Raw genomic sequence first — 144,179 nt, forward strand, 5'->3', positions numbered from 1 at the left:
TGGGGCAGAGAACTCTGTAAGTTCTATTTTATTCATAGATTCCTAGTAGAGACTTTCTCATGCATAGTTGAAGGTGTCCATTCTTGTTGGGCAGCTGGTCTAGCTACTGAAGTCTCTGGAGTTACATCTTGTTAAATAGACGTTTCTGTGGCAGCAACTTAAGGTTGTAAAACTAACATTATATTTGACTCTTGAATTGATCCAATAACATTTGAGGGAATGTAGTTGAAATGGCAACAATGAAAATGTCGACATTCAGAAGGCTGACACCATACTGTTGACAATTAGAATGTCGACATGTTCATTATGTCACCATTGTTAAAATGTCAACATTGTGATTGCCGACAGGTTGCAATGTTGACATTTACAATATCGATAGAAAGCATTAAATTTAAAGCGAAGGACTCCTGGCACATAAAGAGGTCATTACGGCCGATACTCAATCCCATTCCCTGCATTCAGCCAATGACCTTCGCCTCTCCTCCACTGTGATCATCTCATCCTTCTCCAGAATCCTTTATTTCTCCCGGGCTGCTCCCCTCCACGGGAACGACCTCCCTCGCTCCATCCAACTGTCCCTAATTTGTGCACCTTCAAACGGGCATTTAAAACTCATCTGTTCCTCAAAGCCTACCAGTCATCCAACACTCCATGCTTGATCTCCTCACCTCTCTTCCCGTCCCACTACTCGCTCCTCTTGCAATTAATCCCCTCTGACTCCTTTTTGTGCCTCCTGTCTGTTTGCCCTCCTTTTAGGATGTAAGCTCTTACAAGCAGGGCCCTCTTCCCTCCTGTCTCTCTACCTATTATTTTCCTCCAACTCCACTGTGCAAGCTATGTTTGGAGCTATTGAAGTACTGGTATTTTGTTTACTGTTCTGTACTGTTTAAATCTGTATGGTCCACTGTCTGTTTTTTGTACGGTACTGCGGAAATCTTGTGGCACCCTACAAATAAAGATTATCAATAAATAATAATACTCATATTTATAGCATGGAGATTTCCCATGAACACGGCGCTGAGGTCGTGGGAAATACCTATGTGTAAATAGTACTAGCAGCTGTAATTATCTCATTACACGGCCGGAGATCTTCATGTGAAGTGCTAGTTAATGTCGTTCTAAATGGGTTTTTATTTTGCCACGCCAGAATCCCGTGGATTATTTTGGGTTTGAAAGCAAGAAAACCTTGGATCTATTTTCTTTTATTTTCTGGACATGGTGGTTTATTTATTTGCAAGCAGGAAAACCTGGGATCTATTTTCTTATTACAGATGAAGACCCTGGATGTTGGTGAGTGCTACAGTTTTTTTTATTTATCTCAAATAAAGTTTTTAAAACAGGTGGTGTGTACTTATTTACATTTTGTCTTTGTGCACTACAGGTCCCAGCGGGCCCTGGGTGCCAGGGCATGCTGGCACTTATGGTTGCCCAAGTGCCAGCATACCCTGGAAGCCAAGGGGATGCTGTTGCGTGTAGTCTGGTTTTGCTGGGACCTGTAGCGCACAAGGGACAAAATAGATTTTTACTATCAAATAATTATTTTTACCCCACTCCCACCGCCCCAGGTGTGCGGGAAGAGCCCTAGTGCTATCAGCTGGTTAAACCTGGGGGGCAGTGCCAGATTTACATATGGGCTGAGCAGGCCTCATATTCTAGGGGAACCTTTGGCTTTCTGCAAAAAAATAAATAAATGTGGAAGTTGCTTGTTGTACATAAATGTAATTACATACCAGTCCTAACTGTACTTTGCCTACACTTGCCCTTCCCCGTTTTGCCTCTCCAGATATAATGATTCATACCATGCACCATGTCTATTTATGAACTTAATCATACATTTTTTTAGTGTGTTGGAGCAGTATAGAAATGCTTATCTTACACGGAAAAACAGACGTACATCCAAATCTACATGAGCCGTATTATGTTCAAGTTACATAATAAATAATATACAGCAAGTATGATTTAAGCATGTTTTAAGCTCGACTCCAATTATTATTTGTGGGACAATCACAATTGCCCCTTGCAAAGGGGCTGTGGCCACAGCTGTACGGGGCCGTAGCAATAGCTGGAATAACTTTGTTGAGGTATTGGACACAATTTGATCCTTCATTATGTTTTCCTTGTGTCATGTCCGCCAGCATAGATAGTATTTACAAAGCACATACTGACGACCCTCCCAATTTGCTAACCTCGGTCTCCTGCATTGTGTTATTGTAACTTGTATCACTTTAATAAACACTGCACAGCAATTTGCTTTCAGAACTCATCTATTTACTTTTGATACTTCTGTAATTTCGGCAAAATCATGCTTTGTACATATGTATCAACAGAGATTCATCATTTTACAAAACGTATTCTACTACAATTTGGGCTGGGAAGTGTTGGATTGCTTTTTATGGTTTAGACGAAATTCGGACCAAAGGCGATCACAAAAACCACGTCTCGGCTGCTCCCCAAACTATTTACACATTCTGAACTTAAATAAGAATAAATTAACATTAATCACACATTGCACATGAAATCATGTATCTGAGTCTTCTCTACGTACTTCCTGTGGATGTTTATCTACAATAATGGACATTCAGAGGTAGAACTACCATCGGTTTAGCAGGTTTCGTGCACCAGAGCCTATGGAGATGATATGGCCTGCTGCATAGCAGATGCAGAGGGTCGGGGGCCCCGGTTCCCTCCTCCCTGCACTGGGGCCCACAGTTCGATAGTTCCGTCTCTGTGGACATTCTATCCATGTGGATACTGCGGATATGTTCTAAGGGAAAACTCGGGACCCTCCGCATTATTCATGTTTGTTACATATATGTTGTCTAGCGCCTGCTGGCCGCATTCGACGTATAAAACTTGGCCAACATATAAAACGTGGCCAACATAATTATGTAGAACGGCATGTGCTTCTATAATTTCCTACAATGGACAATCTTGGTGTATGTTAGGGAATTTAGACTGTAAGCTCCAACAGGGCAGGGACTGATGTGATTGAGGAGTTCTCTGTACAGCGCTGCGGAATTAGTGGCGCTATATAAATAGCTGATGATGATCTTCTCCTTCTCCGACCATTTGTGCTTTCTATCTCATACTGTAGACTTTCTCGCCCAGAGTCAAGGACTCTCTGCCATAGGGCAAAGCACCGGGCATTTGAGAATGATGAACAATTTACAAAAGGTCATTGGTTCTTCTGCCGCTGTGATAGTCTGTATCACTAGCATCCCGATTGGATGTACCCTTGCCTTTATAGAGGAAGTAGAGCACCCCTGCTAGACTTATTAAAAGTGCGAGTATGACAAAAGAGGTGATTACCACTACCGGCAATAACCAGTGGTTCCGTGGTTCCATCTGCATGGCAGTATTCGGGGCATATAATGAGCAATGCCAAGTTGCATCCCTGTAATTCAGCAGCAGAAGCTCAGCTTGGGGGGTACAGCAGGTTGACGTGAATTCGACCCGTTCATATTCTCCATCTGGTCCATGTGAGGTGGAACCGGAACCATTGAGAACCTGCGCTGATCTTATCCCTTCCAAGTCTGACACCAGGAGGAGGGCGCTCCAGGGGTGATCTTGGCATAGAGCGGGCGGCACAGACTCAGGGCAAGAGCCAGAATAAGAGGGAAGAGGGCACACAGGAGTAGACGTGGAAGGCGCCTGAGAAACGGGGAGAAAAACATTAAAGAACAGGTGATAAAAGAGATGCTATGTTATATTAACATTAGAATATTCTTATAGTTATAAGGTGTGAATGCTCACCATTTGCTATATCTAATTCATAAAATATTCCAGATGGGCAACGGGTACACTCATGCATTTTATACAAATATTGTCCATATAACAAAAATATAAATTCCAAAATACATAATCTTATATAAAGTATACATACACACTGCTCTAATATGGATTGACAATAAGACAATAAGACAATAAGAGTCTGAGTGGGTGTATTAAGTAAACAATTAAGTAAACACTAGAAGAATGGTTTGATTCAATATCGCCATCTATTGGCCACAATTGGCACTGCAGCACTTTTACTCTTATTTTCAATAAACAATATTTATAAGTTAGGGGGAATCCACAAACTTGCAATTTCACTTAAAATCTTCTGTGTGTATAACAAAGTAAAATAGAAAATAAATTAATATAGAAAATGTAGTGATATAAGTATACATCAGGCAATGTTAGCAATGACGGTTTAGGCACATCTTATGTTAATAAACAGTTAACTAAATGCTACTTAAAGTAAATAAATAATTTTATAATAGAGTACAGATATTTATAATGAAACGCTCGAGCACAGAGCTTAGAGCTGCAATGATATAATAATATGACTACTCTCAAAGAGTAGACAATACATACCTCACTTTTCTCAGCAACCACTAGTGAGAGGTAGGTGGAGCATTGTGGTGAATTGCTGTTACAATCTTCTGCCTTTGCCAGAACTGTGACTATCATATTGTGCTTTGCGTTACCAGGAACCCCGATCTCCATCTTCTTCTCTTGTGTCTCTCTGGGGCCCATCTGTTTCCTGCATGGGGAGAGCACAGGAGGATTCTGGGTAGCAAGAGACCAGAGGGCAAAGGATGAACAGACACAAGGTGCAGCAGAAACTTTTAGGGTGGTGACAAAGGGAAGACCAAGAGGAAGGTGGTGTGAAAGTTGGACATTGGTTACAGGAGAGGACAGAGGGGTCTGCCAGTTTAGGTAAAAGGTACCCATTTTGGTGGTTCGCCCTGCTCACCTGAATGTGGTGGATCCCTTGCTCATGTCATTATTCATGGTGACTGAATAGCAATGAGACCCTCCAAAGTTAGTGATTTTCAATGAAATCGGATGCAAGCTCCCAGGTGTCAGAGGGGAATCACTAGAGATCTGCAAGACATTAATGTAACATCACACCTGAACTTATCAGTGGGAAAAAAGGGACAACTATGGTTTTAAAATAGGGATAAATATATATGAAACTGTAAATGTTAATGCCTCTATTTTAGTTTTATAATAATGTGGTCTATGTGTACCCTTCCCCCTCTTTTCCTCACTTACCAATTGTGCCCTTCTGCAACTTTTACTAACTAATTTGCTTCACCTTTGTTGCCCCCTCCTGTGTGCTTCGGTTATGTATATATTTTATCAGTAGACCACAAAAAAGTGCTCCCAGGAAAACAATTCCCCTTCAGAGTTGTCCACAATGTGACCCCTACCTTGCCATATAATGTTATATATACAGCGGGTGAAATAAGTATTGAACACATCAACATTTTTCTCGGTAAATATATATTTAATGGGGCTATTGTAATGAAATTTACACTAAATGTCAGCAACAACCCTTTTAATACATACATGCAAAGAAATCAAACCATAGATGTCCATAATGTAAGTTTTGTGTAATAATGTGAAATGACACAGGGAAAAGTATTGAACAATCTTCCTGATATTTATTTAATACTTTGTATAAAAGCCTTTGTAGGTAATGACAGCTCCAAGATGCCTCATGTATGTAGAAACTAGTCACATGCATTGCTCAGGTGTGATTTTGCCCCTTTCTTCAACGCAAATAGTCTTCAAATCTTGAAGGTTCCCTGGGCTTCTTCTATGAACTCTGATGCTGACATTTGGTGTAAATTTCATTATAATAGCCACATTAAATGTTTCTTCAATGGACATTTATCAGTACTTTCCTTATAAGGAACAGTCTTATACAGTATAAAGAAAGACTAGGATGTACTAAATAAATAACTAGAATCTGATTGGTTGCTATAGGTAACATCTCCACTTTTTCAAACCCTCAGTTTAGTAAATCTAGCCCAATACATCCTTTGCATCCGGACATCCTCTGAAACGCAGTACACTTCAGTGCAGGGGCGGATCTAGACTTTATGTTTAGGGGGGGCGATTTTGCATAATCATGCCCCTCCTTTGCTCTGATTGGCTGGCCTGCGTTAACCCCGCCTTCCGCCCGCGATTGGCCCCGCCCCCTCCCGTTGTGGACGCCGGCTGGGACCACTCTGATTGGGCTGGGACCTAGCTTTTTGCTGCTAGGGGGGGCGAATGCCCCGATCGCCCCCCCCTGGATCCGCCACTGCTTCAGTGTCTGTTTGTGTTGGTTTTATGTAAGTGTATTATTCTCTGTTTACACGATTAGAGGTTTTATGTTTTTGGTTTGAAGGATCAAATTCAGAATGTCGCTACTTTGCTGACTGCTTAATTTAATATTAAGTCTAGACGTGTAAAAATCAGCAGGATTATAGTAAACACAAGTTACCATTAGTACAAGACGTAGAGCGGTCATAAGAGGACACTAAGCTCACCTCCAACATGCATTCAGCTGCTTTCAGGTGCTGGGGGGCTTCACGTTTCAGTTCTAGCCCCTTTTCATCCTGACCTCTTACACCAACACTGAATCCCCCGATGGGGATATGCCCGACCTGTGCCACTAGGAGCCCCGTCTGATTGGCTTTTTCTAGTTCCACTGTTAGTATCTCCCCACTGACGGAGGTCAAGCTGACATGGCTTAGGTTGGCAGATTCTGGGAGGCCGATGACATCCACCACTAGAATTGCAGAGACGCCTGGGAACAACAAAGGGGAAGGATGTACCCGACACCCTGCAATAACGTCTCCACCTGCTCTCTAATGTTATAGACAGAGCTTATTTTGATGCCACCATTTGATGCCCTGGTCGTTACAGACATCTCTTTCCTAACTAGTCCAGCCCCAATGACTGCATAGAAATTGCACACAAAAAAACTTTACGTTTTGCATCCAGAAACTCTGTTCCAATATCCACAAACAAGCACTGGATTCCTGAACATCGTATTTATTTTCCAGAATACCTTTGCTGCACCTAGTGACTACTGTAACTGCATCAGTCATAGTAATCTATTTTTAAAAGTGTTTAAGCTGCGTTCACCAACCGGTGAATGCAGCACAGGTCAATGTACTACTTACTAACTCAGGTGAGTATGTATCCTGAAAGTAAAAAAAGCTAGTAGCAGTCAAAATCATAGTTCTAGATATAATTGCAAACGCATATTTAATAAAGCTCAGCAGATTAGGCAGCCTTGGACCCAGGGAAATCTGGTAAACTAGATCAGGTGAATAAACTCCCTGTACTGTAATTTTAGGACGAAACAGGTGGGATGTAGAACTTTGGAGATTGAAATAGTTTCTATTGGGGAGCCCCATAATCTCTGAGATTTAGTCCCAAATTAAATGTTCTAGATAACAATATAGTAAATAGCATCTGAAAATATTAAGGGACGAATTTAATTAGCCATAAGGTTCCGTAGTAACCTTGCGGTTATGTTTTTGCACGCTTTACCGGCATTTATGGTAATGAAAACCATGCTTATTTTTGGTCACCCATCTAGGAGGAGCGAGAAAAAATAAGAGAAGATCATTGCCTACAATATCACGCTGTAACCTAGCCGTTACTATGGAACCTCGCAGCTAATTGAATCAGCCCCAAGATGTACTAAATAACTTTTAATTATTAAATATATTACGTTCTATGTACTAATTCTGTGATCCATAACTGACATACATAGGGCCATAGTACTCTGTATCTTGCAACCTGCGTTATATGTAATAACCACCAGCTCTGCTCCAAAACAGAGGACTGCCAGAGGCTGGGTAGGATTTTGGTGCACTGAGGAGGGGAGAGAGCAACGCACCTGCCATACGGTAATGCATGCGCACCCTAGCTCAGCCCAGTCTCCTCCTCCGGGGCAAGCAACCACCCAGAGCAGCCCGAGAGGAGACAAATATATAGAAAAGAGGGCAAATGTTCTGCTCTCTCCTCCAAATTTGCTAAGGTACAAATACAATATTGAAAAAAAAAATCCATGATTGTTCCAAGCGATAGAGGGCAAATATTCATATGATATTAAAGGGGCGAGTGTTCAGTTACCTACCAGCCACCGGTTGGCTGTTCAGTTGGTAGAGTCCAGGATGTGATCCATTTACAGGTGTCCCAAAATAATACAAGAAATCAACAGAGCTGCGACCTGAAAGACAAAGAGGGAGAAAGTCAACTGGGAAGGGGAGACGGGACGGCGAATGGGATTGTGTAGGGGAAGAACGATAATAGAACAGATAAAGAGAGAGTTCCATGACTTTAACCCCTTCATGTCCAGGGGCATTTTATATGTCCAAGACCAGGCCACATTTCACAGTTTGTGTTCGTTCATCTGAGAAGTAATGTGTAACTGCTTTGTGCACCCTACTAAATTTGGTGGGTGGGGCTTTCATTTGGTAACGGAATAAAATAAATATAGTTTTACCTTATGTGCACTACACAGGGCAAAATAGGTAAATATAGCAAAATATATATAGAATTTTCCTTGATTCTTCCCACACCGTTAGGGAAAAAGTTACCACAAAGATCGGCTGGCTCTCCCGAGAATCGGGATACAAAATATGTGCGTTATAGGGAATAAAAATGAAGGTGAATTTATTTTCTTATTTAACAGCGTCCTGGTGGTCACGTATATCCGAGACCTCCGCTGAACGACTGTCAGGAGTAGATTTATTATAAATGGTCTTAAAGTGAGATAACTCCCTTTATTCGTGCAAAGTAAACCCAAATCAAATATAGTTCTGATCCTATTTGTAAACAATTGCTATCTATACTGTCTAGTAGAATAGACCCAATCACACACCCATCTGCTTTCCGTTGTACTATGTTCAAAGATATATAGTTCTAAGATATTAACAAAATGATCTGGGGAAGTCAGTGCGGCCAGCCCACCATGGAAGGCCGGAGATGCAGGTGTGATAGCACCTATATACTAATATATATATATATATATATATATATATATATATATATATATATATTATAGTTGTACATTTAACCCCTACATTAAAATCTCCACATAGGTAATTTTCCCTTAAGTAAAGTCTATTCAAAGCCTACAGCACCAAAATTTCCATCCACCCTCCGTTCAACCTGGAGAGACTCAGGTAATTGGTTGATAATCAACCCGGAATGAATGTTATACAGCTCAGCCAGAACGCTAATCATCATCATCATTATCATCAACAGTTATTTATATAGCACCAGCAAATTCCATAGCGCTTTACAATTGAGGACAAACACAGTAATAAAACAATACTGGGTAATACAGACAGAGAGGTAAGTAGGCCCTGCTCGCAGGCTTACAATCTATGGAGCTAATCAGAGCCACAGGTCCCATGTCAGTGCTATACTCCGGCGAGAAGCACCGACACGGATTAAGGTTCAGATGGGGGATGAACAGAGTTAAAAATAAAATAATGGTTTGAGTACTTTTTTTGTGTGTCATGACGTCATGTTCTAACCAATTACTTGATTTTGCGTAAAGGCAGAAACCCTCTTTCACGCTATGATACAGAGGGGGAGAAACCATTCACCAAACAATGGCAGACAATCAGATATTGGCTTTTATTTGCCTAACGTTCACTACACCAATGAAAGCTCTCTTAACTGCATTGGTCTACAGCACATCTGAGCTACCTCAGTCGATGTTTAATAAGCGTGCCAGGTTATAGTCATTATTCTGCACTAAAGGCAGTTTATTAAGTAAAAGTTAACTGGAAAGAATGAAAATATAATGTAATCTCAACACAGTAATGATCTGGTTGACCTAGGTTGCATTTAAAAACAACTTATTCCCAAATAAAGTGGATTAGATGACACACTTGCCCAAATAGTGGTTGATGGTAATGCTACATAGTAGCACGAAACGCGTCAGGGGTGTTTATTTCAGCTGGATGGTTATTTTGTTTTCGATTGTGGTTTCTACTCAAGTCCCATTTAAAGAAGGTATTGATCCACATTCTACAACATCCGTGGACTCTGCTGCATTACAGCCATGTAATTACGGGTTGGAATGAATCATCATATCCGTCTATAAACCTCAGTTTGGTTTTAACAACAAGTGATTCACTGCCGACACGGCAAGTTGTTTATACTTCAGAGACGGACAACCTGACGGATCATCTATGTGTGGTTTGATTTAACTTCCCTCCGGAGGGCGAATATCGGGTCGGTACCGGTAAGAGACTGTTTATTGCATGACACGTGTAGCTAACTTCTTGTTGGATCGGGATTGTTTTTTGTATTGCACTTAGGAGAATGAAAGGAGAGGATCCCTTATACAGACATTTCATTCGGGAACTGGTAATCCCTCTCTCCAAGTGGCATTACCTTCAACCACTATTTGGGCGAGTGTGTCATCTAATTATTTGGGAATAAGTTGTTTTTAAATGCAACCTAGATCATTATTGAGTTGAGATTACATTATATTTTCATTCTTTCCAGCTGACTTTTCCTCCGTTTATTGTGACTGATTTGGTTTTATTTATTTTCACATGTTTCTTTTGTTGTTATAAAATATATATTTTTATTGGAACCAATATTTTATTCTTTGTTATTACAATTGAGGATTGTTAACCCCTGTATTTCTGTCATATGGTTATATTAATTTCAATTTGGTCAATTGTCCACAGTGCTATCGGATTTCTTTGTTTTGTGTTTAGTAGTGTTTAGGGTTTTAGCAATAGACCCCTGATGTGCTGCAGTGGAGTTGACTTACTTTACATGTGATTATTTATCATACTATTTTATGTCTTTTACCATCTATTTCTTTTCATTGCTAGTGCCAGTCTTTTCCTTCGGGAATATTTTGTTAGTTGATAAAGTAAGCCTTTTTGTTTTCTTACATTTTATTTTTCCAGAATCATAATGTGTATTTTTCTTACCTTGTATACGCACGCTGTGGGGTCCATCACTTTCCACATAAATGCTCCAGTTACCAGCCTGCAGAGGATCTGACAGGAAGACCCTGGTAAACCTGCCATAGGTTTGATGGTGGCCATTTTGTTTACGACCTAGTTGAAGAAAAAACACCAGAGTGTAGTACCGCTGAGTGACATTCAGTGAATACCTGTGTCCTAATGTGACAGTCAAATTCCCCATTCAAGTGTTGTAAAGCTAAACATAGCTCCCTCACCTGTAGGGTCTTGTATATGGAATCTCTTGATGTCACCATTTATGTATAAAATGACATTGTGCAAAAAAGTGTCCACCAGGAAAACGTACGAAGCTACATCACCCTCTGACCTCTGTTCGTGTAAGAGCGTGACCTGCAAGAGTGAGTGGAGAGACACGACTGTAGTTACCTATATCAATTATGACCTCTCGCGCAGAGAGATTAAGCCATACTTGGTGCATGAAGACCTGTACTCACCACATCAAAGTGAGCTGAATCTGCAATCACCTCTGACACCTTAGCGATATCCTGGTTATCAGTGAAGAGGATCTGACCCCCTGAAGAAGACGCAAGGTCAGTATAGAGGTCAAATCTGTCTGGATGTAACAATGCCCTCTTGCTCCTCACTGCAGTCCGAGAAGGATCTTCCGTTATTAGGAAAGACACCTGAAGAGACAATAAAAATGTTCTAACTTTATTTTCTTCACTTTGAAGCAGAGATGCTCACTGACCCCCGTGTTTTGGATCTGGATTAACTTCATATTTTGGTTTTGATTTTGGATCACTTTTTTTTTTGTCTAAAATCACTATTTTTTTTTTTTTTATAAAATCACACAATTTGGCTCTTTCTTTGTTCCTACATTATTATTAACCTCAATAACATTAATTTCCAGTAATTTTCAGTCAATTTTTGCCAAGTGACAAGAACACTGCTACCCCTCCTGTTTCTGTATGAGCAATGGCACTGAGCAATGTCACTGGAGAATGAAGAGTGACAAGAACACTGCTACCCCTGTTTCTGCGTGACAATGGCACTGAGCAATGTCACTGGAGACTGGAGAGTGACAAGAACACAACCCCTGTTTCTGCAGGACAATGGCGCTGGATCTCCTGGGGAGGGAGGTACTTATGGAATCCAAAACCCGCGAGATCCGACAATGCAACAATGACGTTTTGCCTCGATTCAGATTCAAGGATGCGTGAAAGTACCAGCTCTCAAGCCTACTCAGATCCCCTAAGTTCAGGTGGGTTCGGTTTTCAGAAAACCGAGCCCGAGCATCTCTACTTTGAAGTACCTTTCCAATTTCAGCTGTCTCCTTCAAACGCTCTTTCCACTACATTCTTCTGTCTTTCCACTACTTTTGCCGTTGGAGGTATTATTTGCTCACCCAGGGCCTGATTAAGGGTTCAGGCTTTCACCCCAGGCTAATATGCGGTAGGTAGAAACAAACTTTTGCTTAATTTAATATCTGGCTTTCCTTACCCCCACAAATGTTTATGTTGTGTGATTTTGAAACTCAGCTCCACTTGGCTTTTCGACAGTGTGATTGTCGGTCACAATGCCGACATCAAAAGAGCAATGCCGGCGGTTCCGGCCACAAGCACCAAACAGTTATAAAATGATTTTTTTAAAAAACAGATAAAGTCTATACATTGTGAATGTCGACAACTATTCTATTATATTTTAAAATTAACTTCACTTTGTACCTCTCACTGTCACAATTTTGTACCACCAAAAGGGACCACCAGGGATAATATGCTCTAGGCTGCAGCCTCGTAAGCCTATTGGATGATCAAGCACTGTAAGCTCACCTTAATCTTCTTCTCCTGGATTAAAGCCTCAACAGAGTTCCTGAGATGAATGTCCTTGGAAGAAGCATCAGTGAAGACGAAAATTTCAGAGAGTGGAGGTGTGTTGATCAGAGCAAGCTGAGAAGACAGGAAAGAATGGTCATCACACCAATGAAAACCTAAGAGGGAGACAGATGGAGGCATAGAGAGATAGAGCGGAGAAGAAACATACAGACCTGGAGAGCTGACAGACACATCTCTGGTTCATCTCCCCCTCCAAGAGCATATAGACTGTCCATAATTTCTAAGAACTCCACAGAGTCACTTGTCTTATACACAGGACCAAAGTCTAAACACAACAAATAGGGTATGTTGACTTGTTGTACAAAACATCATACTGTAACTTGGTAGAATGGATAGGTGGATGGACATACTTGGGTCATTGAAGGGCACCAAGATGTAGTAGTCCGGTTGCAACAGGGTTTTTCGTTGACGTTCGATTATGTGACGGGACTGCAGGCGAGCTGACGTGATCTCCTCTCCCATACTGCCTGTGGTGTCCAGGACAATGCTTAGAGCTGGGTAGGCAGATACTCCAAGGAGTCTGAGAGAGCAAGAAGAAGAGTTGGCGGCAGAACAAGGAAACGTACACGATGGGCAAATAAAGGGTGCGGATGAAAGATCTGAGAAACCCTTACTTCATTCAACATGTATATATCTACATATTCTTCATCTTCATCTATTTATATAGCGCCACTACATCACCAATATAAAAGTTACCTATATATGAGAGCGTACTAGGATCTAAGTATTGAAGTAAAACCTACGGAAGTCAACTTCAAAAGCACAAGGAGGAAATGGACAGTAAATAATTGCAGGATCCGAGATATCTTACAAACTACAGAAATTCTGGAAATCAGGGGTCAAAGTAAATCTAGGTGAAGAGCAATTACTAGGGGTATATTTACTAAACTGCAGTTTGAAAAAGTGGAGATGTTGCCTATAGCAACCAATCAGATTCTAGCTGTCATATTGTAGAATGTACTAAATAAATGATAACTGCCAGGGTTTGAAGTTTTCGTACCTACCTAATTATTGCTTCTTCTACGGGGGGACGATGAAACCTTTAGTATGACATCTCTTAGTAGTGATATACCTTGTAATAGAGGCCTCAGCTCTGTTCAACAATAAATGGTGTATCTGGGGAAGTGCTCAGAACATAGTGACTTGAGGTAGTGGTCATGTACTAGCGTCTCTATGTCATCTGGGACTCCTTCAATTCTCAAGTTATGTTGTTTGTTGTTCCTGGAATTGTAGGCCCAAAACAGACCCTTGTTGTTAAGAAGCCATTTCATCCATCCTTCTTTTTAGGTGATAAGTGAGATTTTAGAGTGTGTATTGCTTTTTGTACTTGATCTGCAGTTGGAGTTTCTTTAAGTTCCTTTAAGGAAACCTTTTGGATAACTGGAGTGGGATCATCTGCTACAGATTCTGATTCCATTGCATTATAGGGTGAGTCTACTTTTTCAGGTCTCGTATCAATAAAGGTATTTTTTTTTTTGCAGGAAAACTCTGAGAGTTCCCTTGCAGTTTTTCTTGTTTTTAGGCATTGTGTTCTTGGGGATAGCTAAATGGTTTGTTACAGTCTGGTTTAGATTTCTGGCCTACGTACTATAGGGATCACAGGTTATTTCGTGCTCCATATTTTTCTAGTAGGGGCTTCACTAAATTGGGTAAAGATAAAATGTTACAGTCTTTTTATTCTAGGTATTGTGCTGACCTCTTTTTATTTATATCATATCTGCAACAAGTGAGAGACACAGCACCCATTGAATCAATGAACAATTAGATTAGAATAGACAATTGGTTTCAGATTATTTTTCTGAACATGAGGCTTCTGGACAAGGCCAGCTACCTCTCACCTAATCATACCTTCTCCTCTCACCTCAGCATATCTGCATCCGTCACCTCCATCCTCAGCTCGCTCAGAAATTTAATGGAAGCCCTTAGTGCCAACTGGGCGGCTTTGTCATGCAGGAAATGGTGGGGGGAAAACATAGCAGTGGCGGTGTCCTTGTTGATCCCTCCTCGGGCACTGAGTAGTCTACTGTCGTCAAAGGGTCCACCGTGACTGCACTTCCCTAATGTGGAAGAAACAAAGGGTGGACTCTATACACGTTGATGCCTAACCTTACAATAACACAGATAACACAATTATCATGGTGTGAGACAGTACATGTGCAGAATTTATATAACATAATTGCCTATTCACCCGGAATGTCTGGGAGTCTACTGAATTTCAGGGAGTCTTCCGGGACTCCCGCGAGAGTAGGCCACCCTCCCGGATCCTGGTTCTCTTTCTTGTCAAGTGGGCAGGGAGGGACTTGAGGACGTGATGTACATCACCAGACCGCACCGCCACTGCGGAAGGACCCAGCTCACACCATCGTACATCAATGGACAGGGCCTTATCATGTGAATTGCATCATTATGCACCCACCCCACGATGATGCAACGCGTGTCACTGCAAAGCAGGGGCAAGATGATGTGAAACGCATCTTCACAGCCCCCACACTGTCCCCTTGGACCTCCACTGGCATTGGCAGTGGCTGACTTGTAAGTGTTATAGTAGTGAATGGGGAGGGGGCTGAGGGCTCAGACTACCATCTTTTCAAAATCAATTTATAGATGATGGTTGAACCCTACAGTACACAAAATGGATAGGTTAGAAACAACATTTAGTGGACATGTCACCAGGAGGCACAATAATATTTCATGTACTTATTATATAGTGCCCTGGGCTATAATCTCTCCATACATCACAGCACTAAGTAGTGATGTAAAGTACATACCTTGAGGCTTCTCAGGTGTCTCCCCATAGTATCCTGAAGTCAGGAGATGTTTCTTTTTAATGACTGCGGCAATGTTGTTCTGACAAGAGACATCAGTGCAATCTGTGCAGGTCTGATCGGAGACTGAGAGAGAAAAGACAAACAGGGGGAACGGTTACAAGTTTGGAGCCTATTAGCAGTGGGAGTGAGAGGGAAGGACACACATGGGGTGGGGGCAATGGAAGAGGAGAACCAGAACAGGATAATGACATGTCCTTAAGAACTGCAGCTGTAGTGACAGGTCGGAGTAAATCTACCTTTATTCTCAAAATATACGAGTAATAGGTATATAGTTCAAACAATGCATTTTTATCTAATTATCTTTAGATTGTTGATGGAATAATTAAGATGATCTGAAATTCTGAATGTTATAGGTGTATATATCTTGTTGGAAGTAAAGTTTGAAGAATGAGAACATGTTTTGTGATAACTAAGAGCTAAATACAGATATTCTTGGTGTGATATATGAGTAAAAAGATAAATAGTGAGTAATACGAGAAATCAGAGTAGGGATATTCATGAGTCTTAGCAGAGGCAGAGATAAATGAAGATGGATGTCTGAACGTTGTTTCATACAGAAGTGTGACAGGAGTCTCACACGTACTGTTGGTGGATCCAGCTCCTTCCACTTTCTAAGACTCAGTCTGTGGCTTCCCTCCATTCTCCTCATCATATCATGACATTGCCCCTGCCACATGCAGCCCCGTGTTCTCTAACATAATCCCATGAATGGACAGGTCCCAGCCTCCCACATGATCGGAACACTCATCTTCTGCTGCTCTGAACATTCCGATGATCTGATTGGCTGATAAACACGATACACATGGACAAGCAGGAAAGGAAGACTGAATTCCACAAGGTGGTCAGACCCAAGTCAAACACAGCTTAAGAAGTGAGAAAACCAGGAAAATGGAATGTAGGGAAGTCCATCATACCTCCAGCAATGGAGGAGATGTCTCTCCCAGGGGTAGCGAGGTCAGGATGAACGTCTGTGTGTCCCAGCTCTACCCAGTTAGTATGACTGTAAAAATCCTGAAAAAAATGGGACAGAGGAAGTGGGAACTGTCACATAGATATCACATGATGAATAAAGATGAACAATCAAAAGCAAATATGGTTATGGAGATGATTCAGATTTTACATAACTCTGTGATGCACTACTTTCATCTTATAGGTATAATATGTATAATATTCATATAATGTACTCATGTCTATTCACACATATGAGTTATGTCCTACAATAGTTGTTAAGCCTTTTTATCCAGCAGACAGAAGATCAGACAATAACAGCCTCTGTATTGACACCTATTGGCCATTTTTGGGGGCTATTTTTATTTTGTTTTTGCCTAAATACCATTTCTTGCTGTGCACAAAGCCTGTACATTACCTGCAGTGAGTGCAGTATCTGTCCCAGCGTCTCTCGTGCTCCTTCATACTCTTTGGCCCTCAGGTTCCTCACCAGATCCTCTCGGGCACGTAGCAGGAGGCTGTTCCCCAGCCTCACTCTCTCAGAGTCAAAGTGACGTATGGGGTCATTGCGGGTCCCGTTAAGAAAGTCCATGTTGGCGTTAGCACTGACGATTTGCCGCATGGAGGCTCGGAACTGACGCAAGGACACTTCACCTCCATAATAAGCCTCCAATATTTCATCTGCTATCAGTGTCCTGCCCTATCAGACCAAGAAGTAAATACACCAATAAAAACACAATCTTCCCTCTAGTAAAATGTGCAAACACAGAAAAAGCATATTGTGTATACTGTAAACAGTGTAATCAATGATTGTATATGCATTGTACGCTATACTTTTTTATTGATTTTTGTGTGTGTTATTTAATAAATATCAATTATTATTGCATTGCTTGGGATTAGGAAGAAATGGCCAAGTACATGGGAATAATTTCCTAGAATGACTTTCAACTAAGACGTGCTGATGAAATACATCCATTTGTTGGTAGTTTACTGATGTATAGGATGTCCTTGTACAGGGGCATAATTCTTCGGGCCTCAAAGGTCTTCGGAGGTGTGTATCTGCTCACTACTTCAGAGGTCCCTTGGAGGTCTCTGCTCTTGCTTTGGGCTTTCAGGTCCATCACAGCGGTACTGAAAGCCCAAATGGGTCTCCAAGGAATATGCATCAGCTCCTCCGCATATTGAGAAGAATCGAGTGGGGGGAACCACCAGATTTGATGAGCAATCAATGCTGGGCCCCATAGCAGCTGTATAGCCTGCAACGGCAGGAGTTACTCCTCTGTCCTTGTATCCAAGTCCCTACATTATGGGATTGTCTAGCTCCAGCCGGGCTCCTCCTAGTTTAAGTGTTATATAGTTCAAGTCCAATACCGGTGGAAGTTCCACAGTGTTGCTCACAGGTTGGATATAGTATTCTATAGCAGTGTTACTCTCTGATAGAGAAATAGAGCTTGTGTCATCTGCAGAAAGAGGGAATACCCCACTCTTACCTAGTCTAACAGGGAAGTTTACTGACAAAGTGCATGGTAGTTACTGCCTTGTATTAGGATAATGATCATTGTGATCTCAATGTATAATAGCTGGTATCTAGTATCTAGATATAGAAGGCAACATTTATAGGCCTCAGAACGGTACCAGGGATACACTGGCTTTATGCATGAAATGCTCTGCTGAATGCAGGAATATGTACAATGGAACGTGGTAACGCTCTGCAGACTACAGAGAGACGACAAATATAATAGTCTGCAAACTATTAGCGTAAAAGCTACAAAAGATTCTCAGCAATGGGGGAAACGCTCCAATTTTATGTTATATGCACAGTGGCCTAGTGGTTAGCACTTCTGCCTCACAGCACTGGGGTCATGAGTTCAATTCCCGACCATGGCCTTATCTGTGAGGAGTTTGTATGTTCTCCCCGTGTTTGTGTGGATTTCCTCTGGGTGCTCTGGTTTCCTCCCACACTCCAAAAACATACTGGTAGGTTAATTGGCTGCTATCAAAATTGACCCTAGTCTCTCTGCATGTGTGTGTGTGTATGTGTGTGTGTGTGTGTTAGGGAATTTAGACTGTAAGCTTCAATGGGGCAGGGACTGATGTGAATGAGTTCTCTGTACAATGCTGCAGAAATAGTGGCGCTATATAAATAACTGATGATGATGATATATAAAAGTTTATATGTAGAAACAGTCAGCTATAATAAATACCAAAATGTTCGCTTGTTATTGTCGCTGATTTGTAATTATAAGTAAATGCATCAGGTCAATGCAATGGCTGCCACCCACTGTGTGAGTCTGTTTTAATAATAAAATCCATAATATATGTGCGGTCTTGGTAAGAAGATTACAATGTTACTATAAGTAATATTAGACTGATCCTAGAACCAGAGGGATGGACTGGGCATAGTACAGCACCTTGGACAGCAGCACTTCTAGCAATACAGGGCTTTATCTGGCTTCTGACAAGGGCTGGGAATCCTCTGGTGAGTCAGCACACACCAGGCCGCTCTCAGAATAAAACAATAGGAGACTCCTGAACCAGAACATGACATCATTGGCCGTCCCAGCAGGGGGTCATTAATAAATGAAAGAACATAACATGACCATGCCGTCATTATTTCTCTATGCACCTGCTCCCTTACTCATCTCCCGTCCTCCTTCTCTTCCTGGCAACTCTTTTGTTAACATCAATAGGACGAACGACAGAACTGGACACAATTCTCTAAAATTTAAGGAACTGACAAATCTAGGGGCAAGTTGGACACTTTAAGGAGACCGGGATGACGTCTTCCCAATCCGAGTAATACAAATTACCTAAACAAATGTAGTCACCAGCAAGAATTTCCAGGCATCATTAGCATCTGGCATTTTTCTAGCCCAATAAAAGTTATATTCAACATAATAATAATAATAATACATATAAAGCACAATGTAATAAATAAAGGATAATATTCATTAAAAAGTATACCGGCAGGCCAGTCAAATCACTATGAGATTGAATACATAGTGTACATAGGCAATATAGCTAAAGCACAGTAATACACAGTGCAGAAAGTGAGGTGCAAGATATTTACATCATCATAATGCAGAAAACGTAATACAGTCATGCAATAATGCTGCTCACTGCAATGGAATCTTGTTTTCGCACTACTACACAAGTTAGACACTACTCTGCTCTGTACTCTCATCAGCAGTTGTAGACTGCAGCCCTTCTGCGAATGCTGCCCGCAGGCTCTGGACCCCACAGACATCAAGTTACAAAGAGGATGTTGCGCTGTGTGTTGGCCTTTTGCACTTTGTAAATAAGGCCTGATATAATTTCATAGAGCATTTTTTTTATAAATGATTATTATATTTATGATAGATGTTAGTTTGGAGATGGAGCCAGGGTTCTCTCTAAGATCAGCAATCTGGATAGATGAGGTCTTTAACTCTTTCACTGACAGCAATATTTTTGTACTGAACACATATTTAGACCATAAATTCACTAGGAACTAGTTCCTACTGAACTTATAGGCTAGAATGTAATGAACACGTCCAGGCCACAATATAGCTGCCCCCCCTGTGTGCATCTCACCCTTATAGGAATAGTGGTTAGGGCGATGGGGATTTAATCGGTAAAAAAACATTATTATTAAATATCCCCCTCAAGGCACCCCCCCCCCCCTCGCCTCTTTAGACTTTTTTTTCCAGCCCATCACATCAACATATCTCATCCCTCCCACTATTTCCAACATAGGGCTTCTCTGGGTGAAGCTCCGGCAAGATGCTAACTTTTAACTGCTCCCTGAGTCAGCCCTGCGATGAGGCGATGGTGTTATATGGTATATGTACAGTCACTACTACAGATACAAACCAATGTGACACCAAGTCGCTTGTGTGCAATCTCTGCGGTCTGTTCTCTAGACCAGCAAACAGTACCGAAGACGCAGAATTATGTGGCGCAAAGTAAGACATTTAGTATATCACTACTGCAGATGCAGAATTATGTGATTAAAGATAAGAGACATAGGGGCATATTTAACAAATAATGATAGTGCACTATCGTGCACTTACCGTAAAATACACGTCCCTCTGTGTGTTCCGCATATTTAACAACGGTGCATCGCAGCAGATATGGTGGATATCTGCTGCTTTGCATTCCTTTTCATTTTCGGGAGCAGTCACCATTCTACAGTATGGTGACTGCTCCCGGCCGCAATCTAACAAGTTCTGAAAAAAATAATAATTCAGAAACTTGTCATGATAATGTACGCCAGCTGAAGCTGGTGTACATTATCATAAATGAAAAATTTCAGTGCTGTCAGCTCTGACCGAAGAGCAGAGCTGGACAGCGCATGTGTGGAGGGATCACGTGATCCCTCCCTGTCACTCACCGCTCGCTCTTTGCAACTACAGAGCGGAGATGTTTGTGCGCATGTGCAGTTGTTCGACCTACACATATACAATTGATGTATGAAGAGGAGCGAAGAAGACCTGGAGGAGATCCGGAGACAGCGCATTTCCTAAGAGACGGGGTAAGTATGGGTTTTTTATCACTGAAACAGCAGTTTATCGGAACTGCTGTTTCTGTGTTGCGTTTTTCATAAATTTGAGAAATAGTTCAATCCTTATCAATGCGATAAGGATTGAAAACTATTTTTCACTTTATGAGAAGATTGATAAATGTGCCCCATAGTGAGCTAAGTATGTGCAATAAATCAAGGTGCATGTTTAGAAAGTCACATGAGTGCAGTAAATGACAATTGCAGGTACAGGACTATGTGACACCACCTGCATGATATAGTAACTCGGCAGAAACAAGACTGTGTACATCAAAGTATTTACCAACATCCCTCCAGGTACTTCTACTGGGTTTTCCCCTGTGCGGTCTATGCAGGTCACTATGTTATAATCCTACTAATCGCTCTCTGGCTGCTGTGAATTAGGACCCTGCCTGAGTTAACACTGTGTGTGCTGGACCACAGTAAACACCTAAGATACAATCTCTATGTATATTCCTTGGCACTCTATAAACATAGAAGCGCACTCTACTCTGTGCCTGGAGCTCAAGCAGACACATTCTGAGTGTCTTTAGTAGAGTGCTTTATTACTATTTCATTGCGAGAGAATGAACGCTATGTGGCTATTATATTCTTCTGGAGAGCTGTAAATCCAATGTTAGAAATTAAAAAAAAGTGTAACAATAAGATATATACAAAGTTCCCTGCGTGTTATACTTACAGCTGAAAGGATATTTCAAATTATAAAAACTGAAGGATTGTGTTAGATCCTCACCTCTGGTGGCTCATTAATGCATTATGAGATCAGCTGAGTAATAAAATCTCCACTGGTTCCTCATTACGTAACGTCTCTACTGGGCACTTCTGCCTCTTCCTCTTGTGGTCCTATGGATTAGCGTATTCAGGGTGGAATTAATTTAAGGAAATCCAGCTGTCCTCTCAGAGTGAGTCAGCTTCTGACGTGGAAGGGTTTTTTTAATACATGATTTGTGCCAGAAGGAGAACTTCCAGTTGATCATCATCGTTATTTATTTATAAGGCGTTGCAAAACTCTGCAGGGCCAGACAGTTGGTATTACAAATCACACAGAACAAATCGTACATGGAGAGAACAATGACTTACGAGGCTTCTGGAGAAGGTGGAGACAGGAGATAGAAGGTAGAGAGGGCCCTGCTTGGGAAAAATTAGTTAAAATCTAGAGAGTTCTGGATGATGGATAACCGGCGCCGATAGATGAAGATAGAAGAGTCTAAAGATCATGAAGAGTGTAAGTAAATGAACATTTAGTGTGACCAAAATCAGGTTTCTGTTCCTAAGGTTGAAACCTCTATTACCATTGCCCAAAAGACAATGCTCTTGATAATGTGGAGGTGATATGCGAAGAAGACAGGATCGAGTCCCATCATTCACTCCTTGGCAATCAGTTGAAAGTCTGACCAAAATCCTAAAGGCCTTGGTCCCAAGATGTGTAATTTCCTCCTATCTATCCCAAACTTTTTTGTTCCTTCAAGAGGACCCAGTAACTGAATCCAGGCTGCAATTTGAGGACCTTTGGACAAACAGGTAATTAAGGTAGTTCACAATTCTTTAGCACATCTTAAAACGTCTGTAGCTGCCTCTTTGAGTTGTATAGCTCAGTATTATGTCAGCATCCGACACACATTCTGCTTGTAAGACACTTTCCTGTTCCTGATGAGTCAGGCCGCAGACATGATTTTTAACTTATGGTCACAGACATGATCTTGAAGCACAAAACCTCATGGACCACACACACAAATGTCACGTAAAAAACAGGAAGCACTGAATATAATATCATAGGTACGTGGTCAGGTGAGGGACCCGTGGAAGTAGACCGTGTACAGCCAGAGAACGCTGAACACAAATTCAAAGATTGCTAAATCCTGTATTTTACTACATGGAGAAACAATACATACAAGATACAGTATGGTGACTATAAGCTATCACAGGGGACAGCATAGGATTACATGGGTACCGTCCCAAGCTAACTTTATGTGAAATGTCACTTTATATTCTGCAAACATGTAATATACAGAACATATATGAATCCTGTCCTAGTATAGTCTACAAACTGCATCGTGCATTAAATGCTGATATAACCAGAGGTATTGTAAAGTGGTATTACAAATATACCAGATAAGCATACCTCCCAGCTGTCCAGATTTCAGCAAGACGGTCCTGATTGTAGGGCTCTGCCAGGGGACATGTTTGTCCCGCGGGTGGCTTAGCTAGGCTGCCCTTTGGGGGCGTGGCAGAGATGTGGCCACTCCCCCATTTGCAGCGACCATACCCACTGTCTCACTGATGGAGACAGACATGTTGGGAGGTATAGTTAAGTGTAGTATATCTGCAGCCATTTACTAAGCTGTATTACAACTGTCAGTGGAATTATTTGTGAGTATTATTTAGCCCTTCCTGTTGTATTTGCTTCATCTCGGTGTAAATAATGAACAATACACATAAATAAGTACCAGTTGGGATTTGTGGAACACATAGGCCTGGCCCTAGAGCAGGAGAGATGTAGGGGTGGCAATTTGTGTGCAGAAGACAACTCCGATGTAAGTCAATTTAATATACCTATGTTTTTAAGACATAAGTAAATTCCTCTAGCGTGAATTCTTTTTTTTTCATTTAATCTGGTTCATTTATTGATTAAAGGGGTTTACTCAGTCTGTGAAATGTGATTTAAAGAAGCCTTACCTCAAAGTCTTCCCAGCGAAGTGGAGGTCGGGTGGGATGTCGGTTGTCTATTAGGATTTGCAGGGTGATGTTAAGCACAGCCTCCTCTGTCAGGTCCTGGTGTGTTGTAGATCCCCAGGTAAAGGACAGGAATTTAGACCAGAAGTTGGGGAAGAAGGCGTGGCCTCCTGGTATGGCCAGGTACCATAGGAGCAGGAAGGTGAGCATGGGGAGGGAAGAGCTCATGGAGCTCACATTTAGAGAGCCTGCGTAGAGAGCGGATAAGAGAGAGAACAGACATTTATTTAGGTATTTAGGAATTGCAAAACAGGCATATTGTCGCCATAATATCAGAGAATATTCATTGTCCTTTATGTCTGTTCCTTTTATTAATGAACGGTTTATTCTTAGGAAAGACCTGTGTCTCTCCCAGGAATGTTTGGTTTCCATGACTTGCCTTGTAACCCCATCTGCCACTAATGTGTACATATCCCACTCTTCAGTCACATGCAGGTCTGTTTGCCAAGATTAAACTACATGATGCTATGACAGCACGGTGGCTTAGTGGTTAGCACTTCTGCCTTACAGCACTGGGGTCATGAGTTCGATTCCCGACCATGGCCTTATCTGTGAGGAGTTTGTATGTTCTCCCTGTGTTTGAGTGGGTTTCCTCCGGGTGCTCCGGTTTCCTCCCACACTCCAAAAAACATACTGGTAGGCTAATTGGCTGCTATCAAATTGCCCTTAGTGTCTCTCAGTCTGTGTGTGTGTGTGTGTGTGTGTGTGTATGTGTTAGGGGATTTAGATTGTAAGCGCCAATGGGGCAACGACTGATGTGAATGAGTTCTTCTCTGTACAGCGCTGCTGAATTAGTGGCGCTATATAAATAAATAGATGATGATGATGACATCATCCAATACACACATATAATATACACTGAATATACAGTCTTGTAGTACACTCTCTTTCCAATCAGTGTTTTTACATATCAGAGCAGCATTAACAATCATCTAGTTCTCACCGAGTCCTAAACTTGTATAAATTGATATAGCAACACATAGAAGATTTTGCTATGCCATTATTTGTTCAAGGAAAAATAAGCTAACATGGAGAAGCCAGTGTGACAACGTAAATACACCCAGTGATTCAGAAGCTTGTAGAACCAACTGTAGCAGCAGGAACTTGAAGTGTTTTTTCTTAAGAGTTTACCAGTCTCCTACATTGTACTTGTGGAATGTTGGTTCTCCCCTCCTTACAACACTGCTTCCGTTGATTGATGTTTGAGGGCATTCTTTTATGCACAGCTCTATTGTGGTCACATCACAGCCTCTCATTGGGTTTGAACTTTGACTTGGCCAATCCAAAACATTGATTCTTTTCTTTTTTCAGCCACTCATTGGTAGATTTGATGGTGTGTTTAGGATCATTGTCCTTTTGCATATCCCAATTTCGGCCAAGCTTCAGTTGTTGGACTTAAGGCCTCGCATTTTGCTCTAGTATACTCTGGTATAAAGTGGAGATTGTGGTGAACTCAGTAATTGTGAGGCATCCAGGTAATGTGACTGCAAAACAACAGCAAATCATCATCCCTCCACCATTGTGCTTGATAGCTGGAATGTGACCCTTGTGGTGACACGGTCTTTGGTCTCGTCTGCCCAGAGAACATTGTCCCAGAAATCTTGTGTTTCATTCAGATGCAACTTTGCAACCCAATGTTGTTGTATTTTGGAGATGTTTTCTACTGGCTGCCCTTCCATACAAGTGCTAGATGTTCAGTATTTTTCTGAGAGTCATAAATTTTAATATTTACCATGTTCACAGAAACCTGTAGATCAGTGGTCAGGGAACAGGGGTAAATTAGCCGAAATGGGGTAAAAATGAAATTCCTCGGGGTAATGCTGCCGATTCACATGCTGTCAGTTGGATTGTAGACCCCTTTAAATGTGAAGTTGCTGTTGTACCAGAAGAGCCTCAAGGGTTGGCAGAGGCACTTCTTGAGCTTCGATGCAATAATGAAGCACATATTTCATTTGAAAACAAAGCAGATCTGTCATATTTTTGGATGTCAACAGCTGCAAAGGCATCAAAATTGCACATGAGGAGGCAGTCAACAACCTACCGTTGCGAACAAGGATTTTCAACTCTAACGAACATAAAAACAAAGCAGAGAAATCGATTGGACGCAGAAGACTGTATCCAAATTGCTCTGACATCAAAATTTTGATGCTCTCGTATCAAAAATGAAGCAACATCATTTCTCCAAAACCTGAAGTTTTGAAGTTGAAGCTTTCAAAGAAATTTTGAATAGATTCAATAAAATTTTGAATTCCAATAATTAATAATATATGATTTCCTTCCTTTCAAATCAAGGGGGTAACATCTGCGTATCTAAATATATTTTGAGGTATAAGGTAAAAAAAGTTCCCTGACCCCTGTTGTAGATGTAGCTTTTGGGGTTTTTCTTTCACTGAACATGATACAGTCTGATCTTTGAGTCAATCTGATGGAAAACCCACTCCTGAGAAGACTGGCCACTGCCTTCATTGTTCTACATTTGTAAATAATATCTCTCACTGCAGAATGATGAATTTTGTGGAAGTTGCCTTATAACAATTTTTGGACTGATGAGCAGCAACAATTCTCTGAGATCATTACAGACGTCTGTTCTCCTAGGCCTGGTGCTGATATAAACCTGACAAATGTGTCTCTTTATGTAGAGGTGGCAGCTCTTCCTGATGATCACATAATGCACATGGTTAGAGCACTTGGTTCAAATCACCTTCTTTATTGAATTGGAAGCAGAAAGGGTGTACGTACATGTCTTATTTATGTTGTATTGTTTGCGGACGCATAAATAATGACAAAGTAAAATCTCTTGTGGTATACTTGTCACATCGGAATATATTTATTTCATTTTAGGACTTGGTGAAGATGAGATGATTGTTAATTATGTCCTATGTAAAATACAGATGTGAACAACTGTGTACTTTCTTGTTCACATGACTGTACTTCTATACCTGTAACATCACCCTGCAAATCCTAATAGACAACCAACATCCCACCCGACCTCCACTTCGCTGGGAAGACTTTGAGGTAAAGGCTCTTTAAATTGACATAATCACATTTTACAGAATTGGTAAACACCTTTAATCAAAAAATGAAACTGCTTCAAACCATATATGCACCGTTCCTTCTCTATGCTGTATGGTAACTTTTGATTGCTATTGTGCATAATATATGCTAAACATATACATAGCTATATGGTGTGGCTTAAGAAGACACACGCCCATCAAGTTCAAGCACAGATATGTCCTAATTATATTGAGCCAGAGGAAGGTAAACAATAGCCCCCAGTTGCAAGTTTACCCTCATAAGGGGGAAAAAAATTCTTTCTGACCCCAAAAATGGCAATTGGATAAAATCCCTGTATAAATCACCCCCATACCATCTCTTGTAAGAAAGCATCGCACAAGTATTTTATTTTTTGAATGCTCTTCCTATTGTGTCTTATATAATGAAAATTAAGTTTAAATTAGTTAAACCCTAATCAAATTAACTCTACCCAACAGAGGTACATTGAAAATCTGCTCTTCAGTGCAACCACACATTGGAGTTTTGAGAATTTGTTCATTGATTAACATCATTATTTCCAGGTCGACCCAGTTAAGAGCATTGATGGCCACCAGCAACCGGTAAATCACATCTCTGTCCTTTCCTCTGACTGCTATTGGGGCCTCAGTTGCCTGTGAAAGAAGAGATGTTCGGAGGGATCAGCTTCCATGACATGTGACCAAGGGATGAGGAAGCGGGAGTGCAGATCACAAGAGTACAGATCAGCACAATGTGATCTCTCTCTCTCCACCAAGTGAAAGATCGTAATCCTGATCGGCAGGATCAGTGCACTTAGGGTCAGGGTGGTATAGTGGTAATTGTTAATTAGTGACCATTAGTTAATTAGTGGCCATTATTTGTTAAGTAGTAGTGGCTGCTCACTGGGGAGGGGGGTCTGAGTGACACGTGAGGAGTTCTGTGGTAAATGTGGGACCTGAGGGCCCGTGGGGCATTTTGTGGCAAGTGGGAGGTCTGAGTGGCATGTGGTAGCATGTTGTGGCAAGTACTGGTCTGAAGGCATGTGGGGGTGCGGAGGTAATTTTGAGTTGGCACAGACGTGCAGAGGGGAGAGGGAGAAAGAAGTTAGCAGAGTAACAGATATGAGATGTGTGTGTATATAAAACTGTACTTATTACTGTGATTGAGAGTAATATGTGGCCCTTTTGAGGGTCAGAGGGCCACACATGCAGCCCTTGAAGTGTATCGGGTTGCCCAGTACTGCCTCAGAGAGAACAGTGGTCCCCTTAGCCAGTATTGTTTTATATTTTGTATTTTGTCTTGTTTCAGTGGCTGCAACATTTTAAAAAGGTGTATAACCGATACAACCAAAAACTGTACATGTTCATTTATTTTAAGCCCCTACAACATATAAGTCTCTTAATAACATCTTCAGATGGGGTCATACATAAAAAACCCCACAGCAACCAATCAGATATTAGTTCTTGTTGTCTAGTATACAGAACCTTGATCAGAGCTGGTTTCTTAATAGTGTTATCCAATAATGATGTCACAGAGAGCGCAGTCACACAGTCTATGTAGCAGGTTAGTCTGTGACTGGTGGTGATGTCACACAGTGAGCACAGTGCAGTGTAGCAGGTTAGTCTTTGATTGGTCGGGGATGTCACACATTGAGCACAGTGCAGTGTAGCAGGTTAGACTCTGATTGGTCGGTGATGTCACAGAAAGAGCGCAGTCTCACACTCTGTCTAGCAGGTTACTCTGTGATGTAACAGCTTGACTGGCAGCCTTAGATAACAATTCACAAAATAATGACACAAACACAATAATATATATGCAAATATGTTGTATTCTAGCAGACAATGATCCTTGCTACACTACAGTGCAATGACATGATGCACGCAATTAATGTAAACATAATATAGGCAAAATGCCCAGATATTTAAAGATGTGTCCCTGTATTTTTGTTCATGAAAATGTCCCTATTTTTCACTTTTTCCTATTCTGTATATAACATGCATTTCTCATTGTCACTTTTCATTTGATGGACTACACAGGTTAATATTTGATGATTGTGGGTGTAGCAAGCCAGGGTCAATCACGACAGTATCGGAAGTGATATATATTCGCAACAGCAACATCACATGTACAGATAACAGCTGATACTGATTAGTCCACCTAAACGTTTTAATAAAGAGGGTTTGAAGGTTCTGAATAAATCTCCAGGAATAATATACTGAAAAGTTGGCAAGCCTATGGGGCCCCTATGCTTGTGGGGCCCCCGGGCAACTGCCCAGCATGCCCATGCGTTAAGACAGCTCTTGACGTGATGTGAATAGACAGATTGCATACGCTGAGAATCCTATTTAAATGTTGGCACCTATTATAAACAAGCATTGTAAGGCGATATATCAAATAACTCAATTCATATAATACCACCAAGTATCGAGCAAGATATTATAATTCGTAAAAGACATAACAGAGTGTGATGAAAATGACTCAGTATTTGTCGGAATCTTAATAAGTAGGATTGTTGAATAGCAGATAGTAGATATAATAGAGGATTGTTGAAGAATAATGTAGCCTCAACAGGCAAAGGTGCAAGACCCAAAACATTGCAGTTTCTTTACTCTGCCGGGGCCCAAGAACTACCCTCCATTGGTCGATTTACTTTCTGACTACTGTATGGTGACCATTTATTGTGAATCTATGGATCACCAGGCCTGAGAAGGGTAACAGGTGAGAGGACGGATAACTTGGCCACAGAGAGAATTGGAGGAGTTGATTATAAACCTTAGCTTCCCTTGCCGCTGTGCACAGTACTCCTTACTGGGTACAGAATATCTAAAGGCGTCAATGACCAATGGGGTGATAAAAAGAAAATGGTTCATGAATTTCAGACTGGACAGCTCCAGTTTGGCTGCTGACTTCTTTACAGCGATAAGTTGACACTTTACGGCTATTTATGAAGGACATAAGTGATCTTTTCACACAATTACTGCTGCAAAAAATATATATTGCTATTGTTAGGACGCTGCCTGTATTTTGTATGTGGGTACAGTACCTCAATTCCACCAGAGGTGCTGCTGTTTTGCCCCTGAACTTTATACCTTGCCTGTAGGAGTTAATCTCCTTACTTGATTAGTACCAGCACCTGTCTCACAGCTTCATGTACCTACCTCAAGCTGTGTTCTGTGCAGTTCATTGTTTATCCCTGTTCCAGATTTGCTTTGCTACGCTGCTGTCTGATCTTCTGTTGTGACCCTCTGCCTGATTACCGGACCCTGCTTGTTTGCCTTTTGCCCTGACCTCTGCCTGGTCACTGGACTCAGCTAGTCTGTCTGCTTCCCTGGACCGCCTTGTGCCTCTGGCAATCTGGAATCCTGATCCCTGCCTCCTTAGTCTGGAGCCTCGTGCCTCCTGGCAATTGTGTAACTCTATATACTTGTTCCTGCATTTAAACTAGGGCCATCTTTCCCCCTGGGCACGCTGGGCGGTTGCCCGGGGACCCCACGAGCTTAGGGGCCCCATAGGCAGGGCCAAATAGTAAAACAAATCTATTCACCCATGTATAAAAGCACAGCTGAACAGCATGTTTTTTTTAATGTTTAAACACTGATTCTTGTTGCAGGTACCAATAAATATAAATTTAATTTTTTTGATCATTTACATTTTTATTCCTGTGAGTGGTTGTGTAGGTAGGGGCCCCAGTGCACTGCTTTGCCTGGGGGCCCATAATGTTGTTAAGATGGCCCTGATTTAAACTGTATTTGTCATTGCTTGGAACGTGTTGCTTCTGTGGACTATTCCTGCCATTCATCACACCTGTTCATATTTGTGTATTGGAGTATACCTGTTTATTTTGCTACCTGAAAGTCTGCATATTCCATAAACGGAATCCTTGTTCGTATACTAAATAAAGATACTTGGCTTCTATAAGTCTGTTGCTGCTTCCTGAATTCGCTAGGAATCCTAACAGCTATTATCTGTCTAGTAAGAAAAGTAATTGTGTGCGTTAGACATTAACACGGTTTATTCTTCAGCTATAATTCACCCATTTCCATCTATTTAACCTCAGACCAGCACTATCCATTACTTTTTATGGGAAAGAGGAGTCAGTGAAGTCAAAGGAACAATTGTCAATGTAGAATGGAATCTTTCAGATGTTTCTTCAGGACAAGAGAAAGATTTTCCTTTGGACAATGATTTAATGTTTTTGTAGAAATCAGCCTCCGGTTGCTCTTCGTTAACACCATCAGAGAAGTCCTAAAGGCGGTTTACACAGAATTCTACTTTAAACTGGTTCAAAATTATGCAGAAAAGAGTTTCATTACTAAATAGACAAAATGATGGTGGATAGATTTACTGTCCTATGTGTTCTCTGCTCAATTATTCTGCGGTTACTAATCTTACATACGTAACCATTACACTCAGGGTTACTTTTCAGGGTTCATGTGGTGAAGAGTTTGCCAATATTAAAAAATCTCTTGCAAAAGAGTAACGTGTAAAATGCTAGTTCATAAGTAAAGTATCGTTTACATTTCAAACTGGTTATGTAATTTGGATTGTTTTAATACTAGCTACCAGCCAATATAAAAACATGATGTTACACTTTTTTAGAATACAAAATAATTTAAATCATTTTGCTATATAAATCATCCTACCGTTATTTTTATACAATTTGATGAGCACGTCTGTAGTTTTATCCGACGCCAAAAATTAACAATTTACAAGTGACCTAATGTAAAGTTGTTTTTTTTGTTTTTTTTTAAAGAGAATCCACTTTAATGCTACTTTTTTTTTCCTTTGGAATATTGTGTAATTCTTCCACATTTACACCTTTCTTATTGTATATCTTTATCTATGTTTTTAGGTAGTCCCATAATCAATTAATAAACATTCCAGTTATTGGCAATGCAGTCTACGAAAAACCATTTAGCTGGGAAAAGCATTTCCCTATGATACAAATTTGCTGTCAGTATAAATATACTTCGTATACAGACCACTTTAGGAGAGGTTAATATGGAAGCGTGCACTCAGCAACTACTGATATCGTAGGACTGAGTATTAAGTACTCATTTGTTACATGGATTTTTACATTTTTTTGGGTCTAGTTCCACTTTAACAGCAGTTTGTTGAATTTGCCGTGGACGTGCCATTTTCACATATAATTAGGAATGTCAAGCATTACTATTTGACATATGTCCCCCACCGCACCTGCTACACAAAGCCCTCCTCATTTCCCTGGTTCTCGTTCGTTCTGTTCTCCAGTCACACAAACAATGGCTATATACCTATAATTACTTGGTAATACCACACTATTATATACATTGCACTCCAGGGTTTCTATGATGAATAGACAATTTTTACTGTGATGAAAGTGATAATGGAGAGTGTTATAAACTGGCACTGATAACACTGAGAGACGCAGTAAAATTAAATTATGACCCTTACAATACAATAAAGCTGACAATGTATTGATTTTTTAAATGCTGATATTATGACCTATTTCTTTTCATAATTAAATATATATTCAGGTTAGTGTAAGGTTGCCATTAAATAGCTTTGCCTTGTGTAAATCAGTTGCATTACATATTGCTGACATTAAGAGATATTTTGCTCATGTATTTTAAGACTTATTCACACGGATGTATTTTTAGCGCTTATTCACACGGATGTATTTTTAGCGCTTGACCATTGCTATGTCGTGTTAAACATTTTATTTGACCTCTTCCATCATACAGAGTTCTTATATGAATAGAGATCTATTTTGCGCAAACCTTTAATAGTGCAGGTTGCTGCGCAGATAAACAGCCGGGACACAGGGACAGCGCTGGACTGAAATAATTACTATAAGCGCTGACACGGCAGTGTATAAAGTGGTCAAATAAAGCATAAAAAACAATTATTAAAAGGCAAAAAACGTGTGCTGTAAACTAAGGCACCAATATCATAGGGTGAACGATCCCTATACTATTTCAGTGAATTCCCTTCGTGTTTACCATGGTAAATTCATGTAACCAACACAACTATTTACCCATAAACACTTGTGCAATGAACTTCGGATAAATTGTAGTTCTTCCGCCAACAACAACTAATTAAAATTTGATAGACATGGACTGCACATCACATTTTACATTGTGGGTGAAAACCGCAGAATTTATGGGTCCAACATAATCACCAACCCAATCAAAAAGTCTGGTCTCGGCGTAGCAGATGTCAGACAAAACAAACGGTAAAACCATTTCTACAGTCATCATCCCAACACACTAATGGTGCCCACAACAGTCGGATCTCTTAGATATGGTCGCACGTGTATGGTCAGGTCATACAACCGGATCGATCAGTATACGGGCACCATTAGAGCACAAGTGTGCAACGTCAGACTAATAACACATAAACTAGGTATACGCAGATCGACTCGAAAATCAGAGGGTACACGTCATCATTTCTCATGGTCCAGTCAGCGGCATGCGGAGACAGGACTACGTGTAACAGGCCAGATGTATAGAACAGAGAACTTACTGGTGGGCAGCGGACGCAAGCAGCCTTAGGGCTATATTTACTAAAGTGCGGGTTTGAAAAAGTGGAGATGTTGCCTGTAGCAACCAATCAGATTCTAGCTGTCATTTTGTAGAATGCACTAAATAAATGACAGCTAGAATCTGATTGGTTGCTATAGGAAACATCTTCACTTTTTCAAACCTGCAGTTTAGTAAATATAGCCCTTAGTCTTATGCCACGAGCGGCAAACCAAGTCTACTCACATGCACGCTGTACCAAGTGGGCAATGCCAATCTGGCAGAACGTGGCACATATTCTTCATGCAGTAAAACAGCACAGAGAGAACGTGGTAACTTTCCTGAATGTGCTGTGGGCTGATTTACTGTGACTTAAACATCACTCCTATTACATCTTGCAGTAACGCACCATATCTGCACAGGTGTTCACACCTAGGTAGAGATCCATACTATAGCTAAGTGCACGCAGTATACAATAACCCTTGTACACCGACAACTGAAGCTGTGACAGCTCTACACACCCATATTAACCCCTAACCAGCCAACTCTCATATAACACCCTCATTTACCCTTTAGTGTTTACATGCAATAAACAATTGCTGTGTCCCTACGCACCTGCAGTTCTCTGTCTCTCTCCGGGGGCCCCCAAACAGCTTTCTAATCTCCCAGTTTACAGGAGTCACTTCTCAGAGTTTATCAGTCCAATAAATGACAGGTCCCACCCTCTAAAAGGGGACAGCATCCCCACCCCACAAAGGAGGCGTGGTTGAAGGGACTAGACAACATACTTTTTTTTGTGTGTGTGTGCGTGGTTTTAAATTCTGCTTTATGGTGAGACAATCATCGGTAAAACTGAGAGAGAAAGAAAAAAAAAAAGGAAGCATTTAAAGAAATGCAGTCACGAAGAGTCTGGGTATTGACCCACACAACAGTCTCAGTAGCTAGGTTACAGTCACACCATCATCTAACTTCTAGAGGTTGAATTTATTTTTTGCACATAGAAATAATCAGAAAAAGAAAATCATGACCCCAAAAAAGCCAAATGCAGACTGTATAAGCTGTGCGGTTGCTGGTGTGTGTGCCGATAATCCGGCTCTTTGTGTGCGTTTTCCTTTGTGCAAGGAACAGGTCACGAGTTCTTTGTGCTCCCACAAAAACCAATGGCAGGGGGGAGCGTGAGAAAGTAAAGCCTTAACCACTACCTCCCAGGCACAGCAGAGTGCGCTCTGTCCCAGCAAAACCGCACACATTGTCACAATACCAGCACACAGAGGTGTCTTTCCCCTAGCACTGTGAGCCCAAGAGCTGACACTCCATATAACACTGTTTAAACTCGTCCCTTGTTCTAATCACAGTACTTTAACACTCTGCAGCTGTTATTTCCAGGCTCTCTATCCATGTGTGTTATTAATAGGGATTGCAGTCGTGAATGGGATTAGGGTTTCAGACAGTGTCATGGGACCGATTCCCACTGAGAGGACTGCTGCGCGGACCAATTAACTCTTCTGTGCTCTTGTAAAGAGCTTTCATTTAAAGAGGACCTGTCACCGGGTTTTACATTGGCTTTTTATTTGCGGATTACATAGTGCCTTCTGCAAATGAGCAAAGAAAGGATCTGCTTCCATGCCCCCTCCTCACCCAGGAGCAAGCATGTAATGCACGGTGTGCATACGCTGTGCTGGCACCTGGTGCGAGGTACCAGGGAAGCTGCCCTAGGAGGAAGCATACTACATCATAAGCAACCTCTATTAAACGCTTTCCCGAGTGATCATTGAAAAGACAACGTAGAACCTGCCGACACCATAAACTAATAAGGCTGCGGAATTCTGTGATATGAACAGTGGTTGGTATGGAAACCGTTGCACAACAAAAGGCGCTGTAACCCATAACAACCAGATGCTGTAACCCATAGCAACCTGATGCTCCTATTTCTATTGGTTTAGGAAGGAAAAGTAAACATCTAGTTGTCATGGGTTACAGCACCATTTGTTATAAATATTATTAAATGTCTCTGACGCCGTTCTACGCATGAAATTTCTGCTATCCTGCCAATGTTGCCTCCCGTCTAGGTACTGGCTACAGATTATAGCCACCAGTATTAATACCATATTTTACCACTTCGTTCGCTGCATTTCACAAGTTATGTTATATAAAGCCGTCTGACTAATTGTGTTTAGTTTTTCTATCTATTGAATAACATGCATTAGTCATGTCCTAAGGTGCTGTCCCTGGGCCACTGTACCCTCAGATCGGTCTCTCCTCTTAATACTCTCACTTCCTCTGCCGTCCTTCCTGGCACCACGTCCAAGACCCATTCTCCTTTTTGCCTCGTGAAGAGGAAGTAGAGTAGTTTATTTTAGTGTTGCGGCTTCTACAAGTGTCACAACATCAGAGATTCCCAGTGACCTGGCTCGGATACATAGAAACACAAATAATGGCCAAGGATGACAAAAGAAGATAATCTGAGAAACATTTGCAATGTTCACTAAAACTGATCACCTATCATCATTCTTTACCTTCTGTCTGTCCCCAATTTTTTTGTGGGCGGGGATATTACAAGCTGTAGCCAAGGAGAGTATCGGACAGCTCAGAGCTCGCACAGAATATTTCAGATCAGCGTGCTAGTCTTGTGCGACCTATTCACTCGTGTGATTATGTTACAGAGGAGAGGACAGGGGGAAATTGAATGGAGGGAAGTCACAGGCTAAGAGTTACACAGCGGAAGGACAGGATCCTCCCAACAGTACAGAGTAGTGATGTGAAGCGCCCTCACATTGGAGGGTTATTGTGATGCCAAACACGCTTCTGTAATACAAGGTTTATGAAACCCAAGTGTTTTGAATTAAGACCAACAAGGAAAATGATCCCATGAACAACGACCAGAAGAACACTTCAAAATTTTTCCTTTTTCTGACATTAGTTAATTTTACAACACATTTTAGAAAATAGAGGATTAAAAATCCCAACGCTAACACCATTTCCCAGTCGCGTTCTTTCCTCGTTTGCCCAGCACACCAGACACTGGTCTTTTCTTGGTTTCTAGAGGGTTTTATTACATGTCGTTGTTTGCATTCTGGGGCAGTGCTCTCACATGCGACATCGCAACTTCAACAGCTTTGTGCTTTTGTTATAAAAGAAAGTTCTGGAGCCGCGTGTGGGCTGATGGGACCGTCCTGAGAAGGGACTAGACCATCCGCTGAAAACTGGTCATAGCTTCCTCCACCTTCTGGTATTCTGTCTCAAACTGTTTCATCTGGGTGAAGACAGAAAGTGTTCATGAACGAGAGGGAAAACTTAAATATACAAAAAGGTCAAACAAAAAGGAAGAGAGAGGAATGTGCGGAATCCATATTTAAGGATTCAGCCGAATACCAAATCCTTTTCCATATTATTCTGAACTAGGCCCTATCCCTAATTTACATATCATTAGACAGGAAAGAAATCAGGCTTTGGATAATGAAAATCAGCCGGTCCTGAGGCTACTTCCAGCACTTAGCAGTATGCACAAATTACAATCCAAATCCTATGACATAGAAATGAAAGCATAAAAAGGGACAAAACAAATAAGAAAAAAAAAAAAAAAAAGACAGATATAGAGGTGATAAAATGATAGACGATGGCACAAGAGGTATTTTTCAAAAAAACTAATTTCCCTTACACTTCACCTTTATCTGTAATACATTAAGTCAGTGCAAAACCTGGGGCAACAGATGCTGATATGGTTCAAAGATTAAAATGGGTTGTGGAGAGGCACAGCGCCACCTGCAGTTCAAAGCAGAGGCATGCTATCTGTGGCTCCTGAGCGACTGCTGAAGTCCAACATCCGCCATAGGGCAGATACATTACCAACAGCCCCAATCTCCTCCCGTCACCTTGTCGGAGTCTTGTTGTTGCACCACACGAGGGACCTTGGTCTGGTAATCTGCTCCACCCATCCGCTCGCGCATCTTTGCTAGCTGTCGGCCCAGCTCGATCTTTTTTACAGTCAGTTTGGCCAACTCCTTCTCCACATCGATTAGGCCCTGCCGGGAATATAGGGGGACTTTATTTTCCATAAAACAGGTGCATAGGCAACACATAACCACAATGACTCCGGTGTATAAACAACATCAAAGTCCTGCAGGGCTCACCTTGAGAATCAGGTAGACGGTGGCTTTATCAGCAGCGGTGTTGACCGCGCTCCACTCCGGAGCTGGGTCTGCAGGCTGTAAGATGACCAGAGAGCCAGAGGAAGAGAGGACGGTGATATATGGGGTGTAAGCAGCAACCACGGATTGGTTGGCATCATCATGACACTTCACGTAACCTGTAGGAACGAAAGAGAAGCACGCGTGTTCAATAAAGCAGAGATACAGCAGTAGGGAGGTCCTGATGCCAATGCCAAGTGCCCTCAAACAAAACAAATTGGACCACTGTTACTAGAATAGGTGACACTACCATAGCATGTTCTAGCATGTGTATTTTCCCCTCACAGCATTAAAGGACTCTCGTGGGAGTAACACACCCTCAATTCATCTTCCCTCTCTATGTATTTTCCAGGTTGTTACGCCTGGAGAATCTTGAAGACGGACTGGGGACAGCTGAGGTTGTCGATGAGTTGCCATCTGAACAAGTCACTGAATGCCATTGGTCGCCCAGACAACCGGCACAAACCCTGTTCAGTTCCAAACCCACTCGGGGGTGGGAAAAAAAATAATAAATCGATGACCACAACAGACTTGGGACAACCATGGTTTTACAGATGGGCCAGAGATAAACAGAGAGCGCCCTGTATCGTTTTTGTCCTCTAGATGCTATTACATACAAATATGTCATGGTACAGTGTACCGATTCAGACAATAGCAGTCTGAATAAAAAAAACAAACACTGAAGCGTCTTATCAGCACACCTAGGCTACCATTATTAAGAAAAATCAGAGACCCAGCCTCCCTTTGTCATAAATGCCCTAGACATTATTTACAAATAGTGGTGAGGGGAGAAGTCCCTAGGGCATGGATGTCATGTGATCATTCAGAGCCAATGTACAGAAAGCTGGCAGCCGAATGATGTCACAGGTTGTTTCTCAGGAGCCCAGTGAGCATGCTCCCGGGTAATGGGTTACAGCACGCTCAGGTCACCCTGCCACTGCTGGATTTAGATGGATATAAAAATGCAGACGCTTAGTTCATCTCAGGTCAACTCAAATAAATTAAGAACAAACAAGTTGTTCTTAATTTTATGTATTTATGGCTATATACTGTTGATGTGCAACCAGTATTTATGCTGTAGTACGCTCCCTTCATATAGACATATTTTAGGGCAAAGTCTAAAGTCTGCACTGACCGCACCTTGATGGCAAATAATGCACTATATACATTTATCACACTCAAACAACGTTCTACAGCTAACGTTACCCGGGAGTTTGGTCTCTGGGTGAAATATTCACAGCGTTCTACTCAGAATTCTTTTTTTAAAAGAACATTAGGGAATATTAAGCAGCAATAAAAGCCACAATGTTACTTTAGAACACATGATAGAAAAAAGTACAAATGGTTACTATGAAATATGTAACCTAAAGAAAGGACCATATATATTAAACAAACAATCTTCATTCCAAAGAGCTTTAAAATCAAATCTCATTGGTATCATTTTTATTTAAAAATCAAGATAGAAGGAACGAGACACGCTAGTAATGCTATAAAATATAAAGAATAAATCCTGAACAGAAGCCTATATAGCTGCTCGTAATACTACAGGCTCATCATCAACAGTGTAAATAGTGAATCCTTCATTGGTAGTGAAACACATTGGAAAAGAACCCTGCTATTATTAATACATCCTTATATGAAAAAAATCATTGGTCCGTTTGGTTATGCATTTGGACACGCTTGCACAGATTGGGAGGAAACCAACGCAAAGTGGTCCAGTTGGATCCTGGCCAGGTTTTAGAAGGGGTTAGGGTCCCGGTCAGACCTCCCGTTGGTGTACGCCGGGCAGAACTTTGACCCGGGGAGCCTGTTCTGGGCCTTCCACTGGATGGACTTGGATCACATTTAATATAAAAACAAAAACGACACTAGGCAGCCACCTCATGGGTGTGTTGGAAGAGCTGCTAAGCTGCTTATTATTTTTTTTCCCCTCATTTACAATACACCTTACCTCATTCCCCCCAAGTTGCAAGTCCCTGGCAGCAGTACAGAGTGGTCCCGTTTCAACTGGGGTGTGGCCTCGTATCGCCACAATGGGGGCTGCCTAGTGCTGTAAAGCGCCAGGCTGCCCATTAGATATCTCCCTTTTCCGACATTCCCACCCGCGGGACAGAGCCCTAAATTCTGGACTGTTCCGCTGAAATTGGGAGGGAGCCCAACAGTAACTTTCCCAATTGATAGAACAGGTGAGACCTTTACATTTCCACACACCTCCCCCTACCCTACCTCCAGGTGCAAACTCCTGGTCCGTTTCCTCACCTCTCCTACTCCTACCTCCTTCACTTCAACACACACATGCTGGCTTGTTAATACTTATTTAAATTGGGCTTAACCATTAAGCTTTCAAGTAGACCCAAATTCCCATCCCAAATTAATATCATGGTGTGGTCGGTCCCCGTTATTGACATTTATGTCCCAGTTTTTTGGGGCAGGGTTCCTTTCCAAATGCTCTCATACTTTAATCACAATATTTGTTTATATAAATCATTCCTCTGTTCTGGCACTTCACCTACTCCTACACTGGGGCACATGCTGCCGCAGACAATGAAACCATGGGTTGGCGGTATAATGTATGGGGTCTGCAGATACTTGTAGTCACAGGCGATTTAAATATCAGAACTATTTGGGGACATTATTTATAGATGATATTATCAGACATATGTAATAATAATCACCTTATACCAGGAATGCTCATTACACAATAAACACTGGTGTATTGTACTCACAGTCAGCCTTGGTCTTGGTGAGATTATAATCAGCCCGCAAAGACCGAATCGACTTTACAATAAGCAAAACAAGATCCATATTTCTCTCAACTTCCTCATCTCGCCAATGGAACTGTAGACATAACAATAGAAGTTAAAATAGGGTTCTTTACAAAACACTGTTTATCCTACCTAACCAAGACCCTCTACCCTAACACACTTGCCCACCTGGGATCATCTCCCATGCACCATTCTCGTCCAGCCCACCTGGGATCATCTCCCATGCACCATTCTCGTCCAGCCCACCTGGGATCATCTCCCATGCACCATTCTCGTCCAGCCCACCTGGGATCATCTCCCATGCACCATTCTCGTCCAGCCCACCTGGGATCATCTCTCATGCACCATTCTCGTCCAGCCCACCTGGGATCATCTCCCATGCACCATTCTCGTCCAGCCCACCTGGGAGCATCTCCAGCGCACCATTCGCCCGACCCACCTGGGAGCATCTCCCGCGCACCATTCACCAAGCCCACCTTGGAGCATCTCCCGCGCACCATTTACCAAGCCCACCTGGGAGCATCTCCCGCGCACCATTCACCAAGCCCACCTGGGAGCATCTCCCGTGCACTATTCACCAAGCCCACCTGGGAGCATCTCCCACGCACCATTCGCCCGGCCATACTGGAACAGTCAAACACACACACACACACACACACACACACACACACACACACACACACACACACACACACAATTCAATTAGCCCACCTGGCACAGTCAATCAACCACAGACACCATTCCTCTGGCATCATCTTCCACACACACTGTTCACCTGGCATTGCCTCTCACACACAGAGCTCACCAGGTCATCCTGTCCTCTACTTTGAAGACAGAATAATTAAGTTGTTAGAAAAAATATCCAGAAAGGTTCGATCTTAAGATAGTATAAGACACAGTCTATGTTCACATAGTTTATACTTCCTGATAACCCGTCTCCCCTTAGTTGCAAGTTAAATTCCCCCTCTCCCCATCACACAATTCACCATCGCTCCTGAGTCTAGCACGTCAGAAGTGTGGCAGTGCTCACCTCAGTAGTCTCAGGGTAAGGAGTGACACAGATACTGGGGAACTGTTGGGAGGAACGTCTGGGGAGTCTCTGGTAAAGCTCTTCTGTGATAAATGGCATGAAGGGGGAAAGAAGACGGAGACCGGCATCCAGACACGTGTACAGAGTGTACTGTGCTACTGCTATGGCGGTTTCATCCGAGCCGGAGAACACAGGCTTCAAACACTCCTGAGAACACGGATAAGTAGAGAATGAAGAGACAAGTGAAGTCACGAATAAAGAAGAGTATCACAGAAGAAGGGAGGGAGGAAAGAAGCCGATAGATAGGGAGCAGATAAAACTAAACAATGGACAAAGAGGAGGATAAGACAATCATGGACAAGACAGCACAGATCAGGAAGGAAACACAGAGGTTTGCCGCCCTAAGTCATCAATGGTGGAGCACGAGAAGATAAAGCAAGAGACCGAGAACCATTAGAAACGAAAGCCAGAAAAATAAAAAAAATAAAACATTTTCTTACAAGATAGACGTCACACAGATCATACAGCCAGAAGTTGTACACCGCTGTCGTGATCCCAGGGAAATCATAACTGTGAAATCCGGCGTTGCACAGATCCACCGCCAGACTGAGGCGGCTTAAGATCCAAAGGTCCACCAGGCTTTCCTGCCCCGAGGGCTGAAACAAATAAATCAAGACACAGCATTTCTTAACATCCTTATAGAATTAAAAATGATATTTTTAAGAATGATATTTCATTACGCTGCAGTCCATTTTATACATTTGTGTTATTGTGTTTCTTTATCCTTACAATTTATTTCCTCATCCAAATTGGGGAGCTGAAAAGTGTTAATGCATGTGGCAACATCCAGTGAGCAACTTATTTTCTATGTAAACAGATCCAGACATTAAGATCTGGTAAGTTCTGCTTTATGGCTAATGTCACACGGGTGCTTTCTGTACCTTTAATATAGTACTGGCACGAATAAACAAACAATGTCATTTAATTATTACTGCCACGCTCGTGGTCATACAATATCTACACGCTGGGCCTGATTTATCTGCAGACGCAGTCCCTTTGCGCGCCGTGTCTTGGGTGAAATAACCGAGAATGGTCAGAAACGGATATTGCACCAATGAATGCAATTGCATGTAAAACAAGTCTGAATGCAAATGACACTAAGGACTGCCTTCGACTTAAAGAACGGAATGTAGGAGGGAAGCGTCGGATGAAGGCAGCGTACAGTAAGGGCGTACCAAGGGTGTGCTGGGGAAGATGCGGCCAATTCAAGTCCGGGGTTTCTCTAAAGTACTTTCTTTAGCCGTATCATTTGCACCAGCTACAGTGCAAGTGTAAGTGTGACTGATGGCGATGACTGAGACATCTTAGTCTTTGTTTTAAATACTTTGTGTGCCACTAGATGGCACAGAACATGTGTATGCAAGTAAGATATATACATATAACCTATGTATAGTAATAATTAATAACACCCCAATTTCTGTTAAAAAATAAAATATAAAGTTTTTGTTTAACATTTCTATTAATGATTATAGTATGGAGAGTTGTTAATTTATTTTAGAAAATATTTTTTGTGCATGCTTTCTGATTGGACCTTGTATGTGTTCAGCAAGTAATGTTTAGACAGAGCGTGCGGACACCCAGAATCAAATGGAAGCAGATCCTGAGATCCGCTTCTATTAGAATATGGTCGGAACTACGCGCAGGTTCCGTGATCGTTTTTTAATTGAAAGTTCCGACGTCAGATGAGGATTCAGGCCCACAAAGACCATGTGACACTACCCTCTTGTGCATACATACACACAGGCAGAAAGTGGGATCATTGTGTGGAGCATTTGGTAATGGTGTAAAGTGACTTCTCATTCGTAATATTGAGGTTTTATGTTAAATAATCCAAAGCCACTCATCAGTGCGAACAAAGCCACAATAGTGGGAGAGCCCCTGAAACACAGACATAAGATTGTAAAACACTCCACTCACCAGGGACGAGTCAGAGGGGGTAAATTTATCTCCAAGGCCTCTCATAGCAAACTTAGTTGCGTTCCAGAGTTTGTTGCAGAAATGGCGATAACCAAGAATCCTGTTTACATCCAGGTTAATGTCTCGGCCTGAGAAAGGAAGATGGCAACATTAAACCCCCCCCAAACTAAGTTACTATTAAACACTCTAAGACGCTCCCAAATTGCTGTACCCTGATCATATACACAAGTACTATACGCACCCTGGCTGGTATAGGCGCACAAAGCGAATCTTAGGGCGTCTGTTCCACATTCCGGAATTCCGCTGGGGTAGTCAGATTTCTGAGGGGGACAGGTAAGAGATTTGGCTTAGTTGATGCTAAGAATTAAATACAAAAAGTCTAATTAGATGAAGACTCACCTGCCCTTCCTTGGCTCTCTCCAGCTCAGCAGGATCCAGGTTACTCTCGAGGAGTTGAGCGTGTAGACCCTGGGAGAAGAGATGGAAAGATCAGGAAATCAGGGTTATCGGCATGGTCATCTTTGTCTCTCCGTGGTCCCAGACCCTCGTCATGTCCTTACCTGCAGAGTGATTCCTTTGATCACATCCAGGGGATCAATGACGTTCCCCAGAGACTTACTCATCTTACGTCCATGAGCATCACGTACTATGGCATGGAGGTACACCTGCGAGGGAGGAGCAGACAATATGAGAAATAATATCAGTAGAAGGGACAACAGAGCGGAGACCGGTTAGGTAATGTTTTTCAGACTCCTATCTTGGAGTTGGCTTTGGAACAGAATTTTTAAGTAGTGTTTTTCCTTAAAATGGCTTGAAGGGACCTAACACTAAATGGCGTAGAAAGCTTTATCTGAGGAATGTAGTGAGCAGACATCTCGAGACTGTCCCAGAAATAACAACGGGTCCTTACCTCTTTGAAGGGCAGTTTCCCGGTTAGCGTAAGACCGAGCATCACCATTCGGGCCACCCAGAAGAAGAGAATATCATGGCCGGTCTCCAGGAGGGTGCCAGGGTAGAAAACCTTCAGGTCCTCAGTCTAAGGAAGACAAATACATCCAGTTTCACCATCCAATATAGTAATAACAAAGAGTTACTGTGCATGTAGAAAGGTCCATCGCCTGCACTCGTTGGGTGAAGGAACTTCCTCCTAGACTGTAACCAAGTAATTGTCATTTCTTTGTACGACAACAGTTTATATACAGGTGAACATCAACTCAACACGCAGTCAATACTACATCATATCGGTTACCACAGAGCGAGGATAGTCAATCACCTAGTATAATGCAGGCAGGCAGCGCAGTGTCACGCAGGCAGGCGGCGCAGTGTCACGCAGGCAGGCGGCACAGGCAGCACAGTGTCATGCAGGCAGGCGGCGCAGTGTCACGCAGGCAGGCGGCGCGGTATCTTGGGTGAGGATAGTCGCACCGCTCGGTCTAGTATAATCCAGACAGTGGGTGAGGACCATCACTATGCCACATCTAATACAAATCAAGTGTAAATATAGGGAGTGCTCAGAAATGGCCCCCTAAGTGTGCAAGAGCTGTAAATCACCTAGACACAGCGGTGAAATGACATGTCTCAGTGAGGTCATTAGTTTCAAGTGATCTGATTGGTTGTATTCCCATGATCAGTGCAGCCCATAAAAGGGCTGTGTATCCACTGTGCATAGACGGAAAATGCACTAAAGCTACAAGTTTCCTTGGAGACTTTAACAAATGGAAAAACAAACAATAAGGCGACAGCTGGATCTCGTCCAATTTGGCTGCAAACGTGAGTGACCAAACTGGACCCTCACCCACGTCTGCCCGAGTGTTCATGCCTAGCAGCAACATAAGCCCATATGCCTGCAACTAACAGAATGACCAATCTCCTTACCTCATTGGGCCAACCGAAGATGGAGAACGGGAAGATTCCGGAAGAGAACCAGGTGTCAAGCACGTCCTCATCTGAAGCACAAAGGAAAACAGGGGTAGCACTGAGATTGGGGATAGCAAACTGAGTATTCCCTAGAAGACTTACACCGCAGAGGTGTCATAGCCGCTATCTCATGTGCTCCAACCATTTATATCACCCTATACCAAAACACACTCTAAGCCTTTGCTGATAAGAACCCATCCACAATACCCCAAGTCTGTATGTTTTCTGCTGACTGTCCTATATGAACCCTGCTCTGCATTATTCACAATCACCGTTCTAGAGGCGTTACTTTGTACATAACTCAGTGTAAGTTTCACTAATGGCTCCTTTTCGGCAGGTAATATCCTAGTGCAGGCACCGTGTAATGCCAGACATAAGGGCCTCACCTTGTCTGAGTGACACTTTTTCAGCAGCCACGTTGAATTGTTTGGCGGCTTTGTTCCTCACCTCCTCCTCTGAGCGGCCGCTGATCCAGTACTTGCCATCTGTATCCTGTGCGGATAAATGGCATGGTCAATGTATGGTCCACTCATAGCCAATGGCGTATACATGACAGCCACAACTCTGTTTACTGCCAACCAAACATCCAACCCATTTACAATCACTGAGCTAACCACACACACACACACAGTGCCAACCAAGTTCACCTCTCCTGGCGGCACAGACGGGTCATTAATGGTAACAAAGTAGGCCGGGATTCGGTGACCCCACCACAGCTGCCGTGAGATGCACCAATCCCTAGGGAAAGAAATAAAACATAACTGAAAGGAAGACTTATAGGAATGCCAGAGAGGAATGAGATTGGAAAACTGCAGATTTGAAATGACGAGAGAAAGAAGAGTTACTTCCTGATGCTCTCTGCACAATGAGTGATCACATAACCGCTCACCTTATGTTGTCCATCCAGTTGAACCAGGTCTTCTTGTGGAATTCGGGAATGATTGACAGATGTCCGTCACGCACAGCATCAGCAGCCCTCTTCCCCATCTCATCACACCACACGTACCACTGAGGCTTTAAGAGGGGTTCAACTATGTCCTTGGAGCGGCTGAGGAGAGCGCACATAGAGACTTATTAATAAGATGACCTCACTGCTCCAGAAAGTTAATATATAAAACGTGTCCATGGATATTTTAAGACATTAATACCAACATTTTTTTTTCGTCTTGTTCTTTGTCACCCAACGACAACAGTTTGGATATTTTAACAAACGGGGTAAATGTATACAAAATGTAAATTGTTCTGACATTGAGGGTATACGCCACTGGTCTTTGAGTGACTGTTACCTGCAGACAGGAACCACCATCGGATTGTCCTTTATCGCCTTAAACAAACCATTTACTTTCAGAGCCTCCAAAACAGCTTTCCTGGCCTCAAATCGCTTCATTCCCTAAAACATGAAACAAGAGTCACAGCTCTGATCCAGAGACGGAGTGAGAAAGGAACTGTTTTACTTCAAATATAAAAGTATTATTGTGGCATAACTGAGGGGCAGAGAAAGGGAATGAAATTCAGAATTCCATAAACAGAAGGGTGAGGAATAATCCCGATACTCATCCTCATTTCCTTACCAAGAACGCCTGAGGCACGTTGACCAGCAGACCATTGTCGTCCATGATGTTAATAAACTCCAGGGAGTGTCGCATCCCAACCTCATAATCTGTCTGGTCATGGGCGGGGGTGATCTTCACAGCTCCTGAAACAGGGGAAGGGGGGGGGGGGGGGGGGGGGGGGGAGGGGAAAAGCAGAGAAGAAGGGGGTGAGATAAGGGCCCATGGGTCATTTAGGAGCCACAAATATAGAAAGCCACAAAGAAAAGACCTATTTTTATGCAGTTACAGCCAGTTTAACGGGAAGGAGCAATGTATGCACAAGTGAGCCTACTTTTGTACCGACATGCTAAACGAGACTTCATTTTGTGGGATGAAATTTAAACCAGATAAAAGAGTGCAGGACAGATTTTTAGTGGCGTGCCCTACTTCTAGACAGGACACGGGCTCTTTCCTCCACCACCTTGGAGGTACCAGAAATCACACTATACTTTAAAAGGGACTTTGAAGTGAAATTTCACTTGTTACATTGTGCACATTTAAAGATGTATTTGCGCAGCAATAAAGACAAGTGTAAATTGATTTTATGGGAGGACCAGAAAATGGGAGCACACATTAAAAAGCGCTACAGGGACAAGTAGGTGAGCACACATAGGAGCACCCAAAGTTTGCACATTTTGTGGGGGGGTTAAATGACCCTTAATATTTTGTAGCTATCGACACCACTAACCTGTGCCGAAGCTCATATCCACAAACTCATCAAAGACAATCGGAAGGAGACGGGAGGCGAACGGATGAACCACGTACTTCCCTCTTAAGTGCTGTAGGAATCAGAGACAATGCATTAGATTTGGTAAATTAACCTGTTCCCTATCAGTGACTTCTTGACAGTCTTCATTAAAAAAAAACCAGTAGCCCCAAATCTATAAAAGTATTGTAGGGACCCTAGAGATAAACTTTCATGGAAACCCATCGCACCTGATACCGCTGATCCTGTGGATGTACAGCCACTGCCGTGTCCCCCAGCATGGTCTCCACTCGAGTGGTGGCCACCACAACCTCCTCACCTACATGGACATCCGTAGAAGACACGGGGTGAGCAGGTGGAGTAGAAACAGTCACAGGATACAGAACTCATCCACAAGGGAAATGAAAACTCAAAAGTTTATATTAATCTCACCTGTATCTTGTACTTTATAAGCAAACGAGACCAGTACTCCAAACTCCACAGCCTCCTTGTACCCAGGCACAGGCAGAACCGTGCGACCCGTCAGCTCCTTCTTGTCCACCTACAAAACAGCAATCCGGGAATGTCACACAATTCTGGCCCAATGGACCAATTCCTGCTGTTAACATTCACCACTCATTATGTCCTTCACCACTCCCCTATTAATGGCAAGACAGCAAATCAATAGGGTTAATGAATAATTAACAGCACGAATAAATAACAATAATTTCATCCCAAAAAAAGGCATGTTTGTCCACACTATTTTTTTTTATTTTATTAAACATGGAGTCTACACGCCCTTAACCTCACTGGCATGTCAACTGTCTTACAGTTATATGTACTGATTTTTTTGACCCTGCAAACCCTATTCACATCTGTTTTCTAGAGAAATAAACTAAAACTCTTTCTTATGTGTCATATTTTTATACAGAATCCAGATGCTTGGAACGGCCAAATTACCAAAAACATATCCATGAAATCTTTTAGGGTATTAGGCTACCAAAGGAGAAATAATGGGCTTCAATTATTATGTGCCTGAACACTCCTCCCCCCCCCCCCCCCCACTCCCCCTAAAAAAACAAAAAAAGTTACAGCCCTCATAACTGTAATAGCTCAATTTAGGACAAGCTCTGGTATTTATATTGGCAGGGTATCAAAATCCTAAAGACTGCTGCCAGTGGTAGGATAAACCGCAATTGGAAGACTACATGAATTGATGAATAGCTTGAAATTGGATTGCACCGAATGACAGGAACAAACCATAACCCACATTTTACACTTCCAATATCTGAATAACCTCTTCCAAATGACTAACCAATGATGATCACTTAAGCAAACTCCATCTTGAAGCTCCGAGACAGGACAGAGCAGTCATAGATCAGTAGGCTTATGCAGCGGCAGTGATCTCAGCTAGTTGATTTAGTTGGTTGCTGTGGATTTATTTAGAGAAGAAAACTAGTCTAGGACAACTGAAACTCATCTGGGCCTCCCAGGAGATCAATGTGACTATTGCCCCCACCACCATCCATATCATGGTCACAAATAGAACAAGGCGGATACAATTCTACACAATAAATATATGGACATAAAGATCTCCAATGATTCCACAAGTTTACAGGTCCTGGCTACACCCTCAGATTAGAAACCAGAATTGGGCTTTCTGGCGAGTCCCATCTTTTTTTTTTTTTTAACCAAATATTGCCCGTCCATCTATTCCTCACCTCTATATCCGATATGGCAGAGTTAAGAGTACAGGACCAATTGACGAGCCGCTTGCTGCGATAGATCATCCCGGTTTCGTGCAGGCGGATGAAGGCTTCTTGCACAGCTTCCGATAGTTTCTGATGACAGAATGAGAACATAAGAAAGTGAGAGATTGTGGAAGAGCGAGAGGAACCTACAGGAACAGGACAGATTCTCACCGGCTCCATAGTGAAACAGGCTCGATCCCAATCCAGTGAGCTACCTAAAATCCTCAGCTGGTGATAGATTCGGTCACCTTTTCTGAAGAGAGAACGTAGGAAAGATGTAAAACCCACTTGAACCGTGAACGATATAATGGTGCCTTCACCCCAATGTGACTCACTCTCTCTTCCACTTCCACACCTCCTCTATGAAACCTTCTCTGCCCAGATCATGTCGGGTCTTTCCATTCTCTCTCCAAAGCCTCTTCTCCACCACCACTTGGGTAGCGATCCCTGCATGGTCACAACCAGGATTCCACAGAGTCAGCTCACCACGCATACGATGCCTGGAAGTAACGTGGTCAGGGCTTATAGAAGCAAGCTCAACACACCATGTTATTGTAATGGAACCATCACATGCAACTGAATATTTTGCATCCCACTTTATGAACAATATTAAAGACCAATCCATATTCTTTCACTTGGTGGTTTTTGGCCACCTCCTTCTGTAACATATTTTATCAATTTCCTACTACCATCTTTGCTACAAAACAATAATAGTCATTCTTCTTCTACCTGTATCTCTCATCACTTCCCACATAGTCTTACTCTTGTCTCTGTTTTCCACCTCGTGTACTCACCAGCGGGTCAGGCCGTCCTGGATGGCGTTAGTGAGGGCATGTCCAAGATGGAGAGATCCGGTCACATTTGGGGGAGGGATGCACATCATGAACATGCCCTTCTCACTGGGCTGGGAGACACTGGTTCTCTGTAACACAAGAACGAGGGAGCTGATCCGCTGTCCACTTTCAATACCCAGTATGGATGCAATTTATCTGGGATCACCACTATCCCAGCGACGTACAGCGTGCATGCGGCTAACAATGGATAATTTGAGGACGTTGCATGAAGCAGTGGTAGCAAGCATAGGGGTATATCTTAAGAGGCCACTCATCCTACCTATGGCTCTCCAATGTGGCTGCATATGACAACCGCAGAGGTTGGATGGAACCTCCGCGGTTATGTACAATATCCCCAAAATGAAACACGATCACATAGTCATAACTCAGACATGCAAACCATGTGAAGGCAAGCTAATTAGTAATGATTAGGAGGGGCCAATGATCTAGTCCTGTCACCTCTATAATACAGGGATTACACAGAGCCTTCTACCTGTAGAAAACCACATGGAATACGTGGGCTCAGGATTTGGGAACTATACCAAGCTGGGGAAATATACCCAAGTCTTATAGAATATTAATATAGAATGAATAAGCCGCTGTCCTTATACAACCGGCAAAGAAGATCCACGATGTTGGCTTGGAACTCACCCCATACTCCGGCTTGAAGAATCCTTCCTTCTCCCACCACTGGTACCAGGCAGCCTCCACATACTGTGGACTGTAGGAATCCGGCATGGCACCAGAGACATCTAATAGTACAGACCAGGGGGAAGAGGTTGAGACTGATGGAAGCCAGAGAGTCAACAATGGCAAATTACAGAACAATATCCGCACAAAACTTGTCTGCCTCCCTTGTATTACCCAACAAGCAAAGGGCCGGGAAACTCTGCTGAAATATAACATTTCTATACAACGGGGATTCTTTTAGTAAAATGTGCCAAGAAAAAAAAAACAATTAAGCCCAATAAAAAAACAAACCCCTGCAAAACTGCTTGGGCACTTAAAATGAACTTGAGGGGGGAGGGGTTTGGACAGGGGAGGAGCTTCAGTGTTTCAGTGTTAACTATTAAGTGCCTGGTTCCTGCACCCTCACCTCAACCCCAAGGTAGCAGGATGAGGGAAAAATGTCTGGAGCTCACAATGGGGGTTGTAATATTCAGCCAGTACAGTACAGAAGGATTTATTATCTCTCTAGGTTATGCACTGTACCATAAGTTTTGTGCATGAACTGCACATTAGCCAGTCTGGAACTACCTGGTGACAGAGTGGTCATTTACTGATGTCCGGTAAAGCCTGCATTGGAGGCGATCCTATTTGGATGGAACACTCAGGTGATTGATAGAGGATGACTATTACAATCGCCATTATGACCAAGGATATTTTGTATTGCGCTTTATAGCTATACAATTGTATTTTTCGCACACTTTCTATCATGCAAGAAGTCCTTTTGTAACTGCATTAATAAATATTATGTTTTAGCAGACTGTATAGTAACATCCTTATTTTGATTGAACTTAGTGAGGACCTGCCCGAAACTCTAATCTGCATTTTGAGTGCAAACTCCTACACAGTGAAGTCCCCATTTTGCACTTTCGTGGATTATACAACTTTTCTTTATCATCAGTGGAAGTGTGCGATATAGTACCAGAATTCATGTTTTAGTAATGCAAAAGTGCAAAAATACTTACATACTGTATGCAGGACTATATATATATTTGCCCAGATTGGGTTAAATTTTTATTGCACAATTTTTTTTACAGAACGGCGACGGAGTGTAGACATTTTACATGCTGATACAATCTGTTTATCACCACACATCACTGTGATCTATTTCAGATTTCTTTGTGCATTTCCCTTGTTATAATAGACTTTAGGGGTGCCTTTAGAGTGTTCCATTGTTTTACACCATTATATTCTCTTGAAATACATAAACTGGGCCTTTACATGTGCATAGGTTTTTCCATTGTAAACTGCTTTCGTCTTACCTTTCTTCTCCCCTGGAGGTGTTGGGATATCATACACAATCACTCCGAGCTCTTTCTTGTCTTTCTTTTCAACCTTTGGTTTCTTTTGCTGTCGATCAAAGGTGGAAGAGAAAGGGCATAAGAAAAAGAAGAAAGGAATAAAACACAAGCTGGTGTTAGAAGTGGGATTCACTCGCCTCTGTAGGCTGGTCTTTTATTTTCTCCTGCTTCTGCTGAAACCGCTCCAGCTTCTCTTTTTTCTTGGACTCTTTCTTCAACTGGGCAGCCGTTTTGGGGGGACCAATAGGCAGAGCATTATCCGTGGTCTTGTGGTCAACCTTGGCGTCTGAATGGCCGGTATGGATCGAGTCTGTAATCATATTCTTGGGCTTTTTCAAACTGATCATCAAATATATCTAAATCACTCATCCCCACGTTTCATCCAACACTTTAATTTGACATATTCCCAGCTGTCTATCAATAATTTTCAAATTTGCAGGACTACTATACATATACCTTCCTTGTCTAGCTCTAGAATAGATGCGCTACACAACAGATCTTGGCAGGCAGCCAGTAGAGCGGTGTACCCATTGATACTCTTTAAACAGTTAACCATGGACATTGGAAAATAAATAGCAAAGGTTTACAAGTCATTGTTTTATCAATAGAGGTATATGAATATAAAAAAGGGAGAAAAGGTCCCCTTCTAAGGTCTCCACACAATAACATCTGTAGGGGACTATACGAGACTCTTCCACATTGTTGGACTATTTACATTCCTTGTATTACTATAACCATTTCCGTGTCACACGGGTGATATTACCTGTACTTAGCAGCGTCACATTTCCCACAATCTCTTTAAACTGCGGCTGGTTTACGCATGTTAAGAACCAGCGGGTGATATTAGGAAGAGACTGTCTGGTGGCAGGAGAGATGACCTGAGATGGACACAAGAGAACAGAGTTTACAAACAGGAAGCTGAAATTACACGTGCCAAGAGGAAAGGTGTGGATGGGGCAATACGTAGTGCATGTGGATGAAAAGTTATCTAGATAGGGGAAACAGATTGGGCAGACGGTGGTAAGCGGCTGCATGAGGAAGCAGGGAAAAACGTTACATACAGTTAACTGCACAATTATCCTATAACCCATAGAGGCCATACTCTATATTTGTTGTATGTAACATACACTTGATTGGTTACTTTTGCCTCTCGTGCTGTGTGAACTTTATTGTAGTTTATTATAGTGTTCCCATTGCCCACATACAAGGAACCGTTTTGAGGGATAACCAATAGCCATATAAATGCAGTCTATCAATTCACATAGAACCAGGGACATCACGGAGGCATGAAGAATAATTACAATGAGTCCTGTAACGATTATCATGGTGTGGAAATGGGAGAGTACTGTGACCTGGAGAAGTTACCTTGCTGAATGGGTGAATGAGACAACAGGACACGGCAATGTCTGCGATGCTCAGCCTCTCCCCTACTAAGTATGTGCGCACTTTAAGATGACTATCCAGCAACTCCAGTATTCTCTGCAGCTCCACATGAGAGCGTTCTTTTGTCTAAGAGAGAGAGAGATAGTAGTCTTAATACAAAGAGAGACTATGTACAATCTAAGGGAGGAAGCTTTTCATCTGCCATGTAGACAGCTCATTCTTACTGGAAACTGATTAAGCAAACAGCACTCATGTGCTGCAACTCATAACTACCAATCAGACATCAGCTTTTATTAGCCTAACTTGTACTAGACTGATGAAAGCTAGCAACTGATTGGTCCCCATCACCTATGGCCCATTTAGATTTAAATAGAACACTATCACGGCTTACCTGTTTATGGTCTATTCCGTAGGCGGCTGGCAGCACCTCCAATTCTGCATAGCTCACCCACTGCTTAATGAGAGAAAAGCCTCTGTGGTCCCGTCCTCCCGAGAGACTCTCAGGGGCCAACATGTAAGAGACAGCCCAAGCTCCCCATACGGAGCCAGTGGAGGGAGAAAGCAAGCATGGCAGTGGGAGCCCACGGGGCCCAGTCGCAACCTCTTGCACCTCGGGGCGAGGGTGAGGGGAGAACTGTCCAGAGACGCGCACCCAGATGCATCGTGGGTCTGAGATAGAAGAAAGGGGAAGGTAGAGTGTCGACATGGCGGCTGGGGAAAGCAAATACCTGCAGAGAAAAGTACAGAATATTGTTTATAGAGTTTATCTTTCTGTCATTTTGTCACAATCATTAATATACTCACTGGAAGCTTCAATCAATAAACAACTGTCAACTCTTCACATGTGTAATATCTCAGTTACTACAATATATAATGATGTTGTCTTTCTTTGACTTCATCATTAAGACGGGTCTGTCCTCCCGAAACAACACTAATCAGATACTGCAACAAAAAGGAAGCATACCACATAGCTAGATATTCATCATCATTTATTTATATAGCGCCACTAATTCCACAGCGCTGTACAGAGAACTCACTCACATCAGTCCCTGCCCCATTGGGGCTTACAGTCTTAATTCCTTGATATAGACACACACAGACCGAGAGGGGGAGACTAGGGTCAATTTTGATAGCAGCCAATTAACCTACTAGTATGTTTTTGGAGTGTGGGAGGAAACCGGAGCACCCGGCGGAAACCCACGCAAACACAGAGAGAACATACAAACTCTACACAGATAAGGCCATGGTCGGGAATCGAACTCATGACCCCAGCACTGTGAGGCAGAAGTGCTAACCACTAAGCCACTGTGCTGCCCTCATTATTCATATACCAGTCAGATGAATAAGGCTAAACCCTGGTGACAGATGGGTATTAGCTCCCTTACTGGCTGATATAATGCACAATGTATACAGATTGTTACATTCTCCTAACATCTGCTCTTGGCAAACACCACCTGAAGCTCTCCAGGAACTACAACTCAGAGTGTTACTGCTGGGACTTGCAGTTCCACAAGAGCTACAGAGTCACAACACTGCTAATACCTAGCTGAGAGGGATTAGAGATATGATGTAGCATAAACCTCAGTCATATCCTTATACACCCCCCACTGTTATCTCTCTACCCCCCTCCCCCTTGTTATTGCCCCCCTCACAGGTATTCCCCTCCCCCCATTCTCCCACTTTTCTCACTCACTTCTCAGCTCCGCTGTGATGACGTCACACACATGTCCCCACGTGTAGTCTCTTCCCGTCTTACTTCCCCTCTTGCCCTTCTTCCGCACACGTTTGTAAGGACCCCGGTTTGCCCACACTTAGCTGTCCTATATGCCAGAAATAAATTACGCCCCTGGCTCTTTCGCTCCTATATCGCCTTATTTTTGTTTAACACTCTAAACCGAAACGTAATAATACACATTAGAGTCCTAAACTGTTTCAACGTCTTTTATGTCATCCTTGTTGTTCATAGTGTTGGGATAGTTAAAAACTCTAAACTACGGAAAAGCTGCCCAAATAATCAAAGGTTCTTGTTTTCTGGATTTCTAAAACACAATGAAATGATTACATTTTTGATCAGGAACAGACGGGACATCTCTGTCTATAGAGCTGAAGCGACACCTGGCGGGACAGCCTTGTAACTGCAACCTGATGCAATAGAAACAGAAACAGAGAAATAGACTCTGACTGCAGAAAAGAAGCTACAGGTCTATAGACTGCCTGTGTTGTGAATGGGTTCTTAATGTATTCTAAGTCTTAACAATAGCAATGTGTTTGACCCAAGCATTCTATATTTATTTTACTGAATGAGTTCCCAGTAGTTTATTACCATTCTTCTTTCCTGACAATATGTGTCCCCTTGTTTTCAGAAATCATCTTATTTTTAAAAATGATGCATTTCTGAAACCCATTAATGCCTTTTGATATATTTGAATGTTTTTATCATATCACCTCTGTCCCCTTTCTCCCCTTAGCTGGACATAAAAGGCAAAACTTGTCTTTAAAGACATTGTTGTTTTAAATTTGCCCTGCAAAGTGGCAGAATATCGGCGACTTTAATACATTTACCCCAAGGTCTTAGGGGTATATTTACTAAACTGCGGGTTTGAAAAAGTGGAGATGTTGCCTATAGCAACCAATCAGATTGTAGCTGTCATTTTTTTAGAATGTACTAAAAAAAGGATATCTAGAATCTGATTGGTTGCTATAGGCAACATCTCCACTTTTTCAAGCCCGCAGTTTAGTAAATATACCCCTTAGTTTTCTATTACAGCCCATGTACCACTTTAGAAACCCTTCTCTAAATTCTTTTTCTCTCTTTTTTATTCATGTATTTTGGATGCATGGCCTTCAGAACTGTACAAAGTTCCAGTACACAAGGCATACCACCCAAAATTTTAGTAGTATGGGGGTGATTCAGTTAGCCGAGCCTGTTTCGCTCCCCTCTAATTACCTACATATCACATGGAAACATAACGTGCAAGGCTACTTCGGAACCTCATGGTTAATTGAATCGCCCCCAATAACTCCAAACACCATTCATTTTGTCTTCTGTGTTAGGATTTTGTATCCCACATGCATTCATTTACATTATGTTTTTTGTTTTTTTAAATTGAAGATTCCATACTTTAGTCCATTTTTATGTTGTCTATAATTCACTACACATGTGTTTTCTCCCTCTAGGGGTATGAACCCAGTTACAAATCTTTGTATTATCTGCAAAAAGACCTACCTTCCCTGGTAGACCACAGGTAATATCACTGCTAATATATTCCGCAATAACCGTGCACTGGAAAAGCCTGAATCAGAGCTGCCAGTAACCAGTTCTTCCTGTTTGACTAGAAATAGGAATATTCATCACACTACAAAGCTTGAATTTTCTTTAGATTGTTTAATGTTAAGGACTCAACCTAATATTTAAAATGTGACTGACTCACGCTTCTGTAAACTTTCTTTAAACGTGTACCTTGGCCCACGTTTCTTCACAGTGTGCAAACTTAGCCAATTGTGGCATGTAAAGGAGGGTAACATTAACAATACAATGTAAAGAATATACTATGCATAGTGCAGGAAGTTATACAGGAGGAGAAGGCCGTTTGCTAGACCATTGTGAGCCTCTACGACAAGAGGGTAAATGTATCAAGCTGAGAGTTTACTGGCGGGTCTGAAAAACCAATCAGATTCTAGCTATTATTTCTTTAGTACATTCTACAAAATGCTAGCTAGAATCTGATTGGTTGCTATAGGCAACATCTCCACTTTTCAAACCCACCGGAAATCCCTCAGCTTGATACATTTACCCCAAGATGTTCACCATTAAACCCATAATTTTGGGTGCCAAATACAGCAAAGCAATTGTAAGAATTTATTCCAAATAATCCTATTAACTGAAGTGCACCAGGAATCCGAATTCTATAAAAATAAACTCTGCTAGATAAACATGTCCAGGGGCATTAACCATGGCGCACTGAGTGACTTCATCTCATTCATTCAGAATTAGGAGCAAAGCAAAATAAAAACAGCAAATTTACCACCTCTCAGTAAGCGAACGGCGTCACACTCCAATGTGCACTCTATATAGATAACTGGGATAAGTTGGTCGTAAACCACAGACATAACACCCCCCAAACAGCCCAAACTGTACCACTCACCCTCTGATTTGGTGCTGGAAAACAATGATGTGTTCAATGCCTGATCTCATGGTGGACTGAGAGCAAAATCATGCTCGTCTTCTCCAGGATATACAAAATTATCATCAAAGGCAAGGATAGAACCGGCTATTCTTACACGTTACAGCAATTACTCATAGAGTCCTGTGTTATTGAACCTGAAACATGTCAGAAGCTTGTTCTGTCCCTGTGTGTAATGATACTTTAATATATCCTTCTGAAGTACAGAGTAAATGCTATTTTTCCCTCACAAGTCAATAGTTGTCTGATTTCACTACACTAAGGACCCTCTCGTATGTACTCATTGGTGTGACCAATCATTGTGCTGCCTGATGATAAAGTCCTTCTAACCTCTTACAGAAATGATCACAAATATTTATTTTAGTGTAATGTAATAGACCGTAGTGTATCTATAATGGGCCCATGTCTCAGGGGGATCCACTTCAGTTCCTTGACTTGTGGGCCCACCCTGCATTCATGGGGTGGGTCCCCTTGTCCCCCCATTCCTGTTGTCTTCCTCCAGCGGGGTCGCTGTCGAGATCCCTCATCATCATCATCATCTAATTATATAGCGCCACTAATTCTGCAGCGCTGTACAGAGTACTCACTCTCATCAGTCCCTGCCCCATTGGAGCTTACAGTCTAAATCCCCTAACATACACACACAGACCAAGACATACTAAGAGCATTTTCATAGCAGCAATTAACCTACCAGTATGTTTTTGGAGTGTGGGAGGAAACTGGAGCACCCGGAGGAAACCCACGCAAACACGGGGAGAACATACAAACTGTACACAGATAAGACCATGGTCGGGAATCAAACTCATGACCCCAGTGCTGTGAGGCAGAAGTGCTAACCACTAAGCCACTGTGCTGCCCAAGATCCCCCCCCCCAACGCAGTAGAAAAAGAAGGGGTATCGTGATGCGTTGGATCTCAATGTGCGTTTAAGTTAAGTGAAGGGAGAGGCTGTAGAGGGATGGCGGAGGTGTAGAGTGCTGGGGTTGGTCAAGAGGCATGGTGGTTTTGAAGAGAGGGAGGGGGGGGGGGTCACCTAAGAACTGTTGTTTAGGTTGGACAGTTTTGATTTAAGGGGTCCCTGAAACACTGAATGGGTGATATCATGACACACATTATACAAGCATAGCATAGGCAAACCAAGGGAGGGGGGGTGTCCTAGTGCATGGAAACCCCCCTCCAAACCTGGGGCACTGTATAATTGAGGTGGCTGGACCCTGCTCCAGCTTCACACAACTCTGCTTGAAAAGGGAGAGCTGCGTGCACCTAACAGTAGTGCACGCAGCATTGCCCATGTATCTTATGGGGATAGGAAGAGTTAGAGAGCAGCCAAGCACTGTCTAAAATTATAGCCACACCCCCATGCATGCTGGTCACGCCCACTGGTGGCCTGGTGTGGAAACCCCCCCTCTACAAATCCTGCGTTTGCCCCTGCACAGCTTCCTCTTATTAAAGAACCCCCCTCAATGCCGGCCGGTTTATGCAGCCTTCTCGCCCACATTGCTATTCACTTTGAAAGCTCCCTGGTCCTAACGTCACTTTCCCCAGAACAATGGCTCAAAGACTCATTCACACCCCACTAGCTTAGCAATCACTCAATAAGAAGCAGTAGCATAAAGCGTAATAAAATAGACAGATGCAACCTTGTTTGGACACACCTGTGCCATAATGTTACTGGCTAACAAAGCTCATCCCTTTCACTCATCTTTATTAGTAACATTCCTTATAACGTTACAGCATAATATTTTGGATAGTATAACACTAGTATACCCCTTTACACATAGAAGGGTAATATCTTCAGCCATAACTAGCCCTAGTCTACACCACCTTCTCCACAGACCCCAACAGACAAACCTCCGGAGACACAGCCAACAGATGAGTGAAAACCACGTTGTCGGCCTAATAAGCTTCATTAACAGGTCACTCCCCAAACTACATATAAACCAAAGTCTTTATGAGCTCGACAACTATCAGAATGTAAAATCTTATTTATTCATTTAAAGACAGTCCGGTGTATAGTAAATCCATTTCACCTGGATTCATCTGTCTTTAGTTAGTCATTCCCTCCCACGCTTCCTCATGTAACAGACGCAGCTAAAACTGCCATCTTACTAACGCTGGCCAAACTACAACTCAGTATAATCCCTAGATAATTGTGCTATTCGTTTGTTAATGCCTAGTCTTGTTAAAATTCCTAAAATAGTCCAGGCTAATCCCAACAAATCTCTGAGATTCCCAAAGCACGGCAACCAAAAGTGAGAAGCCAGGAAGAGCCTCATGGCGGCCATCTTGTAACATTCCCGAGCGGTTCACTCATTAAGTCTTTGAAAAGACCTGACAGAACCATTAACCTGTCATCCCTTAAGAGTTTAGGAGGAGTCAGCACCTAACGAGATGTTAATTAATGTCTTGTCAGAAGATAATGCACTGTTTACAGGTAATGATCTCATCGGCCATATCATAAAGACCCCCCTGTGAATCCTCCCTGACATTTATTAGCATTGTTAGGCTGACGTGTCCAGGGCCACTGTCGTGTGAAAAGTCCGAAAGAAAATTTATAATAAGAAAAATAATTTCACACGTTCAAGATAATTTTGTCTCCCTCCAAAAGCGCAGGGATTTGTTTTGTTCTGACAATGGGCCAATGTGTTTTCAAAGCCATATCAGGAATTATGACCTAAATCTCCGTCTCACTCAGCCATGACTTCATGTTTCTCACTACTTTTCTCCTGTAATATCACTTATATTTTGTTTTACAGTTTTTGGCTACATGTGTTGGTGAATATTTAATATTACTAGGCTAAATATGAAATATTTGTTTAATTAGCCTGTGTGACATTTTATATACTTTTAGTTCAAACATATATATATAAGTATTTCCACTGTAAATTATGATTTGAATCCACAGTCTCCCTCTATATTACACCATTTTAAAACACAGGTAAAAGGGTAACACATATACATGGCGTAGTGCACTCCCTATTGTAGATAATAGAAGTCACCAATGAATTCTGTCACCATATAAAAGCAGGTGGCTACAGAGCTGATCCATTTTTAATGTTCACAGAAATAGGTGGCTTCTGTTAGCTGTTATAATTTACAGTAGGGAGTGGATTAAACCTTATATTATACAAGTTTTCCTATTGATCACAGAGTTGGTGACATCAAAACTCACCAATTATTAGAACTTAGATTAGAACTCTCTGTTTATACAGATATTATTTACAAGACCTTAGAGTGGTCTGTACGTACCTTTCCCAAGAGTTGCTGTAGATCATGTCACTGTGCTTCTGTGTAAGTCTTGGGGGAGAACAGAAAAAGACACCGGTCTAGTTAGCAGCGAGTCAGACGTCCGAACCTGCTGAGGTTCTCACATGATGGGAGTGTGAGGACGGAGCCTCTTCTAAAGAGAGATGTGCGTGTGGATGCGGCTTAAACCTCTCCTCTACTTCCCCTATAAAATCTGTCTAACTATTCCGTCACGTAATAAAACTGACAATGTTTACATAGAAACACCCAAAGCACATTATGTAATGAATCTAACATCCATCTTTCTATCTACCTATCTCATATCTATCTATCAAACTAATTTCTATCTATCTCATATCTATTTATCAAACTAATATCTATCTATCTATCTAACTAACTAATATCTATCTATCTCATATCTATCTATCAAACTAATATCTATCTATCTATCTAACTAACTAATATCTATCTATCTCATATCTATCTATCAAACTAATATCTATCTATCTATCTATCTAACTAACTAATATCTATCTATCTCATATCTATCTATCTATCTAACTAACTCATATCTATCAAACTAATATTTATCTATCTATCTAACTAACTCATATCTATCTATCAAACTAATATCTATCTATCTCATATCTATCTATCAAACTAATATCTATCTATCTATCTCATATCTATCTATCAAACTAATATCTATCTATCTATCTATCTAACTTACTAATATCTATCTATCTCATATCTATCTATCTATATATCTATCTAACTAACTCATATCTATCAAACTAATATCTATCTATCTAACTAACTCATATCTATCTATCAAACTAATATCTATCTAACTAACTAACTAATATCTATCTATCTCATATCTATCTATCTATCTAACTCGTATCTATCTATCTATCTCATATCTATCTATCTTTCTCATATCTATCTATCTATCTATCTATCTCATATCTATCTATCTAATATCTATCTATCTCATATCTATCTATCTCATATCTATCTATCTATCTCATATCTATCTATCTATCTATCTCATATCTATCTATCTATCTAATATCTATCTATCTAATATCTATCTATCTATCTATCTCATATCTATCTATCTAACTCGTATCTATCTATCTATCTCATATCTATCTATCTTTCTCATATCTATCTTTCTCATATCTATCTATCTATCTATCTCATATCTATCTATCTAATATCTATCTATCTATCTCATATCTATCTATCTATCTATCTATCTAATATCTATCTATCTATCTCATATCTATCTATCTATCTATCTATCTAATATCTATCTATCTATCTATCTCATATCTATCTATCTATCTCATATCTATCTATCTATCTAATATCTATCTATCTAATATCTATATATCTATCTATCTATCTATCTCATATCTATCTATCTATCTATCTAACTCGTATCTATCTATCTATCTATCTATCTATCTATCTCATATCTATCTATCTATCTATCTATCTATCTATCTCATATCTGTCATCATCATCATCATCATCAGTTATTTATATAGCGCCAACATATTCCGTAGCGCTTTACAATTGGGGACAAACGTAATAAACTAATAAACAAACTGGGTAAAACAGACAAAGAGGTGAGAAGGCCCTGCTCGCAAGCTTACAATCTATGGGACAATGGGAGATTGACACATGAGGTTAAGTATACATTTTGCATCTTGGCCCAGCCAGACTGCAAAGGTAGGGTGACTCATAAGCTAAATGATCCTGTCACACAATGTTGGTCCGGGGGTAGTTGTCTTGTGTGAAATTGTGTAACAGGCTAAAGGTAGTGAGGTTAAGATGGTGGTTGAGGAATATTATACGCTTGTCTGAATAGGTAGGTTTTCAGAGAACGCTTGAAAGTTTGTAGAACAGAGGAGAGTCTTATTGTGCGAGGGAGAGAGTTCCATAGAGTGGGTGCAGCCCGAAAAAAGTCCTGTAACCGGGAATGGGAGGATGTAATGAGGGTGGATGAGAGACGCAGATCTTTTGCAGAACGGAGTTGCCGAGTTGGGAGATATTTTGAGACAAGAGAGGAGATGTATGTTGGTGCAGCCTTGTTGATGGCCTTGTAGGTTAGTAAAAGTATTTTATATTGGATTCGGTAGAAGACAGGCAGCCAGTGTAGAGACATACAGAGTGATTCAACAGAGGAATAGCTATTTGCAAGAAAAATCAGTCTTGCCGAAGCATGCAAAATAGATTTTAGGGGTTTGAGTCTGTTTTTGGGAAGACCAGTAAGGAGGGAATTGCAATAGTCAATGCGGGAGATGATTAGTGCATGACTTAAGGTTTTAGCAGTGTCTTGTGTGAGATATGTGCGGATTCTGGAAATGTTCTTTAGATGTATGTAACATGATTTAGATATAGAGTCAATGTGGGGAACAAAGGATAGGCGTGAATCAAGGATTACACCTAGGCAGCGAGCTTGTGGGGTGGGATTTATGGTCATGTTATCAACAGAGATAGAAATGTCAGGTATGCTCTTGTTGGCGGGTGGGAATATTATTAACTCTGTTTTAGAAAGATTAAGTTTGAGTTGACGAGAGGACATCCAAGATGAAATGGCAGAAAGACAGTCAGTTACACGGGACAACACAGATGTCGAGATATCAGGAGAGGATAGATAGATTTGGGTATCATCCGCATAGAGATGATACTGAAAGCCAAAGGAACTTATTAGATTTCCAAGAGAAGCGGTATAGATAGAGAACAGCAGAGGACCTAGCACCGAGCCTTGTGGTACTCCAACTGATAGGGGAAGCGGAGCAGATGTGGCTCCAGAGAAATTAACAGTGAAAGAGCGATTAGAGAGGTAAGATGAGAACCAGGATAGAACTGTGTCTTGAAGACCTAGGGATTGCAGCGTTTGTATGAGAAGAGAGTGGTCAACTGTGTCAAATGCAGCCGAGAGATCAAGGAGAATTAGGAGAGAGTAATGGCGTTCAGTCTTAGCAGTGATCAGATCATTAACAACCTTGGTCAGCGCAGTCTCTGTGGAGTGTTGAGAACGAAAGCCTGACTGAAGAGGATCCAACAGGTTGTTTGCGGAAAGAAAGCGTGTGAGGCGAGTGTAGGCAAGTCTCTCTAGAAGCTTGGAGGGGCAAGGGAGCTGAGAGATGGGACGGTAATTTGAGAGAGAGTTTGGGTCGGAGTTTTGTTTTTTTAGAATAGGAGTAATCACTGCATGCTTGTATAGTGATGGAAAGATGCCAGTAGAGAGTGAGAGATTACAGATTTGAGTTAGAGGTGAAATGATATCTAATATCTATCTATCTATCTAATATCTATCTATCTCATATCTATCTATCTATCTAATATCTATCTATCTATCTATCTAATATCTATCTATCTATCTATCTATCTATCTATCTATCTATCTATCTATCTATAGCATGGAGTCCAGGTCTAAATCCCATAGACAACACCTATGGAGAGATCTGAATACATCAGTTGGAAGACAGAACCTTCAGAACTGGGAGATCTGGGACAGTTCTCACAAGAATGACAGTGAGGTAGACCTGAATGCAGACGTCAGGAGAGAGCACTTGTATTTGTATTTAGTACATTTTGGACGGTAAATACAACTTTTGTATTATTAATAACACTGTCAAGACACTATTCTCTCATGTATGTGATCCTTCATTATAGTGTTTACAAATAGGGTAATGTGACTATCGCATTTACTACTAAACTGTATATCCACATGTCTAACACTGTATATCCACATGTCTAACACTGTATATCCACATGTCTACACTTTCCTAACACAAACCTGGCATATACTGTACATACCCCCAAACTGTTCCAAATTTAAGGCTCTGTCTGCCTGGGGACATGTTTGTCCCGTGGGTGGTGATGTTGGGGGAAGATATCTAATGGGCAGCCTAGAGCTTTACAGTGCTAGGCAGCCCGCTGAGGGGGTGGTCTTGATGTGGCCACGCCCCCTGTTGAGATCCTAGTATTGTAGATCTTGAAGCATAATGATTTGCATCCAAACATTCATATGCAGCGAAATGCTCTTTTTCATGTGTGTGTCTTTTCCTGCAGAGTCATTAGTCCCTGGCTTTGTATCCATCAGTGACTCAGACATTGCACCTCACTGTGAAGCTACAGTGACTAGGTCACTCCATTCAATGACTGTTTTGTTGAACGTCCTCCGCTGTGCAGTGTTGTATATGTACTCGGCTCAGAGTTTTCCCTATTCTCACAACGTATGATGTGTTTGATGTTGTGTACACACTCTCAGCACTGGATACACAGATTATTTGCCATGCAGGAGAGCAAACAACGACACCCACAGGTCACCTTTCCTCTGTATATATTAATGCCCTATTTCTAAAATAACGATCGCAGATCCTGTCCCTGATGACAGACCTCCAGAAAATGGCTTCTTATATAAGTCTAACGTGTGTTTCTAAAGCAAGTTATTTGAAGATAAAAACAATTTTACCAAATAAGACTATACATATTTTTGTTCTATTGCAGTATATATGATGCGACTAAGTCATAGGTGTTTGTAACTTAGGTTAACGTCTAGCTTCTACCTGCCATATCTGTATCCTGTAGGTAGATTCAACAGAGAGAGGTATTTACCCTCAGACTACGCATCTGAATGAGGTCACTTTGTCATGGTTCACAACTTGATCAATATGTGCTCTGGTAACCTGTTTATTTCAGATTTTATATTACATATTATTATTACAGAGTCTAATACACAAATGTTTGTTATTGTAATTAATGTCTTAAGTGTGCTCCTGCATTCTTGTCTGATATTATGCGTTTTGTCTAGCTTGAAGCTTCATCAGGAAGAATATGCACCTATATGATGAAAAGCGTAGGGTCTATTAAGTTTCAGTTTAGCCTTTATGTTGCATACACGGGCAACTCTTTCTGGTCATCGCTGGGACACTGAATACTTCCTACTACTGGGAGGCACCAGAGACGGCAAATACCCAGAGCTTTGGATATTTGGTCCAGATAAGCTTTATAATATTTTAATTGTGTACGTTTAGCTTGTATAGTGATTATTAAAGGTATATGTATAAATACTACACTAAGTCCTGTTTATTCTCTATACAGTACAAGGTGTTGTTAATATTTGATGACCTCAAGCAACATTAGATAAGCTTGTTACTCTCTCACTATTTGGTACACATTTAATTGCCCCTTTGTTCCGATTCATTTGGAGTTCTCATATATACTACACTAATAGTTTAGTTACTACACTCTTTTGCTTCTTTGTTCACAGATTTCATTAAACCTGGCAAACAGCTGGTCCACTAAAGATGGCTGCCACGTTGTATAAATTGAGAGGAGTAGCTTCCATTTTTGCTCACAGACTTCTTATAAATTTAAGTGGAGCCCCAGCTTCACCTACTTTTGTTACACTTATAATGCATACATAAACGTAATGGACCTGATTCATTAAGGAAAGCACAGGAAAAAAAGGAGTAAATTTGCTCCTGGACAAAACCATGTTACAATGTAAGGGGTGAAAATGAGTTTAATATTTTGCACATAAGAAAATACAGGCTGCCTTTTCATGTAGCACACAAATACTTGACAGTTTTGTTTTTTTTACATTGAAAGTTAAAGTTGATCTAGGACATGCCCTATCCCAACTATAAATCTGTCCTCACATTTTAAATTTACCCCCCCCCCCCCAAAGTTACTCCTTTTTTTTTTTCTTTCCTTTCCTTAATGTTTTAATAAGCGTTAAAAACGAGTCAAACGCCAGTGTACAGACTAAAACAGAGTAGTTGTGTTTTAGGGGTTAAGGAAGTGACCAACTACTATACTAACTAAGCCCATATTTGTTATGCAAAATTCTATATTATGTTGGTGAGACACCGTGACAAAGCTTTCTACACTTCCTCTGGACACCTGGAAGAGATGCAGATTTTTCTCTCTATTCTTATATTCTTTGGGCTTGGAGGTGAGTTATGCCAAATATACTAATATAAATGTGCCCTTACAGCTCTGACCTTGATAATAGTATGGGATGTTAGCATGATCTCAGGAACATCTCTCTAGTCTCTGGTTGTCGCTAAAGTTACCAGGGGATCCAACAATGGGCACTAAGACAAATTAGTCACCACTAGTAAAGTATAGTTCAATCTAAAACTGAAAATTCAGCTTTGGGTGAAATATCACAAGTACAAACCGATCCCAAAATCTTATTCAACCGAGGTCCAGCGTTTATATGATCCATCGTTTCTGCCTTACAACATCTATGGCACTGCTTTGCGGACTCCTTTTTTTATTCAGGCAGCATGTGGGTCCTGATTACACATTGCCAGCGGGACCAAGCTAAGCAGCAGAGGGTGTGCCCCTGATATTGGGTTACCTTTAAGATCGTGTGACTGCTGAAACCGAGGTTAGTCATTTTTTGGGATAGGATATTTTACAGAAAAATGAATATTCCTTTAAAGGCACACTAACCCAATTTTTATCATTTTCTTTTTGCATTAGTCTAATAGCAAGGCAATGTTTGATGTGATTTGGGGCTTGATATGACATAATTTGGGGTGTGTTAATGTCAGGATGGTCCAGAAATATACCAGAACAGGCATAGTCGAGATACAGACAACCCTAAGATGAACAGATGAACACTGCTCATAACATTATGACTACCACATACTTTCATCTGTAGCAAACACAATCCAGCATATACTTTTGGTTAAATCTTACCTAATTGAACGCTGTTAGCAGATTACAATGTGAGAATGATACGACAGGAGGCACACAAGTCCTTTTAGGTGCAGAAAATTGGTTCAATGTGTGTACCATATATATATATATATATATATATATATATATATATATATATATATATATATACATATATACATACACATTATAAATAAATATATATATATATATATATATTTATTCATATACACACACACACATATATATATATATATATATATATATATATATATATATATATATATATATATAGTAACTATATTCATAGCAGCCCACCCTACAGTATACCCCCACCAGGTGCAGAGGGCCTAGGATCCAAACCCCTAATAATAATTGTTACTAGTCGTATTAAACTGGACACACACTGCCATATTCTACTGGATCTCCCTCACACACTGTTAGAAAGATAACAGGTATCTTTCTATGACCACTGCCTGGCAACAAGCAGAGAGTGTGATGGTCTTGTTTGCTCTCTATAGTGTGGGCAGTATCTGGAGTATTGCCCTGTCATTACTAACGCCACGCAGTCTTTCCCCTACATGCTGAACCTTTGGATGAACAGCTATATAGCAGTTAGTGAGCCAACACAGATAGCCCATGTCTTGTAAAGCAGATAAGCAAACGGGTGGTGCAGAGAGTTGGCAAATAGACAACGTGATTATTCTAATGAATAATATACATGCATCCATCTGCAGAAGCGTCTTCCACTTTTCAGCAGTTTTGGAAAGAAATAAAAATGACTAAACTAGCTGGGATCTTTTATTTAGAGACTTAGTAGTGTATTAGACAAGCAGGATTTACATCAAGTAATTATCAGCACCCATTGTTGTGACAGCTGCTGAATGATTTAATACCTCTCATGATGATGAACTCCCAGCCTAGGACCTGTTAATTGACTTGGTACATTAATCTCTTCCTCCGCTTGGGTAGTGCAAGTTCCCATCTATGTAAATGATGCAAATGTCCATATGTATTAATGTATACAGCATGCAGAGATGTGATATCTATTTTTATGGTTTAATTTACAGCTCTACACTATGAAGCAAATGTGGCGTCTGTAGGTAAGTAGGGATTTGTAATAAACCACAGGAATTATATGAATTTTGTTGAGATAGAGAAAATAGGAAAAGCAGAAGTTATAGAACACATGGATGGCAGGTGACCTATTTCAGGACTAAAAGCCTCATTCCCTCCAGGCTAGATAGGAATTTGAATTTCTGCCACATCCATCCTCGCTCACTCTTACGGAATGTTCGGGACTCTCCTGAATTCCGAGTAGGTCTCCCAGACTCCTGGGAGAGCAGGCAAGTTTCCCACATCCTGCCTGTTGGGTGTCAAAATGACGTGATTCCGTGTCATTTTCCCCTCCCCCAACAAAATTATGTTCCTGTCGTGGTGGCTGGGCAAAAATGACATTATTTTGCCACGCCCCCTTCCTAAGATCTCCCAGATGCCAGCTACATAAAGTTGGCAAGTATGGCGGTATCTCTTGCTCCAGCTACAGGGTTAGTCTAAGTCTCGATTACTAGTGACGACAGTTGAGCATTCATGCTATAACATGTGTTTGCAATCAGGAACAACTGTAAAAATGTATTTTATGTTCAGTAGACATTAAGAACATCCTAATAAATGTATTTCATATGGAAAAATATATATAAAAAAAAACAACACTTTTTTTTTTTAACTGTTTTATCATTAATGCCTATATTATTAACAGATGACATTAACTGATTTATTTTTTCTATGATCCATGCTGAGCAGACCTACACCCGAATTCATCAGCGCTCCTTATCAGATCCGCTCCTTGTTAGAATTCGGGTGTGCGCTTGCCTGAATTCATTGTGTTTTAAAACAAACGCAGGTTGCGCTCACTATGCGTACCTTAATCAATCAGGCCCTCCAAATGGGTTTGCTCTCAAACGAGTACAAAAGGTGCTTATTGACTGTGCTAGAGATATATAGACTAAAAACTAAGTAAATGGAGAGATAATTCCCACGTTGATACTCTCCAACTCTCTTCCAGCTGTGAATGTGGCCCTACAGGGTCTGGCCTTGCAGTCCAGCACTGTTCTAGGCCAAGGAGAAGCTAACCTAGCAATAGATGGCAACTCAAATCCTAACTACTTACAAGGGTCCTGCAGCCAAACCACCAGCGAGTACCAGCCATGGTGGACTGTGGACCTGAGACGTGGCTACCTGATCGCCAATGTTACGATTACCAGCCAGATGAACAGCGGGAGTACTCAGGTGCCCTGGGCCGAGATCCACGTTGGAGAAAGCACCGAGGGTTATGGCGTGTACAACCCAAGGTAAGCAGGAGGAGAGGACTGAATGAGGGTTGGGTTCTAGCTAAACAGAAGAAACCATTAAGGGGTTACGGCTAATGGACACCTGAGACAGCTTCTCCGTTTTTGTGATTACTACATATGAAGTGATCTAATACCGGCTACACATGGGCGATCCTACAGCTCGGCCTGAGTGCCAAGATCAGAGTCCAGTAAGGCCACATAGATGCTTGGTCTTCCAAATGTCCGATAATGACTCCACCAATTTTGATTGGTTTATAATCCACATTGCGGTCGTTTTGGGGACTTACATGCTGCAATAACAAACCAATTGCTCAATATTACTACAGCTCTCATAGTTTGTGGCCAGCATTACATATAGCATCACACACAAAGAAGGAAGAATTTAGGCTAGATTAATGGCGGCAGAATGAGTGCAGAGGGTAACTATTTGTTGCAGAACTACCAGTCCCATCATGCACTGCCAGCCTATCAGAGGATCTCTAGTTCTCTAATACACATTCTATCCTTTGTTCCACAGCTGTTCTACCATCAGCTCTATGGCTGCGGGAGCGACCATGTCCTTTCCGTGTGGGGGAATTATTGGACGTTATGTCACCGTAGTCATACCAAATCGCATCGATACACTAACTTTGTGTGAGGTTCAGGTGGGAGTCCTCAACATCCCAGGTATACATAGAAACATAGCTGATTTGTAGTAACACACATAGGAAGATCTCTTCCCTAAGACCAAATCCAAGCAAAGGATGTGATGAGTACAATCAACAACTGCTTTAAGAAATAAAATAGATTATATTAACAAAAAGAATGAAAAGATACACATGGCATTGTTCTGAAATACTTTTATACTGGAAAGAAAGTTGTATTTTACATATAAATAATTTAGCTGATTACAAAGGAATGGTAAGCAGGTTATTGAAGATCGTGGTTAAAACATACTTGCCAACTCTCCCTGAATGTCAGGGAGTCTCCCTGAAATAGGGTGATCTCCCTCACTCCCTGAAGAGTCTGGCATTCTCCCTGATGCTGAGCCAGTACAAGACGTGGTTGGCTTTGCCATCTGTGGCATGATGACACAGTTCAGAAATTGTGTCCTATGTCCATGTATTGGTGCCTATGGAGGTGGCCATTTTCATGGAGACCAAGATTTAATCAAAGACCGACAGGTAAGACAACATGACTTCAGTAATGGAGACAGAAATGTAATAGACACTTCAGTCTCTAGACATTCATTAGCTGCTTTTTTTAACGCATAGTTGCCTACTCTCCCGGAATGTCCGGGAGACTCCCGTATTTCTGGGAGACTCTTCATGGAGTGAGGGAGATCACCCTTATTTCAGGGAGAGTTGGCAAGTATGAGTTAGGTATGATGCACATATTACATACTGCCCAGGAAAAAGCAGTAAATAGGACAGGAATTGCCCATACCCAAGCATGACCAGATCATTGTTTTTCCCAAGCTCCTTCTCTTTTTGGACACAGAAAATCCGTACTGTTGGGGGGTATAATTTAAGCACAGGCTTACAAGCTATAACAAGCAAATCTGACAAAGGAGGGAGGAGCTGGGGCCGCTGGTGAAGCTCGGAGGGCTGCCATCTTTTGCCCATCGCTGCTGTTGACTGAACAGAGGGATAACTTGAGAATTGAAGAACAGGACATGAAATAAGCTGGATATATGAACATTGTTTCATACAGAGGTGTCTGACACCACAATCCTCCTGTAGCTGAACCCTCACAACACTTCTCTGTACGGTTGGGGGACCCTGCTCCTTTGACTATATAACCCTGAGTCGGTGGCTTCTTGCTGTCTCCATTCCCCTCCTCACATCATGTCACTGCCCCTGTCACCTACAGCCCTGTCTTTACTAACTCATCACTCATCTCCTGATATACTCTTCGCTGCTTGGGGACCCTGCTCCTTCCACTATATAACTCTCAATCTGTGGCTTCCTGCTGCCTCCATTCCCCTCCTCACATCATGTCACTGCTCCTGTCACATGCAGCCCTGTCCTCACTGACACATCACTCATCTCCTGATATACTCTGTGCTGCTGGGGCCCCTGCTACTTCCACTATATAATGCTCAGTCTGTGGCTTCCTGCTGCCTCCATTCCCCTCCTCATATTGTGACACTGCCCCCGTCCTCTCTGACATAATCACATGACTGGACATCATAGAAACACTCATATCTTGCTGCGCTGACCGTTCTGTTGATCGGATTGGCTAATAGATGGTGTACACACAGAGAAGCGGAAGAGGAAGATTAAATAGAACAGGGTGCTCTTCCCCCGTCAAACAACGTCAGAAAAGGGGACAGCAAAAGACAGCAACTGAGAAAAGCCATCTATAAGTAGTCTAATAACAGTTATCTCGGTCACATTACCCCACACACACAGAGCAGAGGCAACCACTTTGTAAACTAAACCAAATTTATGAAAATGCAGCTTAGTAATTTATTAAGCGATTAGTGGTAGCGGATTGTCATGAAAGCAGGTTCAGTCCAAATAACACACAACACTTTAAAGTATCAAACAACCATATAGATGGATTTATTGTATTACAGTCATCCAATTTCTGTAAACAGACACAACACACGGTCACCACCTCATGGTGTAACTCACGTTTCCTAGTTGTAGACTGTGCACCAAGTCCCCTATATAGTAAAGGTGAAGCTCAATAACTCTGTCACTTCCTCTCCCAGACAGACAACTCGGAGTGATGGTTCAAACGGTCTCAAATTCTGGATCCGACCTCTTACATAACACAGAGATAGTGATGCAGCAGGTGAGAGACCTCCTCCCACACAGCCCTGTTTGTCTGTCTCTCCCAGATGTACGGTGACACACAGATAATTATTACCTTTTATCCCACAGCTCCGGCAGAAAATAAAGAGCACAGTCAGGACATTAGGCTGGGGGACTGACAACGTCCTGCAAAGAGGTGAGTACAGCGGTCACTCTGAGGACCAGTGACCCCCAGGTCTGATCAGGAGAACAGTAACGGCTGGAACCTGGACCAGGGACAGCTCTTTATTAACATGACTCACATATGTTTAATAATGTATATATAATGTAAGGCTATGTTGTACTTTTCTATAGAGTAATAATTATCTACATTGTTTTCATGATTAACCTATTCTGGGTTAATTCAATTCAGCCAAAATAAAATGGAACTTTGGGAACAATGGGGCAATAAGCAGGTAATAGTCCCAGCTGTCAAGGCCAGTTACACTGGTGAATCACAAGTAGGGATTATGCTGTATGATATAGATGTATATACATAGAAACACACAGTAGTCGAAGTGGACATATAGCCATGGACATTTAGAAGTAGATATGGAAAACATGCTTCTAAATGAACATGGATTGATTGTAAGGACTCTGTGCTCTTTAGTAGACTGTGCGACGTTGTCCTAAATGTAAAAGAATGTTGGGACTACATGGCTAATCAGATTTTTGTCATTTTGTTGAATGTACTAAATAAATAACTACAATCCGATTGGTTGCTATGGGCAACACCTCCACTTTTTCAAACCTGCAGTTTAGTAAATATACTCCAAAGAGTCTCGAGAAACAGTTTCCAGATATACATGTGGCAAATAACATGTCCCTCTCTCCACAGATAACCAGACCTGCATCCCCATGATGAAGACATAAGTCCTCTCCATAAACAAGAAGCAGAAATATTCCGATGTGCGCAGGTCTTGGGACACAGATTCCAGCAAGAAGCGATCTCCAACAAACTGCACATTAGACATCAGATGTGGCAAATGCGTTTGGATTTTGGAAAACAAATGACTTTCTCCCTTTTAAATATACCCATCCTGCTATCATGAAAATACTTCTATTGTGTTATTTTTTTCTGGATTGAGTAAATCATGTCCGTGCTATAAGTAATAGTGTTCAGAGAGACTAAGCAGTAGTGTCGTACTGTATACATTATTGCTTTTATTTGTGTGTCCATTTACATTGGGACATTTGTTCCTATCAGTGGCGGATGCAGGGGGGGGGGGGGAGGGGGCAATGGCCCCCCCTAGCGGAGGCTTGCTGCTGGCGGCTGCACACTATGTGCAGGTCCGTTTGCAGTGACAGTGTGCTGCCCGGCTGCTCTGATTGTGTTTTAAACACAACCAGAGCATCCGGGGAGCACACTGTCCCTGCCTGTCACTGCTGAACGGACCTGCACATAGTGTGTAGCCGCCGGCAGCCTCAGATGTCAAAAAGGGGGCGGGGCCTAAATACACCCCCCCCTACATCGTCACCGGGTACAAATATTCTCTAGATCCGCCCCTGGTTCCTATATGTCTAACAGAGTAACCCATGTATCACCAAACCCTTGTGAATGCGGCTTCTAAATCTGGAAAATGCTCTACTCTACAGCCATGTAGTCATTTTAGATCATCATCTATTCATATAGCGCCACTAATTCCACAGCGCTGTACCGAGAACTCACTCACATCAGTCCCTGCCCCATTGAAGCTTACAGTCTAAATTCCCTAACACACACAGACATACACAGCAGCCAATTAACCTACTAGTATGTTTTTGGAGTGTGGGAAAATAAATTATATACATATATATATATATATATATATATATATATATATATATATATATATATATATATATATATATATATATATTACACACATACTTTATTAGGTACACCTTCTCATCAGCACAACTGTCTAATCAGCCAATCATGTGGCAGCAACTCAGTGCTTAAAAGCATGCAGACATGGTCAATGATCATCATCATCATCATCAGTTATTTATATAGCGCCACTAATTCCGCAGCGCTGTACAGAGAACTCACTCACATCAGTCCCTGCCCCATTGGAGCTTACAGTCTAAATTCCCTAACATACACACACACACAGACAGAGAGAGGCGCACACACAGACTAGGGTCAATTTGTTAGCAGCCAATTAACCTACCAGTATGTTTTTTGGAGTGTGGGAGGAAACCGGAGCACCCGGAGGAAACCCACGCAAACACGGGGAGAACATACAAACTCCTCACAGATAAGGCCATGGTCGGGAATTGAACTCATGACCCCAGTGCTGTGAGGCAGAAGTCCTAACCACTACGCCACCGTGCTGCCCACACAGAAAGAAAAATGATTCAGTTATTGTGCAGAACAGATACCAGGACAGTGAAGAAATGTGATCTAAGTGACTGTAGAATGATTGTTGGTGCCACACAGGGTGGTTGGAGTATCTTAGAAACCGCTGATCTCCTGCGATTTTCATGCGCAAGAGTTTATAAAGAAAGGTGCAGAAAACAAAAAACTCACAGTAGGTGGCCGTTATGTGGGAGAAAACACCTCGATAATGAGAGGTCAGAAGAGAGCGGGACTGGTTCATGCTGAAGGGAAGCACCAGTAACTAAAACAAACATGTGTTACAACAGTAGCAGAGCATCATCTCTGAACGCACAGAACATCAAACCTTGAAGTGGAACTGGCTATAGGAAACAGGCAGATGGCAAAGTCAGAACTTGGCATAAAAATGTATCCTTCCTGCCTTGTGCCATGGGGCAGGCTGCTGGTGGTGATGTAATAACGTGGCCTCTGAATACCAAATGAGCAGTATTCACATACCACAGCCTACCTGATTATTGTTGCTGATCACTTTATGGCCACAGTCTACCCATGGTATAATGGCTGCTTCCAGCACGATAAAGAACACATCATCTTCAAGCTGGTTCTATGAACATGACAATGAACATGTGTCCTCCAATGGCCTCCAGTCCCCGGCTCTCACTTCAGTAGAGCGCCTTTGGCATGTGGTGGAACAGGAAACCTGCAGCCAATACATCTGCAGCAAACGTGTGATGACGTCATGTCACCATGGACCAGAATCTGAGGAATAATCCCAGCACCTTGTTGACTACATACAACAAAATACCCAGACTGGTTTGGGGTAGGTGTTGGTCCTAGAAGGGTCAACCTAATAAAGTGCCCAGAGAGTGGAAAAGGGGGTCGGGGGGGATAACTATATATAGTTATGAAACACGGTTACCCTATAATCTCTCCCAGAGCCTTACGAACAAATGAGCAACGTAAAACACAATCTATGCGTTTGTCCAATTGTAGACCTGTTGTCTGCAGTTGCCAGCTAAAGGGAGCCTATTAGCACGTTTTCCATACCTTGTTGCTGCTTTTATAAAGCATGCATATATATATATATATATATATATATATATATATATATATATATATGAAATTATTTGTGACCTACTTTTCCTAGGAAGGACGGAGCAGTTGCTCTGTCCACTGTCCTCGCCCCTCGGAAAACTTCCTCCAGCCCTCAGCCCAGAACATTTTATTTCTGTTTTCTTATCATCCAGTGCACTAAATATTACTTTTTATTAAATAATACTAACCTACCTGTTAGTCTCTCAGGCGGAATACTGGGCACACCATAGGATTGTTTTAATTGAAAGAAAAAAAAAAAATTCTCCCTGTAGACGGTTTTTCCTTACAACACAAATCACAACAGTTAATACAAAATGATTACTCTAACCTTACCAGGCAGATCAATATGAGGAACAGAAGATTATTTAATTCCAGCTTTACAACAACGACGACATGGGAAACAATGGGCACAAATCTGTGCTCGAAAGTATTTATTTATAAACATAAAAATAGAACCTAGACAAAATATGGGTGTTCCTTTCCCAATTAAAAACACAAACCATGAAGCGCACACAAAATAATCCTTTTAAACAAACATGTCTCATCCTTGATTCCATGTGTCAGGAAAACCCTATCCCTGCACGCAATGACAGTCATTCCCTCTGACTAAAACAAGAGGATTCCCTTGTGAAAAATGCATTAAAGTTATTTCAGTACACACAATGAAACGGATGTGACGGACACATCGTACTACTCCCAGCCCACTCATACAATCATTTATACAATGATCACTTCTCTTGACAGCGATAGGCTGGCAGATGTTTTCTAGATGACAATCAGTGCAGCAGATGATTGGCTGAGAACAGGTGAAGGTGGTAGGGGTAATGGCCTGCTGGCCTCAGTATACATCCATGTTTTGGACTAGGTTACCTAACCAAATGGCACAGCACTGTGGTCATGTACAAGAGGGTTAACAAACAATGCACAAGCCTGTAATAACAAAGAAAAAAAAAAAAGGCGGGATGTTTTTGTTTGAACGATATACCGCCTTGAGGGCTGCAGGTGGTACTGTTGAGACAGTGATTCAGAGAGACAAAAAGTCTCCCCCAGCAGAACATAACAGGGTATTACACTGTAAATACAGATTTCTAACTTCTGCAGGATGCCTCTTCCACGGAAGGGAAGGCAATAGTTTTATTCAGTAGGAACTGTACATTTTTTTTTATTTTATGTAGTCCAAGTGCCTGGCTGTAATGCAAACACCAGGGAAAGGGGATTAAGTGTCCAGTAGAGAACGTGGAGGACAAACGCGCTAGTATGTGCTGCGTGGTCAGACTTCCTCCTTGCCAAACGGGTCACTGTTTCTGCTGAACGGCTTCCTTCCTTGCAGCATCTTGGAGTAACTGTGTGTCCACCTCATCAGCTGGGAGCTGGACATAGCGGACGACAGACCCACGGATGAAACAGTTCTTCACCGACAGCTGCACAATCACAATCATTTCAGTACAGAGTTAAGCCTCTACATTACAAATAATGTCAATATACACAGTCACTATACTATACACTGTGCTGGCACAGTGGACAGAGGTACAGACTGGTGAGAGGAGGAAGGACAGAAGCAAACCAATCAGGACTCACCATGTGAGGATATTTCTCTGGGTCTGTCACACTGATGTCAGTTAGTTTGATGTTTAGATACTGAGAAGAGATACACAGAAATATATTCCATTAGCACTCGAGAGGAATCTGGCCCTCACCTATCCTTCCTCGCCCTAAGACAGGGCCGGATTAAGGGAATGGAGGCCCCTGAGCTAAGGGTGCTGTGAGGCCCCAACCGGCTACAGGTACTGTGAGGGCCCCCCCGATATATGTAATACAGCATAATATAATAGCTCTGCTCCTCCCGTGTACACCCCACCCCCCCAGCACTTAGCTCCTATTCCTTGTGGTCCAGCAGATTCGCCCTTTCACTGCAGGCACAGTTCTTCAGTCACTCCCTGTAGTGCTTCCATGGTGCACAGTAATCTCGTTACTGAGGAGATCTCGCGAGAGTGAGACTATGACTCAGTCTTACTCTCACAAGATCTCCTCAGTAAGGAGATTACTGCACACAGCAGAAGCACTACAGTGACAGTAGCCAGCTAACAGCATAACGCTTACTGTTAGCTGCCTGCCATTCTCCATGACCGACAGTTGGAGCCGGGGGCATTGACGCCGCCGACGCGATGAATGTCAGTGGGCCCCATAGATGCCCGTAGGCTCCTGGGCTCTAGCCCAGAAAGCCCCCAGGTTACTCCAGCCCTGCCCTAAGACCATATTTACAAGATTAGTGATTAAATGAACTGATTTTTTGGTAGCGTGGAAGGCAAAGTCTCAAGTGCATGTTGTAACATAGGGTATACAAGACTTTACTAGCTTTCTCAAACCTTCTAAGAAAGAAGAGTGGATGTGTTGCTCAAGGAATGGTATATAATACAAACAGATATGTAACCAAGCCACGCGTGTCTGAATATTGTGCCTTAAGCCCACTACAGACAGAACCGTCTACAGGGTTTGTTTTATATTAAAGTAGCAGCCGGGTCCTAAGAAACACCTTATAGACATCTGCAGCACGTCGCATATGAAACTGGTAAATCTACTTTGTGAACACATTCAAATTAATCATCAATCTGACATCAGGTTTCTACACTAGGATAGGTTACATAGCTTGATTTTATTATATCAACTATAAATTAAGATGTACTTTATAGCAAAGTCACTTATATTCCTAGATTTCCTTGGTCTCATATGGTCTTTGCATTTTAGGTGTCATCCTATCCCATGTTTTATGTTTCCAGTGATGTAGCCCAATATTAAACCCATATTCTGCAACCTTACCTGATCCACCGAGTGTAAAGTACCACAAATACTGCAAGAGAGCAAAATTATTGTTAGCAATAGTACAACAGCAAAGAAAAGGGCATATTTACTGCATGCACAGAGGATTTAAGGACTATAGAGAAGACCTACAACATGGATATTTTAGAGAACATCTATAACATAAGAAGAGTCACAGGAGTTACACTGAGCAGCAGCTAGAATGATTATATGAAGACACAATAAAGAGAAGACAGGGAGAGAGGTAGGGACAGTATAAAGCTTCTAAGTTAGTGTTACTCACCTCAAATCATTCTTTAGTTCCACAACAACATCCTTCCCCACTAGAGACTTGAAAAAGGAGTAAAACAGCTGCAGAACCAGAACACAAGTCAGACTTTTACCTCTGCCCACAAACCCCATTATAGGAAATAATTAAAGTGAAACATTTTCAGTTACTTGCTATTGAATATTCATAGGGTGACTGCCAACAAGCCAATATATACAATTGTGGCTCATTAAGTAACATGTACCACGATAACACCCAATCAATATATTGCTCACATTACCACTTACTATTGAATTTAGTGCCCACCTATAACACCGCTTTATAAAACACTACCCAAACACCCAATACCAAATAGTTATTAGGGAATGCAATCCACACTCACCAACTGCAGGAAGAATTTTTACATATTGGTATACAAGACAAGGTTATGGACCCCACACAGAGCACTGTTTTAGTGCAGCACAGATATTTAAAGGTACACATTGGTGTATTAGTTTGAAGTCTTTATATCTCCTATACTGACTAGTATTTAGTGGCTGTTGGATCTACTTGATACAGTTTTATAGTGTGTTAGTGTTATGATTATGCTCTGACAGGTGCAGTTTCACACAGGGCACAACACGTTGTGCAGCTACACACAACATCACAATTGACTAATTTGTTCATTGCAGACATTTCCCAACTCATTCAACACACAGATCTTCCGTTCTAGGACACCACACCTATGGGTTCCAGTGTCACTGGGTAAAATAGCTGCTGTCTGCTGGGAACAGTACACACTGACCGTCCTAGGAAACAACTAAAACCTCCATAGCCTAAGCTCTTCAGCTGTTGTGGAACTACAAGTCCCGGCATGCTATGCAGGGTCAGCCGCCTTATGTTAACCACAGGCAGCCGTTGCCTGCTGGGACTTGTAGTTCCCCGACAGCATGCGATACACAGGTTGCCCGTCTCAGACCACAGACAGCATGGCACAGACGTCACGACAACGCTCTGCGGCTCCTCATACCATGGTGACGGGAACACGAGCCGGTCAGGGCGCGATGTGCTGGTCGCAGGAACAAACTCCGGACACTCACAGCCACGGGCTGACGAGCGCTTCACGTTTGTGTTCGATTTTAATGCCGGTCGCAAACTCTCGCGAGAAGACGAGAACCAATTGCCTCGTCTGCTTTGAGATTTTATTTACAAAAACTAGGGGAAGACTGCTATACCTAAGAGTAGGAGTACGATGATTAGGAGGGCGGCCATTTTAATGAAGTCTAATGTGTATCTGCACTTCTGCATATAGTACATTGTAATTCTAGCTTAAGGTCCAGTTTGGTACAAAAACACGACCTAATCTGCCCCCCCAACACACTTTCTAATAAACCTCTGCCCACTTCAGGGTCAGAGAATCGGTTCTGCCCTGCCTACTTTGGTATGCTTCCCAATCTGAAATAACCATACTTGCCAACTCTCCCGGAAAGTCCGGGAGACTCCCGAAATTCGGGTCAGTCTCACGGACGAGCTGGCATTTCTCCTGCATCCCGGATTTCACTGAGAATCGCGTCATTTGACGCGATTCTCGGTGATTCACGCCATTTTGGAGAGCGGGACAAGGCCTAATCGCGTCATCTTGGCCCCACCCCCGCCAAAATAACGCGATTGGCCTCATCCCGCCCCCCAGTCATGCCCCCTCTCCCGGAACTTGGCAAGTATGGAAATAACCCGCCTAAGACTAGCGCAGGGCCTGGTTGAGGATTGGGAAGAGGACACATTACCAGTTTTAAATATTTTAATTACGTAGCAATTTTGTGGGGTATCACTTTATTCGGGGTGTGTCTGCAAAAGGGCTTCTCCTTCAAATTGTTCACATGGTGGGAAAGTTTGGGGATAAGTCCCATTCATTACTGCTCTGCAGAGGTGAACCGGTTCTGTGTGCTCCTGCCACTAGTGTGCATGGCAATGAATGAGTTCTTAGAATTGAGGGAGCTAATGGGCAACCTAGCACTTCAAATGTGCTAAGCACTCCATGGGTGTGGCACCACTCCCCCATCCCAATGTGTCTACCTCCCCTGTCACAATTCCCGCCGATATAAAGTTGGGAGGGATGCGATGATCTCCACCAGCCTGTCAGAGAAGTGCATTTCTAAACGCAATCTGATCAAAGCTTCACATGCACAAAAGTGATACATGGAATAAAAAACGTTCTTTCATCATTTTTCTCGACAATTCCCCACTATGTGGCTGGACATATTCTCATAGTTCAAGAGCAGTGCTAACACAACAGTGGATACACCCTCTCTCTCTTAGCATCATTGGTAAAATCCAGTAATGTTCTGACATGGAAACAACTGGTCAGCATCTTACCCCCTTATTAAACAGCACATTTACTGAAGTAACTTCTTCTCCATCATGTAGTCCACAAATCTACTCTATCCATAACTCCCGTTTGAGGCTTACAAACGTACTCTAGCTACTGTAAGACACTGAGGAATAACATGTCTGCTATCCCTTGTAATACCAAAGCATCTTGAGCTGCACTGTACTTTCTAAATGATGTCTACTGTAGAAGAAAATTATTTTACCTAGGGCTGGAAGGACAGAAGGCATTTAAGGTTAATTCCAAATGGCTTTCAATTGTTCTGGACCATCTTTGATGTTCGCTGGAGCAACACAGAAGCAATGATTTTGGTTGAATTTGGTCAAAATCAGCCAATGAAGTGATATGACCAGCTTAAGAAATTAAGCTTTTTGTACCCCACAGGAAAAGTGCTGTGCGGTGACAACACAATTTGCGTCACGATGGGCCCACCAACACAATCACGTCATAGTGCAGCACGGGCAGATCCATGATGATGTGAATTGTGTCGTCAGGATCCACCCGGCAAGGCCTGAGGACGCAATTCATGTCATCATGGATCTGCACAGTGCAATGCCCCCGTTACAAAGAGGAGATGGGATCGGGAGAGTGGTCTACGTTCCCGGGAATATGGGAGTATGCGAACATTCTAGGAGAGTGGGCAAGTGTGAGAAAGTACCTTGACATTACACTAATTGAATAGTATTTATTTTTAAATCAACAGTTTTAAAGAGACAGTCCAAACCTTAGACAACACTTTTTATTTAACTTGGCAAATATAGTGATATATACAAACAGGTCCGTTTATATACATAGAAGAGAAAATGTGTCAGAACAACTTCAAAATAATCAATCATAAATATGGTGGATATAACCGATCTAAGGCAAACTGAAGTCAGACTATATCTAAGGCAGAAAGAAAAATACTCAGTTAAATTAAAGCTCATTTAAGGTGAAGAACAGCAGAAATAAAGATTAAATCATTAAATTACCTATTTATTAAGCCATAAACCATGCGGAAACGCCTTTTACGCATGGTTTAGGGATTTTTAAATAACCTAGCTATCTAACAACAGCCTATTGCAGGAGATATCATAGATATATCCTGCATTATGCTAAGTTTTACATTAAACGTGGGCAATTTAACAAGCTCAAAGACTAGCTTTTCGGAGATTGACCCCGATGGCTAACGCCAACTGAAGTAATCAAAACCTCTATACATGGTGAATTGTTTCCACAAGCATTAAGTATAGTTGATAGAAACTGCCCAATGTATGAGCTTTGCTGTGGTTGATTATCTATTTCTGCATTCACTACATGCCAATACATACCAATATTCTGATTGGATAAAATTTGAAACGATTAACTACAAGTGTTAAACATGTAATTTACCCTTTGCTCATCAGCTTAATATTTTATTTCATAGACCATATTTAAATTACAACTTTTCTCTTTTAATTAAATACCAAACAAACCCATACTCAAAGATCTATGGGAAATGCATAATGTAGAAAAAACAGCTTCTTGCCGAGTACAGACCATGTAATTTTTAGGCTGGAAACACACGTTAGTCCACGTTGTCCCACTGCCCCAGCTGCTTAACTAGAAATCTATAGGTGCGTTGCAAGGGAAATGCAGGAGAATGCTTGATAGAGCACATGCGCATACAGACATCTTACTATATATACCATTCTACTTCTGTCCTTGCTTCTTTATGCTCTTTTCTTGTGTTGAACTGAATGGCTATGTTTTACAGTTCCGCCTGAACTGTATTCCTGCTCCAGTAGCTGAGGAGAAGGGGCTATAAGGGGGACTGATGACCTATGTGCATGCACCTTGATGATGACCCCACCTGGTGGACTCATGTACAAGCAGCTGACTCAAAACAACATGACTGAATATAAACACACAGCTGTGACATTAAAAAAATGTTTTAAATACCAAGAAAAATATAAACACACAAAACTTCAGAGTACTTATGTATCTAAGGAGATTCAATTGCTGGAGATATGGGCCGCGGACATCGCACTGCGTACATTGCCGTCAATTACGGTAGAGACCTCTGCTTATAGAGCTGCGATGACAACTAAGCGGAGATTGTAGCTATAACATGGGTGCGAGGTGTCTACGTGGGCCTTCCGGAAAACACCTGGCGCCCAATTGAATCTCCTCCAATAAGTCCCGTGAACAGTACTATTGCATTTATTCTACATTACTCTTAATCAAACTATATACAAACGCAATGCTTGCTAGCAGTCTACTTAAAGGAAATGGCCACCTTCATTTAATTGGCTTTCTTAATTATGCTTAATGGACCAAAAGGGTCAATTTTGCAATTACACTCATTTGACTGACTTCTTTAGTTGGTGTGATACACTCTATAGCAGAAAGTAACTGTATATGTATGTGAAGAATCTTCTGTCTTCAGAATTAAGACAGTATCCTGCATCTCAATACCCGATCTCCCACTGACTTATCATCTACCAAAATCAGCTTAGTTTTAAAATTCCAGGTGTAAAACCCTATTGAGACAATTTCAAAACATGGGGCAGATGACACGGACAGACATATGATAAGGACTACATGAGATTCCTCCCTCTGAAGACAGAGTATTCTTTACCCGTAGGTACCATTGGATACAACCTGCTAGAGAGTGTATCTAAGCAACCAAATTCGGGCAAGAGCATCAAACTGAAAACTTGATCCCAATGTTCTAGTAAGTGAAATGTATTTTCTTTGGCTCTCTAGCATCAAACACTTGAAAAGGTCTCTCCAATGGTATCAGCAATTTATGTAGTTGTAAAACACAGTCCCTTACACGCTTTTCTCATAAGGAATTATCACATTGCTTGCCAATACTGATCTTATCATTATCCTCTTTAACTAAAGAGCAGTCATCTTTGGAGGGCCGCAGCCCAGTATCTAACTTATAAAATGATCTCTTTTGTAGATGAACACTTTTGCTTTTCTCGTTTAAGATGAAATTGTAAATTATCCATATTTTTTGTATCCTCTTTACTGTCTGCTTTAGTTGTATTACAAATTCTTGAATGCTTTAGTCCTGACATTACATTTAGGTATCTTTCCATGGTTTCATCGGAAGATCTACTCTCCTCAGATAGATTCTACGTTTTCTAGGTGGGGTTGTGAATTATCGAGATGTTGTACACACTCTTTACTGTTTACTTTAGTGTTGTGACAATTTCTTGAATTCTTTTGTCCTGACATTGGGTATGAATCTGTTTCTGTGGTTTCTTCTGAAGATATATATTGCTTAGATCGTCCAGTTTTGTGTTTTCTTTCTTCTCACTGGACGTGACTTAGATCTGTCCCCAGGAATACAGGCTTTTCGCTTTTTCTAAATATATTCTTTGGATTCATCACTTAACCCATGTTTATTTTCAGAGAGCAGTCCCTGCTGCCCGTGACTTTGTGGTTGTGCTTCTCTTGATAGTCGACAAAGGGTGTTTAGTTTGGCAATACTGGTCTTATAATTAATATCTGTAATTAATCTGCAGCTGTCTTTGAAGGTTTCTGGTCCAGTAGGTAAGTGACTGATTAAATGACCGGTTACTGCTTGTTGATCTTGGTCATATCCACAATTAAGTGTGCAGGTCGTTGCCTCCTTTGGAGATATGTGTGAACTGTGTGTATCCTTCCTTGCAAATGTGTTTTGGTGAAATTGAATGAAATGGTTTTGTTCTACTTTTTCTAGGTGGGGTTGTGAATGATCTATATGTTGTACTCTCTTTATTGCCTACTTTACTCTTTTACGAGTTGCTGAATTCTTTAGTCCTGACATTGGGTATGAATGTCTTTCTATGGTTTCCTCTGACACATTATAGTTCTCAGCTAGTCCAGGTTTGTGTGTTTTCTTTCTTCCAACTGGATGTGCTTTTGGTTTGTCCGGAGGAATGTACGCTTTTCTCTTTTTCTGCGCTTGTTTTTTAGATTGAACTCTTAAATTGCAATTGTTTTCAGGCTGCGGCCCCAGTAGGCCATGATTTTTTAGTTGTGACTTTCCTGAAAATCGATCAGTTGAATTAATGTTTTGTTTGTTAGCAGGTGTCTTATGATTAAGCTCATTCATTAAGGGGCAAGATTCTAATTCAGTATCTATGTGGCTGACCACAGCAAGCTTTGTTAGTGGATCCAAGCCACATTTTCTTACAGGCGCTAATGTCAGCGTATCCTTTGCAGATGTACATGAACACTGCAACCTTTGTCCACTGACATAAGATGCCCAACCTAATATGCAACAGAATTGTTTGTTGGATGCATAACTTTTTATCATTTCTTCTTTGTGGTCACTTAATCGGTTATTTGACATTACTGCATTATTAAACACATTAACAGTTTTATCTTTGCAGGACAGACTCTCGTACTCATCAGCAAACTGTTGAATCAAAATGTCTGGCTGCAAAACACGTAAGTTGTCAAGAAGTATGTCAGTATCTTTCTCAGGACAATCTATCTGGTCAATCATTGCGGCTCCTTTTCTTCCATATGACCTAGCCGTATCATCTACTAATCTATTGATGCCGTATGGAAACTGTGCTATCAATTCAGACAACTGTCCAGTCAGGTACGAATGGTATTCTACGTGACTAGGAGACAATTTATTTGAGTTTCTCTGGTCACCGTTGGCCACTAAGGAAGGTGACTGTGATAGTTCTATGGGATCAGAGATCCATGACTGTATCTTAGAGTCAGATTCATTGGAAGATGTAGTTATATCAAAATTAACAGATTTGCCTCCTGCCTGTAATTTATTAAGCTGCCGATTGTCTTCTAAAGTCACAGTTTTTTTATAAACAGTGAAATCTTCTGACTGCGGCTGACTCTCCAGCATCTGTGCGACATGTGAGTCGTAGTAGCTGCTGCTCGGAGACAGCGAACAGATGTCTGATAACTGTATATTTAGTGGATTACGTGTCTGATGGCTCTCTTGCATGTCACATTGTTTTGTTTCACCCTGTCTCTTTCCTTTCTCTAATCCACCTGTTTTCTTCAGATTGTTCCCTTCTATTCCTGTCACATACCTCACTACAGCCCTCCTTCTTGAGTTATACATTGTTTATGGTGGACACTGAAAAACAAGAGCCATTTTTTACATGGGTATTTAAAGATTATTACACATCAAAAGCTATTTCAACCTGATGAAACGAACTGCAGTGCTTCATTATATGCAAATGTACATTTGTGTGCAAAAGTTTGGGCACCTTGTGACAAATTAAAAGTTTAATTGAATCTCCAAGCAAAAGTACCTTAAACCAAACTCTGCAGTGTACAAACATGACATGATTATTTTCTGAATTTAGCAGACTGAAACAAAACAGTGAATGTGGTTTGTGCAAAAGATAGGACACCTTGTCAGTAATTTATAACATCTGCTTTTGCTGAAATTATAGCATCTCAATATTTGTTGTCTCATCTCGATCTAAAAAATGTTTCTCTCTCTTCATCACAGAACTTATCCAGCACAGAAACATTGTTAGATTGTCTTGCATGCACTGCATGTTTGAGATCTTCCCAGAGACAGAGCTGTAACTAGACATTTCAGTGCCCTGGGCAAGATAACACCTGCAGAACTAAGTTGGTGGGGGGAGATTTTAGCCAAATGTCGTACCACCATAGTTATGACGCTGACTACTCTATAGCAATACATTCTTCTACTGTACATCACCACTACACTATAACAATACATAACATTACTAAATGATAGCAATATATACCTTTACTACACGACAGCAATACATTCCACTATTGGCAGCTTGTGCTCCAGTGGTCAAATAACCCTGCAACATCTGCAAGGAAACTTCAAACTTTTCAAGGCATGTTAGTGGAAAAGCTGGAGGGCAGAGGGGCATATGAGACAGAGAATAGTGGACATGCGGGTCATGTGAGGGAGAAGATTCATCTCCACGTGGCCCACCTTACCAATAAATACCCCCATAGTTACCAGCTTCCCCCTCACATGCCCCATCCTGCCAACCGTTATTCCCTCACATACCCCATCCTGCCCACCAGCTTCTCCATCATATACCCCATAATGCCCACCAGCTTCTTCATTACATGCTCCTTCCTGCCCACCAGCTTCTCCATAATATACCCCATAATGCCCACCAGCTTCATTACATAATCCCTCCTGCCCACCAGCTTCTCCATCATATACCCCATAATGCCCATCAGCTTCTTCATTACATGCTCCCTCCTGCCCACCAGCTTCTCCATCGCATACCCTTCCACCCAACATCTACTTCATTACATGCTCCCTCCTGCCCACCAGCTTCTCCATCGCATACCCTTCCACCCAACATCTACTTCATTACATGCTCCCTCCTGCCCACCAGCTTCTCCATTGCATGCCCTTCCTACCCAACATCTACTTCATTACATGCTCCCTCCTGCCCACCAGCTTCTCCATCACATGCCCCCTCTTGTCCACCAACTTCTCCCTCCTATGCTACTTCCTGTCCACCAGCTTCTCCCTCACATACCCGCTCATCAACCTGTCTCCCACATTGGCCTTTTTATTAGCCCGATTCTCTTCCTGTGCTCACAAGTTACGCATTACAAGAGCGGGCTGGGGTGAATTCTGTGCCATGTGACTGCAGCAGTCACATGACCTGATGTGCCACTGCTCTCTTCTCCCAATCATGTAAATGACAGCATATGGAACTTACAACTTAAAAATGCTGTACATTCCACCCTCTTTTCATACTTACATCTTACCTATCAATAATGCTGAGTTTAAGGTAAAACTGCATTACAATATTCTGCTTTTCTTGTCGTGCCTGCAGAGAAAATGTCATATCAATATAAACTGTGATTTCTACATGTGCCCCACAGATAATATATTCCGATTAGTAAACTGCTGCACAGTTGAAAGTAGCCTTAATTACCCTTTCCTTCAAAGCCACAGGCTATCAAAAGTTTAAGATTAAATTATATACATTGCACATCCTTCACTATATTTAACACATGTTCTAATTAATTATAATTGATTGTTAAACATAAGATTTAAGAACTCCACCCAACAGTAAGATTAGGCAGCATCACTACCTAGATGCACAGCCCCATCATTTGTGATATGCTTAAACCCTGGCACAGTGGCAACAGTCAGTTCAGGATGATTTTGAATTGTAGTGCTTGCAACACATCCACATTCTCATATTCAAGAACGAGGGGGAACAGGACACCAAGAAAGGTACCTAACAGGTGGGTAGGAATCTTTGTGCTGGGTATTCCCAGGTACTGCAGGTCAGAAGATCAGCTGTAGACTGTAGATGGTGCTATAACTTTTACTGTACTGTAAAAAAACACATTTATAGGAACTATATTAAGTAGCAGAAGAAAAAACGCTGCACGGCACGCTGGCAGCTGCACTGACCACACGTCACATTCATTTATTTGTGTTAATTAAATGAGAAAGCAACTAATTTAATGTCAGGCTGATGAGGTGGGGTAATGTCTATTTATTAAAGAGGAATGCTATTAATTGAATGTTGGGGCTGTGAGGGGTAAAATAGGTCTGTTTATTAAATGGGAATGTTACTAATTTAATGTCGGTGCTGGTTGGGCCAGGGGTAAACTGGCTTATTTATTAAACATAAACGCTATTTAATGTTGGACTGATCAGGAGGCCTAATTAAATGTTGGTTCCAATAATTTAATGTCGGGGTTATATGGGGGAAAATAGGGGTATGTATTAAATGTGAATGCTATTAATTAAACTCTGGGTCTGATTGGGTGAAAGGAGGTCTGTTTATTAAACAAGAAAAACTAGCGATCTAATCCTGGATGTGTGTGTGTGTGTGTGTGTGGTGGGGGGGGGGGGGGCTAGATTGCTCACTCACTGCTCAACTTTCCAGCAGGTGAATAATAACTATCTCTTTACCAACGTTCCAGGATCCGGCCAATCAACAACTGCGCTTATGACACCGGGAGCAGCAGCAGGTATTCAAAGCTGCAGGAACAGGTAGGAGAGTGCAGCACAGTGGAGAATTGTCATTGCATGTCCCCTCAGATGGTACATTCCTGTGCGCGCACGTGTAAAAATAGAGTGCCAATCAGTAGCATTCTATCATCTGTGATTGGCTGAGCGGTGTAAGAGACTGCTGCAACCATGGAAACCACAGTCACTTGGCACATGATATATTGAACAGAGAGGCTTTTGAGCATCCCTTCTTCTCCCCCCTCTGACCTCATGACATGATGAGAGTTGTGAGCTTGTGTGTGTGTGTGTGTGATTGTCAGCCTTACTTTGCATCCTCCAGAACATTTTGATAATGATTTGTAGAACAGTTAAGAAAAATGATGCATGCTTAAACAATACTTAACCTGTTATTGAAAAATATAAAACAATGGGATTGCAGCTTTAATAAAATAAAATAAAGCGTGTAATTTTCTGCATGGGAGATGCAAACCTCACAACTTTAGCCTAATGCAACTACAGTAAGCCGCAGGCTATACGTGACTGCATACAGCTTTTTAAATTACCATAGGCAAGAAATTAACATTCAGGTAACTGTTAAATGCACTGTGTTGTTTATTTGCCCAAGTACCGTGTTTCCCCGATAATAAGACACGGTTTTATTTTATTGGGAGGTCCAAAAAAATGTATAGGGCTTATTTTCGGGGTAGGTCTTTTTTTAATTAACATTGACATCATGCCCCCTCAGTCCTGCTTTTTCCGACATCATGCCCCCTCAGTCCTGTTTTTTAATACTTTACTTACCGTTTCTTCACTTTCCTCCTTTTCGGTACTCTCCTCTGCGGCGCTGCTGAAAATGACACTGGCACGCACGGGGGAGGGTGCGCGCTCACTGAGACAGTGAGTCGCTGCAGCTGTGATTGGATGCCACTGTTAAATGTTTAACAGCGGCATCCATTTCATGCGGGGGCGGAGCTGGGGGCAATGTATTGAAGCGCAAGAACCGGACAAAATGGGGATTTAGTTAGGGCTTATATTGGACCGTTTGTGGAAAGTAGGGGTAGGCCTTATTATTGGGGTAGGTCTTATTATCGGGGAAACACGGTACTGTAGATTATACATTTTTCCAGCTAATTGTATTTTTATTGGAGCCAGCCTACCCAGGCTATATCACATACAGGGGCGGGCTGGGCCGGGGGGCAATGCCCCCCGGGCCGCTCAGACTAACCCCTGTTTGGGCCGCCCCCCCCCCCCCATGGATGCAATATTACCTATATATAACCAGGCGGCCGCATCACATGACATGCGGCGGCATGTGCGCACCCCCCGGGCTGCATGTTGCCAGCCCGGCCCTGATCACATATAAGTGATATATAAGAGATGGACTGGTTTAACAATAACATATGACTGAAAAGTTGGTATATACTTGTTAATATAACTGAAAGAAAACATGGTGGGTGTGTTTATAGGAAATTAATATATAGCACTGGGAATGGGGACCCAGGAAAAGGAGACAGAGGGATAATAATTATTCAGAGAGAGTTATGTTACCCAGTTATTATGTGATATTAACACGCTGTGGAATCCACCTCACACCGAGATTTCCACAATCTTCTAGAGAAGTCGAAAACCACGCCCCCTCCGGCGCTGATTGGCAGAGTGACTGTAACTGACAGATCTATACAGAAGCATCGCGAAACTTCACTCTGACTTCCGATATCACTGGCAGCACTTGATTGGCTGGTTCAGCAGAGAACCATCGGGAAAGATCGGGGTAGTTGCTATGCGACACGGAAACATAGAGAGGACCGCACTGTGATTGGCTGCCTCTGCAGAGAACCATCGGGAACGTTCGGGACAGTTGCCACGCGACGCAGAGAGCATAGTGAAGACCGCGCTGTGATTGGCTGGAAGGTACGTGACGTCCTGTGCTGGACCTGTATATAAGTACGCTGTGGAGAGACTGGTGAGGCAGTTACTGCTATTACCCGCAGCATAGAAGAGATCTCACACTACTGAGCGGAGCACAGCGGCCACATACAGACTACAGCAACTACCTGACATAGAGCTACTGCAGCACAACTCACTACCACTGAGCAGATCACCGAGGTGACTACAGCAACTGTCTGAGCCAGCAGAGGAACAATCCAGCCCGGCTACTTCACCACAAGACTCACCTGACACCAGCACACTCATCCTGGGCATTCACAATATGGCACCTAAAGGAGCAGCTATTGGCATTGACCTGGGCACCACTTACTCCTGTGTGGGGATTTTCCAGCATGGTAAGGTGGAGATCATCGCCAATGACCAGGGAAACCGCACCACCCCCAGCTACGTGGCCTTCACTGACACTGAGAGACTGATTGGAGATGCTGCCAAGAACCAGGTGGCGCTCAACCCCCAGAACACAGTGTTTGATGCCAAGAGGCTGATTGGAAGAAAGTACAGTGATCATGTAGTGCAGTCTGACATGAAGCACTGGCCCTTCCAGGTGGTGAGCGATGGGGGAAAGCCCAAGGTGAAAGTTGACTATAAAGGAGAGGAGAAAACTTTCTTCCCTGAGGAGATCTCCTCTATGGTGCTGGTGAAGATGAAGGAGACTGCTGAGGCTTACCTGGGCCATCCAGTTACCAATGCTGTCGTCACCGTGCCAGCCTACTTCAATGACTCTCAGAGACAGGCCACTAAGGATGCTGGTGTAATTGCTGGACTCAATGTACTGAGAATCATCAATGAGCCTACAGCAGCAGCCATTGCATATGGCCTAGACAAGGGAGCTCGTGGGGAGCGTAACATCCTCATCTTTGACCTGGGAGGTGGCACCTTTGATGTTTCCATCCTCACCATAGATGATGGGATTTTCGAGGTGAAAGCCACAGCAGGTGACACTCACCTGGGTGGGGAAGACTTTGATAATCGTATGGTTAATCATTTTGTGGAGGAATTTAAACGCAAGCACAAAAAGGACATCGGCCAAAATAAAAGGGCCCTGAGAAGGCTGAGGACAGCCTGTGAGAGAGCTAAGCGCACCCTCTCCTCTAGCACCCAGGCAAGCATTGAAATTGACTCCATTTATGAGGGCATTGATTTCTACACCTCCATCACAAGAGCCCGCTTTGAGGAACTGTGTTCTGATCTCTTCCGTGGTACACTGGAGCCCGTTGAGAAGGCTCTGAGAGATGCCAAGCTGGACAAATCACAAATACATGAAATTGTTCTAGTGGGAGGTTCCACACGTATCCCCAAGGTGCAGAAGCTGCTGCAGGACCTCTTTAATGGCAGAGAGCTGAACAAAAGCATCGATCCAGATGAAGCTGTGGCCTATGGTGCTGCTGTTCAGGCTGCTATCCTAATGGGAGATAAGTCAGAGAATGTGCAGGACCTGCTCCTATTAGATGTTGCCCCTCTTTCCTTGGGCTTGGAGACAGCTGGAGGGGTCATGACTGTCCTCATCAAACGTAACACAACCATCCCTACCAAGCAAACACAGACTTTCACCACCTACTCTGACAACCAGCCTGGTGTCCTCATTCAGGTGTATGAGGGGGAGCGAGCCATGACCAAAGACAACAACTTATTGGGTAAATTTGAACTGAGTGGAATCAGCCCTGCTCCCAGAGGTGTGCCCCAAATCCAGGTGACCTTTGACATAGATGCTAATGGCATCCTCAATGTGTCAGCTGTGGACAAGAGCTCTGGCAAACAGAATAAGATAACAATTACAAATGACAAAGGTCGGTTGAGCAAAGAGGACATTGAGAAGATGGTGCAAGAGGCGGAGAGATACAAAGCCGATGATGATGCACAGAGAGAGAAAATCGCTGCCAAAAACTCACTGGAGTCTTATGCTTTCAACATAAGGAGTTCGGTGGAAGATGAGAATATAAAAGGGAAGATCAGTGAGGAGGATAAGAGGATCGTATCAGAGAAGTGTAAGGAGACCATTTCCTGGCTGGAAAACAACCAACTTGCTGAGAAAGAGGAGTATGTCCATCAGCAGAAGGAGCTGGAGAAAGTGTGCCAGCCCATCATAACCAAGCTGTACCAGGGAGGTATGCCAGGTGGTATGCCAGGCTCCAGCTGTGGTGCACAGGCCAGGCAAGGCCGCGGCTCAGGACCCACCATTGAGGAGGTGGATTAAACCTCATATTTACAATAAAGGTCCAGCTCTGATGGACACAGACTTGCTGCAATGCTGTTTGTCTTTACTGAATATTTATAGTTTTCATCATCCATGAACTGCAGAACTATATGATCATTTAAATTTGTCACTAGAAGTATTTTTAAGGGAACATTGGAAGTGTTCCTTAATCTGTACGTTTTCCTGTTTCATTTTGATAGTTGAAACTATTCCTTTCTGAAGTGTATGTATTTCATCGTTTTCTACTTGAATAAAAATATTTATTTTTAAATTGTTCTTTTCGAAAGTGATTAGAAACGAGTATTGACATTCTTACATATATTATTTAAGTGCTGTAAAGTAGCTTTATAAGCTGTATTCCAATCTCTTTATTTCAACTAATGCAAATATAAGTTATGAAGTTTAAAGTCCTAAATTATTCAAATGCCATAATCCGTGGGGGCACAGAAAATATCATCATCAGCAATTTATAGTAAAAAATAGTCCTCCATGCCAATCATGATTACTGGACAGGTTACACTGTATACTAATATATATTTATTATTACTTTTCTGGCTCTCTAGTCATCCCAGGAACATCCCAGTAATAGAGTGTGCTTAACAACACTCTAATCAAACAGCCACTAGATGGCGGCCACATATCACAGGTAAAAAATTCCTGGGCGCTTTTATATCAGATAATAAACTGTGTCTTTAAATATTGCAAGTCTGCTCTTCTAGAGACGGAAGTGCCAAGCCCGTCAATATAAAACCAGCCTAAACCCAAACAAAGCTCGATATGATAATGATAACAGAAGTGGATAAGGCGATTAGCCCATAGTAATCTATATTTTATAAAGGAAATGCTTAATAGAAATATATAAAACAGGAAACAGAATTATGCTGTCAATGATGGGAACCTCTAATAAAGGTCACGTGATGCACCTTGCACATGATCAAATAGCCGTCAGGAATTGCAGAAGGAGATGTACAGATACAGTATATGTATGCCCTCCAAATCCTTTCTTGATATTAATGTAAATTACAAATTGATATTCTTTTGTCTCTGCATTGCCAGCTTATGTGCCTGGTTTACACCGAGTCATCATTATCAGCTGCCCACTAGCTGGTGCGAAACATACGTCTCCTCCTCGCCTGCCCCTTCCCACCGCTGCAGCTGCAAGGAGGCCAGATACGCGCTTGTCTGTAGTGGTGCATAGACAAGCATTGTGGACATGCGCATTGTAAATATGTCCAGTTTACACCAGGGGCGGATCTAGACTTTATGTTTAGGGGGGGCGATTTTGCATAATCACGACCCCTCCTTTGCTCTGATTGGCTGGCCTGCGTTAACCCCGCCTTCTGCCCGCAATTGACCCCGCCCCCTTTCGTTGTGGTCGCCGACTGGGACCACTCTTATTGGCTGGCCCACATTTAGCCCCGCCCCCACGCGCTTAGCCCCGCCCCTCCCGTTTTAATCGGCGGCTGAGACTTAGCTTTTTGCTGCTAGGGGGGGCGAATGCCCCGATCACCCCCCCCCCCCCCGAATCTGCCACTGGTTTACACTACATAAAGTGGCGTAAATACATCTCTGCATCAGGCCCATAAAGTCTTATCTATAAACATTGCATTTTCCTATTATTTTTCTTTATATATATTTTCTATGTCAGATGCAGGGCCGGGTATACAGTTTTGGTCCCTTAAGCCCATTATCCAGTTCCCTTCCCCTCATTGCAATGTTTGTTCTCCGTCTTCCTACCTATTATTACAATGTGCTATTAGAAAGAAAAATAATAATAATCTCTTACCTCTCTGTCTGTATGTATTACCCAGTATTGTTTTATTAATGTTTGTTCTCATTTGTAAAGCGCTACAGAATTTGCTGGCTATATAAATAAATGTTGATGATGATAACACAATTAGAATGAATAAATAAATGCTATTGAAATTAAAATATATCTGTTTAAACTAAAAACTATTCAAAATAAGTAAATACTATTTAAAACAGTGGTCGGCGTGGATATGTAGAAGTGGCGGTATGGAGAATGTAAGTGAATGGTATTTGCAGCAGGAGAAGTGGCGATATGGAGAATGTAAGTGAATGGTATTTGCAGCAGGAGAAGTGGCGGTATGGAGAATGTAAGTGAATGGTATTTGCAGCAGGAGAAGTGGCGGTATGGAGAATGTAAGTGAATGGTATTTGCAGCAGGAGAAGTGGCGGTATGGCGTACCACCATATACCCCCCACTTCCACCACTGATCTAAAAGAAAAACCTCAACAACATAACAAAACAAAAAAACCATGTGAACTATGACCTGAGTGAGAGTTGGGGCTGACATTACTCTCTTCTCCGGAGGAAGGAGAGATAGCATCTGAGAGTATGGGCCTACGTGGCCTGCCCACAAATCGTGGCCTCACCTCTTGTGGTATTTTGTGTTTACAGAATTCTTGAAAAAAACAACAAACAATTAGCAGCATTAATTAGGTATTTATTAGTTCAGTATATGATAATCACAATAAGCAGGTTTATATAGTGATACATAGACACTGAGCTGTGTAACATGAGACTTTACCTGGCTGAGCTGTTTTATACCAATCACTATGTTATTAGCAAAAATGGTACATTATCACTGTGTGTTATATAGAGAGGGGAGGTCTATTCCTGGAAGTTCTCTATACTACGGTATATGTGTACAGTCCCTATTTTCAGGACTGCCATCATTGGTGGATGCAGAAAACCTCAATTTTCCAAATTTTAGCACCTTCCTATTTTAACCAAGTGTACAGGTCTTATATTATTGCAGGTTACACATATTACAGACACCTGATTATGTCCAGTATAGGCACATCTGTCTCCTTTTCTACACGTAGTGAGTTGAAATGCAGTTGTACTTGTTTTATCTCTCACGCCAGTGCCAATTTTACAAATATCTTTTACTGGTCCAGTAGAGGAATGAATGAAGGTATTGGAAGGTTTGCACTGCCCATTTACTACAGACCATGATGAGTCGGTCATGGCCCTGGTACAGTCGAAGTCTGCCTGTGGTGACGAAGTAATGTGCTTTGCAGAGAATCTTTCCCATGTTTGACAGGACAGCTGGAAAGTGTTGAAGAGGATCCCAAATATGATGAGAAATGTTGCTGCTGAGGACATCTTTGCTGGAGGTACCTGAGAAGAGGAACACGGGGGTGAGGTGACAGCTGGGACAATCTGAAGCATTTTATACAAGATATTTGTCAGCCAGAGAGTTACAGTTGTGCAAATAATAACTAATGATTTCTTATTTGCTGCCGGTATAGTATTTTATATATATTACACATAGAGAAAAGCTGTCTCCACCCATAGAAATAATGTAGGCTGATTTAGATGTCAAGAGACCAAAGAAAAAGATGTGTATATCAGGGCACTCCAGGATGTAACTTGAATTAAAACTTTAAAATTGAATTAGTATGCATTAAAATAATTGAACCTGGTTTAATGTTAAGTAGAGATATATAGGTTAAAAATAAAGTATGTGTTGTATAGTGCTTAATATAATGTGTAATTGGTGATTTTAAAATTGCAACTGTTTCGCTGTCTCACTATCTTAATACAATAAACACTTTCACACAGACGGAAACACTAGGGTCAATTTTAATAGCAGCCAATTAACCTACCAGTATGTTTTTGGAGTGTGGGAGGAAACAGGAGCACCCAGAGGAAACCCACGCAAACATGGGGAGAACATACAAACTGCACGCAGATAAGGCCATGGTTGGGAATCGAACTCATGACCCTAGTGCTGTGAGGCAGAAGTGCTAACCACTAGGCCACTGTGCTCTATCAATATAATTATCTCCCCAATATAAGTCTTTAACTTCCCAATTATTAAGCAAATATAGACTCTAATAACTTCTATTGGAGAATTAGAAATTATATATATTGGTTACTCTATTATATCTTAGGTTGTGAAACCATCTAGCATAGAGTTCATATTGTAATTTGATTGTATCATAATTAATAGGCAGATTGCACGTATTTATATAGCTAATATATGTGCACAGTTGTTAACCTATAGTGATTACTATAAAATACAAATTAGAATGGTAAAATCAGCTTAATCCTTGGTAAACAGACATTTTTGCAATTTAAATTATAGCCAAATGTAACAGTTGTCTGGTGTCGTTATTTTTAGTTTTCTGGTTAAGTCTTTGTTTTTTACAGGGGTATAGTAACAGAAGTTAAGAACTCTTCAGTCTGCAGTTTATAGGGAAGTGAATTGCTAGCTGCCTGCAACAAAGGCTTACTCAGGGCCGGTGCTAGGGTCCATGGCGCCCTAGGCACTTTGTCAAAATCGGCGCCCCCCGCCGCAAAAATTGGCGCCCCCCCTCCCCCCGCTGCAGAAACATGTTAAAAATCGGCTCCCGGCTCCCTCCTCCCTCCTCCCCCCTCCCCACGTCTTTCCTTACCTTGCCTCAACACCGCCGCCTCTCTGCTCCCCTCCACTCACTGACACTGTCGGGCCGTGATGATGATGTCACGCCCGACAGTCAGTGAGTGGAGGGGAGGAGACGGAGCAGAGAGGCGGCGGTGGTGAGCAATAGCCTCTTCCCCCCTCCCCGTGGATTTATCTGAATGCTGTGCGGCGGCCGTGGAAGGTATGGTCAGCGGTCGCTGCACAGTTTTAAAGTAATTTTCATTCTGTGGCGCCCTCCATAGCTGGGGCCCTAGGCAACTGCCTAACCTTGCCTAATGGGAGCGCCGTGCCTGGGCTTACTATGGCTCTGTACTAAAACTAGTGGAGTCAGGTAGTCCGTTACAAACAGCGCCTTTATCTGTGTTTAGATCACAATGCTGCCACATGCATTGGGCTCTACCGATTGTTCAGATAATATGAACATTTTAGTTCGGACCTAAACTAAAATTACAAATTGTCCTCTATGTATTAAATGTGACGGTCCTAAAGAACAGTATAAAGCGGGATATCTTTAGTATTAGTTATTAGCTGTTTATGAACTGACTGCTCTAATAGTTTGTACTCATCATCCTCTACCTCGTCCATGTATGTACTATTATTATCTGGGACGTATAATGCTTCTGTATCACACTGTATAATATGTAGCACATTCCCTCCATACTGTCCTGAAGCAGACCTGTCCCATACAGGGGTATAATGTGGACAGACCATGGGCTACAGATGTGACTTGTGAGATGCTCCCTCTCTATAGGAAGAGCCGGACTTATCTATTACTGTACCTCCCATACTCACATAGCTGGGGAAGGACTTAGTGACCGCTGTGGTTGTGAGTACATTGTGTTGGTTGTACGGGCCCCGGGGGAGAGGTGACAGGCTTGGCTAGGGCCACCAGCATCACTGATTACATATAGAGGCCCTAGGAATAGGGGGAGGAGCTAGAGGAGAAATGTAGCCACAGGTTACAGCAATTCACAGTTTCTACGTTCATGGTACAGTAAACCATGTATTTTTGTAGAAAAGGAATATATATATATATATATATATATATATATATATATAAAACCCCTCTGGTGTTGTTAGTCACACCTCCCAGTGACTGAATGTGTATCCCCGACACAAGTCCTTAGACTAGAAATGGTTGCTTAGCAACATAAGGCTGATATAAGGTGATCCGAACCTGTGTGGGGGGAGAGTGACAGCCGGGGCACCTGGGACAGAGCAGAGAAGCTCCTGGATCCCCCCCCCGGCACTCTGGTGAGCTGGTCCATGGACGCTGACACGAGGGACATATTAGGTTGAACACACAAATGATGTTAGTGCTTGTAGGACACAGTAACTGTGAATAATGTGTCCAGCCACAGCCACACCCTTGGGGGCACCATGGGTTTCTCGGTGCCCAACAGAGACCAAGGGTTACAAGAGGGAACTGGTCCCCAATTGTTTCTGGAGTAATTCTGTCCAGACATAAATTCTATGATGGGACAGTGTAATCTGTCAGTATGTCGGACATGTGGATTGCAAATTGCAGGAGCGCCAGAGTGTTACCTGGGCCGTGTTTGGAGCACCAATGTGCCAGGCGCTGGGATTTGTAGTACCACTTAACCCAGCTGAGTGGAAAGCGAGGAGAAGGATACCCAGCATGAGAAGTCGCAACTTCATTGACTTCTGTATAGTGAACTTCTTTAAGTAGTGGGATAAGCAAGGAGAGGCAGACTGTCTATGCGAGAGATCCCGCTCCCCTCAGAGCTTGGTGCTGAGGGAAGGGTTCCACACTGGACAAATGCCACCCACAGCTTATTGTATTGCTTAGAGGAGCAGTGTTCCAGGAGGGGCCATTGAGAGTCAAGATGGCGCCTTTCCAATGTTGTGTATGTGGTGTTATTGCATTAGATATGCTTAATGTTTGTAGACACTCCCTTATATGTTTAAGCTTGGATCTTTAGTGATGGTCCCTAAGACTATGGGGAATGCTGGGAAGTGGGGGTGGGGGCAGTGTGCAATGTACCTAAGTCTGCAGATGGCTGAATAAAGAGCTCAGCAGTGCCCACCCATGCTTCAGTGTCCTGATGAACTGATTACAAGTAAATTAACAAAACATGGTGTCAGAAGTGGGATGCATTTTCAGGATTCTGGCAGATGAAGCTAGATGAAGCCAGCTCAATGCTGTGTACATTTAATACCCCAGAAGGTCGATACAGATTCCTTCGACTACCATATGGGATATTGTCTGCTCCAGAAGTATATCACAAAAGGATACACATGATTTTTGAACACATTCCAGGTGTTGAAACAATGATGGATGACATTATTGTCTGGGGATCTACAAAAGAAGAACATGATTCTAGACTGAGACAAGTAATGGAACTTATCAAGAAAGTGAATCTAAAGCTGAACAAGGACAAATGTGAATTTGGTGTGAAAACACTTACCTTTATGGGTGACGTGGTTTCGGAGGAAGGTGTGAAGCCTGACCCGAGGAAAATATCAGCCATAATAAACATGGAACGTCCTAACAACAAAGATGACGTGAGAAGATTCCTAGGAATGATTACTTACTTAGGAAAGTTTATTTCTCAACTCTCTGAACAAACAGCACCTCTAAGATGGTTGTTGGACAAAAATAATGAGTGGATGTGGTCACATGAACAAGAAGAAAGTTGGCAAAACTTGAAACAGACCATCACAGAGCAACCGGTACTAAGATTCTTTGATCCTACAAAAAGAATAAGAATTTCAACAGATGCCTCGCAATTTGGCCTAGGCTCAGTGTTGTTACAAGAACATAAGGATACATGGCAACCGGTAATCTATGCATCAAGAGCATTGACAAGTGCTGAAACAAGATATGCTCAGATAGAAAAAGAACTTCTAGCAATCACATATGCATGTGAGCGATTTCATCAATTTGTGTATGGTCAAGCGTTTACAGTGGAAACTGACCACAAGCCATTGGTAGCTATCATGGCTAAATCGTTACATGACTGTCCCATGAGAATTCAACGAATGCTTATAAGACTACAGAAATATGATGTCCAATTGCTGTACTGTCCTGGTAAATACATGTACATTGCTGACACACTTTCCCGTGCTGTGGAGTCCAATTCATGGATAAAGAGATAGACGCATAGTTTCCCCCAGAAAACAACAAATGAGTGCCACAATGTTACATCTTCTAGGCCCGAAATGCCCCACTCTATCATTTGGATTATTTACAAAGGCAATAGAATTGTTATACCTGCACGACTAAGAAAAATTATGCTGTGCAAGATACATGAAGGCCACTTAGGAGAAGAGAATTGTAAACGGAGGGCGCGTGAAGTAATGTATTGGCCAAGAATGAACCAGGACATAGCACAGACAACAGCTACATGTGAACTGTGTCTTATGTACAGACCAAAGCAACAAGTCGAGCCGCTGAGTCCTCAAGCAGTGCCAGAGAGACCATACCAGAAGGTAGGCGCAGATTTGTTTGATTGTATTGGAAAAACGCACATTGTCGTGACTGATTATTATTCTAATTACCCTGAGGTGCAGACTCTACCTACAACTACTAGTAAAGCCGTAATCAGTTGCATGAAGTCAATCTTTGCAAGGCATGGTGTTCCTATGGAAGTGTTCACTGACAATGGACCTCAGTTTTCCAGCGCTGAATTTAGACAATTTGCTAAAGAGTGGGAATTTGTTAATGCAACATCGAGTCCCCACTATCCACAGTCAAATGGGTTGGTGGAAAGTTCAGTAAAAACTGTAAAGAGTTTAATGAAAAAAGCACAAGACGGCAAAGAAGATTTCTACAAAAGTCTTTTAATCTACCGCAGTACACCTCTACAGGATGGACTCTCTCCTGCACAAATGCTGATGGGAAGGATGATTAGAGCAAATCTTCCGATAAGTGATGAACTACTTAATACGCATAACTCAGCATTGGTGAGACTGAGTAAGGTACGTCAACAGGAGAAACAGAAACTGTACCATGATAGGCGAGCAAAAAGCTTATCTGATCTAAGATCAGGTGACCAAGTCCGTCTCCGAGATCATGAGAAAGGCATTTGGATGCAGAAAGGTATTGTGCAAGCACAAGTAGCACCAAGATCTTATATTGTACGTACAGATCGTGGAACAGAAGTAAGAAGAAATCGGGTCGATTTAAGATCTCAACCCAACCATAGTGATGGCAACACGACTGAAGAATACCCTTCATCTGACATGTATGATGGACTTGATAATGGTGAACAAACCATGATGGAAGAAAGGTCCAACATGGTTGACGAAACACAGACTTTGTGTGAAAGACCCAAAAGAGAAATACGCAGACCTGAGAGACTCATTGAAACGTGTTAGATGATGTTCTTAATGTTATATCGTTGAATTGTTATACTGAAGGATACAGGGCTAATCTTTAAAGAAAAGAAGATGTGATGTTATTGCATTAGATATGCTTAATGTTTGTAGACACTCCCTTATATGTTTAAGCTTGGATCTTTAGTGATGGTCCCTAAGACCAAAAGAAAAGAAGATGTGATGTTATTGCATTAGATATGCTTAATGTTTGTAGACACTCCCTTATATGTTTAAGCTTGGATCTTTAGTGATGGTCCCTAAGACCATGGGGAATGCTGGGAAGTGGGGGTGGGGGCAGTGTGCAATGTACCTAAGTCTGCAGATGGCTGAATAAAGAGCTCAGCAGTGCCCACCCATGCTTCAGTGTCCTGATGAACTGATTACAAGTAAATTAACAAAACAGTTTATAGTGATCCGGGCCGACATAAGGGGGGTACAGGGAGTACAGCTGTATGGGGCCCAACAGCGTATGGCGCCCCATCAGCCCTGGGCCCCAAAAAAATGGTGGGGAGCCTCTGCAGTGGATTAAGGGAGGTAGCGTAGAAGAGAGCGTGACAAGGCAGAGAGGCGCCCGCAGCATCGCTGACAACATAGAATTAATAAAGTCACAACACTGTCAATGGAAAAGAGCCGAAAGGAGACAGAAAGAAGTAGCAGAGAGTTAAGTAAACTACTACAGGGGATAGGTAGAACCGGGGATGGGTGCGACTGAAACAAACGGGGAGAAGGAAAATGTCGGGTAGAAGATTATTATAAAAATTGGGGTGGGTGGAGAAGAAAGGAGAGGGGCCCTGCCTATTACATTTGTATTGGGCCCCGTAATTTCTGGTGGCAGCCCTGATAGTGATGGCTCATGAGAGCCAGAGAGGGGCGAGAAAATACAAGTGAGCCTGCGGGTCGTCTTTCCCTTGTGCTTCGTGTGAGGACTTTCCTAAGCAATTTGAGGACTTTATGGTTTATAAACCAAACAAGTTCAATTACCAATAGCGATCTCCATTACTTGTCACTTAGACAAATGGAAGAGTAATATTACATTTTCACACTTTATTCTTATTTGAAGACACTGTAGCCGTGAACAGGACTTTAATGAACAGAGATCACTTACAGCAAAAGATTTAGAAAAAGGGAATATCCAGAACCGCTCAGACAAAGTGCAGTCACCAGAAAACAACAATTAGAAAGATAGTATATAGTAAGATACAGAGATACATAAAGACCAATCAGAAAACTTCCCATTCATTGTGGAATTAAATGGTTACGAGATCAAAACATTATAATCAAACATTGGAATGTGTTGTTTAGAGATCCTCATCTAGAAACAGTTATCACAGACAGACACCTATTAGTCTTATAAAAACTAAGGGCCTGATTTATTAAGGATCTTAAATGAAGAGGATTCTTATTTCAGTCTCCTGGACAAAACCATGTTACAATGCAAGGGGTGCAAATGAGTATTCTGTTTTGCACATAAGTTAAATACTGTTTTTTCATGTAGCACACAAATACTTGATAGCTTATTTGTACACTGAAATTTAAAGTTGATATGTGTGTGTTACATGAAAAAACAGTCAGTATTTAACTTATGTGCAAAACAGAAAACTAATTTGAACCCCTTGCATTGTAACATGGTTTTGTCCAGGAGACTGAAATAAGGATCCTCTTCATTTAAGATCCTTAATGAATCAGGCCCTAAAACATTAAATGATTTATTAAATCCCAGTTGCTTGAACAGGAACACAGAACTAATAACTGTCCTGGATCCAAAATACCTAATTGAGGACAGAGCAATGTAGGTAAACATGGCAGCATTAGCTCCAAGTCACTCCTGGGTTCTGGTAACGTGTACAAATACAAAATCAAGAGCTTCATAAATTAATCATTCATCATTTTCTACACTGATTCCCAACGTCCATCCTGTAGGGTCATTCAACATTCAGTCACAGAGAGAGGTGACCTCCCACAGAAGCTGCCCCAAGGGAAATGTTCTGCAAATATAAACTCCCTTATCTGTTATTATCTTTCCCATAAGGAATTAGCCCCTATCTCATCACCATAACATGTATTACGTTTTTATTACTGTTCCAAGTTATGATGGGTTTACATAAATGTTCTTGTTCTCTGTTATCTCTATATACACAGAGCATGTTCAAGGGTAAGGTCTAACTTATAAATTATTGTCTATTTGTTACCCCCCAAAACTAAACATTAAATCTCTGCTAGAAATCTATTTTACAGACAGCAGCATAAACAAGAGGGGGGTCAGAGCAAAACAAACTGTATTAAAATGATGCTTTTTAGATTACTGAATTGTATAATCATCTAGTTTCTGCAATAAGTGGATATAGATATATATATATATATATATATATATATATATATATATATATATATGATATTTCTTTAATCTACTCATCTAAGGATCTCACCTTCTGGGCAGAGTTCTCTATTCTATGGCACAATGACACCGTGTGTTCCAATGCTGTGTAACACAACTGCAATGTATGCACCCACATGTTATAATAAAGCTCACACATTCATACTTACATCTATGTGTGTTGTATCACTTTTGCATCAAGGCACTTTTTTAGGGTGCTCCTTGCTTTAAATCAGTGTCCATTCATATGTAATGGAAGACATTGTGCACATAACCACTAGAGACACAAGCAGTTTGATCAGTGTTGTGCTGTATTTTTCCTATTGATTTGTATGGTCCATTCATTCATTTTAATGCAGTGGTGCACTACACGTAGAATCCCCTTTGAAATGAATTGGCCATAAATATCAAGGGAGCTGCACAGCATTGTCCAAACCTATCCGAAAGCTGAAAAAGATCGGTCTTCAGATTATTATCTTCCATCAGATCGTATATATTTTAATATTTCAGGGAAGAGCTGAGGTCAGGTGTGATATAGGTGAGAGATACAGAGGTGAGGGGGGGGGGGGTAAATGTGGCACAGGAAAGGTACTTTGCACGTCCCCTATATGACAATACCACTCCTCCTCTGCTTCTAACCCCGTGGTGAATCTTCCAATTTTTTGGTCCTCGGACCAAAAAATGTATTGCCCCCCCACCCCCTCCCTGGACAATAAAGTAAACAAAAAAACTTTTGGCTGCTAAGAAGCAGAAATGAAGCTTTAAAACAATATTTTAAGATTCCTAAACTACAATGAAGGTTTGCATTATGCAAACGGTATTCACATGCTCGGAGCTAGTTTATAACAAACCGTTCTATTACACAGAGCCAGGGAATGGAGTCATAATGAATATTCTAAAACATACATTAATTACTACTAAAGTATTCTAGCTGAAAACTAAATAATTAGAATCATGTACATCATTGGTACACAATTATACTAGAAACAGAGTGTTGAAGTCGTATAGTTGGATGAACGAAAGTATATTGGTTTAATATTGGTTTGCCGTGCGTATTGCGAAGCGTACGCCACGTGTTACGTGGCGTGGTGCATTCGCACGGTAAAATACGCGCGCACACACTCGCATTACAACAGTTAGTTATTTATATAATTTCATATTGGTTCTGTTACACTGTAACTCAGGAGCAGATAGTATTCGGTTTATTATTAGTCTATATATATATATATATATATATATATATATATATATATATAGAGATATATATATATATATATATGTTGATTATATGTACATTGTAGTGTTATTAAAGGTTTAGGTAATAGGAAAGGTGTCATGCCTGATATCATATTGAAGCCCTAATCATCAGCAGCTGTCCGGTGCAGTCGGCGAAGAGATCGCACATTGCATACTTTAGTTATTGATATTAGAGAGTAAACCTTTGTATGATACTGGCTATGAAAAGGAGCAGACCCCCTGGAGAGAAGACCCCCACCTTTGGATTCCTTAGATTGAATCAACCTATTACCTGTCTGGCCTGGACCCACCCAACGTCTGGACCTATAGAAACAATCTACGTCATCTCTATTGTTCACAATGAAACACTGACTGTATATATATTAGCTGCATCTCACTGGGGCCTCAGTCAACTCTGACACAATATTCTATACAGAATATTGTCCATCGGGTCCGGTGGGTGCGCAGCGTGCGCAAGCGATTGCATTTGGTATGTACTTATCTTTTGGTATTGGCTGTGCTGTACTGTACTTTATCATAATATAATAATGTATTGAATTGTTGACTATTTACATCTGCTAAAATAAATTACTTTGTGCTTTGGACACACATTCAATTGATTGGGCAATGATTATTTTAAAACGATAGAATTACTTTAATAATATGGGGGCTCGTGAGTTAGGAATTACGTTACCGGCAGGTATGCAACGCTTACGATATTCGGTTCCTCAACAAAGGGTGGATGGACGGACGCGTCATATAAAGCAGGAAAGAACGTAATACGTCTAATACCTGTGGTTCACTGTGTGTTGCGAAACCGAATGTCCGTTGTTGCATAGACTGAAGGAACGCTAATTAGAATCTAGGGACAAGAAAGAAAAATGTTTCTTTTTATTGTCGTTTTATGTTTTAAAAGTGTATTGCATTGCTGTGCGTATGTGTAGTTCCTGCTGTGCGTACGCGAACTTCCGGTAGATTTGCCACGTGGTTGAACAATAGTTTTGATAGTTGTTATATGCATACTGTAAGCACTTGGTAAAGTCTCTGAAAAGATCGTGCTATTGTTTGGGAAAGTTATTTTCTGTACAGAAAACAAAGGTTATGTGTGTGTATGTGAATGAATATATAAAGGCAAAAATATACTGGTAACTATAGGCAACTATTGGTTTTTACACATGTGCCTAATACTAATCACGATGTTCACAGATAACTAGTATCTCTGAGCAGTGCGGTTGGACCGCATGGCAGGGCCTTGATTAAGTATTGGGAGGGCAGTGTGGAACTGTTGAAAATTGATAGCGCTTTAGTTCAGGTGTGTCTGACGGGGCATGTTAAAAAAAGGTGACCTGACAACAAAGGTTCTGTTCTAGGGCTGAGCAGGATATAAAGAAACCTTTGTGTGAGTGGTGTTCTGTTCTAACAAAGAGCAGGTGATAAAGAGACACCACAGAGTATACTTGGCAGGTATACTCAAAGCGAAAATAACAGGTTTTCGCGGCATTCCCAAATATTAATCGCAAAGCTTACCGATAGTTAGTATCCGTAGGCGGTGCGATTGGACCGCATGGTTGATTTAGTGCAGCCGTGTTTGCGACTTGGGAGATGTGGGAGGAAATACGCTGCAACCACTGATATTCTTGATTGATATCGGGTGCTGACAGTGGTAAAGTACTCAAACTAGGAAGGGCATTGATATCTTTAAGGGGACGTGCCTGTTGAAAACGTCCAGGAATAAAAAAAAATCTCTAGTAAGTTCTGTTTCAAAAGAGAACAGGTAAAAGTCTTTTTGTGTAGCGTTGAGAAATAGGTTGTTTTCACAATGGATATGAAGCAAATGCTAGAGATAGTTCATGTTGTGCTGCCTAATGAATGGCCGGTTGGTTCGGCAAAATATGTTATGTATAATAAATACGGTGCGTATGCTACGGCATATTGCGACAAATGGGTCAAGATGACCCGGGAGTGTGTGAAACCTTTCCCAAACATAGGTACTCTTGACTCAGAGGTGTTAAATAATGTTAGAGATAAAGTGTGGTTGATTAAATCAACAAAAACGAGAATTAAACATGATGACTGTTTAAAATTGTGGCAAATGGAAGGTAACATGTGGCAGAGCAGCGAACGCACAGCGGAAGTGAGTGTAAGGAAAAACACGTGTTCAGCGGAAGTAAGCGTACCGGAAACAAGCATTCCGGAAGTGTGCGTTGCAAAGCGTGGCGAACTGAGCGCAAACACGCCCCCGATAAATTCGGTCGGGGCGGGAAGTACAGCCAATACCAAAAATGTAAAAACTGTAACTAGTAAGTTGTATGTTGTTTTAAGTAACGTTAAAAGTAATGTTTCAGGACAAAGAAGAGGAACGGTCCCACCAGCAGGGGCAGCTGCTGAAAGTGGTGAGAATAATGAAAAGGTTAACACAGGGGGAGACATCCATTGTACTGCAGCAGCAATTTCAGCAACTAGTTTTAATGATTTGGTAGACTTACATCCTGTCTGCACAACAGCAGTTCCCAATGGGAAAGCAGACAGGAATAGTGATGTTCCCTTAAAACATGTAGCAAAGCATGATCCATGCACTAGGTCTGAAACATTTTCAATTTTGTCTGATTTCCCTGATCCTAAGAAGGATTTGACCAAATGTCAGAAGTTTATTAGATATTATGGTAATATGTATGAGCCAACTAATAACGATTGGCGAGTATTATTGAAGACCTGTCTTCCTCCCAATACTGATATACAAAAGTTCATTAAGGATTGTATGTTGGAGGAGGATGAATCCTTAACCGAGGATGATAATCAGGACAATATTAGACATATAATCACACAGTTGGCCATATATTTTCCAGTGATAGTGGACTGGAGTAAAATTTTTACTATCCAGCAAAAAGATAGTGAAAAGGCAACAGACTATTTTTGCAGAGCTTTGATAGCAATGGGCAAATATACTGGGGTACCAGACATAAAAGATAATGTATATTACAGGGAGGTTGCTGTTAAAGTTCTAATGGATGGCCTCAGGGAAAACTTGAAAAGAAGGGTGCAAACTTCATTACCAAACTGGAAAGGAATTACTGTAAGTGTTCTCAGGGAGTCAGCTATAGGACATGATAAAAATATATGTAAAGAGGAAAAAGCACTAAGTGATAGGGTAATAATGGTAAGTATCCCAGCACCAGAGAGACTGCACACACGACCACCAGCATACAACCCACATAACAGGAAACCCAGAATAGTGAGATGTTACAATTGCAGAGAACAAGGACACATTAGGAGAGATTGTAAAAAGGAAGAGAAACAACAGGAGTTGAGGAAGTGTTTTCAATGCAATAAAATGGGACACCTAGCAAAACATTGTGCAGACATGACAGGGATGTGTTTCTACTGCCGTAAGAAGGGACACATGAGTAGGAACTGTGTAGAGAGAAGAATGGATACCTGGGTTGAAAATCACATAGGCATCCACAAAGGAGGCGTACACTTCTCTCAGAGGTTCCCCTTTAATTGATTGCACACTCTGTAACAACTAATATTCTGGGGGAGAAATATAGCCGACTCTAGAGTTAATCTGTGGTGAGCATTAAGGTGCAAAATGTAGAAAGAAACTTATTTTTTTTTAAAGTAATCTTTGTTGATTTTGTTTGTTCGTTTTATGTTGTCACATGTTTGTTTTCCTAAATCACTAGCCGACGGCAAAGAATAGAAATGTTTGTTTTGTTTGCTGTTTTAAGATAACTATCTTGTTTTTCTTTTCACAGATAAAGGGGACACAAAAGAAGTATAGACAAGTGTTTAAAAGGGGTGAGATAGAGAAATAGCAGAATTACTCTTGAAAGACTAATTAACAATAGACAATTGGAACACTCTTTTGTTTTAGGCTGCAGTGACTCATGATAATTTGTTTGGCTGAGAATCATTATCCAACAATGAAGTATGTACATACTTTGCTCCAAAATATCGTTTTATGTATTTCAGAGAAAATATGAGTCACTAAGAGTACATTTTTACATTTCTCTATTATAAGTTAGAAAAGTCCGTTGAAAAGGTATGTAGTCAATGAGATACCGAGTTCTTAATGAACAAATGACGGACGACACTGGATTGCACTATTAAGAACCCCTAGTCAAGTATGGGGAGGGGTCATAGTTAGCAAATAGCTAAGGGGAACAGTGGAATGAATACAGCCATTTCCCCATAGAGTCAGAGTCCAATCCAGCTGTCATTTTGTTGTAAAAAAATCTCCCTTTCTACATGTATGTTTGTATTCCCATCATTCATTGCTTTCCTATTTCTCATTCTTTACACAAACGCTAGTCTCTCCCTCTCTCTCTCTCTCCCGCTCCCTCTCTCTCCCTCTCTCTCTCCCTCTCTACCTCTCTCTCTCTCTCCCGCTCTCTCTCTCCCGCTCCCTCTATCTCTCTCTCTCCCGCTCCCTCTCTCTCTCTCTACCTCTCTCTCTCCCGCTCTCTCTCTCTCTCTCTCTACCTCTCTCTCTCCCTCTCTCTTTCTCTCTCTCTCTCTCTCTCTCTCTCTCTCTCTCTCTCTCTCTCTCTGCTCTGGTAGAGATAAAATCAGTCTCAACAATGGGGCTAAAACATATTTTTATGTTTTTACATAAGACAAATTCAGAGATACACACACTAGATTGATATGAGTTACAGAAACAGTCAGGGGTTTTGTTTTCATGTGTATAGAAACTGCTGATTTTAAGCAGAAAGGTTCTGTTGTGGAAATACGATTCATGTGTTATAGATTGCATATCTGTTTTGTTTTTTGTTTTGGCTCGTGCCTCCTGTACAAAAATGTGCCTTTTTATGGATGCACAAAGGGTGGAGACAGGAGATTGCTAGAGGATAGGCATACAGATATGCATCTCTGTGTAGAACATTGGAGTAGGATTTTTACCACAAGATACGACATAATGTGAAACCCTAGAAAATGTAGAATTTTCATGTTTTATAATTTTCACTGTTAGACAGGCATGTACTGGATACTGTTATATTTGAAGAAAGTGTTATAGAAAGAGACCCCTTTGCCTTTTCCCACTTAGTCAAGTAGCTGAATATGAGGTACTGAGAATGACATGTGAGTTGGCAGAGGGAAAATCGATTGATATACATTGGTCTTTAGCATTTTTCTAGTCTAGAGGGCGATGTTGAGGTGACTGAGAAATCGTTTTATAGCAATACCAGCACATGATTAGGACACTACATAGAGGACTTTATACAGTGACACAGTTACCAACTGAAGTAGCTGCTAGTAAGGTCCACACTTACACGAACAACCATACATGGCTGTCACACCAGGGAGAACATAGCTGTCAAATAGACAGCAGGGTTTTATGTGACAGCTAACAAATCTATGTTTTGTTTTGTTTTTCGTTGTATTGTTTTAGTTTTAAAAAGGTGAACACACACACACATGCACGCATACACATATTGGTTAATATAGGAAGATTTGTGTTACCCGAGGGATAAACTGTCTGGAAGGTGAAGAGATGTGGTGAGGAGTCTGGTGGACTCTAGAGAGATGGACAAGGTAGACCAATAGAGCCATCCCATATCCCTCCTGCTGATGGGTTTTCCTCCAGGTAAAACAAATACACGTCACCCAATTACCACCATGCAGGATCCTCAAGTATACACAGGTGTACCAATGAAATATGTCTAGGTAGAGGTGTATTGAAATGTGTCTAATGTATTACTGTTTCATACTCAAAGCTTTTGTTATTTAATGTGATAGTCCTAGAGTTATAATAGATGATAGGGGTATTCATGTTATTGATAATAGATGTATAATGTATGAGTAGTGGTAACAAATCACATACTTTCAGCTAGCCATAAACCAGTGTGAACATAAAGTAGTGGTACTCGGTAGAATGAATTGAATAGAATAAGAGTTGGAACTTGATTGAAGTGCCACTAGTCCTTTCCCGCTACCAAGAGATCACCCCTGGGCAGACTCCTAACCTGTCAGTTTTTGAAATGTTCTTGACCCCTCGTGAGATGAGATTGTAACTGGGAGGCTAGGTTAGACCCTGAGAGAAGGTAAATAGCGAGACAGTAATCAAGAACGTCCGAAACACTGTTTCCTGAAAGGTCACACTAACTGTCAGGATGTTGGATCGGGAGAGTAAGTTGTGGAGCAGAAATTTCTTAAGCTTAGGTTATTTGCCAGACACGTACCAGGTGTAGGCTACCAGCCTCACGGCTTTAAGGGTAGCAGAGACACACTGGTGCCCATACCACCCACTGCAGAGGGGCCAACACTCAGAGAAGGGTCCAAGGGCACTCATGAGTCTGTACTGGAAGGCCTCGAATGCAGTTAGTAGCACCTGAGCCAAAGGCTAAGACTGTTGTCCAGCATGAAGTTGTAGTTTTTCCTCTTTTGTGTTCTCTCATTTCACTCTCTTCTCAGGATGGTTAATTCTTTTGATTATTGGCAGGTGACAGAGACTGGTTCGGGTAGTGATAAGGAGGTATTGGGGAGGAAGAAGTTAGTAGCATAATCAGTCCGGCCAATTACTCTATTCAATTTAGGGGTAAAGGAAAATTTGGAAACCTTGGAGCTTGGAGAAAGTGCGAGGGGCTATTGTCTGAGTAGCATTACGTCCGTAAGTACGGCGACCCCATAGTTAAAAAAGAGACACACCCAGCGATGCCAGTCCAGTAATATTCGGACTTGAGCAGGCATCCTTGAGAATGATTATCATTCTTGGGAGGGTAAGGTTTTAGACCAAACAAAGTGCTGGGCGTGCTCACACGTGCCTCAGTGATTATATCAAGTAGGATTAGTTCTCTTTCCACTAAATATTCTTGAGGTACCCGAACTATAGGCGGGAGGTCAGTAAGGGAAAAAGTAGGACACCTAGGTCCCTTAGTCTGAAGTCTCCCAATGCTTTGCAAGCCAATCACTGTTAAATCTGAGTATTGAGAGACTGGGAAGAACGAACAGACAATAGCCCGCCCACAAGGGTTGATGAAAAGAACTGGTGACTTTATTAGATGTGTGTATATTAATGCAAACTGAAGGAGATTGCATATGACATTATTGATAGACATAGGATGATGCTATTGATGAACATGAAGTGTTTAAATGTATTCTGAGCTTGAAGACATGCGTTGGACAGAAGAACCTGTTAAACTTGAAGAACTGTAGTAGAGAATTCTGTATAGCTGATACACGTTCTACTGTACCGTGTACCTTTCCAAATAATGTATTAAGTGTTTTATTGCACCCTTGAAGGGCATACAAAAGGTTATCTCCAAGCTCCAGAAGTGTACGGTTTATAGTAGAAGAAGAAGTCGTTTAGAGGATTAAGACTCTCTCTTATGATAACTTGTTTAGATCTACAAACAGCGTGGACATACACCAAGGGGGATTTGTATTACATAACAATGAAACATGGTACTGAGATCCTGCTTATAACATCTTTAAGGTGATAGTTTATTGTACTATCAAAGGGTGGACTGTCGAAGTCGTATAATTGGATGAACGAAAGTATATTGGTTTAATATTGGTTTGCCGTGCGTATTGCGAAGCGTACGCCACGTGTTATGTGGCATGGTGCATTCGCACGGTAAAATACGCGCGCACACACTCGCATTACAACAGTTAGTTATTTATATAATTTCATATTGGTTCTGTTACACTGTAACTCAGGAGCAGATAGTATTCGGTTTATTATTAGTCTATATATATATATATATATATATATAGAGAGAGATATATATATATATGTTGATTATATGTACATTGTAGTGTTATTAAAGGTTTAGGTAATAGGAAAGGTGTCATGCCTGATATCATATTGAAGCCCTAATCATCAGCAGCTGTCCGGTGCAGTCGGCGAAGAGATCGCACATTGCATACTTTAGTTATTGATATTAGAGAGTAAACCTTTGTATGATACTGGCTATGAAAAGGAGCAGACCCCCTGGAGAGAAGACCCCCACCTTTGGATTCCTTAGATTGAATCAACCTATTACCTGTCTGGCCTGGACCCACCCAACGTCTGGACCTATAGAAACAATCTACGTCATCTCTATTGTTCTCTATCGTTCACAATGAAACACTGACTGTATATATATTAGTTGCATTAGTTGCATTATATATATATTATATATATTATATATCTCACTGGGGCCTCAGTCAACTCTGACACAATATTCTATACAGAATATTGTCCATCGGGTCCGGTGGGTGCGCAGCGTGCGCAAGCGATTGCATTTGGTATGTACTTATCTTTTGGTATTGGCTGTGCTGTACTGTACTTTATCATAATATAATAATGTATTGAATTGTTGACTATTTACATCTGCTAAAATAAATTACTTTGTGCTTTGGACACACATTCAATTGATTGGGCAATGATTATTTTAAAACGATAGAATTACTTTAATAAGAGAAACATAGAATTTGATGGCAGATAAGAACCACTTGGCCCATCTAGTCTGCCCATTTTTTTAACCTATGGTAACCTCAAACCCTATTTGATCATTTATTCTTTGTAAGGATATTCTTATGTCTATCCCAATCATGTTTAAATTGCTCTACTGTATTAGCCTCTACCACCTCTGATGGGAGGCTATTCCACTTATCCACTACCCTTTATGTGAAGTAATTTTTTCTCAAATTTCCTCTGAACCTACTTACCCCCAGTGTCAGTGCATATCCTCGTGTTCTAATACATCTCTTCCCCCCAGTGTCAGTGTATGTCCTCGTGTTCTAATACTTCTCTTCCCCCCAGTGTCAGTGTATGTCCTTGTGTTCTAATACTTCTCTTCCCCCCAGTGTCAGTGTATGTCCTCATGTTCTAATACTTCTCTTCCCCCCAGTGTCAGTGTATGTCCTCGTGTTCTAATACTTCTCTTCCCCCCAGTGTCAGTGTATGTCCTCATGTGCTAATACTTCTCTTCCCCCCAGTGTCAGTGCATATCATCGTGTTCTAATACTTCTCTTCCCCCCAGTTTCAGTGCATGTCCTCATGTGCTAATACTTCTCTTCCCCCCAATGTCAGTGTATGTCCTTGTGTTCTAATACTTCTCTTCCCCCCAGTGTCAGTACATGTCCTCGTGTTCTAATACTTCTCTTCCCCCCAGTGTCAGTACATGTCCTCGTGTTCTAATACTTCTCTTCCCCCCAGTGTCAGTACATGTCCTCATGTTCTAATACTTCTCTTCCCCCCCAGTGTCAGTGTATGTCCTCGTGTTCTAATACTTCTCTTCCCCCCAGTGTCAGTGCATGTCCTCGTGTTCTAATACTTCTCTTCCCCCCAGTGTCAGTACATGTCCTCGTGTTCTAGTACTTCTCTTCCCCCCAGTGTCAGTACATGTCCTCGTGTTCTAATACTTCTCTTCCCCCCAGTGTCAGTGTATGTCCTTGTGTTCTAGTACTTCTCTTCCCCCCAGTGTCAGTGTATATCCTCATGTTCTAATACTTCTCTTCCCCCCCAGTGTCAGTGTATGTCCTCGTGTTCTAATACTTCTCTTACCCCCCAGTGTCAGTGTATGTCCTCGTGTTCTAATACTTCTCTTCCCCCCCAGTGTCAGTGCATGTCCTCGTATTCTAATACTTCTCTTCCCCCCAGTGTCAGTACATGTCCTCGTGTTCTAGTACTTCTCTTCCCCCCAGTGTCAGTACATGTCCTCGTGTTCTAATACTTCTCTTCCCCCCAGTGTCAGTGCATGTCCTCATGTTCTAATACTTCTCTTCCCCCCAGTGTCAGTGTATGTCCTCGTGTTCTAATACTTCTCTTCCCCCCAGTGTCAGTGTATGTCCTCATGCTCTAATACTTCTCTTCCCCCCAGTGTCAGTGTATGTCCTCGTGTTCTAATACTTCTCTTCCCCCCAGTGTCAGTGTATGTCCTCGTGTTCTAATACTTCTCTTCCCCCCAGTGTCAGTACATGTCCTCGTGTTCTAATACTTCTCTTCCCCCCAGTGTCAGTACATGTCCTCATGTTCTAATACTTCTCTTCCCCCCAGTGTCAGTGTATGTCCTCGTGTTCTAATACTTCTCTTCCACCCAGTGTCAGTGCATGTCCTCGTGTTCTAATACTTCTCTTCCCCCCCCAGTGTCAGTACATGTCCTCGTGTTCTAATACTTCTCTTCCCCCCCAGTGTCAGTACATGTCCTCGTGTTCTAGTACTTCTCTTCCACCCAGTGTCAGTGTATGTCCTCGTGTTCTAATACTTCTCTTCCTTTGAAGAATGTTTCCCTCCTGCACCTTGTTATAACCCTTGCTATATATGACAGTTTCTATCATGTTCCCCTTCTCTGCTCCAAACTATATATGTTAAGATCATTTAGTCTTTCCGGGTAAGTTCTGTCATATAGGCCATGCACCATTTTAGTTGCCCTTCTTTGTACAGTCTCGAATGTATTTATATCCTTCTGGAGATATGGCCTCCAGAACTGAACACAGTATTCTAGATGAGGCCGTACCAATGACCTATACAGTGGTATTATTACTTCCTTCTGCTACTTATTCCTCTCCCTATGCAACCAAGCACCTGACTTGCCTATCTCATTGCTGTGTTACATTGCTTACCTGCCTTTAAGTCACCTGAAATAGTGACTCCTAGATCCCTTCTCTCCTCAATAGTCATTATAGTGCCGTTAATACTATATTTAGCCTTTGGATTTTTGAGACCCAAGTGCATAATTTAGCATTTTATGGCATTAAACTGTAGTTGTCACTGTCTTGACCAGTCCTCTCGTTTACCTAGAACAGTGTTTCTCAAACTCAGTCCTCAGGGACCCCTAACAGTGCATGTTTTCCATATCTCCTTGCTGGAGCACAGATGTATTCATTACTGACTGACACATTATGAAAGATCCACAGGTTGTATAATTATTTAATCTGTGATCAGGAAAACCTGCACTGTTAGGGGTCCCTGAGGACTGGGATTGGGAAACACTGATTTAGATCATCAATCATTTGTTTTACCCCTCCTGGTGTGTCTATTATACTGATTACATAATATGCTGCTAATGATAATGTGAGTTATATACACAGCACAGGCTTAAACTACAATATTGACGATTAAGAGAAGATTTGATATTAAATGACAACTATCCCCTCAAAACAGTACAATCACAGTCTTACCCTGACTTTCCGCTGCAGATATGATGAAAGTAAAACGAGTGTTCTGTCGATCTTTATATTACACCACACTTATATATTATCTTATTGTTGAATTAGTGACAATGTTTACTCATCAACATTACATTGTAACAACTTTGACCTTCATGATCTGTTACTATTAACTAATGTCTGGTTAGATTTCCCGGTAATTTGGGGAGTGGGAGTTATGGGTACAGAGCATCCTCCCTCCCCTTTCCCATCAAAGTACATAATTTCATTCACTGCTTTTGTTAAAAAAAACATTATGCAATTTATAATAGTGTTTTGTGGACTTTGCTCTGTTTATTTGCTTTACCTGTTTCAGCTCCACTTGAACGTTCTGTTTTTTTACATCAGATATTTTCTTGTTACAACTGGTGTCAGCATATTGTCTCCAAAAGACAAGCTGGTAGGCCGAGTACCTTGGCATTACAAATTCTGAAATAGCGATGTTTCAGCCAGCCGCGTATCGTTTCTTTAACCAGTGCAGCAAAACAGAATGAGAACATTTCATGGAATCCTCAACCATGTGTCTGTTTGATAATAGAGGTTTGGAAGCCATTTTAAGTAAGCAGCTTAGAAGCCATTTTGTTTTACTTAGAGATGACATAAGATATGAATATATGGGTGTGTTATGAATTGCCGAGTCCTTCGTTTGTTTGAAAAACATGTTTGCTAAGTAAAATATTCATGTAACAAGCTCACAGGGGGTCTTATCAGTATAAGTCAGTGCTATTTTTTTGTCATAGAACTCACCGGAACTGAGTTCCGGCTCCTTTTTTAAAATTAACTTTTGAACATTTGATATTTGGTCCACGTGGACTTGAATCGCCCTATCAAGCGTAGCAGATCGGTGGCAAAATCATTAAAATGGTGCATGCGGGCTGCTTGTGTGTCGAGTCTGATGCATGCGTACATCGTCCGCGTTGGTTGTGATGGTACTGCTTGGCTTGTGGCGCTGCTCAGCTTGTGATTGGTTGTGTGGTTTCGCGCTGAGAGCTTACTGCGGGCGGTGACCATTATGTTTCGTTGCACAACTGACGCGTGTGGGTGTGTGTACAGTGATTGACTACGTGATGTGAGTTTTTCTTACAAAAAAAGCACTGGTATAAGTCATTTGTAGTAAAGCTGAGATCATCTAGCCTCTAAAGGGTATATATACTTGAATATTTAAACAAGAGATCAGCTCTGACTCCTGATAACCATCTATCATGTTCTACTGAGAGCTCCCGCTGATTATTGCCTATGCTGTTTGCCGTGAGATGACATCTCCCTAAATGCCACAATAACATTGATTGTGACCATTTTAAAAAGCAAAGTGAAACTGAGTGTCGAAAATATGGGAACATAAACATTGGTGGACGGGGGGTGACGGCAGCTGGATTTTTAATTAAGGATGAGTTTGTTTATACCTACCGCTTATGAATCTGGTGTGGAATTCGACGGGTGCTTATTAGCCTAGGGCGGTCTGAAGCCTTAATCAGGCCCTGGACAGCATGTCATATGTGGGGCACAACCACCCCATGTGTAGGAATACTGAAGAGCCCGACAGTGTGGGTGGAAGTAGGTGAGTATGGGGGAAGTGAGGGGCTTCTGTTGTTAGAGATCACTGTTCTTTTATGTGTTGTCTAAATATTTTATGAGCTTTCTGTGAATCAATTTCTCCTAATGGTTCCTTAATGATAGTACACATACACCCTGCAGTAATCACATGTGATTGCAATCCATTCAGTTGTACGATGTAATAAAGGTTTCCCAATGGCTATGTTATAGAATGGAGTCTATGTGGAGCCTGATGTGAGCCTGAGATGTAATAATATTTTACAGATTTACATTGGGCCATAAGGTGCTGAGTATGAAAGTAATATGCTGGGTATGTCCTATAAATGATTCTGAACTCCTGGTCAGGTGTTAACATTTCATCTGTAATTAATGAATACAAATCTCATCTATTAGTATTATTATTATTATTATTATTATTATCATTTATTTGTTAGGTTCCACAAGGTTTCCGCAGCGCCGCACACAGTACTAACAGTGGACTATACAGGGTGAAACCATACAGAACAATGAACAAAAAGTACCAATACTTCAGAAGCTCCGGCCAGTCATATGCAGTAAAGACGGAGCGGAAGAACAGGTATGGAGACAGGTGGGGAGGGGGCCCTGCTCATACGAGCTTACACCCTAAGGGTGGTTAAACAGACCAGGCACAAGAGGAGCCAGTTGAGGCAAGAGGAGAGAAGGGAGAATGAGTGGAGGAGATGGGGGTTAAGTGGATGGTTGGTAGGCTTTGAGGGAGAGGTGAGTTTTGAGTGCACGTTTGAAGGAGCACAGAGTAGGAGAGAGACGGATGGAACGAGGGAGGTCGTTCCAGAGAAGGGGGACTGCACGGGAAAAGTCTTGGATTCTGGAGTGGGAAGAGGCAATAAGGGTGGAGGAGAGGCGGCGGTCGTTGGCCGAGCGCAGGGAGCGGGCAGGAGTGTGAATGGAGAGGAGGTTAGAGATATAAGGGGCAGTAGAGTTGGAGAAAGCCTTGTAAGTGGTGGTTTGATAAGGATTCTGTAGGGGAAGAGGAGCCAGTGTAAGGCAAGGCAGAGAGGGGAGGCAGAGGAGGAGCAGCGTGAGAGGAATATGAGTCTTGCGGCCGCATTGAGTATAGAGCGGAGGGGGAAGAGACGGGAGTGGGGGAGGCCAGTGAGGAGGAGGTTACAATAATCGAGACGGGAGATGATGAGTGCGTGGATGATAGTTTTGGTGGCATCCTGAGAAAGAAAAGGACGGATGCGGGCGATGTTGCGTAGTTGGAAGCGACAGGCTTGGGCAAGGGAATGAATGTGGGCGGCAAAAGAGAGAGAGGAGTCGAGGGTGACACCCAAGCAGCGAAGTTGGGTGACAGAGGAGATGATGGTGTTGTTGACAACAATAGAGAGGTCATGGTGGGATGGGAGTCTGGGCGGAGGAAAGACAATGAGCTCAGTTTTAGAGATATTGATTTTGAGAAAGCGCTCGGACATCCAGGAGGAGATGGCGGAGAGGCAGTCGGATACCCGAGCGAGGAGGGTGGAGGAAAGATTAGGAGAGGAGATATAGAGTTGAATGTCCTCAGCATAAAGGTGATACTAAAGACTGAAGGAGAAGATGAGAGCACCAAGGGAGAAAGTGTAGAGCGAAAAGAGTAGAGGGCCAAGAACAGAGCCCTGTGGGACTCCTACGAGGAGAGGGTAGGGGGAGGAGGAAGAACCAGACGTGGATACAGAGAAGGAGCGATTAGTGAGGTATGAGGTAAACCAGGCATGGACAGAACCAGAGAGAGAGAGATGAGTTTGCAGCAGGAGGGGGTGGTCCACGGTGTCAAAGGCTGCAGAGAGGTCAAGGAGGATGAGTACGGAGAAGTGACCCTTGGATTTGGCTGATAGGAGATCATTAGTAACCTTGGCCAGGGGAGTTTCAGTAGAATGGAGGGGGCGGTAGCCAGATTGGAGAGGGTCAAGGAGGGAATTGTCCGTGAGGTGCCTGGTTAGGCAGGTGCAGACAATACGCTCAAGTAATTTGGAGGCATAGGGAAGAAGAGAGATAGGGCGATAATTAGCAAGAGAGGTGGGGTCAAGATTGGGTTTTTTGAGGATAGGAGAGATAAGAGCGTGTTTAAAAGAGGAGGGTACTACACCAGAGGAGAGTGATAGGTTAAAAAGGTATGCTAGGTAAGAGCAGGCCGTTGGAGAGAGAGAGCGAAGGAGTTGGGAGGGGATGGGATCGAGAGGGCAGGTAGAGGGTGAAGAGGAAAGAATAAGGGAGCGAACTTCTTCACAGGTTGTAGGGCTGAAGGAACACCAGAGTTGGTTGATGGGGGGAGGTGAAGCGATGAGGGTGGCGGGAGAAGGGGAGGAGGAGATGTTCAGTCTGATGGCCTCAATTTTGGAATAGAAGAAAGTGGCGAAGTCAGAAGCGGGTGTCAGAAGCGTTTAATAGTGGATGGGAGCTATTAATTTTTTGCCGGAGTGGTGGCTATTTAATAGTGGCTTCATGGTGGTACCTGTTCGTTTAAGGTAGGCCGCTGGGGCTACTAATCTAATGCTGGGGTGATTTGGGGGTATTAATTGAATGTCGAGCTGAATGTGGGTAGGAGTTGGAATTTGGGAATGTGTGAACTAATTTTTAATATCAGGCATGTTTTGGGGAGGGGATAGGTTTATTAAATATGAATGCTATTAATTTAATGACGGGGCTGGTTAAGGGGAGGGAGGCCTAGAGTGTTCACTCATTGCTAGGCTTCCCGTATATCATGTACTTATCATTTTCATCAGTGCGCCAACAGGATCCTGACAAGCAGCAACAGAGATTAAGCCGCCAGCAGCAGCAGCAAGTAGTAAAATTTGCAAGAACCAGTAGGAGAGAGCAGGGCAGTCTGCCATCTGCCCTGTTTCTGGTAGGGCAGTCGCAAATTTGGTCGACTGTCCCGACTGCAGGGACAGTTGGAAGGTATGTCCCAATTCACATTGCTCTGCTTGTGAAAGGGTATGGCTATACACACAGCAATGCTGTGTGAACTATTATTAGGTGCACACAGCATTGCCCGTGTATATAGACAGCCCCTTACATGCTGGTCATGCCCACTCTGGCAGCATCGTATGGAAACCCCCCTCTAGAAATTCTGTATTTGCCCCTGTACATAAGGGCTTCTTATTGTGTAAATATTTGTCTGGTACCTTTGACATCAGCTTGTCTCAAGGTCTTCCGGTTGATATTACAGTAATTATGTACACATGTAACAGTTACAATTAGTGTAATGATACTATAATAAAAGAACATGGGTCCAGTTTTCAAATTATAGACAAGCACAATAGGGGGTAAAGGGGGAAAGGGTGGGGAAAAAAGGGGGTGCAGAAGTTCACGGATAGTTAGTGGGTGCTGATGAATAGAGGAACCAGGGTATAAAGAACCTGTTCTCTAAAAGCAATGGATTTAGCTAAATTGGAAAAAAAGGTGTGAGAAAGGACCACTCAAGGGGGTGTTAGGCATGAGATGGGCACTTCTATCTTCCCTAAAAAGCCATGGGGCCATAAGGTCACTAGCGACTGACTTTGACCCGGACTAAGGGCTGTTTCCCATCCTAGTTGTTGGATAACTTCCAATGGAGCAAAGTGACTATGATCAGTAAGGTGAGCTAGACACATTATACCCAGGGCCTGATCAACCACTAGGCTGACCAGGCTGCAGCCTGGGGCGCTGGGTCCCGGGGGGCGCTGCCCTGTGGGTATTTTTTTTTTTTTTTTTTTTTAAAAAAAAATTTAAAATTTTTTTTTTTCTTCATTCATTTTTTTTTTCGGGGTGGGGGAGGGGGGGGGTCGCCGCAGGGGGGTGGAGGGCTCGACAATCAAAAGCAATGGTGGTCAGTGGTTAGCAACACACAGCCAATCGTTGCTGTGCAGCAGACAGGAAGCAGGACGTCTTCACTTCCTATCTGCTGATCTGAGGAGAGGAGCGACGCTGGCACAACTACAGGTAATTGAAGGGGGGAACTGCCCTGCATATCTATAGGGAGGGGGGGGAACTGCCCTGCATATCTATAGGGAGGGGGGGGAACTGCCCTGCATATCTATAGGGAGGGGGGGGAACTGCCCTGCATATCTATAGGGAGGGGGGGAACTGCCCTGCATATCTATAGGGAGGGGGGGGGGGAACCGCCCTGCATATCTATAAGGAGGGGGGGGAACTGCCCTGCATATCTATAGGGAGGGGGGGAACTGCCCTGCATATCTATAAGGAGGGGGGGAACTGCCCTGCATATCTATAGGGAGGGGTAACTGCCCTGCATATCTATAGGAAGGGGGGGGGAACTACCCTGCATATCTATAGGGAGGGGGGGAACTACACTGCATATCTATAGAGAGGGGGGGGGGGAACTACCCTGCATATCTATAGGGAGGGGGGGGAACTGCCCTGCATATCTATAGGGAGGGAGAGGGGGGACTGTCATGCATATGTATAGGGAGGGAGAGGGGGACTGTCATACAAATCTATAGGGTGGGAGGGGGGGGGGCTGCCATGAAAATCTATAGGGAGGGAGAGAGGTTGATATGTATGAAGGAGGGCAGAGGAGGGGGGCTGATATATGTGACTGGGGGAGTTTTGATGTGACGGGGGGGATAGCTAGCTAGCAGAGTGGAGGTAAGGAAAATAGCTGCAATGGGGATGGATGCAGGATGGGAGGTAAAGAAAATGGCTGCAGCAGGGGTTAAGGAAAATGGCTGTGGGGGGGGGGGGTTGTGGTTAATGAAAATGGCTGCAGGGGGTATTTAAAAAATACAGCAGCTTTGGGGGGCAGAATCTCATGATTGTGTGGTGGTCACATGGGTGGTCTCAGCAATCACTAGAATACTAAATATTAGTGAGATGGGGCTGGTAGAGGTTTGTATTTGATTGACAACAAATATTCAGATATTGCTTATATATGCCTGTCCAATGGGGTACTTTTAGCTGGCCATAATGGAGTGTTTTGTTTTAACTAAAGGGCCTAATCATTCAGGGTTTGCATTATAATACATTTTTGCATTTTCAAAACAGGACGCCAACTTTCCAGAAGCCAGCGAGAGGATAACAAAGTTGCAAGAGAGAAGAGCAAGAACAGGTAAGAGACAATGGCACAATCTGTCTAAATTTGAATGCTGGAGAATACACCTGAACATTCATATTCAGGAGTGTTCCTATACACCTATATATTCGGAGGAGGGGGGGGGGGCGCTGCGGCCGTATTAGCCTAGGGCGGCCAGAACCCTTAATCAGGCCCTGATTATACCAATGCTGGACCAACGTCTAGAGAACCCAGATGTATCTGAACGGGAAGCTGGGGGTTATCCCATATGGCTGTAATCGGGGAGATTGTAGGGGAGAGTCTAAAGTACTTCTAATTTTAAACATATATTTATATTTAGTAATAACTGCTAATATGTACTGTTTCCCCACTCACTCCAAAATATCTCTTTGATTAGCAGTAGTAGAAATAGCGTTTTATCTTGTGCTGCACAAAGCACAGAGGTGTTTGGGGGCAGCTACAATTGTTATATCACTACCTTAGGTATCGATTGTTCCCCACACCTCTTAGATTGGAAGCTCATTTTGGGCAGAGCCATCTTTCCCTTGTGTTTCGTGTCAGGGCACAAAACACAATAAGTGAACCTGAGACTTTTTGGTTCACTTATACAAAGACATATCTGGACGAGGACACACCAAAATGACAGATAAGCTTATATATTTTCTTCTTCTGGTACGCACATTTGTATTGAGTGGTATATGGTGGAGGGTTCCACATATTTGAAGATATTACACTATTTTGTGATTTTTTTTTCTGTTTCTCCTGATGTCCACGAGAGGACTCTGATATCCAGAAGGATCATCTATTCAACATAATCAGTTGCTGAAGTGTCTATCATATTCCTCTTTCTGGTACGCATACATTTTGACTGTTTGAATATATTAAAGGCAACTACTTCATATTTTCTTTGGAACTATAATAAAGGTTTGTTTTAAACAGACGGTATTCACATGCTCACAGCTAGTTTATAACAAACAGCTCTATTACACAGAGCCAGGGAATGGAGTCACAATGAATATTCTAAAACATACATTTATTACTACTAAAGTATTCCAGCTGAAAACAAAAGAATTATAATCATGTACATCATTGGTACACAATTATACTATACTGATTGCATAATTTGCTGCTAATGATAGTGTGCGTTATATACTCAGCAATGTTTTAAACTACAATATTGATAATTCAAGGAAAATTTGGTATTAAATGACAATTAAACCCCCCACAATTTAAACTTTATCATTTGAAGTATGGTATATTACAATTACAGTCTTACCCTGACTTTCCAATGCAGATCTGATGAAAGTAAAACGCGTGTTCTGCCAATCTTCATATCACACCTCACTTATATATTATCCTAATGTTGAGTAAGTGACGATGTTTACTCATCGATCTTACATTGCAACAACTCAGATCTTCATAATCTACAAGAAATAAGCGTACAACCTGGAGCGCCCCTAAAGTGGCTGCCGAAGAAAAGTATCTGGAATGTCTCCTACAAACCACTAATATATGAAAATAGCAGGAAATAAACTTCTCTAAGCACTCCCAAATAAACCACAGTATAATCAAGTCCATATTTGAAATGAAAACTTATTCCCAAAAGTCCAATTTTTGATAAAGTCTTTGATAAAGACCTGTGTAATGTCGAAACACGTTGTATATCTAACCTCCAGTCTGGGACTGACTGCCTTGCTCTTAAAAGTTCTCGTCACAGCAAGTGGACCCTCTGTGGAAAAGAACTTTATTACAAGCCTTCACCATGCGCCAAATCTGGTAGGCGGCCATTACCTGGCATTGGAGAGTCATATCAATATATGTTTTTATGTGCAGTAATTTTGCTGTTTATTAAATAAAAGTGGTATTGAAGGTAATACACTATTGCACTATCTTTTTCTATTTTCCACACATATCCATTTTATGAATGCGAGTATCCCAGGACAACCTCTACATTGACATTACAACGGAAGTATAGCCATCATTTGTGGATTGAAAAACAAGAACTTTTCAAGAATTGGAATTTTGGGAATAAGTTTCCATTTCACAATGGACTTGGTTATACTGTGGATTATTTGGCAGTGCCTAGAGATGTTTATCCATTTCTTCATAATCTGTTATCCATTGACCAATGTCTGTTTAGTTTTCCTTGTAGTGGGGAGTTATGGGTGCAGAGTACAAACTCCAGACAGATAAGACCATGGTCGGGAATCGAATTCATGACCCCAGTGCTAAACGAAGAAGACTTCCTATTGGACTACGAGGAGAATTATTTTTTTATTATTAGTAAAGTTTCAAACAAGGGAATTATGGGGAGTCTTTTATTTCAAGACAATTTTATTTAATCCTTGTGTTTGTGATTATTTACTTGATTCCACTACTGTAGTACAATGGACCTTACTATTGTCCACTAAACTAACAACATTGCCATTATAGGGGTCCCAATCCTTATCATTACCCCTTCTTCCACTGGGCAGAGAGGCAGTGAAGAGCCACAGTGCTTTTCAGTGCAGGGATGGTGGTCTGTGGAAGTGGGGGCATGCTGCTTTTTGGCATTGCTGGCTTCCCTATTATAGGGTGAGCTTGCCCAACCTCACTAACCTGGTTTCCACTCTAGCAGTGGACATCATACTCGCCGCCCATCCGCTTTAAAGGAAACTAGTACAGTTAGTAAAGCGCTGGGGCCGGATATGGATTTTAGGATGGGACACACTGCACCATTTATTCATTTGTTACAATTCATAGCGATTCTACTTGTACCTTTCTTTCTTTCCTTCATTCTTCATGTTCCTGTTTTGCATTTTCCTTTTTTCTCCACATTCCAGTGCAACCATACAAAGCATTTTATGATGACATACATATGTCTTTCTCATTCTGCTTCTGTTCTGTTTTCACTCTAAATCTCCCTTTAGACGTTATGAGGCTGTTGACAGGTAAATTGGACAATCCATGGGGAGAAGAGACCAATTCTATCTCCAGTACTGCATTTTAAAAGCATTTCATAAACTCTCTTCTCATTGTTATTAGTTAGCATAGTGCCCACTTCTTAGTTCATTTTTAAAACTATACACAGTCCTCCTTACTATTTTTGTAACAAGTGCTACTTTACTCTCAGATTAGCATCTTTCTACTTCGAATAGGTGTGAGAATTATAACAAAATTTAACAGTGATGCTAAACATGTTTCTATTAAAATGTTTCTTCGGTGTAGCGTCTTTTGGATGTTAGATTCAGACGGGATGATCTGGTTGGCATGACAACCAGAAGGTGTGGTTTTTGTAGAAGTTATTGATTGGCTGCCAATGATTGCTTTGATGCAGCACCCTTGCAAGTTTAAGTTTGGTTTTCAATTGGTCAGTTTTAATAAATCACAGGTGTTATTAGATTTTTGGGAGGAGGGTGAACACATTTAATGCATACTTGCCAACTTTTTCTCGTTGGCTTCAGGGAGATCCCGGGGGAGGAGGGAGTGCGGGGGTGGGGCTTGACGAATCGCATCATTTTGGCACCACCCCCTAAATGATTGCAACAATTTTGGGCAATTACAGCAGGGGGCGGGGCTAAGGTGATGCGTCATTAAGCCCCGCTCCTGATCTATTGCGGGTGCGAGAACTGGGAGGTTGCCCTGCTCTCCCGAGAGGTCTCCCAGAAATGCATTAAAGAAAAGCAGCTAATGAATCTCTAGAGACTGAAGTGTCTTTTACATTTCTGTCTCCATTACTGAAGTCATGTTGTCAATCTTTGATTAAATCTTGGTCTCCATGAAAATGGCCACCTCCATAGGCATCAATACATGGAAATAGGACACAATTTCTGAACAGTGTCATCATGCCACAGATGGCGAACCCAACCACGTTTTGCACAGGTTCAGGATCAGGGAGAATGCCAGACTCTTCAGGGAGTGAGGGAGATCACCCCTATTTCAGGGAGTCTCCCTGACATTCAGGGAGAGTTGGCAAGTATGATTAGCAAGTACGACTACTAAAATCACCATTACTATGCATATGATGTAGCCTGAAAAAGGAACATGAGCTTGGTATGAACTAACAATTATGTTACTAAGCAATATGTCCTTAGAGTGCCCTTTTTATGTGAAACTTTTTGTCTATTTTCGTAGATATTTTTGGTGTACCTGGGCATAATCAATATTTTTTAGTAGAGGTGTATTCATAAGCCAAAAAAGAGTACTATTGCCATAGTCACCAACCTGATTTGGTGATCTCACAAGGAGAATGATGGGAGGAGGAAAATCAGTTTAAAAGACCTTGGAAAAAACTATTATCCACTGTCATTTCTTTGAGCGTCAATTTAATATTAAAGATTGGTGCATTTTTTCAATTTCTCCCAAGTACAGCTAAAGAACCTGAGTTTTCTGTTTCTGTTTTTATTCCTTTATGTTTTAAGAAACTTGTTTGCATTTTAATACAATATGTTACATTATGAATATACCTTTTTTGCATACCTTGAGCATTGTGCCTACTTTATCATATTAAATTTAATTTAATACCGTTTTGTCTTTATGTTCTTGATGAATTTGTGTGCTAGTTAAGCTCGGTAATTTAAAAACACTGTATAACTAAAGTACAGTGGATTGTTTGGCTAAGAATAACTCTGGTTAATTTAAAGTCTTATTGTAGTGGGATATAAGTATAGAGAGAACCTGAGAGCTTCCACAGTGTACTAGCTTTTAAAATAACTCTTGGAGGTGGCAGTTTTTGGACAAAGATAGCAAGCGTGAAATAGCATCTTAGGGTATCAATCACTTTGAGGCAAACTAAGTGGTTTTGTTCTGATTAAGTCTTTGCAGCACATGTCGTGGAGGCTAATGTGAGTGTGGGTTTGTGACATCCATTTCATCATCATTTATCATAATTTATTTATATATCGCCAGCAGATTCCGTAGCGCTTTACAATTGGGAACAAACAGTAATAAAACAATACTGGGTAATACATACATACAGAGAGGTAAGAGGGCCCGACAATGGTTTGATACACAAGGGTAAGTGCTACATCATATTCAATATTTGTCCAGCTAGAATGCAAAATTTACAAAGTATTTAGTGGGCTGTATGCGTCACACAACTATGTTGATCAGAGGATTGTTGACTTGTGTTAGCTGTGTAGAGGATGGTAATAGGGTAACCTAGGAAGATTAAGAGGGTGGTAGAGGAATATTATAATCTTGCCTGAAGAGGTGGGTTTTCAGAGAACGCTTGATGGTTTGAAGGCTAGAGAAAAGTCTTGTGATGCGAGGGAGTGAATTCCATAAGGTGGGTGCAGCCCCAAAAAAGTCCTGTAACCGGGAATGTGAGGAAGTGATGATAGTGGAAGAGAGACGCAGATCTTGTGCAGAACGGAGGTGTCGAGTTTGGAGATATTTTGAGATAAGTGAGGAGATGTCGGTGCAATATTGTTGATGGTCTTGTATGTTAGTAGAAGAGTTTTATATTGGATGCGTTGAAAAACAGGCAACTGATGTAGAGACTGACAGAGGGGCTCAGCATTTATACACCGTACTTCTAATTTCAGAACAAAATATAACACAACAATAAGGAACCTGTTAGTTTACTCACTGTTTGATAATTGTTTATAGACATTATGGGACTGATTCATTAAGGGACATAAACAGTGATTTTGTGCGCACAAGTACTCTGAGCATGTCCAGAACCGCACCATACACCCGTGAATCCAGCAACGTCCAATTCATCTTCAAGCGTAAAGTACACTCACTACAGCCTTCGATTTCAGGGCGGGAATGTTGCGGGGAAAGGGCATCTGTCTGTAGTCAAAAGTCAAAGCACGTTAAAGCCGTGCCAATCTCAAGCGCACGCAGCAGCATCTAAGTCAAGCGCTGGGCATCTCAAAGATCCTTGTATTTAAGCCCTAAATCTTGCTCCAGCCACAGGTCTAGTCTGTCGATTACTAGAGATGACAGCTGAGCATGTATGCTAGGACGTGTATTTGCAATCAGGAGCAACTGTATAAATTTATTTAAAGTACTGTTTTATTTTATGTTTTATTTTGTCATTAACGACTATCTTATTAACACGGAATATTAACTTTCTAATTTTTTAAAAATTTTCTGTGTATTCATTTGTCATTTTATATTCGTCGTATGTATTGGATATAACCTGCAGTATCCTCTCTAGTAGAGCAGAGCAGATCTACATGTCCACACCGGTCCCATAGACAGGTAACGGCGCTGTTACCTTCCTTTTGTAAGAAGTGATCAAAGCTACTAACTTCATTCATCATTTGTATTTGGTTCTGCGCATGTGCTACCTGTTACCTTCACTTATGACCTTCTACCTGTTCCCATTGGCTCTAAGCATTTTGAAGCACTATTTAAACCTCCCATGGTTTCCTGCCCTTTGCCTGTTTTTCGAGTTACTCTCAGTAGGATTTGGCTTCCTTTGGTCTGACTCACCTGTTGTCTGCTTGCACGTCTGGAATCAGTTATATTCCTCGCTGCTACTGCCGTTTGTGAACTACCTGTTGCACCTGTATTCATCGCTGCTGCTCGGAATCACCATCTCCCGTTCAGCTAGCTCGATACCACCATTACCTCTTCATTGGGATTGCCGCTGTACTAACAACGGACTCGTTGCTTTGAACCACCATGCACCGATCAGCTAAGTTCTATTCCTCCGTTACTTCCACATATTGAACGGTTGCTAATGAACTGCTTGTTGCACCTGTACTCATCACCGCTGCTTGGAATCACCATCTACAGATCAGCTAGTTCAACATCTCTGCTCTTTCTACATTTGAACTACCGCTATGCCACTAACTCATCTGCTATTCTGAATCACCATTCATGGATCAGCTAAGTTCTATTTCTTTGTTACATATATATATTGAACTGTCGCTGTACCAGTAACTCACCTGTTGCTCTGAATCATCACCTACGGATCAGCTAAGATCTATGCAATTACTGCTTTTGTTTAAACTGCCGCTATGTCAGTGATTCTATCGCTATGTTCTGAGTTATTATTTACGGATCAGCTAAGTTCTACTTCATCACCAACTTTGTCTGAACTACCGCTGTATCAGTGATTCACCTACTATGCTTTGAGTTACCATTCTCGGACTAGCTAGTTCTATTTCCGTTATTACTATTATTAAACTGTTGTCCTATTAGTATTCCTTGTAGTTTCCATGAGATACCAATTGTGGATTAGCGAGTTGTATCTCATTATGACTCCTATCTGAACTGTTGCCGTGTTAGTGATTGTCTGCTGTTGCCCTGAGTTACTTTCTACTAATCAGCCAGTCCTATACCGTTATTCCTTTCATTCAACTGTTCTGCATTAGTATCTACCTGCAATTGTCAAGATGTGTCATCTGTACCCCTGCTATCATATTTCAGCATTACTACTACTTGTGTTACCACTGAGCCAAAGACTATTAGCTCGTGCATCCAGATTCTCTCTGACCATTTGTATCAACCCATTGTGTTTTAAGCTCCACTATCTACACTCCGTCACTCATTCAGGAGACCGCGACCTGCGGGATAGGAGCAGCGAAACCCATACCCTCTTGTGGGGGTCACTGGTGAAAACCTCTTACCCGTTAGGCTCCGCACTCCTGAGTGAGTTCTATCTTGGCAGAGACAAGGGATCCACTAAAATATATTCAGAACCATGACAGTAAGAACAGGCCACATGTCTGATCCCCCGGTGGAGCATTCTGCGAATGATGTGCTACAGCACCTCTTAGCACGGGTTGAACAGCAAGATAATACACAGCGCCAGCTTCTGCAGTGCTTCCAGGCTCTTGCTGGTCGCCTTGATACACTTCAAGCAACTCAGCCAGTGGTTTCCGTTTCTCCTCCTGAGCAACTTCTTGGGCATCAGGCCTCTTCTGCAACTTCCTCAATGCTCAGATTACCCACTGCAGCTAAATTTGATGGGGATCCAAAATTTTGTCATGGCTTCCTTAATCAGTGTTCAATTCAGTTTGAACTTCAACATCAAAATTTCCCTACTGACAGGACTAAAGTCGCATATGTGGTTTCTTTATTGACTGGCCAAGCTTTAGCCTGGGCTTCCCCACTCTGGGAGAGGGATGACCCTCTTCTCAGTAACTACGTTTCCTTCCTGCTGACTTTTCGTCGGATTTTTGATGAACCTGGTCAACTCTCTTCTGCTTCTGCGTGTATCCTCAGGCTACGCCAAGGGATCCATTCTGTAGCCCAATACGTCATTGAGTTTCGCACACAATCTTCTGAACTGTCCTGGAACAATGAAGCATTGGTGGCTGCCTTCTGGCAGGGGTTATCAGATCGCATTAAAGATGTATTGGCATCCCATGAGCTCCCTACCACCTTGGATGCTATTATATCTCTGTGTAACAAGGTAGACCTGCGCTTCAGAGAGAGATTGGTGGAGAAGGAGGTGTCCCGACGCCTGACCCATAGACCAGTTCCAAATTCTGTGTCGCACCCTTCTATTGTTAATGAACCTATGCAAATTGGGAGATCCCGTTTGACTTCTGAGGAACGTGACAGAAGACACCGAGACAGACTATGTATCTACTGTGGTGAGTCTGGTCACTTTCTAAATTCTTGTCATAAGAGGCCAGAAAATGCCAAACCCTGATCTGCTCTGGGGAGGTCAGATTGGGGCTCAGCAAAACCTCCTCTTCTACTGTTTGCACTATTCCTGTTTCTCTACAGTATGACTCTTTGGAATATTATACCCAAACTCTAATAGACTCTTGTGCTGCCGGGAATTTTATTTCACAGAGTTTAGTTACTAAATGGTCTATTCCCACGATCTCCTTAGAATATTCAATTGTCATCACAGCCATTGATGGATCTCACCCTTTGTGTTGGAGCATTACATTCAGAACACATCTCTTTTTTAGTGTTACCTTGTACTACCTCTCTAATCATTCAAGGCCTTCCCTGGCTCCAGTTCCACTCTCCACAACTAGACTGAAATACTTCAGAGATCTTGGCCTGGGGTTCTCGTTGTCACTCCGAATGTCTAACAAAAGTGAGACCACTCCATTCCTCTGACATTACAGTAATCTCCGATTCATCAACTCTGCCTCCTCAATATCAAACCTTTGCTAATGTTTTCGAGAAAGCTCATGCTGAGATTCTTCCACCTCATCGTCCATGAGATTGTCCCATAGAGTTAATGCCAGAGAAGATGCCACCTAGAGTTTGAGTTTACCACTCTCTTTCAACCCAAGACCGAAGCCATGTCTATCCACGTCAAGGAGAACCTTCAGAGAGGTTTTATTTAGGGATGAGCGCACTCGGATTTATGAAATCCGAGCCCACCCGAACGTTGCCGATCCGAATCGGATCCGAGACAGATCCGGGTATTGGCGCCAAATTCAAATCTGAAACTGAGGCTCTGACTCATAATCCCGTTGTCGGATCTCGCGATACTCGGATCCTATAAATTCCCCGCTAGTCGCCGCCATCTTCACTCGGGCATTGATCAGGGTAGAGGGAGGGTGTGTTAGGTGGTCCTCTGTCCTGGTAGATCTCGTGCTGTGCTGTTTAGTTCTGTGCTGTGCTGTTTAGTTCTGTGCTGTGCTGTGCTGTGTTCTGCAGTATCAGTCCAGTGGTGCTGTGTGCTGTGCTCTGTCCTTCTGAGGTCAGTGGTGCTGCTGGGTCCAGTGCTGTGTCCTGTTCAGTCCAGTGGTGCTGTGTCCTGTGCTCTGTGCTTCTAAGGGCATAGTTATTTCCCCAATATTCCCCTGTGTTTAAAAAAATAAAAAAAAGTTATTTAAAAAAATACCAAAAACTAATTTAATTTTTTTTAATTACCACAAAATTTGCACAACCAATCCTGCAGTATAAGCCCATTGGTACTGCAATATTACCAAGTTCACACATTCAGCAGTAAAAGTCCAGTGGTACTGCAATATTACAAAGTTTACACATTCTGCAGTATCAGTCCAGTGGTGCTGTGTCCTGTGCTCTGTCCTGCTGAGTTCCGTAGTGCTGCTGGGTCCTGTGCCGTGTCCTGTTCAGTCCAGTGGTGCTGTGTCCTGTGCTCTGTGCTTCTAAGGGCATAGTTATTTCCCCATTATTCCCAAGTTTTTAAAAAATAAAAAAAAAGTAAAAAAAAAAAAAAATTTAAAAAAAAAAATAAAAATATAATAATTATAACCAAATTTGCAAAACCAATCCAGCAGTATAAGTCCATTGGTACTGCAATATTACAAAGTTCACACATTCTGCAGTATCAGTCCAGTGGTGCTGTGTCCTGTGCTCTGTCCTGCTGAGTTCCGTAGTGCTGCTGGGTCCTGTGCCGTGTCCTGTTCAGTCCAGTGGTGCTGTGTCCTGTGCTCTGTGCTTCTAAGGGCATAGTTATTTCCCCATTATTCCCAAGTTTTTAAAAAATAAAAAAAAAATTAAAAAAAAAAAAAAATAAAAAAAAAAAAAAAATATATAATAATTATAACCAAATTTGCAAAACCAATCCAGCAGTATAAGTCCATTGGTACTGCAATATTACCAAGTTCACACATTCTGCAGTATCTTGTGCTACATATAATGGAGACCAAAAATTTGGAGGATAAAGTAGGGAAAGATCAAGACCCACTTCCTCCTAATGCTGAAGCTGCTGCCACTAGTCATGACATAGACGATGAAATGCCATCAACGTCGTCTTCCAAGCCCGATGCCCAATCTCGTAGTACCGGGCATGTAAAATCCAAAAAGCCCAAGTTAAGAAAAAGTAGCAAAAAGAGAAACTTAAAATCATCTGAGGAGAAACGTAAAGTTGCCAATATGCCATTTACGACACGGAGTGGCAAGGAACGGCTTAGGCCCTGGCCCGTGTTCATGACTAGTGGTTCAGCTTCACCCACGGATCTTAGCCCTCCTCCTCCTCCCCCCCCCTACAAAAAATTGAAGAGAGTTATGCTGTCAGCAACAAAACAGCAAACAACTCTGCCTTCTAAAGAGAAATTATCACAAATCCACAAGGCGAGTCCAAGGATGTTTGTGGTTGTCAAGCCTGACCTTCCCATCACTGTACGGGAAGAGGTGGCTCGGGAGGAGGCTATTGATGATGTAGCTGGCGCTGTGGAGGAACTTGATGATGAGGATGGTGATGTGGTTATTGTAAATGAGGCACCAGGGGGGGAAACAGCTGATGTCCATGGGATGAAAAAGCCCATCGTCATGCCTGGTCAGAAGACCAAAAAATGCACCTCTTCGGTCTGGAGTTATTTTTATCCAAATCCAGACAACCAATGTATGGCCATATGTAGCTTATGTAAAGCTCAAATAAGCAGGGGTAAGGATCTTGCCCACCTAGGAACATCCTCCCTTATACGTCACCTGAATAACCTTCATAGTTCAGTGGTTAGTTCAGGAACTGGGGCTAGGACCCTCATCGGTACAGGGACACCTAAATCCCGTGGTCCAGTTGGATACACACCAGCAACACCCTGCTCATCAACTTCCTCCACAATCTCCATCAGATTCAGTCCTGCAGCCCAAGTCAGCAGCCAGACTGAGTCCTCCTCAATACGGGATTCATCCGAGGAATCCTGCAGCGGTACGCCTACTACTGCCACTGCTGCTGTTGCTGCTGTTAGTCGGTCATCTTCCCAGAGGGGAAGTCGTAAGACCGCTAAGTCTTTCACAAAACAATTGACCGTCCAACAGTCGTTTGCCATGACCACAAAATACGATAGTAGTCACCCTATTGCAAAGCGTATAACTGCGGCTGTAACTGCAATGTTGGTGTTAGACGTGCGCCCGGTGTCCGCCATCAGTGGAGTGGGATTTAGAGGGTTGATGGAGGTATTGTGTCCCCGGTACCAAATCCCGTCGAGATTCCACTTCACTAGGCAGGCGATACCAAAAATGTACAGAGAAGTACGATCAAGTGTCCTCAGTGCTCTAAAAAATGCGGTTGTACCCACTGTCCACTTAACCACGGACATGTGGACAAGTGGTTCTGGGCAAACGAAGGACTATATGACTGTGACAGCCCACTGGGTAGATGCATCCCCTTCCGCAGCAACAGCAACAGCTGCATCAGTAGCAGCAACTACAAAATGGCGGCTCGTGCAAAGGCAGGCAACATTGTGTATTACAGGCTTTAATAAGAGGCACAACGCTGACAACATATTAGAGAAAATGAGGGAAATTATCTCCCAGTGGCTTACCCCACTTAGACTCTCATGGGGATTTGTGGTGTCAGACAATGCCAGTAACATTGTGCGGGCATTAAATATGGGCAATTTCCAGCACGTCCCATGTTTTGCCCACACCATTAATTTGGTGGTGCAGCATTACCTCAAGAGTGACAGGGGTGTGCAGGAGATGCTTGCGGTGGCGCGCAAAATTGCTGGACACTTTCGGCATTCAGACAGTGCCTACCGCAGACTAGAGGCACATCAAAAAAGCATGAACCTGCCCTGCCATCACCTCAAACAAGAGGTTGTGACGCGCTGGAACTCCACCCTCTATATGCTGCAGAGGATGGAGGAGCAGCAAAAGGCCATTCAGGCCTACACAGCCACCTACGACATAGGCAAAGGAGTGGGGATGCGCCTCAGTCAAGCGCAGTGGAGACTGATTTCCGTGTTGTGCAAGGTTCTGCAGCCATTTGAACTTGCCACACGAGAAGTCAGTTCCGACACTGCCAGCTTGAGTCAGGTCATTCCCCTGATCAGGCTGTTGCAGAAGCAGCTGGAGAAAGTGAGGGAGGAGCTGGTAAGCCATTGCGATTACACCAAGCATGTAGCTCTTGTGGATGTAGCCCTTCGTACGCTTTGCCAGGATCCGAGGGTGGTCACTCTTTTAAAGTCAGAGGAATACATTCTGGCCACCGTGCTCGATCCTCGGTTTAAAGCGTATGTTGTGTCTCTGTTTCCGGCGGACACAAGTCTACAGCGGTGCAAAGACCTGCTGGTCAGGAGATTGTCCTCTGAAGAGGACCGTGACATGCCAACAGCTCCACCCTCATTTTCTTCCACATCTATGGCTGCGAGGAAAAAGCTCAGTTTTCCCAAAAGAGGCACTGGCGGGGATGCTGATAACATCTGGTCCGGATTGAAGGACCTGCCAACCATTGCAGACATGTCTACTCTCGCTGCATTGGATGCTGTCACAATAGAAAAAATTGTGGATGATTACTTTGCTGACACCATCCAAGTAGACATGTCAGACAGTCCATATTGTTACTGGCAGGAAAAAAAGGCAGTTTGGAAGCCCCTGTACAAACTGGCTCTATTTTACCTGAGTTGTCCCCCCTCCAGTGTGTACTCGGAAAGAGTTTTTAGTGCAGCGGGGAACCTGGTCAGTGAGCGGCGAAGGAGGTTGCTTCCTCACAACGTTGAAAAAATGATGTTTATAAAAATGAATAATCAATTCCTCAATGAAGTACAGCACTGCCCTCCAGATACTACAGAGGGACCTGTGGTTGTGGAGTCCAGCGGGGACGAATTGATAATGTGTGATGAGGAGGAAGTACACACTGTAGGGGGAGAGGAATCAGAGGTTGAGGATGAGGACGACATCTTGCCTCAGTAGAGCCTGTTTAGTCTGTACAGGGAGAGATGAATAGCTTTTTTGGTGTGGGGGCCCAAACAAACCAATCATTTCAGCCAAAGTTGTTTGGTAGGCCCTGTCGCTGAAATGATTGGTTTGTTAAAGTGTGCATGTCCACTCCTATTTCAACAACATAAGGGTGGGTGTGAGGGCCCAAGGACAATTCCATCTTGGACCTTTTTTTTTTGCATTATATGACCAATCAACAGTCGTTTGCCATGTTCAAAAAGTAAAACCAAATTTAAAAAAATTCAAGAAATTAAACCAAAAGTAAAATGCCGTGTCATAATTTAAAACAAGAGGTATTGACGTGCTCTAAAACTACTGTATTGTTGTTTATATTTTATGAACACTACACTTGAAAGCTTGAGTCTTTCAATAAAAAAGTAACTGTCCATTGCACGAATATTTGCAACAGGGACAATTTTAGGGTTAAGAAAGTCAACTAATAACACTTCGACGCTGTCTGTCTTTATAAACACTACACTTGGAAGTTGGAGGAGGTATTGTGGCCCCGGCACCAAATTTACTACCGGGGCCACTCCACTGTGCAGTCCATATTTAGGTGTATCAGATATTAAACAACGGTGACAGTTGATGCCCAATTTTTTAATTATATTGTGGCCTCGGTACCAAATTGTGTACCGGGGCCACCCCACTATGCAGTCCAGATACTTGTTTGGTGGAATTCTGACACGTGGAGGGTTTTTTAATTATATTGTGGCCTCTGTACCAAATTGTGTACCGGGGCCACCACACTACGCAGTCCAGATACTTGTTTGGTGGAATTCAGACCAGTTGAGGGTTTTATTATTATATTGTGGGGACCACTCTATCTATACCACACTACAACTCTATACCACTCTATTTAATACTTTAATTCTATTTCATACTTTAATTCTGTTTCATACTTTAATTCTATTTAATACTTTAATTCTATTACTAATTACCATAAAGAGGAACTGCCGCTTCTATTTAATACTTTAATTCTATTAGTAGTTACCATAAAGAGGAACAAAATAAACCAATTTTACCAAAAGTATAATATGACTTAGACTTACAAACACTACACTTGAAAGATGGTGCCTTTAAATGAAAAAGTCAGTCTTCATTGCACGACTATGTGCAACAGGGACAGTTTTTGGGTTTACAAAGTCAACCAATAACACTTCGACCCTGTCTGTCTTTAACATACTTGATGGGATCTCAATGACGAATTGTCTGTACCATGTTTGGAGGAGGTATTGTGGCCCCGGTATCAAATTGGGTACCGGGGCCACCCCACTATGCAGTCCAGATACTTGTTTGGTGGAATTCTGACACGTGGAGGGTTTTTTAATTATATTGTGGCCTCGGTACCAAATTGTGTACCGGGGCCACCACACTACGCAGTCCAGATACTTGTTTGGTGGAATTCAGACCAGTTGAGGGTTTTATTATTATATTGTGGGGACCACTCTATCTATACCACACTACAACTCTATACCACTCTATTTAATACTTTAATTCTATTTAATACTTTAATTCTATTTCATACTTTAATTCTATTTCATACTTTAATTCTATTACTAATTACCATAAAGAGGGACTGCCGCTTCTATTTAATACTTTAATTCTATTAGTAGTTACCATAAAGAGGAACAAAATAAACCAATTTTACCAAAAGTATAATATGACTTAGACTTACAAACACTACACTTGAAAGATGGTGCCTTTAAATGAAAAAGTCAGTCTTCATTGCACGACTATGTGCAACAGGGACAGTTTTTGGGTTTACAAAGTCAACCAATAACACTTCGACCCTGTCTGTCTTTAACATACTTGATGGGATCTCAATGACGAATTGTCTGTACCATGTTTGGAGGAGGTATTGTGGCCCCGGTACCAAATTGGGTACCGGGGCCACTCCACTGTGCAGTCCATATTTAGGTGTATCAGATATTAAACAACGGTGACAGTTGATGCCCAATTTTTTAATTATATTGTGGCCTCGGTACCAAATTGTGTACTGGGGCCACCACACTACGCAGTCCATACCCTTTTTTGGTGGAATTCTGACACGTGGAGGGTTTTTTAATTATATTGTGGCCTCGGTACCAAATTGTGTACCGGGGCCACCACACTACGCAGTCAAGATAGATAGATGCGTATCATAGATAAAGTACATTCAGTGGTGTGGGGCAAATTGAAAAATATTCAAAATGCACTGACATTATCAAAAACAAGAGGTTGTCACACGCTAAAACTCCAACATGTATATGATGGAGAGGATGGAGGAGCAGCCGTATGTGTAGTGTAATGCAGACCTGTTGAAGGTTTTTTATATATTTTATTGTGGTGCCCAGTGCCCACTCCTCTAGGCAGTCCAGGTACATTTATTGGTGCGAATCATAAAAGTTCAGGGTTTTTAATATATATTGTGGTGACCCACTCCTCTACGCAGTCCAGGTACATTTATTGGTGCGATTCATAAAAGTTCAGGGTTTTTAAGATATTGTGGTGACCCACTCCTCTACGCAGTCCAGGTACATTTATTGGTGCGAATCATAAAAGTTCAGGGTTTTTAATATATATTGTGGTGACCCACTCCTCTACGCAGTCCAGGTACATTTATTGGTGCGATTCATAAAAGTTCAGGGTTTTTAATATATATTGTGGTGACCCACTCCTCTACGCAGTCCAGGTACATTTATTGGTGCGATTCATAAAAGTTCAGGGTTTTTAAGATATTGTGGTGACCCACTCCTCTACGCAGTCCAGGTACATTTATTGGTGCGAATCATAAAAGTTCAGGGTTTTTAATATATCTTGTGGTGACCCACTCCTCTACGCAGTCCAGGTACATTTATTGGTGCGATTCATAAAAGTTCTGGGTTTTTAAGATATTGTGGTGACCCACTCCTCTACGCAGTCCAGGTACATTTATTGGTGCGAATCATAAAAGTTCAGGGTTTTTAATATATATTGTGGTGACCCACTCCTCTACGCAGTCCAGGTACATTTATTGGTGCGATTCATAAAAGTTCAGGGTTTTTAAGATATTGTGGTGACCCACTCCTCTACGCAGTCCAGGTACATTTATTGGTGCGATTCATAAAAGTTCAGGGTTTTTAAGATATTGTGGTGACCCACTCCTCTACGCAGTCCAGGTACATTTATTGGTGCGAATCATAAAAGTTCAGGGTTTTTAATATATCTTGTGGTGACCCACTCCTCTACGCAGTCCAGGTACATTTATTGGTGCGATTCATAAAAGTTCTGGGTTTTTAAGATATTGTGGTGACCCACTCCTCTACGTAGTCCAGGTACATTTATTGGTGCGAATCATAAAAGTTCAGGGTTTTTAATTGTTATGTGCGTACCGTCGCTAACCAATAACGATTGTCGAACCTCGATTTGTGTTTCCAACGCACAAAGATTTATTCGCAATAAGTGGAAAAAATATGCTCAAGCGAAGTAATAGTAAATACAGCCGTTACTTATCGCAGGCGCTCTGGATCCAGTGCAGTCATTCAATCCTGAAGTCTGGGGACAAGATGTCTGCACTCTGGATCACAAGCTGCTGCTTATATACACAATCAAATACAGTAATACAATGAAGATGGTATGGCTTGCATCTATTGGTCCGGGTCTCAGGAATGTCCAAGGGGTCGTCAATCATTGGCTGGTTCATCCTAAGGAATCCAAAGGAGGGGGTCCTCTCTGCAGGGGGTATGCTCTGCTCTTCCCGCCAGAATTCCTTAGTCTTAAGTAGTTCATAATTCTCTATCATTCATAACTTGCGTATGCACTCTGCGATTCCCTCGCAGAGTGAACCAAACAGTAGGATATGTAACAATGTTCATTATGATACCACTCATGATGTTATTCCTTTAACCCGTTCTGTGTATTTCACTAATATGCATGTAACTCTGATATAACATATAAATACTACTATATTTCGACATAACTGACTATGTGTTGCAACTACCAATAATGTGTACTATTTTATAAGTATGCGTGTTTGTGCGAATGTATGGTAAAAGATCAATTACTGTTGCTGCCACGTGTAGTGGATGCGTACGCCCTTTCACGCCGTAGCGTGCCCTTGTACGTCGATGCGTACCGTATGCATCTTTTCAGACAAAGACAACCAAGTTTGCTAGACTTTAATTGAAATGACTTTATCCAATTTGCTGACTTCGACAGTTCCACCCTTTGATAGTGTAATAAACTATCACCCAATCACCGTTTCAAGTTCAGGATTATACAATACTTCTTCACAGACCATGATCTCGGTATCTGGTACCACCCTTTCCGTCTCTTTCTTAGTGTTACTCCCATGAGACCGTTTTCCACACTTCAACACAGTAGGAACACATTTGACAACTAAACCAATTGCTAAGATGACACCCAGTATAAGGAGAAGGAGCTTACCTACACTAGCAACCATTTCCTGTACCCACTCCCCCAGACCGGAGAACCATTTTGCTGGGTTCAACCATGAGAACCAACCCGCCACCTTTTCCCCGACCTCATATAACGAAGAATTATGGCTCTTTCGAAATTCCCATTTCAGCTGCAAAATTTCATCCATCTTCCGGTCTATAACCTCTTTAGGGTCTTCCGTATTATTAGTAATGTACGTGCAACATTTGACACCGAACTGGGTGGCCAGTGTCACACAGTACCCACCAGTAATAGAGGTGAGATAATTTAGTACCAGTCTATGTTGCACCAACTCCTTCTTGTACGCTTGTAGCTCCCTTCCAGTATACCTGAAAGTGTCATCATACATCTCGGTGATATTATCTATTAATTTAGCTAGGTCTTGGATATATTTAAAGTTTAATGTTCCCCGAGCGGTCCTGGTGAGATCTAGAGCAACCATAACTTGGAAACCAGCAGTTTCACTAATCAATTTTGTAGCTATGGGTTCCTCACCAGGAATCATATTTCTCTTGCCACGGTGTTCATACTGTGTGTGTATGTATGGTGGTGATGTAGTCTTGTGAATATCTACCATTTCTTCATGAGTAATAGTCATGATTTCAGGAACCAGTTTAGCTAAGAAACACAAGCCCTTGGAACTCGGAGTCACCCAGGAATAAGCTTTCCTCCCACAAACAAAATACACATCATCAGGGAGAACATAAGGAACAGTATGCCCATGAATTATATCACACAGAGTTTTGATAAAACTACCCATGCCTAGTGTCTCCATCTGCTCTAGACACGTGTCGGCATTAATGACATTTTCACATTTATCTGTAGAGACTTTTCCAATAGATACCTTCTTATGTTTGGTTATACGCCCTAACTTGTGACTTCCATCAGCATTCCTGCCTAGTAGTGACCTTGTGAGTCTCTCTCTAAAATGAGTGTGGCGAGCCATTGTCTGATCTGATAGGTCAGCCTCCCAATTCTCCAGGCGCTTTGCATGAGATATGTTTAGGCACAGCAACGATCTGCCTATGGAGTATTGTCGAAGCGTCAGACTAGGGGACCTAGTGTTATTGTACCTCCCTTCTATGGGCCTCCCACCCCTTAATTCGAGTACTTCGGATATGTTTAGCGGGAATGGCACTAGTCCTATGTTATGCTGCCCTTGAGGCACGTGAGAGCACACCCAACACTCAGTTTGGTTTAGCACCTTACCCACCAGGGAGTGATAATCCTCCAAAGGATGCCCGCCTATATTCAGAGTACTGGGGGACTGGCATCGTTGGATGCATCTCTCGTCAACTAGGGAGTTGCAGAACTTGCAGATACAATACTCATCAGACAATAGCCCCTCACACTGCCTCCGAGTTCCTGAGCTAGCAGACCTTTTCATAACCCCTGGACCAAGTTTGATAATGGGCTGCTCAGGATATCCTATTAACTTTTCTTCGGCCTCTATTTCATCCGTATCACTCCCAGAACTCTCCTCCGTCCTCCATCCTCCTTCACAAAAATAGAATGTCCTAGAAAAAGTAAAAACAAGGAAAATCCTGGAACAAAAGAAAAACAAAAACCGCCACTCCATCGCTGGAAAGATAGTTCTGAGGCAACGTCTCTGGTTCAGGTGTCTCAACTGCAGGCTTTAGGTCTCCCGGAACAGGCTCACAAGTGACAGCTCTATGTCGTCGGTCTGAGTCTTGTCTTGCACTTTCTCCGGATTATGGACTCTCCTGCAGTGGGTGGAATGGACCCAAGTGTCTCTCTCTGCAACCTTCAGTGATGTAGTACTGGTCAGCAGCACTTGGTACGGGCCTTCCCAACGGTCTGTTAAACAACCTGAACGTAAGAAATTGCGGATCATAACATAGTCTCCAGGTTCAACATCATGACAGTTCGTCTCTGGCATACCAGGTGACAGCATTTTTAGTTTTTGTTGTTGTTGTTTCAGCTGTCTACTCATTCTTATAAGATATTGTACAGTCACTTCATTATTACACTTTAAGTCGTCTTGTGGACTCACGATCAAATGAGGTTGTCGTCCGAACAGTATCTCAAAGGGGGACAGATTAAGAGGAGGTCTAGGAGTGGTTCGAATGCTGTGGAGGACCAACGGCAAAGCCTCAGGCCATGCCAACCCAGTTTCAGCCATTATCTTACCTAGTTTGTTCTTGATAGTACCGTTTACTCTCTCCACCTTACCACTGGCTTGTGGTCGGTAAGGGGTGTGAAGTCTGCTACTGATTCCCATGAGTTTACACATATTTTGGAAGACATCACCAGTAAAATGGGTACCCCTATCACTTTCAATGATTCTAGGGATACCGAACCTACACACAAAGTCTTGTACAATTTTCTTTGCAGTGAACACAGCAGTATTAGTGGCTGCCGGATATGCTTCTACCCAACCTGAAAACACATCAATACACACTAACACATATTTTAGATTCCTGCACGGTGGTAGTTGGATATAGTCAATTTGTATTACCTGAAAAGGTCCGTCTGTAGGAGGGATGTGGGATGGCTCAGTTGGAATAGTTTTCCCAACATTTTTCCTCAAACAAGTAAGACATGACATTGCTTTCTTACCAGC

General features: G+C 42.0%; 6 protein-coding genes and 1 long non-coding RNA gene across 9 annotated transcripts; 2 read left to right on the forward strand and 5 right to left on the reverse strand.

Annotated features, from left to right (window-relative positions):
• Positions 1-2,246: 2,246 nt before the first annotated feature.
• Positions 2,247-33,919, reverse strand: VWA7 (von Willebrand factor A domain containing 7). Its single transcript, XM_075186608.1, has 17 exons — positions 33,802-33,919; positions 23,618-23,862; positions 16,820-17,101; positions 16,368-16,464; positions 15,394-15,516; positions 14,487-14,682; positions 12,976-13,145; positions 12,778-12,890; positions 12,563-12,679; positions 11,228-11,416; positions 10,991-11,123; positions 10,740-10,868; positions 7,910-8,002; positions 6,306-6,565; positions 4,739-4,869; positions 4,357-4,525; positions 2,247-3,651 (listed from the first exon to the last, which is right to left on the reverse strand). The coding sequence occupies exons 2-17, from the start codon at positions 23,840-23,842 to the stop codon at positions 3,166-3,168; spliced, it is 2,913 nt and encodes a 970-aa protein (XP_075042709.1). The 5' UTR covers positions 23,843-23,862; positions 33,802-33,919; the 3' UTR covers positions 2,247-3,165.
• Positions 33,920-36,072: 2,153 nt separating this feature from the next.
• On the reverse strand, positions 36,073-55,130 carry VARS1 (valyl-tRNA synthetase 1). 2 transcript variants are annotated; one of them, XM_075186609.1, is made up of 31 exons: positions 55,027-55,130; positions 53,725-54,061; positions 53,316-53,459; positions 52,714-52,828; positions 52,088-52,260; positions 51,912-51,999; positions 50,575-50,675; positions 49,885-50,012; positions 49,426-49,590; positions 49,262-49,343; positions 49,061-49,180; positions 47,793-47,901; positions 47,591-47,679; positions 47,343-47,433; positions 46,634-46,758; positions 46,349-46,452; positions 45,952-46,110; positions 45,710-45,800; positions 45,449-45,554; positions 45,021-45,091; positions 44,056-44,181; positions 43,706-43,810; positions 43,545-43,613; positions 43,387-43,465; positions 43,146-43,273; positions 41,669-41,824; positions 41,169-41,375; positions 40,100-40,211; positions 37,317-37,492; positions 37,059-37,208; positions 36,073-36,439 (listed from the first exon to the last, which is right to left on the reverse strand). In XM_075186609.1, the coding sequence occupies exons 2-31, from the start codon at positions 54,037-54,039 to the stop codon at positions 36,371-36,373; spliced, it is 3,753 nt and encodes a 1,250-aa protein (XP_075042710.1). In that variant the 5' UTR covers positions 54,040-54,061; positions 55,027-55,130; the 3' UTR covers positions 36,073-36,370. The 2 variants fall into 2 exon arrangements, with proteins under 2 accessions (XP_075042710.1, XP_075042711.1); XM_075186610.1 differs by lacking the exon at positions 55,027-55,130 and adding an exon at positions 54,138-54,275.
• Positions 55,131-66,523: 11,393 nt separating this feature from the next.
• Positions 66,524-73,664, forward strand: LOC142102068 (fucolectin-like). Its single transcript, XM_075186611.1, has 7 exons — positions 66,524-66,742; positions 68,547-68,579; positions 69,542-69,827; positions 70,345-70,493; positions 72,526-72,608; positions 72,698-72,764; positions 73,446-73,664. The coding sequence occupies exons 1-7, from the start codon at positions 66,643-66,645 to the stop codon at positions 73,478-73,480; spliced, it is 753 nt and encodes a 250-aa protein (XP_075042712.1). The 5' UTR covers positions 66,524-66,642; the 3' UTR covers positions 73,481-73,664.
• A 2,757-nt stretch (positions 73,665-76,421) lies between these two features.
• On the reverse strand, positions 76,422-80,261 carry LSM2 (LSM2 homolog, U6 small nuclear RNA and mRNA degradation associated). The gene is made up of 5 exons (XM_075186613.1): positions 80,117-80,261; positions 79,123-79,190; positions 78,840-78,870; positions 77,601-77,660; positions 76,422-77,443 (listed from the first exon to the last, which is right to left on the reverse strand). Exons 1-5 carry the CDS (start codon positions 80,117-80,119, stop codon positions 77,318-77,320), a joined length of 288 nt encoding a protein of 95 aa, XP_075042714.1. The 5' UTR covers positions 80,120-80,261; the 3' UTR covers positions 76,422-77,317.
• A 1,936-nt stretch (positions 80,262-82,197) lies between these two features.
• On the reverse strand, positions 82,198-91,127 carry LOC142102071 (uncharacterized). Of its 2 annotated transcripts, XM_075186615.1 has the most exons (3): positions 90,939-91,127; positions 88,187-88,248; positions 82,198-86,540 (listed from the first exon to the last, which is right to left on the reverse strand). In XM_075186615.1, exon 3 carries the CDS (start codon positions 86,523-86,525, stop codon positions 85,209-85,211), a length of 1,317 nt encoding a protein of 438 aa, XP_075042716.1. In that variant the 5' UTR covers positions 86,526-86,540; positions 88,187-88,248; positions 90,939-91,127; the 3' UTR covers positions 82,198-85,208. The 2 variants fall into 2 exon arrangements, with proteins under 2 accessions (XP_075042716.1, XP_075042717.1); XM_075186616.1 differs by lacking the exon at positions 88,187-88,248.
• Positions 91,128-91,306: 179 nt separating this feature from the next.
• On the forward strand, positions 91,307-93,802 carry LOC142102070 (heat shock 70 kDa protein-like). Its single transcript, XM_075186614.1, has one exon. The coding sequence runs from the start codon at positions 91,600-91,602 to the stop codon at positions 93,529-93,531; it is 1,932 nt and encodes a 643-aa protein (XP_075042715.1). The 5' UTR covers positions 91,307-91,599; the 3' UTR covers positions 93,532-93,802.
• A 2,180-nt stretch (positions 93,803-95,982) lies between these two features.
• On the reverse strand, positions 95,983-117,136 carry LOC142102072 (uncharacterized). The gene is made up of 2 exons (XR_012679197.1): positions 117,025-117,136; positions 95,983-96,679 (listed from the first exon to the last, which is right to left on the reverse strand). It is a non-coding gene; the product is annotated as an uncharacterized LOC142102072 (long non-coding RNA).
• Between the last annotated feature and the right edge of the window lie 27,043 nt (positions 117,137-144,179).

The sequence above is a fragment of the Mixophyes fleayi genome, chromosome 9 (genome assembly GCF_038048845.1).
Source record: "Mixophyes fleayi isolate aMixFle1 chromosome 9, aMixFle1.hap1, whole genome shotgun sequence".
Lineage (NCBI taxonomy): Eukaryota > Metazoa > Chordata > Amphibia > Anura > Limnodynastidae > Mixophyes > Mixophyes fleayi.

Excerpts from the sequence above, each read along its gene's own strand:
- VWA7 (XM_075186608.1), bottom strand. The coding sequence starts at position 23,842 with ATGAGCTCTTCCCTCCCCATGCTCACCTTCCTGCTCCTATGGTACCTG. Across the intron at positions 11,417-12,562 it reads TCCAGGAGAAGAAGATTAAG|GTGTCTTTCCTAATAACGGA; the intron begins GTGAGCTTACAG and ends TTGTCTCTTCAG. Across the intron at positions 11,124-11,227 it reads ATTCAGCTCACTTTGATGTG|GTCACGCTCTTACACGAACA; the intron begins GTGAGTACAGGT and ends TCACTCTTGCAG.
- VARS1 (XM_075186609.1), bottom strand. The coding sequence starts at position 54,039 with ATGTCGACACTCTACCTTCCCCTTTCTTCTATCTCAGACCCACGATGC. Across the intron at positions 46,759-47,342 it reads GGATATGAGCTTCGGCACAG|GAGCTGTGAAGATCACCCCC; the intron begins GTTAGTGGTGTC and ends CCCCTGTTTCAG. Across the intron at positions 44,182-45,020 it reads TCTTCGGTTGGCCCAATGAG|ACTGAGGACCTGAAGGTTTT; the intron begins GTAAGGAGATTG and ends TGTCTTCCTTAG.
- LOC142102068 (XM_075186611.1), top strand. The coding sequence starts at position 66,643 with ATGTTGGTGAGACACCGTGACAAAGCTTTCTACACTTCCTCTGGACAC. Across the intron at positions 68,580-69,541 it reads AGCAAATGTGGCGTCTGTAG|CTGTGAATGTGGCCCTACAG; the intron begins GTAAGTAGGGAT and ends ACTCTCTTCCAG. Across the intron at positions 72,765-73,445 it reads TGACAACGTCCTGCAAAGAG|ATAACCAGACCTGCATCCCC; the intron begins GTGAGTACAGCG and ends CTCTCTCCACAG.
- LSM2 (XM_075186613.1), bottom strand. Across the intron at positions 77,661-78,839 it reads CTTTACACTCGGTGGATCAG|TATCTAAACATCAAACTAAC; the intron begins GTAAGGTTGCAG and ends ATCTCTTCTCAG. Across the intron at positions 77,444-77,600 it reads CAGAGAAATATCCTCACATG|CTGTCGGTGAAGAACTGTTT; the intron begins GTGAGTCCTGAT and ends GTGATTGTGCAG.
- LOC142102071 (XM_075186616.1), bottom strand. The coding sequence starts at position 86,525 with ATGTATAACTCAAGAAGGAGGGCTGTAGTGAGGTATGTGACAGGAATA.
- LOC142102070 (XM_075186614.1), top strand. The coding sequence starts at position 91,600 with ATGGCACCTAAAGGAGCAGCTATTGGCATTGACCTGGGCACCACTTAC.